We start from the raw sequence: 144,179 nt of genomic DNA, 5'->3' as shown, positions 1-144,179 counted from the left end.
GCACTGCACCTGCTGCTCTCTACAGTCATTATATTCACATAGGTGTTTCATGTTTGTCATTTGTCACTCTGTGAGCAAGGAAGCTGCCAGTGTGGAAGCACCTGGTTTTACTCACTGCAGTTTTCCTGGCACCTGGCTGCATGGTTACCCAGCTAGTGGCATACCTTCCATTAGAATCCAGGTTGCAGGTCTGATTTAGGTACCCTTCCTCCTGTTTACCCAGAGTGGAGACATTAGGAACCTGGGTACTGTAACCAGCCAGCCCTGGGCCCGCATTCTGGTCCAGCTGCATGGGAGCCCAGTGTCACTGAGAAAGTGATCCTCAGTTAGCTTGTCTATAAAATGGGAGCTGCTATATGTGCTTCGCATAATACTTGGAAAGCAACCTACCGTGTTGTAAAGACTTAGTAAACGCTACTCATTGCTAATATGACTGCTATTATCATCTTCCTGTTTCAAATCCAGAATATTTTGTTTGGTTTACCCCAAACTTGCATACTGAATGCTGAATTTATATGGTAAGAGCTCAGACCCGAATCTTTGCTTCTCAAACTCCTATGTCCTATTTCTATTCCAGGCATATGTAAGCTCTGCCACCAAACTTCCAAAAGAATGCCTGACCTGACCAGGGTTACCGATGGTTGCCTAAAGATAGTAGATCTTTAATACAGTGCTTGGGAAAAGAACTGCTCCTCTCAACAGTTTTCTGGTGAATTACGGGGTTCACCAGAGAAATCCTCTGTCTAGAGACTTATGGATCATGCTATTAGGAGTCTGGGGGTACCTACCTGCTTCAATGACACATAGGATGGGGAGTGCAGTTGGGCTGTACAGTGCTAAAGGGGTTACTATGAACCTGAATCATTACCACTTGAGTCCACCATCACTAATCTGGGCGGTAGACAAAATTCTAGAAACAATGACACCAGAAGGTTAACTGTAAACATCCCATTTATTAAGCCCTGACACCCGCTGGCAACTCACTCTTACTTCTTTAGCCTAAAAGTAAAGAAAAAAGAACAAAGATGTCTAGTTACTTAAGGTTACTATGACTTATTAAGCTTTAGTTCACAAAGGTTTACTATTATTCACACCAGGCAAGCCACCTCTTTGCCTCCTTTGTCTGAATCAACCGTAAAGAAAGGAAAAGTGTCTATTTTCTTCACTCAATTTTTAGTGTGTTGACCTGACTTCCGATGGTCTGTGGACCCCACCCTCTGTGTCTGTACCCACAGCACTGGGTGGGAGATTCTAGAGTCCACCTAAAACATTAGCATTTTTGGATATCAGCTAACGAGAAGGTGAATGTTTCTATTATTCAGTTATGCAATTTTCCGTATCGCTGAAACGGGCAAGTCCTGCTTGCCAGAGAGGATCCATGTGGACAATAGTTGATGAAGGAATCTAGAAGAAAGAGAAAGAGATAAGGCAAGGTGGCATAAGGGTCAGCAGGAAGGGAAGGAGGGCAAGAGAATGATAGGAGGACTGACCAAAGCACTTGGCTACGGAGAACTTGCAGTGTGAGCACAGGGTTTCACTGTTGGCCTAAGAAAACCTTTGCAGGGGCCTAAATAAAACTTTTTTAACTTAAAAAACTTTAGCAGTAATGAGTTCCAGCTGTGTGGCAGAGCAAATTCCCAAGTCCGAATAGTTTCCCTAGAAAGAAACAATTGTGTCTGTTCCTGTCTTCTTAACTCGTTCATCCCTGCAAGAGACACTTTCAGGTCTGTTCTTTGGTCCATGGAGGTGGCCTGGGATGAGTGGCTCTGATGGCCTTTGCAAGGTGGGCCTGGAGCAGTTTCATGTAGCCTCCCCGTGAGGCTGAAACTTTGTCCCCACTATTTACCCCCTAACCCTATAACAGTTATCATCTCACTCGGAGGGCTGCTGGCCAAATCCTGCAGGTTGCCAGTTGCCTATTTTTGTTGTACATCCATAGGGTGTACGATGCTGTCATTAATGTACTATCATCTATGGCTGCGTTCCTGCTGCACTGACATTGAGTAGTTGCGACAGACAGAAGATGGTCCATGAAGTCTAATATATATTCACCACTTTGTCCTTTACAGAAAAAGATTGTGGAGTCCTATTAAACAAAATGTGGGGCTACTTGAGGATTGCCTGTCTATATCGGTATCAAAGCTTTGGTCTTGTTTCACCATAGAATGAGCAAACAAGTGTCTTCAGAGATCATAGAGTTCAATCAATCCATTTTTTTAATGGAAACCAAGGTTCCCAAAGTAAAGAGGCTCATCCAGGGTTAGGCGATGGTTGACTTAGGACTGGTATAGAGTTCCTTCCCCCAGCCTCCTGACTCCAGGGCTAGTACAGCTTCTGCTAAAAATAAGGTGGCTGCCCCAACATGGAAGCTCACCTACACACAAATGAACCAAAGTGACAGACAGCTTTGCTTTCCATTATCAACAGCAAAATAACCACACCAAACTGGTTTTCAGAAGGGACATGTGACTAAGATCTTTCTACTACGTTTCACGTGGAAATATTCCAGTGTTTGCTAAAACATATTTTGTAACTTGTGTGTGTAATGATCTGGTATTTTAATAGTTGGGTATTTGTATCACTGATTCCAACATAGAGGAAAAAAAACACTCTCTGCTCATGTGATTAGATACTACGAACAATGGCAAGAACTTGCATGGTGATTTTAATGTGCTATTGCATATATGTCAAATACAGAATAAGGTTTTTTTTCATTTAAATTTTAATTTTTTTCTAATGAGCTTTCAAAGATAAATTTTGACTGTGCCCAAAGAGACCAAAAGTTCTTAAGAGAGCAAGCAATAGATATTTTGAAATGTATGCATTCCTTTTAGCTGTAATGGAACTTAAATAATGCACTAACACAATAAACTCCCAATTAAACTGGAATCACCCTTGCAAAACTGAAATTCAGTTGTTGGGTCCCCTTTCCCATCATTCTACATGTAGGGAAAAAAGCCTCATAGCAACCAAATAAGCAGATGGAAATTTAGTTTAAGAATTGACAAAGCAACTTCTGGAAAATGTCTCTGGAGTCAGTACAGACATGGAATGGGGAAGATGAGTCATTTCTTGGGGTCCCCACAGTTGTTAGGTATATGCCCCCTGGGGGGCTAGGGCAGTGGATTCCGGGAAGCAGCCAGAAGAAAAGGTAGAGTCATCAGCTGGAAGTAACCAAGAGACAAGGCTTGTGTTCTTACAATGAGCCCTGAATCTGATCATCCCAGGCAGGAAAGCTCCTTAAAACTTGCACTCATGGGCTTCTCCAGCCTTGTATCTCGCTATCTCCAACCCCAGGTCTGAGTATCTACCCACTTGGCTTCTCCTCAAAAGAGAGACAGAAGGGCATAGTGTGAACTCAGCAACTGACTCTGGGTTCAAATGGTAGGTTTATTCTTTACCAGCTGTGTATCAGTGAGGAAGTTATTTAATCTCTCTGTGCCTCTTTCCCTCATCTGTTAAATGGGCACAATAATAGTGCTTATCTGATAGAGTGGTTCTGAGGTTTAAATGAAAAAAAAATATATGTTAAGTGCAGTGGACACAGCCTATTACCTCCATGTCCAGGGTTATGGACATGCTGTTCTTTCAGCTTGGAGTACCCTCAGGCTACCTGGAGAGGAAAGTGACTTTTGCTGATTCTCCCACCTCGTCTGTTCCATAAGGCTGGGTCACCTTTCCTGACTCTTGGTTCACGTGAAACCCATCACTACCATAAGGTATTTTATCCACTTGTCTGATTCTCCATGTAGACTGAGTACCCTGACAGCAGTAATTTGGTCTTAAGCATCCCAGTTTCGGGCACAATGTCTAGCATAAACTCTACCCCAAAGTATACTTTTGAAGTGAATGCATAATGTATGCATGAATGAATGCATAAACAGATCAATAACTAAATAAATGAAAGCTGTATTCCTCCTTCATTGATCTGGACCCTAGATTATGTACATGATACTCACTCACCTATATCTGGCTTTCAGTGAGTTGGGAAACAAGAACTTTACTCCTCAAAAAGTTTCATTTCCATCTCTCAAAAAATTGTTACTACATTGATTTTGATAGAACAAAACATTTTACTGTCATCTTCCAGAAAGTTTTAATAGGAGATATATAAATATATAGTGCCTATCATGTTGGTGATGCTCCCTGGGGTTCTGCAGTGTCCAACCAATACACTATGCATGCATGGTGTGCCTGGTTGTGCTTCTTAAGACAAGAAGCCAAACTGATATATTTACTCTTTTACTACCTCTAAATCTTAGAAATCAGACCATCCCTTAAACCTACTGCTTGGTTTGTATGGGTATTTTCCTGTGAAGAACTAAGAATCTGCCTAATGCCACACTGGGACACTAACACAGCATCCATCTCCACTTGGTTAATCCATCCTTCTCAATCATCCTTACTCTGGGACTTCTGCAGGCACTTCCTGCCAACCATGAGATATGCAGTAAAAAGAGCATGAACTGGAAGCCAAGAGACTTACTTTTATTTCCAGCTCTATCACCAATCATTTTGGGGATCCTGGGAAAATCTCTTAACTAATCTGAATCTCAGTTCCATCCTTAGAAAACTAAAAATAAAGCAATTTAAAGAGCACAAAACTCTGGAAAGATAACATACTATCATTATCATCATAATCATCAATTTTATTTGGTAATGATAATAATTATATTTAAAATATTTAAGTGTTATTTAGCAACAATGGCATTGGTAATGCTACTGATAAATGCATCATGAATGCCACATTTTAAATTGATCCAAATACTCAATAAATTAGGTGAGACAGCACATATTAGTTGTGAGATATTTTCTGACTAATGCCATCCTCATCTCAGAACAGAAAGCAAGAGCCTAGGAAGGAGTGATACTTGACAAATGTTGATTAGTAAAAAAGAGATGAGGGACATATAATGCCTCCATACCAGAAGAATTTGAATCAGGGGAGCAACAGGAGGGCATGGGAAGCCTAAAAGGAGGTAGAAGTCTTGTCCTCCCAAAAGCCTTGTCTCAGGCTTTGGCCACAGGGACTTTTCTGGACATGGGATTCACAGCCTGGTTTTTTTTTTGGGGGGGGGGATGCTTATAATTATGTTGTGCACTATAACTTACACACTTGTTTGTGAACCAAACACTATAGTGACCCTATCGGCCTCAAAGGGTGAGTCCTAATTCTAGCTAAGGGAGGAAGTATAAGGAGAGAGTAGAACTCTGAGTAGAACTCTCCCCCTTAAAATAGAAAGTTCCAGATCCTAATGAAACCTTGCCATACTCTGGGGTTCAGGACAATGTCACAACCTCACAATTAGGATGCTTTGATGTAAAGATACTAGAGCATCAAGACTGAGAACATGGATGATGTAGCCCAACAGCATTTCCCCTAGAGACGAGGAATCTTAGGGAACTTGCCCAAAGACATACATCAATCAGTGTTAAGAGCCATGATCCCCATCAAGTTACCCCAAATGGGGTGGTGGATGTTAACCAGCTACTTTTCCTCCAAACACCTATACACCAATGAAGCATAAACAAGAACTCTTGAGGAACATCCGCAGGCTCTGTTGATGGGGGCCTTCTGAATGCTGGCATCTAACTGCTCCCTGTGTAGTCACACAGACCCTGAGGACACCCAGTTTTCCACTGAGATGTGTCACTACCCATTCACGGTGCAGTATTATAGACTGACAGGTGGGGAAGGCAGCAAAACAAAGACAGTGAACATGAGGGACTCAGAAGTGACATTAGAAATAGTTCTCATGTGGAGGCTCTAGAGCTGCCACCAGGGGCAGGACCAGGCACAGAATTCAGGCCAGTGTTCTCTCCTGTCCTTCTTTCCCACTTGTTCTTTGGAAGGAGTATGTACCACTAAGTGGAGTTCCCTTTTAAAATCCCAGTTCACTCCTATACCTACAGCCTGGGGCTCACCATAGTTCTAGATATTCACTGTTCCTGTTTTATGTTTTCTCCTAAATCTCAGGAGCTGGAAGCCAGAGAAGCATATTTCCCACAGACTCCCAGTGTTATCGAAATATGAACGATTTCCAGCTTGCTAGTGAGATCCACTGCTCTAAGATGTGGAAGGTAGAAAAGAGGTTGTAGCCTCCATTCCCTTCTGGAAGGAGCAGGATGAGATGCCATGTAGATAGAAGGTTTCATAGTGGGCTCCTGAAATGTATGGGTCTAAGGCCTGGGCAGGAGCTGGTTTCCAAGCTCTGGACAGCATCCAAAGTTCTGTACTCTTGAAACCACAACTTAAAAGTTAGCAGCAGTCCTCCTGACTCCTGACATTTTAGCCTTAAATGGTTTTGTAAGAGCTTATTTCCCCGTGTTCAATATTTTTTTTACTCGACAAATCGAGAGTGACTTTCTTTTCTTTTCTGAATCCTGCCTGATAAAACCAGCCTGCCACCTCACCATTGTGTGACTTTCCCATTCTGAGTCTCAGCTTCAGCTCTGTAAAATAAAGCGTCTGGAGGAGATAACCCTCAAAGATTCCTTCTAATTTCAACATCAGTAAGACTCCTTGAAACTATAAATTCTCTCTCATCAGTCTGTGAGCATGGGGGAGAAGGGAAGGGAAGTTTGCCTTTCAAGAATCTAAACATGTCCTGCAGGTGAGGGATATGGTTCTCTGAAGAGCCAAGAGTTTTTCCAGTAGCTGAAAGGCATTCAGGTGCTGCTTACAGGCTTGGGTTTGATACAGACTATTCAGTTTGTGGTAGATTCTTCTCCTAGATAGAAAACTAGTTGCATTATCCCTCTTTTATGAAAGTAGAGCTCATCTCACTCAGAATCCCAAGAAAAGCTCGTGCATCTGCCTTATCTAAGCAAAACTCATTTGCTCCTTCCTACCACCAGATCTCAACTTCCTCTCTTATCTTCCAACCTAAATATGAGATACATTCATTTGATTTAAGGCATTACTCCTTCCCAGCTCTTCTTCAGAAAGTCAGATCTCTAAGGTATTTGTGGCTCATGGTGTCAGCCATCTCATCCTGTAAGAGTTAGGGAGGCCAATGTGGTCAGTGCCCTACACACAATCCTTCAGCTTTGCCTCTTCGATGTGCCTAAGTCACTTCCAAATGTTGGAATCAGCATTGCTTTACCTGAGTGCTTTCTCTAAAACAGAGGAAAGCCAATCTGCCCATGTGCAAGGAAGCCTAGAAGCACTACAGAATTAATACCCCTCAACCAGTGACTGGCAAGATGATGTATAAATATCCCAGCTCACTTGCCCCTGGGTGGGATAACTTGGAGTAAGGTGGTATATGTCCCACATAATTTTTCAGAATTTCCACACGGGACTAAGATCCAGCTGCCCATACTGGTAAATTACTTGATAATAGACCCTTTACTAGTTGTCTCCCCTTCCAGCTTCTCTTCCCAAATAAACCACATGGATTTGAATCCTTGCCTCAGGTTCTGCTTCTGAGGAAACTCAATTAAAGCATTTAGTTTAGTTTAGTTTAGTTTATCAAATTATTTTCTTCATGACAGTTATAATAGGGGACTGTGATACTGGGAATTTTTTAATAGGTAAAGAGGGCAAGTAAATTGTGGCATTGGGATTGGAGAACAACCTGGGTCAGGGGCCATAGCAAGTAGCATGGAGACCCTGAGGGACTGAAGGTAAGCCAGGAAGAGCAGGAAGCAGGTTGAAGAACATGAGGCATTTTTGGGGCGTCATCACATATAAAGCTCTGACATGTTGGGGTGTCTGGGGAGCTCAGGTCATGATCCTGGAGTTCCAGGATTGACCTCCAATGGGCTCCCTGCTCAGCGAGGAGTCTCCATCTCCCTCCCCCTGCTCCTCCTCTCTAGCTCATTCTTTCTCTCTCTCTCAAATAAATAAGATCTTTAAAAAAATAAATAAAGCTCTGCCACGTAACAAGGGCTCACATGTATTCGTCGTCTTACTGCATATCCCCCTTTCTTTAGTACCAGCCCCGGAGATCAGATTATTCATTTATTTTTACATTCATTGAGTCAGTCACATACTCATTCAATAATCAAGATCATTTCTCAAATGCTTTTGCAGTGCTAGGAGTTGTGCTTAAGGCTAGGATGAGAAGATGAGCAGGATACAGTACCAGCTTCTGAGGCATTTCCAATCAAAAGGCCATGAATGGAAGTCCCTATGAGAACCAAGGATACCTTCCCATTCAAGCTTGTTGGCTGGAACCTTTGCAAAGAGGTCTTTGCTTGGCTCTGGAAGAGGTGGCCTTGCACACTGTATTTTGCTCATTCAGAGCAAATAAGCAATAATGTAATGGCACAAAGCCTCATAAAATGGTTATTTCTATTCCCGGACTGCTCTGGGGTTCCATCTAATTTATAAACATTGTTTTATGAAAACTTGAGATCATTCTTGGAAGTACCGAGAGAGAGTGACCTTTGCTTGTTTTGGTGCAGTGTTTGTGTGTGAATGTGTACACAGCTATTGTTGCTAAGGAGGCAATAGCCAGCCTGGAGTATTGGCTGTCTTTCCATTCTGCACATTTCCTTAGTCAAGGCGGGTGTGACTGACATCCTCTCCACACCCAGTTCTCCCAGAAAGAAAGAAATGGAGTCAGCAGCCTGAGTGTCCAGAGAGGCTGGCCTCCTGTGGCACAACAAGGGCAAATTCCAGTAATGCCTCTGGGTGCTTTCAGACCCACGACTCTTTGGGCACATGAGACAGAGCTTCTATCAGCTCTGAATTCTGAAACTTGATGCATACTCCTAGAGATGGAGATTGATGGAAGCTTAGAATGGTGGGAGAGTACGCTTTATGTGGGCAAACAGAGAATTAGATCCAAGAGAAGTTTAGGAATGATTTTCCCCGGGAAATTTCAGCAAAAGAATGAAGAGCACTTAGGTAGAGTCGCCTTCCAGCTGTGCCTCGCCACTTGCTGTGTGGCCTGGGTATACTGCTTAACCTCTCTGAACCTCAGTTTCTCAAATGCCCCTAAAAACACTTGTCTTGTATCTTATGAATGAATTCAACACATATTTATAAAGTGTGTAAAATACATAGCAGCCAGCCAGATGTTTGATAGGGCTCTTTCCTTTGTGTAGAATGTTCTTTCCTCAGATACTTGCCTAGATTACCCTATTCCTTCTAAGTTTAGGCTTAAATGTCACTTCAGTTAAGAAGTATCCCCTGACCCCCAGGTTGGTGAGCAGTCTTGCTTTTCTTTATTCTCTACCTCTCTTCCCTGCTTTCCTTTCCTTTACAGCACTTATCAGCACCTGAAATTATGTCACATATATCTCTTTAATTAATTTGTTTATTTTCTGTCTTCTTTAAGTAGAATGTACATAGCATGAGGGGAAAGATACTCTGTTCATGCTTCTACTCCAGCGTCCTCAAAGATTCCAAACACATCGTAGTTGCTCAATAGAAGTTAAATCAACAATAATTATGTATGATCATTTAACTCCCTATATGTAACTCAGAATGTATATTCTGGGGTAACTTAATAATAGGGAGCCCAGATTAAACCTAAATGTTCATAAAAATGCCCCCATTAGAATTTGGCAGACTTGGTTAGGCTTGCAATTGGAAAAAAAAAACTGCATATTTTCCCTTATCCGCAAATGTCACTGTCTTCCCATGGGTATCATTCTATCTCCTTCTTCCCACCAGTCTGCCACCACAGTTTGTTTTAGCCCTGGGGCTGTTTTGGAAGTGAATCTTTTGACTCTGGCTTTATTTTTTTATTTTTATGGACCAGTAAAACTACAGAGGAAAAGCATCCTGCCTCCACTCCTCTGAAAGCCCTTGGAGGAGGTTGCAGTGGGCTGCACAGCTCCCTGGGGGCTTTGCTGGACCATCACATCCATGAGGTAATGGATGTGACCCTCTCACATAGCCAGAGCACATAAGAGCTAATTTGGAGAGCAAATTTCGAGAAAGGGTTGAGATAATTGGCCCCAAGGGTCCCTGGGTGGGGCCATGTGGAGAAGACAGGCTTTTCACTGGGCTGGCATGGCCTAACATGGAATTAAACAATAACTGACTGTCAGGAAGACAGAGGCACAAGTGAGTACCAGTGTACATGGTAGCCCACCACTCTTCAAGGCTATTGGTGCTCCTATAAGGGTGATGCTGAACTAGAGGTTAAAATAAGACAGTGGAAAACTGGCTTATCCAAGGTCACACAGCCTGTTAGTGGCAGAGCTAGAATTCAATTTTGTCTGCTGTATTCTCATTAGCCTATAAGCAAATTTAAGACAAGGACTGTGTCTGACTTACTCATCATGGATTCCTCAGCACCTAGGACAGTACTTGGCACTTAATTTGGAACATTCCATATATCCATCCACCCACCATTTGAACCAATGTATTTGGGAAAAAAGAAGTCAAAAAGGCAGACAAACCATAAAGCTGCAGTGGTTTGATTATCCCCTAGCATTTATTACAGAGTTAGCATTTCCATCTCTATCCTCTGTTCCATTCCATCACGTTGTCTCCTAGCATCTTGAGCAGGAGTTCCAAGGTTTTTCCAAGACATCTTTGCTGAATATAGTTTCTTTATTCTAGGGTCATAAAAAAAAAAAATCAGGGACGCCTGGGTGGCTCAGCAGTTGAGCATCTGCCTTTGGCTCAGGTTGTGATTCCAGGGTCCTGGGATTGAGTGCTGCATCAGGCTCCCCTTAGGGAGCCTGCTTCTCCCTCTGCCTCTGTCTGTGTCTCTGCCTCTCTTTGTGTCTCTCATGAATAAATAAAGATAAAATCTTTTAAAAAAAAAGAAATCATTTTTTGGACTTATGTCCACATTACCAACAGGTCAACTGAATATAGTTCATCAACTCACTGGTAAGAAATGGATTCAGTGGCCTGACCAGAGATGACTAGCTAAACAGCTAAATGGAAAGGGGATATACAGTTGGCTCTATTGGATCATTTAAGAATATCCATTTGTGATAGAAAGTAAATGTTAGGCTAGATCCAACCTTAACTTCTCTACTCACTTGCTTAAAATTACCAAGGGGATTGATATATAGACAGCAATGAAATTCTCCATACCTGCATGGCAAGGCCATCAATGAAGTTATACCAATAATATGTTCACTATGATTTTAGAAATTCTCTTCATGAATTGTGCAGCAATTTTGTAAATTTTGTACTGCTACTAAGTGGCGATAAAGAAAATAGTTTTTAAGCCACCTGAAAAGAGACAAGTATATAATTCTACCAAATTGAGTTGACATTGGTTCAATGTATCTGGAGTTCAGGCAGAAAACAGGTTATTTAGGTAAATTTTTGGTTTGCCACTATGTGACTCATACATGACTTCCATATGACTATCACTGTTCATGCTTTGGTCTATATCACGCTGTGCCAATTCCAGCTCAATAGCTATTTGTTACACATACAGATATAGAACTTATCCATCATCATAGAATGTTCTATTGGATAGTATTGCTATGAAGATAGTCTCTTGTTCTTGTCAAATAATCTGTTTGAGATTCTCTACTTCTCTGTCTGTCCCTGCCTGCTGCTCTCCTTCTAGGAATAAATAAACCTTCAAAAAGTTTCAAAATCAATTACAAATCAACTGTAAAGCTAATGTTAACACAAACTTCAGTATAGATTGTTACAAATAAAATATCCCAAATAATAAAGATTCGTTTTGGTTTGACAATTTATATCAAGTATATTTGCTGTTTTTGTTGTAGTTATTAGAACCAAGAAAAAGATCATCTGTTTATGAAAGTAGATTATCTTTTTGTTCAATCTCTATATTAAAACACAATCAAAAGAACAACTGATAATTTCAGAACACACGATGAAAAGAATTTGAAATTGTGATGTCAAAGTGGCCATAGATTTCATCACTCACCTTTAGTTTTATTCTTCAAATTTATTTTTACCTTTACGTTAATCTCAATTCTACCATTTTCTCTTTGCACAACAATGGCAGATTTTTTTTAGCCTTTAGAAAAGTATTTCCAAAGACTGGTGCACATATCACTTCAGATGGATTGCAGACAATTACTTATTTTTTAATTTATATACATTAGAAAAAAATATGATTATTGTTTTTAAAACCATGAGTTCTCAGATATTAGGCTCTTTAAAAAATAAATCTATACCAACACATAAGACAGTTTATAGAAAATACTAGATAAATAATAGTAGCAGTATCCCAATAGGAAAAAAAAATTATGAAGTTAATATGTAAGTGACTAAGTCTTGGAAAATTCTGTGTAAAATAATCACCAGGCTTATCTAGCATCCAACCTCCCAGTAGATTATCCTTCAACTCTTTTAACATTATTCCAAAAAGGCCTTATGGGGATTCCTGGGTGGCTCAGCGGTTAAGTGCCTGCCTTCAGCCCAGGGCATGATCTTGGAGACCCAGGATCAAATCCCACGTCAGGCTCACTGCATGGAGCCTGCTTCTCCCTCCTGCCTATGTCTCTGCCTCTCTCTCTCTCTCTCTCTCTCTCTCTCTCTCATGAATAAATAAATAAAATCTTTAAAACAAAAACAAAAAGGCCTTATGGTGGTCAGAGATATCACTCTTGTTTCAACCCTAATTCTCCAACGTTATTTAGAATTTGTCTTATTTTTACTCTCATGAAAAGGTGAGCATTTCCCCACTTTCCCAGAACACTTCACACTGTGTTTGGCTTCCCTGCTAAACAAAGCCTGTCGCTGATGAATGATGCCTTTTTGTCCCTTGCCTTCTCTTCCTGAGAGGAACCAGTTCTGACTGTTGTTTGATAGTAAATACTGTCCATACTCTGTGTTCGCGGACATGAGCCTTGAGAGCGGAGATGAACATAGCAGGAGCCTCCCCATCAAATCCCATTTCAAATGCTGGATGTTGACCATCCAGTTACATAATGGAGCTGCGGATTTAGATTTCCAGTTACATTTTAAAATGAGGGATAACATTACAATCACATGACAGAAGTATTCCTCACAGCATGTTCTATTAAACATTATGCCTCTATGTTGATTGAAGGGAAGAAAAGAGTTTCAAAGTCAAACTAATTCAGCAAACACTAACTGTTAAACCACACCCCCTTGGAGTCTGACATGGTGAAGCATTAGAGTATTGTGGTCAAATATGTAAATTTTGTAGCTAAACGGCTTGGGTTTGAAACCAGCTACCATTTGGGGTCTCTGTACCTCTGTTTTCTTCATTTGTAAAAGGACAAGGGGTATTAATGCCCCTTCATGGGGTTTTTATGAGGATTAAATAGGTCAGTTATAGGTAAAGCACTTAACGCAGTGCCAGACACAGTATGAGCATGCCCCAGTATTGTTTTTTGTTTGTTTGTTTGTTTGTTTGGTTGGTTGGTTGTTTTTTTGTTTTTGTTTTGTTTTGTTTTGTTTGCTTGCTTGTTTGTTTTTTGTTTTTTTTACCACAAAAGCATATGAAGGTTCTGAGAAGTCCTGCAGGAAGAACAAGTTTGAACTTTGTTTAAGCCAGAGTTACACAGAATTAATTTGACTATAGAACCATTTATTCAAGTGTGATTCTTCGGAATTAATATTTGTGGGATCAACCATCTGGGAAACACTACTCCAAAAGCTTGTGTTTGAAAGCCAAGAATTCAGAAAGCCTGTTGTTTCCTCCAAGGTGCTTTTCTACATAAGGATATGCTGCCCCCAGGTGGACCAAAGGGTGTTGGCCAGAAACCTAGAGTCTAAAGAGCCAAGTTCTCCACAGGTGCAGTTAAGAAAACTGAAACAAACAAATGATTTTTCTGGTAAGAAGTGTTTTAAAACGGTTTGAAGAAGAACTTTTTTATTTAAATACCAAATATAAAACTAGATATTTTGAAGCAAAAGGAACACAAAGAGCTAAGGCTTTAAGTTGCCCCCTGTGAAAAGACATAGTGTTGGCATTTTTAATATTCTCTCAACTGGAATACTATCCAGGCCAGCACAACATAGGTGGTCAACATATGTTTGCAGAATTAGTGAGTGAATGATTGATTGATTACTCTACAAAGAGGGACAGAAAAGTCAAGTGAATGTTGTCTTTCCAGTCAGCTCTTTAGGGAAATGCAGGTGAATATAAAATTCCAGGTAATATGGCTCGGAACTTTCTCTCTGGGATGATTCAGTACTCACCAAAGAAGGAAAGTAAGCTAATACTATCTTAACAAAGATGTCAATCAGAATTAAAATTCAAAGGCGCTCAATAGTCAAACAGCAAATTTAATTAACCAAAATATCAAATCCATAAAAATCACAACCCTATATTTCAGTCTTCCTTTGAAGCTGCAACATGAGAAACTGGAAGGTGGGACCCATGATTCTCAATAGAATTGTGTCAAAGACGTCCCTACTTGCCAAGTTTTTAAAATCATTCTTCCTCCTGTCCTCTTCCTCCTCCTCCTTTCCCATTTCCTCCCTCTTTCCCTTCTCTTTATTCTTAAATAGGAGCTCTTGTTGAATACAATCAGGGATTATAGGTGTAAATGCAGTGATCTATCAGGGGAAGACAGAATGACGAGAAAACCTGGGCTTTGTTTAGTTAGGGACCTTAGGGTTGCAAACAACTCTAGTGACTTACGCTGGGTTAAACAGGAGTAAGGACCTTATCAGAGCATCCAATAGGCTGAGTCCCTGACATATAGAAGGAACGGAAGCAGATCAGTCAAGATTCCTCAGTAGCAGATTCATGGACATTCTGCCATGAACCATAAATAGTCTCTCATGACCATTTCTGCAGCTCTCTGTTTCCAGTATGGAGAGAGGAGCTTATTGGCCAAACCGAGATCAAATGTGTGCCGAATATTTTCTACTTTATCCTCCAGATCCGCTCTCCACCCCATTACCCCGTTCTGTGCCCCAGGGAAGTCAACATGTATGGACTAAAATACCTTCTATGCCTTTTGGATGCCCTTACCCCTCGCCCTCTTCTTGTATCTAGTCCCAGTGTTAAATTATCCCAATTTACTCAATTTGAGTGTTTCTTCTGTTTCCTCTGAGGCCTGATAGATACCAAAGATCTACCACAAAATCCATCAGGCAGTTGTTTCACTTCTCTGGACTACAGTCTCCTCAGGTGAAAGGTCAGATTAATAGCCCACAGGGTAACAGTGAGGCTTAGATGGATTAATACATATAAAGCTTGGTCCATTAAAAAAAAAAAACCTCAATAAAATTAGACTCTTATCATCATTTTGTCTTTGCAATGAAGATATTAAAATATATGTGTAAATGTGATTTAAAATGCTGTCTTTGTAAGTGTTTTCACATAAACACTTTTAAAAATCAGGAAAATTAAAAAAAATAAAATAAAATAAAAATCAGGAAAATTAAGTGTGGCCAAGTGACCTCATTTAGGGGAAAGAAAATGGGGTCACAATGGCTCTGGTGCCCCTCCCAGGGGCAGGTAAGCAGCAAGTTCTGGATGTTATGGATTGACTCATGGTAACATCTTAAAGATGGGCTATAAATAGCTCTTTTATCTACTAGTCACCCTCCACTGCTGAATACAATGAGATTAGGTCTTCAGAAAATCACCAAAGGCATATGCTCCTTCTTCTCCTTGGAAGAACACTACCTGCTGGCTCATTCTGCCAGACAAAACATATTTCCATGAGGAAAATCATTCTTTTTTCCAAGGAAAGCTCTGGACCCACAAACTCTACCTAAGGGGCTTACATATTGTTTGTAGCCCAAAGCCAGTTCCACAATGTCTTCTTCTAACTTCAGTGCTCCAGATCTATGTTACCTAGAAAGGAAGAGACTGGCTGAGAAGTTCTATCCTAGGAATATAGCCCCATTTGTTCATTAAGGAGTTTTTTTTCCTTTCCTGAAGAGAAGTTATAGGAGTGTCATAAAAGACAGGCAGCACGGCTCAGTTGACAAAGTTTGAGCTCTAAAGCCAGAGAGACCTGGGTATGAATCCTAACTTGGTCAATTATTGGCTTGGATGATCTTGGGAAAGGTTTTCATCCATTCTGAGCCAACAGATCCTCCAGTAAAGTGAAGGATACTTCCTATTTTTGTAGAATTCCTGTGGGGATTAAGTGAGAGACTGTATACAGCATCTAACATAAAGAATATATAAAGTACCTGGCATACTTGTTTTTTACTTGTTCTTTGTTAATGCCCTAGCCTTTCATGTAGAGTGACTTCAAAACATCTTGTAGACCCACAGACTTCCAGTCAAAAGGGGACAAAAGATCCAACTACTTCAATATCCTCCCATCCCTACCCCCCAGCCACAGAAAACTCTACAAAGCCAGTTGAGCAGAAGGTAGGGATCCTTCTGAGACTTCCAGCTAGCTTAAATCTAAACACACAATGAATGGTTTGCATTTACTAAGAGTTCACTCTATGTCAGACACTGCACTAAAACATTTATAAACATTTTCTAAATTAATCCTTAGAATAATCTGCTGTAATGTAATAATCTACTGTTGCCTCCATTTTAGAGATTATGAAACTGTGGTTCAAAAGGGTTAAATGACTTTCCCAAAGTCACACAGGCTCAGAATTTGATCTGGTTAGCCTGATCACGGAGCCCCCATCCCTAACTCATCTACTGTACTACCTCAATATCTGGCTGGAAGGCACAGCAAAATAGAGCCACAGGTTCCCTATGTGAATATGGCTATTTGAACTAACTGGTGAGCTCATGCCCCAACTGCTTGATTTGGGGGCATGCTACATCTATCAATAAGTACCTTGTAGACAAGAAATTCTCAACCATGGTGGAATATTAGAATCACTTAGGGAGGTTTTCAAAAAATACCAATATCTGGACCTCACTGAAAATTTCTTATTTACTTACTCTGGGGTGGAGTCTGGGCATGGAAATTTTTTTAAAGCTCCCCAAGTAGTTCTAATGTGAAGCCAATGTTGAGAACCACTGGTGTAGACTCTCCTCACCTTTCATGGGCACTTCATGGTGCCACTTAGTCATAGAGCTTGGAGTCCCTTAGAGATTGGGTTTGTTTATCTTGACATTTAGTTCAGAACTAATTAGCTGATCCTCATATGCTAGGCAATAATAAATTGTGTAAATTCTGACTTGGGACACCACTTTGCATAGAAATATGAGACTTTCCAAGGAGAACATTTTTTTTTTCTCTATTGCTAAGAGTAGTCAAGTTTCCTTTGGAAAATGGCAACATCCAAATCTTTCCCTACTAATCATGTATTACCAAAAAATCATCTTAAAATATTGCAAGAGAGCCAACACCATTCAGTAAATTACACCATGTAACTGGCTTAGGCCTCATTAGGCTTGCCCTCTTTGGCTTTGTTAAGGGAACAACCACTTCCTTTGCAATTCCCCCTTCTGGGAATGGATTTCTTCACTTTTCCCTGAAAGGTCAGGACATCCCTCTTTCCCTGAATCCCTCATCAAGTAGTGGCAGTTCGGCCTCTTGCTATCTTCTTGTGTAGCTCCCTTGAGGATGAATTTTACTTAAAAATAAGAGATGTCTGAAATTTTAAGATAGTTTACATTTGAAAGGGAGATAATTTTATTTTGAATGGGGATACTTAACAGTGAATCCTGTTAAATATCTATTCATCTTTCCCCTTCCCCTTTCCTACCAAGACACAGTTTTTTAAGATACCACTTCCCTCTTTTGTACACCCAGGTATGCTCAATATTCACAGATGTTCACTATCCCACTTGCTCCTCCAAATGCATCTTTGTCTTTCTCCACTCTTACCTAGGCCTGGGGATGGGTGCGCATTTTGGCATCAATGGCTCCCTTGCACTAGGTCTTTCACCAAGTGGTACAACAGTAATATCGGGGTATTTGTTCTGCTGATATCTTCCAGCAGGTTAAGTAGTTGCAGGTTGACAGTATTTCTCTAGGAATGAACAAAGATCCTGTTGGGTTACCCTCTCCATCCGATTCTCTGCATGGATGTTCTAGTAACACAGCTCCCTATGCCTTGGCCTGAGGAATAGTAATGACTCCCTATTGTTGCTAGCTCTTGGGTACCCCACCATTACTGAGTTCCTAACTTTGCCTACAACTTTGAAAATACTCACTTTATTAAATTCTCCTATTTAACTACTTTTAATACATCATCTGCTTCTTGCTGGAATCCAAATACATCATGTGACTCACATGCCCAATTTCAAGGGCTGGCTCCTGACTAGTCTAGTCTAGTTGCAGTAGCCTATTTGCCAGCAGTAATCAGCTTAGACCCCCAGCATTAAGGCAACCAGTGCATGGTATTCCATTAAGAGATGTTTTAAATCCAGAGATGGGCACTTGACCTAAGTTGGCCAATTATGGAAGATACCTTACCCTGTTCAGGCTACAATAACAAAATACCATGGACTGGGTTGTGTATAAATAACATAATTTATTTTTCACAGTTCTGGAGGCTGGGAAGTTTAGAAGCAAGTCATAAGCATGGTTGAAATCTAACAAAGCCCCTCCTAGTTTGTAGCTGACATTTTCTCACTGTCTTCACATGGTGGAAGAGGAGAAGGATCTCTGTGAGATCTCTTTTATAAAGGCACTGATCCCATTCCTGAGGGCTCCACTCTTATGACCCAAGAAACTCCCAAAGGCCCAATGTCCTAATGTTATTGTCTTTGGGGTGTGGGTTTCAACAAATGAATTTGGGGGCGGGGGGATACAAACATTCAGACCATAGCAGAAAGGAAGCACCTAACCTCAGCTCCTGCCAGTAGCCATCCTGTGATCAAAAGGGAAATTGCTATGAAGATAATGCACACCTATAGCGTAGAGCCCTGAGTAATGGCACTGGAGCCCCACTTATCACATATATGGACTTAATGTTATAGGAAATAGTAAATTTTCTTGAAAGTTAAGTCAGTTTTAATTGCATTTTTAATTTTTGTCCTTCTGCAATTTGCTGCTGAAAGTACCATAGCCAATATAGTTTTATCCACATTTATTTGTATAGCATAGATTTTAAATCATTTCCCATGTATTGTTCCATTTGATTTTTTAAATAGCCATGTGAATGATTATAATAGTGATAGCTAAGGTAATAAGTAAAAGTAATAGCTATGCGCCACACACTATTCAAAGCACTTCGTCTATAAATATTCATTTGGTTAAGCATCACAACAACTCTGTTCAGTAGATAATATTATTATACTTATTATTGTTATTATTAGATGGCAAACAGGGGAGAGAGAAATTTAAAATATTTACATCGTTACCCAGGGATTAAATAGCAAAGTTGGACTTGGGCTCATGCGGTCAAATTCCAAAGTGTGTGGTCTTTATCACTATATTCTATCACACTGTGGATTGGGAAGGGTAGGTTGGCTGATTCCCCTTTTCGAGTAGAGAAACCACTGTTCAGAGAGCCCAGGAGATAGAAGATGACTCAGGACTCACATTAGATCTCTTATCTACCCACTCAGGACTCACTTAGATCTATCATCTACCCACTAGTTCTGTTCCCACTCTGCCACATTTCCTACAGTGAACTTCCCATCCAGAGCCTTTCTAACAGTTTATGGAGCAATCAATTTAAGTTAGAATTCTTTACCCCTCCAAATTGTCCTTGAAGTGGACCTGGGACAATGTGTGAGGAGAGACTCCCTCTAGAGGCCACTAGTCATGGTTGCAGCCCACACATTACACACGTGGTATTCAACTATATTTCATACATTCCCTATAACAATTTTATATAAAAATTTAAAGTTTTGGGGGCACCTGGGTGGTTCAGTGGTTGGGCGCCTGCCTTTGGTTAAGGGTGTGATTCCGGGGTCCTGGGATTGAGTCCGCATCCGGCTCCCTGCATGGAGCCTGCTTCTCCCTCTGCCTGTGTCTCTGCCTCTCTCTCTGTGTCTCTCATGAATAAATAAATAAAATCTTAAAAAAAAAAAGAAATTAAAGTTCTATAAAAAATTGTATATACATCTCATTTATGTTGTTATCATCCGAAAATATTTAACGTATATCGCAAAGAATATAATTCCTGGAGTATTAAAATATTGACACTTAAAACTGTAGATCATTCTGTAGATGTCCAATGAAATCTGAATTCCCTTGCAATTTTATATTCACTATAATCCATTCAAAATATGTGAGTAGGCTCTTTGATAATAATTAGCAGTTTTATAATTTTATGTCTTCCTGTTTTCTTAAATCCTACTTCCATTCCAAACTGCTCATAAAATTTTATCCTGACGAATGTACTTTATTTCTAAAAGCAATTTATTGGCCTCTGCAACAAAAATATAAATATAAATCAAAAGTAAGTTTTTAAAAATTCCTGTTATCATAAGTTCCTAAAGGTTAAAATATTTCTTTTGGACTTGGCAAAATCTATAAATATTATTAGTATTATAATACATATATTAGTATAGATATATTATTATTAACCAATTTCAATTGCAAATGTGCTTATTAATTAGATATATATTTTTAACCTCTATTAATTCATATGGGATTTATTTACAGCTAGAATAAGATAGGAACTAATATTGATTCTATTCTGCAGGTGAGTTTTAATTTTTTATAGTTGTAGGTGCTGAGAAATCTTATTAACATAAATAGGCAAATGAGAATATAAAGTTTATTAATTCTTTGAATACCTTCAAATTATCTGCCAAAATTATATAGTGATATATCATCAGGAATTATTTTAATGAGCAATCCAAGTGTTTATTTTCTTCACAGCCCTTGTCACATAAAATAATTATTTTATTTCTTTATTTTGCATTGCCCCTCCTGCCCTCTTACCCATATACCAAGATGCAGGCTTCACAAAAATAGGAACTTTACTTCTATCTTTTGGATCAGTGTCTGGCACATAATAGGCAATTAACAAATATTTGTTGAACAAATGACTGAGGCCCCCAAAGGGAAGGTAATCCTAGCGATCCTGTTAGGACAAGAGGAATGATGGAAGACTGGATGTGTAGGTAACTGGATTCTCCATAAGCTCAACTGTTGAATAGGAGTACACCGTTATTTCAATAAAACAGAGATTCTTCTTCCATCCTCAAGCATATTGCAGGGGCTTCTCCCCAGTTCTATGTCTCTGGCCCCAAAGACCTTGGTAACCATCTCTCTGTCCTCCTCCCAGGATGTCTTAGTAGATCATCCAGTAAAGTGAATGACCATATGTGGTGTCCTTGGGTAATTTTAGTGTATTGAGTGTCTCCATAAAACTTTGCTCATCCCCTAGGTGTGTGCAACATAAGAGAAAGCTTCTAGAAATCTCCAGTGGTACCTTAAAGTTCCATGCCACTTGAAGGCTTACAAATGACATGTTCACATTTAATTTTTATTCTTTTATCAGCTTTGTGAATAGGGTAGGATGGGTATCATCAACCTTTAATTTAATGGTGAGAAAACTGGGGCCCAGAGAGATAGAGAAACATGCCAAATATCGTCACCAGATGCCTGAGTATAGGTTTGAATACCTGCTCTAGAAGTAGTATAAATTTGAACTTAAATCCAGCTAGCTTTACTAATTTACTAATGTGACTGTAGGAAAGTAACTTGACTTCTCTGAATGTCAGCTAAGTAAAGTGGAATCATTAAGGACATTTGATGTCGGGAGGAAATTACTATGTTCACAGCCATACCACTCAACAGAGCATTGTCTTTCCTGCCATGAGGAGGTGTTATTATTATTCCCATTTTGAAGATGAGAAAACTGAGGCATAGCATTGTAGAATAGTATCCTCACCAGCAGTGTGTGCTTTGGAGTCAAGCTTCCTGAGCTCAAGTCCCAACTCCATCCCCAATGAGCTAAGTGATTTGGGGCAAGTTACTTAATACATGCCTGGCACAAGATAAAAGCCAATATATGTCAACTAATATTAGGCTACTTTTCCAAGGTCACAAACAATAGCAGTGCTAGTTTCAAAACTAGTCAATCGATTCCAGAGACTATGCTCTGAAGCATAACACTATGTTATCTTTGGAGCCAGAAAATCAGGAGATAAGAACACAAATATGAAAACAAGAAAGAAAGAAAAAAGCGTCATTGGCTGAGGTTTGAAAGATAGAAAATACAGGAAAGAGAAAGGAGAGAAATGTGTAGAGTACCAGGATGTTCTGCTGTAAGGAAAGAAATGTAATTTTCCCTTTGAACCCTTTTCCAAAGATTCCAGTAAAGAATTAAATTGTTCAAAAATGCTTCTTTGCCATGAAAATGATGTTTCTTTAGAGAGCAATGTTATGATAAGACAGGCCACAGGGCAGTATAGCTTTGTTTAGGATTAAAATTTCTGAAAGAGTTTCAGCAGTTCACTCTGGGTAAGGTCTTCAACTCGGGGATATGGAGATATGGGACAGAAATTTCTTTCTTTCTTTCTTTCTTTCTTTCTTTCTTTCTTTCTTTCTTTCTTTCGTTTCCATTTTCTGAGTAATAATAAATTTTTTATTGGTGTTCAATTTGCCAACATACAGAATAACATCCAGTGCTCTTCCCGTCAAGTGCCCCCCTCAGTGCCCGTCACCCATTCATTCATCCCCACCCCCCGCCCTCCTCCTCTTCCACCACCCCTAGTTAATTTCCCAGAGTTAGGAGTCTTTATGTTCTGTCTCCCTTTCTGATATTTCCTACCCATTTCTTCTCCCTTCCCTTCTATTCCCTTTCACTATTATTTATATTCCCCAAATGAATGAGAACATATAATGTTTGTCCTTCTCCAATTGACTCATTTCACTCAGCATAATACCCTCCAGTTCCATCCACGGGGACAGAAATTTCTAAGACAAATGCCAGAATGTGTGCCGCCAGCCTCAATGTGACCGGCAAACTGTGGATACTCATTCTAGCCTGAGAAGGAGTCAACTGGAGAATCTAGACATCAACCCACTGAGAGTATTTAGGCAGAAGTCACACTCCCTTCTCTGTCCCTATGTACTTCCATCTCAATGCCATACTAATTAAACCCATTTTTCCCTCTGGTAAACTGTACCCAGGGAGTCCCACCTCTTCTTCCAAGATGGATAGATCTCTGTCCACATTCTTGACATACAGAAGAGAAAGGGTCCCCAATTTTAAGCTAGTGTTAGGTGTTACCCGGGGCCACCTTCTAGGTGACAACGAATGTGCTATGCCCTGATCTATAACCTAAAAGTCTTCCAACAACCAGTTCTCCCATTTGCATGTAATTCCAACAGCAACACCAATACCAACAATCATATCTAACATGTAGTGAGCAATTGCTGCATTTGCTTGCTAAAACCAATTGTGCACTATCCAGACTGTTACCTCACCTTACCTCGATTAGAGGATTGCAGTCCTGCAAGATGTCTAGGATCTTGTTTTAGCTTCCAGAATTTATAAATCCAGTGCATACTATATGGTGCTTTATGTTTCCTCTATAAAATGTTGTTGTTGTTATTATCAGTAGGGAAAATGAGGGTCAACATTTCTTGGACTTTTACTATATGCTGCCGTATTAAGCATTTAAAAATATTTGCATATTTAATCCCTGGGGGGAACCTGTGAGGTATGTATGTATATGTATGTATATATTCTCATCCTCACTTTGTGAATAAGAGAACCAAATTTGGTGATATTAAATGACATTTCTATCAGTTACACAGTTCATAGCGGAGGAGCCAGGATGAGACCCCAGCTTATCTAAATCTGGCCTCCCCACTCTACTATGTGGAATTGCTCTTTCTGTGGTATTCATGAGTAGGAGAGTTCAATTTACCTTTGTCTATGTGTCTGGAGTTAGGATTTCTGCATCTTGCAGTGCCACATGTATACTAGCCTATGTCCACATTCAGATTTCTATTCTTTGAAAAGATAGGAGTTCCTCTCTCAGATTCCTGTGTGCCAGTGACAATGATGGCATTTGCTTTCACTGCAGTGGAAAAGCCTGCTTGGAATCCTCTTTTGGAATTTTGGAGAATATAAACCATAAGTCATAGAACGGAATTCAGATAAGCAAGGGCATTTCACTTCTGGGGAGATTGTAGTCCAAACTGAGTCCATCCTTAGTTACCAGATGGTGGCAGTTGTCAAGATCTTGACAAGTATTTTCCAAGTATTTTCCTTGGAAACCAAGGAAAGAAAGAGACATGAAGATATCTGAGTTAAGTGAGAGCAAAGAAGCAATGCAATTAACAATTGCATAGTAAGAAGCTATTCAATTCATAATTGCAAACTACATGGGCTTCCAAATGGCAGTTTTGGAAAGAAATAATGCAGAAGCTTGTGTGAGCAACAGATGCTGCCATCCTCATCACAAAACTCTGTGTACCTCTGTCCTAGTTTGAATTCTCCCAGAAGCAGACCCTGAGAAAATGACTCTAGTGCAAGTAGCTTAAGAATTGAAGGTAGAAAAAAAAAAAAGAATTGAAGGTAGAAAAGTAGGAAAGAGAAACAGAGAAGGAAAGGCAATAATTAAAGGGAGTGTTATCAAGCAGCTCCTATTGTGGGCAACTGAGCTTAATCTCAGTCAGGAAACTCTGGGAGCTAGTGTCTTGGTAGGAGATTGATGGGAAGTAATTAATTTCTGGACAATTTTGGTCTGCCTTAAGGGTAGGCAAGGTGCCTCAGAATCTTGATAAAACTTTCAGAAAGAGAAATATGGGATCTGGCAGCTGAAGTTAGCCTTCTGCTCTAAAATAGGAAGGGTAAACAGGCTGGGTCACTGATAGCATCTGAAGTAATTTTGCTTTTAGAGGACAAGAGATAAATGGAACCTAGCATGTATTCAGTACTTAGAATTAATTTAATTATCACAGCTACCATATAAACTGGGCACTATTATTGTTAGCATTTTGTAATTAACAAAAAGTAAAGGAAGGCAATGTAATTGTTCATGTGCAAATATCTGATAAATAGTAAAGCCAGGAGTTGAATTCAGGGGTTCTAACTCTTAAAACTCATCACCTTGTTCCATATATGTATGCAGATTGTAGCTTCATGTTCCTCAGTCTATTCCCAATTCTCTAGGCTATCTTTCTTGCCTAGGGTAGGTTGTTTGTGTGTGTGTGTGTGTGTGTGTGTGTGTGTGTGTGTGTGTGTTTTGTTTTAGAAAAGATCCAAGATGCTTCTAACAGGTTTCTATTGCCCTTTGATTTACACTTTCTAGACAGAGTTAGTGATAAAAACTGCTGACACTCAATATTCTTCTAAGTTTTTACAGGTTTATCTTCGTTTATCTACAGTATTTACAGCTCTTACCAAATCGATGAAGTGGATATGGTCATATCTCCCATTTCAGATAAGGGGGCAGAAGCACAATGTGGTAAATGATCTGCTTGAGGTCATTGGTTAAGCGAATGGGAAAATGGTGGTTTAGTATGACTTCAGTTCCCTTGTGTGATCACTATGTTCTGCTGTCTCCTTCATCAGAAAGTTCTAAAACAAGAAAGTTTCAATAGACTTGTGCTTAGTAATTCTGGAAAATGCCTTTAAAAGGAAACAAAGTAAAACAAACAAACAAACAAACAAACAAATAAATAAATAAATGGAAACAAGGTGAACATACAAATCTAGGTAAATAGAACTTCATCTCTACTCAGTTTTGATTTACATTCTTAATAGAAAAATATGATATGTCTCTTACTTCTATATAAACATATACATCTCCAAACTCTTGTTTTAAGGTATCAATAACCAGGCTAACATTGTCCTTGGAGATGTTATATTTATGTAAATTTCTAGCTGGGACAGAGCACTCTTGTCCTTGGGAGCATATCTGGATTCTAGACAGTGGATCTTTGTTTCAAAGGACTAAAGGGAAAGATGGATCAGTAATTGACAGCTTCACGTATTTGTTTATTCTTTTTTTTTTGTATTTGTTTATTCTGATTTTGGGAGTATTTGTTACAGAAAATGTTGAAATAAGAAAATAAACACAACAGAAAAACAAAATTCAAATTATTTTAAATCATATCATTTTTCTTCTCTTTAAAAAACAGAATATAAGGTAAAGAGTGAGAGTAGTCTCCAACCCCTGTTCCAGCCCTAGTAGTCAACACTGTCAACATTCTGGTCTTCACCAGTCTTTTCTTTCTTCTGTGATTATGGAAATATATCCATGAGCTATGTACATATGTACACACCATTGATAGGTTTTTTAAAAAATAAAAATATGATCATGATTTTTTCATTTAACAATACTTTCTAGACCTCTTTGATAGCATTTACAGATTTACTTCATTTTGCTTTAGCTCCTGCACAATATTTCATTATACAGATTATAATTTAGCTAAACAATCTCTTAGACATTTGACTTGCTTAAAAATACCTGCTAAAAAAAAACAAAAATAAATAAATAAATAAATAAATAAATAATAAAAAAAACCCTGCCAATACAGAAAGAGCTGCCAACTAAGATACATCTTAGTGTATCTTTTTTATGTTCCTCAAGAGGTGTCTTTTTAGATTATTCAGCATGAAAGATGTCAGATAGTTGGGATTTTCCCCCTTCAAACTAACCAAAGTACAGTCTAATGGAGTATTTAGTCTTCTGATTCCCAAACTCCCTTCCAGTAATACTTTCTACTTCTGATTCTAGTTAAAATGCTTATAACCAGTAACTAAGATGTAAATTATGAGTCCTTAAAGGCAATGGTGTGTCTGCGTTTCCATTCCAATACCCAACCAAGAAAAAAGCCTAGTTAATAAGCACGTTCCTTCCTCCTTCCTCCATCTTCTCTGCCACAGCTCCCACCTCCACCTAAGTGTAGAATTCCATCCTGACCATTATCTCCAGGACCAGCCTTGAGTCTTTGGATTCACGGAGACCAAAGCCTTGGAAGCTGTTGCTCAGCTGAATTGAAATATGCTTTCCATACTTCTCTCCCTATCCTCACTACACCCCCACAAAAGGTCCAGCTCCTTGAACACAGGTTGCATCTGTGAAATGATTCTTCAGTGTTGGAGAAACAGGAAGGCTTTTTCTCCTTGCATTCTGCCTCACATTAATAGTGGAAGCCAGCAGAGAAGGCTAACTTGAAGTAGAATAATCTCACATTCTCTCTCCATTTTCCTAATTTTTTTATTTTTTATTTTTATTTACGATAGTCACAGAGAGAGAGAGAGAGGCAGAGACATAGGCAGAGGGAGAAGCAGGCTCCATGCACCAGGAGCCCGACTTGGGATTCGATGCCGCGCCTCCAGGATCCCGCCCTGGGCCAAAGGCAGGCGCCAAACCGCTGCGCCACCCAGGGATCCCCTCTCTCTCCATTTTTCAACAGAAGGTAAGAACCCCCAGGCCTCGACCCTCCACCTGGTAATGGTAATCAACCTTCCTCTCAGCTACTTCCACAGGGTCTGGAGATTGCTGGATCTGGAAAGAGGGGAGGTGGAGAATGCAGAGACCACTTGGTGATGGTGAAGCTGAGACATTGGAAAGGGAGACTATGAGTGAGGGCATTCCACATCTGGCCCCCAAAGAGCCGGTTAGGAAGGGCTAGAATTGGGGTGTGGAGGGAAAAGTAAAGGGTGGCTGAGCTCATCACAGGGGAAAATATCAGTTCTGCTGTGCGGAAAAGCTTCTGATACGCCTCCCAACGGCCTGCCCCCCGCATCCCTCACTTGGAAGCAAAAATGGACCTAAAGCAAGAAGCGGTACCTCAAGGATTTGGGTTGGTTTCAACCAGCCAGTCTCCCTCAAGGAGGAAAAGCAAAGCCACTTTCTCCCTGTCCCCTGGCGGGGCCTGCGGCCGCCTACTCCCCATAATCATCTTCCTGGGTGCTGCCATTCAGGCGGGAGCTGAGCTGAGCTTCCAGAGAGGGGCCGACGTCAGTCCATGGGCTCTCTACTCTTGGTTCTCTGGCTTCGGCCCTTTGTGGGCGCCTGGCTCTAGTACTAATCCTAGGCTAGCAGAAGACACCCAGGGATGGTGGGAGAGGGAGCAGAACCAGAAGGGGCCGATTTGGCGTCAGGCGTCCGGCTTCCAGGTGGAACAGGAGGCTGCCCTGCACCGGCGCAAGGCCTGGGGCGCGGGGCGGGAGCTGTCCGCGGTCCTGGCCGATGTGGACGCGGGGATTTTTAAGGCTGAGAACAGCCCGCCCCTCTTCCGCAGCTGATGAGGGAGCCCCAGGCTTCTGAGCTGGACCTGATGCTAAGAGCCTGCTCGAAGGCAAGGTCTGAGAGTCACGTTTCCGCGCCCTCCGGAGCATAAGTCATTGCAAGGGCGAATTGGAAAATTTCTTTCCACGTTCCCCCGCAGGGCCAGCTCCCAGGTTTTTTTTTTTTTTTAATTTATTTTTTATTGGTGTTCAATTTGTTAACATATAGAATAACACCCAGTGCTCATCCCATCAAGTGCCCCCCTCAGTGCCCGTCACCCAGCCAACCCCACCCCCGCCCACCTCCCCTTCCACCACCCCTTATTCGTTTCCCAGAGTTAGGAGTCTCTCATGTTCTGATTTTAAAAACTTTAACTTGTTTGATGCTTCCCATCCTCTCACACTGCCCCCCTCCCGGAATCTATTCCTCCTCCAGCTCCCCCCCCCCGCCCCACCTCTGGATGTAGAAGAAAAACAGCAGGAGGTGAAGCTGCATAGCCACATGCAATTGTCATCTTTACTACCGGTCCCCAAGCCATCATGCTGATCCTGATAATGTCAGGGCAGGCTGAAGCTGGGATTGGCTTAAAACCCACTACGCTGGGCTGGGTATGGAGGAGATGAACCTTTAATGTCATCAAATAGGGATCCCTGGGTGGCGCAGCGGTTTGGCGCCTGCCTTTGGCCCAGGGCGCGATCCTGGAGACCCGGGATCGAATCCCACATCGGGCTCCCAGTGCATGGAGCCTGCTTCTCTCTCCACCTGTGTCTCTGCCTCTCTCTCTCTCTCTCTGTGACTATCATAAATAAATAAAAAATTAAAAAAATTAAAAAAAATATTTAATGTCATCAAATAGAAACTGGATCTTTGGAACAATGAGGTTTAAACCTCTTTAATTAAATCATGTGTTTGCAGTTTCATCTGAGCTGAGCTGAACCAGGACTGCTCCCTTTCAGTTTAGGCTATTCCTGGGGAAGAAAAGGAAAAAAGAGACTGAAGAATGAAGTAGTGCATAGGTGGAAACACCGATCTGCTAATTCAGCTCTGCTCAGTGGGGCTTTGAGGAGCTGCTGAGTTGCCCTCACAGGAAACATTTTAATGCTCCAGGTCTTGGCTGAACAGGACATAGCCAGTCAAACAAATACTTGTCAAATTAATCCCGAAAAGTGCAATAAATTGGTATTCTAATCATTTTAATTCAATTGCTTCTTTCTTCCCCCTGTCAAACTATACGGTTGATGGCAGATTTCTGGCTACCTTTATTGTACAATTTTTTAATAAATGGAGATGGAGCAATCTTCTTAGAAGAAAAGTATTCCGTCTTATCGCATCCACTTATTTGAATGACTAATTTGTCTTCACCTATTTTGAAAGAATCTTTATTTCCACTTCACCCTATACATTGGCTTTTTATGGGGTAGGCTTTGGAGCAAAATACTCAGAAAGGAAAAAGGCTCTAACACAGTTCAAACAACTTTTATTTTTAAAATTGATCTCCACTTCCTGCCCCTAGAAGTCAAATACCTTCCCAAATCTTATTTCCTTTTTAAAAAGAAGTATTTATTTATTTATTTATTTATTTATTTATTTATGAGACAGAGAGCACAAGCAGGAGGAGGAGTAGAGGGAGAGAAAGAAGCAGACTCCAGACTGAGCAGGGAGAAAGCCCATTAGATCCTAAGATCCCGGGATCATGACCTGAGCCTAGGGCAGACCTTTAACCACTGAGGTACCCAGGTGCCCCCAAATCTCATTTCCTAAGGTGATCTTTTTTTTTTAAATCAATTTATTTTTTATTGGTGTTCAATTTACCAACATACAGAATAACACCCAGTGCTCATCCCGTCAAGTGCCACCCCAGTGCCCGCCACACATTCACCCCCACCCCCTGCCCTCCTCCCCTCCCACCACCCCTAGTTCATTTCCCAGAGTTAGGGGTCTTTATGTTCTGTCTCCCTTTCTGGTATTTCCCACACATTTCTTCTCCCTTCGCTTCTATTCCCTTTCACTATTATTTATATTCCCCAAATGAATGAGAACATAAAATGTTTATCCTTCTCTGATTGACTTATTTTACTCAGCATAATACCCTTCAGTTCCATCCACGTTGAAGCAAATGGTGGGTATTTGTCGTTTCTAATGGCTGAGTAATATTCCATTGTATACATAAACCACATCTTCTTTATCCATTCATCTTTCGATGGACACCGAGGCTCCTTCCACAGTTTGGCTATTGTGGCCATTGCTGTTATAAACATCAGGGTGCAGGTGTCCTGGCGTTTCATTGCTTCTGTATCTTTGGGGAAAATCCCCAACAGTGCAATTGCTAGGTCGTAGGGCAGGTCTATTTTTAACTCTTTGAGGAACCTCCACACAGTTTTCCAGAGTGGCTGCACCAGTTCACATTCCCACCAACAGTGTAGGAGGGTTCCCTTTTCTCCACATCCTCTCCAACATTTGTGGTTTCCTGCCTTGTTAATGTTCCCCATTCTCACTGGTGTGAGGTGGTATCTCATTGTGGTTTTGATTTGTATTTCCCTGATGGCAAGTGATGCAGAGCATTTGCTCATGTGCATGTTAGCCATGTCTATATCTTCCTCTGTGAGATTTCTCTTCATGTCTTTTGCCCATTTCATGATTGGATTTTTTTGTTTCTTTGCTGTTTAGTTTAATAAGTTCTTTATAGATCTTGGAAACTAGCCCTTTATCTGACACGTCATTTGCAAATATCTTCTCCCATTCTGTAGGTTGTCTTTTAGTTTTGTTGACTGTATCCTTTGCTGTGCAAAAGCTTCGTATCTTGATGAAGTCCCAATAGTTCATTTTTGCTTTTGTTTCTTTTGCCTTCGTGGATGTATCTTGCAAGAAGTTACTGTGGCTGAGTTCAAAAAGGGTGCTGCCTGTGTTCTCCTCTAGGATTTTGATGGAATCTTGTCTCACATTTAGATCTTTCATCCATTTTGAGTTTATCATTGTGTATGGTGAAAGAGAGTGGTCTAGTTTCATTCTTCTGCATGTGGATGTCCAATTTTCCCAGCACTATTTATTGAAGAGACTGTCTTTATTCCAGTGGATAGTCTTTCCTCCTTTTTCGAATATTAGTTGACCATACATTTCAGGGTCCACTTCTGGGTACTCTATTCTGTTCCATTGATCTATGTGTCTGTTTTTGTGCCAGTACCACACTGTCTTGATGACCACAGCTTTGTAGTACTCCTGAAATCTGGCATTGTGATGCCCCCAGCTATGGTTTTCTTTTTAAAATTCCCCTGGCTAATCAGGGTATTTTCTGATTCCACACGAATCTTAAAATAATTTGTTCTAACTCTCTGAAGAAAGTCCATGGTATTTTGATAGGGATTGCATTAAATGTGTAAATTTCCCTGGGTAACATTGACATTTTCACAATATAAATTCTTCCAATCCATGAGCATGGAATATTTTTCCATCTCTTTGTGTCTTCCTCAATTTCTTTCAGAAGTGTTCTATAGTTTTTAGGGTATAGATCTTTTACCTCTTTGGTTAGGTTTATTCCTAGGTATCTTATGCTTTTGGGTGCAATTGTAAATGGGATTGACTCCTTAATTTCTCTTTCTTCAGTCTCATTGTTAGTGTATAGAAATGCCATTGATTTCTGGGCATTGATTTTGTATCCTGCCACGCTACCAAATTGCTGTATGAGTTCTAGCAATCTTGGGCTGGAGGCTTTTGGGTTTTCTATGTATAGTATCATGTCATCGGCGAAGAGGGAGAGTTTGACTTCTTCTTTGCCAATTTGAATGCCTTTAATGTCTTTTTGTTGTCTGATTGCTGAGGCTAGGACTTCCAGTACTATGTTGAATAGCAGTGGTGAGAGTGGACATCCCTGTCTTGTTCCTGATCTTAGGGGAAAGGCTCCCAGTGCTTCCCCATTGAGAATTATATTTGCTGTGGGCTTTTCGTAGATGGCTTTTTTTTTTAAATTAATTAATTTATTTATTTATGATAGTCACAGAGAGAGAGAGAGAGAGGCAGAGACACAGGCAGAGGGAGAAGCAGGCTCCATGCCCCGGGAGCCCAACGTGGGATTCGATCCCGGGTCTCCAGGATCGAGCCCTGGGCCAAAGGCAGGCGCCAAACCGCTGCGCCACCCAGGGATCCCTCGTAGATGGCTTTTAAGATGTTGAGGAATGATCCCTCTATCCCTACACTCTGAAGAGTTTTGATCAGGAATGGATACTGTATTTTGTCAAATGCTATCTCTGCATCTAATGAGAGGATCATATGGTTCTTGGTTTTTCTCTTGCTGATATGATGAATCACATTGATTGTTTTATGAGTGTTGAACCAGCCTTGTGTCCCGGGGATAAATCCTACTTGGTCATGGTGAATAATTTTCTTAATGTACTGTTGGATCCTATTGGCTAGTATCTTGTTGAGAATTTTTGCATTTGTGTTCATCAGGGATATCGGTCTATAATTCTCCTTTTTGGTGGGGTCTTTGTCTGGTTTTGGACTTAAGGTGATGCTGACCTCATAGAACGAATTTGGAAGTACTCCATCTCTTTCTATCTTTCCAAACAGCTTTAGTAGAATAAGTATGGTTTCTTCTTTAAACGTTTGATAGAATTCCCCTGGGAAGCCATCTGGCCCTGGACTTTTGTGTCTTGGGAGGTTTTTGATGACTGCTTCAATTTCCTCCCTGGTTATTGGCCTGTTCAGGTTTTCTATTTCTTCCTGTTCCAGTTTTGGTAGTTTGTGGCTTTCCAGGAATGCATCTATTTCTTCTAGATTGCCTAATTTATTAGCGTATAGCTGTTCATAATATGTTTTTAAAATCGTTTGTATTTCCTTGGTGTTGGTAGTGATCTCTCCTTTCTCATTCATGATTTTATTAATTTGAGTCTTCTCTCTCTTCTTTTTAATAAGGCTGGCTAATGGTTTATCTATCTTATTAATTCTTTCAAAGAACCAACTCCTGGTTTTGTTGATCTGTTCCACAGTTCTTCTGGTCTCGATTTCATTGAGTTCTGCTCGAATCTTTATTAACTCTCTTCTTCTTCTGGGTGTAGGATCTATTTCCTGTTTTTTCTCTAGCTCCTTTATGTGTAAGGTTAGCTTTTGTATTTGAGTTCCTTCCAGTTTTTGAATGGATGCTGGTATTGTGATGTATTTCCCCCTCAGGACTGCTTTTGCTGCATCCCAAAGATTTTGAATGGTTGTATCTTCATTCTCATTAGTTTCCATGAATCTTTTTAATTCTTCCTTAATTTCCTGGTTGATCCTTTCATCTTTTAGCAGGATGGTCCTTAACCTCCACCTGTTTGAGGTCCTTCCAACTTCTTCTTGTGATTTAGTTCTAGTTTCAAATCATTATGGTCTGAGAAAATGCAGGGGACAATCCCAATATTTTGGTATCGGTTCAGACCTGATTTGTGGCCCAGTATGTGGTCTCTTCTGGAGAAAGTTCCATGTGCACTTGAGAAGAATGTGTATTCAGTTGAGTTTGGATGTAAAGTTCTGTAGATATCTGTGAAATCCATCTGGTCCAGTGTATCATTTAAAGCTCTCGTTTCTTTGGAGATGTTGTGCTTAGAAGACCTATCGAGTATAGAGAGCTAGATTGAAGTCACCAAGTATAAGTGTATTATTATCTAAGTATGTCTTAACTTTGGTTACTAATTGATATATTTGGCAGCTCCCACATTCAGGGCATATATATTGAGGATTGTTAAGTCCTCTTGTTGGATAGATCCTTTAAGTATGATATAGTGTCCCTCTTCATCTCTCACTACAGTCTTCGGGGTAAATTTTAGTTTATCTGATATAAGGATGGCTACCCCTGTTTTCTTTTGAGGACCATTTGAATGGTAAATTGTTCTTCAACCTTTTATTTTCAGGTTGTAGGTGTCCTTCTGTTTAAAATGAGTCTCTTGTAGACAGCAAATAGATGGGTCGTGCTTTTTTAATCCAGTCTGAAACCCTGAGCCTTTTGATGGGGTCATTAAGCCCGTTCACGTTCAGAGTTACTATTGAGAGATATGAGTTTAGTGTCACCATGATATCTATTCAGTCCTTGTTTTTGTGGATTGTTCCACTGAACTTCTTCTTAAAGGGGAATTTTAAGAGTCCCCTCTTAAAATTTCTTGCAGAGCTGGTTTGGAGGTCACATATTCTTTCAGTTCCTGCCTGTTTTGGAAGCTCTTTATCTCTCCTTCCATTTTGAATGAGAGCCTTGCTGGATAAAGTATTCTTGGTTGCATGTTCTTCTCATTTAGGACCCTGAATATATCTTGCCAGCCCTTTCTGGCCTGCCAGGTCTCTGTGGAGAGGTCTGCTATTACCCTAATACTCCTCCCCATAAAAGTCAGGGATTTCTTGTCTCTTGCTGCTTTAAGGATCTTCTCTTTATCTTTGGAATTTGCAAGCTTAACTATTAAATGTCGAGGTGTTGAACAGTTTTTATTGATTTTAGGGGGGGATCTCTCTATTTCCTGGATCTGAATGCCTGTTTCCCTTCCCAGATTAGGAAAGTTTTCAGCTATAATTTGTTCAAATACATATTCTGGCCCTCTGGCCCTTTCGGCGCCCTCAGGAACCCCAATTAAACGTAGGTTTTTCTTCTTCAGGCTGTCGTTTATTTCCCTTAATCTATCTTCATGGTCTTTTAATTGTTTGTCTCTTTTTTCCTCAGTTTCCCTCTTTGCCATCAACTTGTCTTCTAGGTCACTCACTCTTTCTTCCACCTCATTAACCCTCCTCGTTAGGACTTCTAGTTTGGATTGCATCTCATTAAATTGATTTTTAATTTCTGCCTGATTAGCTCTAAATTCTGCAGTCATGAAGTCTCTTGAGTCCTTTATGCTTTTTTCTAGAGCCACCAGTAGCTGTATAATAGTGCTTCTGAATTGGCTTTCTGACATTGAATTGTAATCCAGATTTTGTAACTCTGTGGGAGAGAGGACTGTTTCTGATTCTTTCTTTTGAGGTGAGGTTTTCCTTCTAGTCATTTTGCTCAGTGCAGAGTGGCCAAAAGCAAGTAGTATTGGGAAACAGAGAAAAAGAGAGGAGAGAAAGAAGGAAAGAAAAGAGAAAAAGAAAAAAGAAAAAAGGAAGAAAAAAAGAAAAACAGAGAAGAAAAAAGAAAGAAAAAGAAAGAAAGGAAAAAGGGTGGGGGAAGGAAACAAATGAAAAAGCAAAAAAACAAAAAACAAAAAACACTGGAGAGTATCTTCTGTTTTGTATACTTTAAGTCCCATGACTTCCCCTGGAACTGTCCATCTAGCTGGTCTTCTGGGGGAGGGGCCTGCTGTGCTGATATTCCGGTGTTAGCACTTGGGGGAGCTGCTCTGCCCCCTGCCTGGTGCAGGGCTCAGTGGGGGTTGTTTACCCCGTGAGGCCCCAGGAGGAACAACCACAGTGGCGGCGGCCAGCTCTGGAGGCCTGGAGTCAGCTCCGGCAGTATCTACGGATCTCTTGGTCTGCAGGGCCTGGAGGCTCCGGGGCGGGGCCGCTGATCTGCTCAGCTTGGGGCAGGAGCGTCCTTGCTGTCCTGGGCCCTCCAGGCCTCTGCCAGTCCCGGGCGGAGGCCGGATCCTGGGCTGTGTCCCGGCGCCCTGTGCTCCCAGTCTGCGCTGTTGGATTCGCGCTCCCGCCCCGCAGTCCCCTCCGCCGAGCCGCCGCCCGAGCCCCTCTGAGCTGCTCCGGGACTCGCCGTGAGCGCTGCAGCCCTTAGGGAGCTCGGCGCACTCTCCCCAGGGAGCAGGTCCCTGTTAGTGTCCCAGGGAGCCCGAGGGCATCCCCGCCCTCCTGGGTCCTGCTCTAACTCCCTGCAAGGCCTTTCCGCCCAGGAAGATTGGTGCAGCTCCTGCTCCTCCGGGACGGGGCTCTCCTGTCCTGGGGACACTCGCCCCGGCCTTAGCCCGGCTCCTCGCGGGGCCCCTCCCCCTGGAGGCCTTTTGTTTCTTTATTTCTTTTTCCCCGTCTTCCTACCTTGATAGAAGCGGGAACTCTTCTCACTCTAGCATTCCAGCTGGTCTCTCTTTAAATCTCAGGCCGCATTCATAGATTTTCAGGATGATTTGAAGGCTATCTAGGTAATTTGGTGAGGACAGGTGATTTGGGGACCCTACTCTTCCGCCATCTTGCCCCTCCCCCCTCCTAAGGTGATCTTAAAATTAGGAAGCAAAGTGAATCCATTTTTCTTGTATTGGTTCCTCAGTAAAACAGCACTTCTAGAGGATGACCAGTTTTTAGATAAATCTTGTTTCTGGTAACTATTTCATAAAATGAGCACAACATGATATTCTCAGTTGAGAAATGCTGTCCTTAGCAACAGAGCAAATGCTAGTTTTTTGGACGTTATGATATAAAACTGCATTGGTAATGATACAGCTCCAGATGAAGAGAAATGCCTAATGGCATGAAAATGTCAGAAATGAAGGTAGAAAGTAAAGTTCTATTGCCTTTAGCTTCAAACATTTCCATTTCAATCTCCAAAGTTGTCCTGTTCATGATACAATTTTAGCTTCAAGTTGATACAGATTTCTTATTTTCCTGCTCACAATATTAATTTATATGTACATATAGATTTGGACTGTGTTGAAAGGTTTAAATTCTACTTTAAATTCATTTCTCAAGTGGAAGCCAGAGAGTCTTTATGTAGGGCACTCCAATAACTGTCCTTTTCTTTCTTTCTTTCTTTCTTTCTTTCTTTCTTTCTTTCTTTCTTCTTTCTTTCTCTTTCTTTCTTTCTTTCTTTCTTTCTTTCTTTCTCTTTCTTTCTTTCTTTCTTTCTTTCTTTCTTTCTTTTCTTTCTTCTTTCTTCTTTCTTTCTTGAAAGAGGAACTAACTGAGATCTTATTGCTGGAGCAAGACTACCAAAAAATTAATAATCAATTCTAATGGGAGGTCTTTTGTGCTTTATAACAGAATAATATACATTTGAAATTGCTAGATGCTGCTGAAAGCGACTGTGAGGCTTCTATATACATGATATGTTATTTGCTCTTTGTGACAATCTTGTGAGGTAGACATGCATCCTCCCTATATTACAGATGAAGAAATGAGACTCAGGGAGAGTAAGAGTCTGCCCAACTAGGTTCAGCTTGATGGAAAAACTGGCATTTGAATCAGGATTGCCAGAGCAGTGCTACAGAGAAATGTTCCATCCTCCCATTTCAAACAGTATAATGTGGGAGTGCACCACAAAAGAAATAAAAAAGAAAGAAAGAAAGAAAGAAAGAAAGAAAAGAAGAAAGAAAGAAAGAAAGAAAGAAAGAAAGAAAGAAAGAAAGAAAGAAAGAAAGAAAGACCTGGATTTACTCTGTATAAAGCACAAAAAATGGTCATTACCACCGAGGGAATAAATGTCACACTTGTCTGTTGTCTTTCCGTTACTCAGCCAAAATGTCAAATCTACGGTGAGCAGAGACAACAATCAGAGTCATGTTTCCTGGCCTCTGTACTAACTTCGTCACGGCCCTTAGCCTATCCTGACCTTTGTTCCATAAGAAGACAGGCTTTGGGGCTCCCTTGCCCCACTCCCTTCCACACCTAGGGCACCTCGCTGGCATGGGTGCTGTCCGCGGTGCTGAGGAGCTCTGCTCTGGAAGGCCCGGATACTCTTGTCCTCTCCCCTCCAGCCCCCAGCATGCTCTCTTAGGAAGCACATCGTGTCATAAAATGACTATTTTCTAATCCCAGACTACCCTCTGCTCTGGGAAACATTTTTTCCCCAAGAGGGACTTAGCGTAGAGCCTCTTGTCTGTCCGACTTTCCCAAGGACATTCAGGGAATGGAAAGTTTTGGAAAGGTTTTTTTGTCTCCTTTCCTACTCCAAAATTTGACGTTTTGTTAGGCCAAGGAAATGGATCTCACCAGGCACCACAGCCTTAGGGATGGTGGCAGAGAAGAGTATTAATTAGGACCCTGGGGAAGCTAGAAAGACTTCATAGTCCAACAGTTACCTTTTCCAAGTAATGCTGTGGCTCCAGGCTGATTCTCCACTTCTGGGTGGTGCCAATCTCCAAAGACTTTCCAAAGAATGGCTTTGAAATACATTCTCCCACAAACAGGGTAGGTAAAGGCTTATGGAAAGGACCAGCCACTCTATGCCTGTATTGGCAGAGTCCTCAACTCAGTTCCAAATCATCCTGTGTCTTCTTAGAGGTCAAAGGGAGTGTGTGTGTGTGTGTGTGTGTGTGTGTGTGGTGTGTGTGTGTGTGTGTGTGTGTGTGATGGGATGGGATGGGATGAGTAACTTCTCAAAGAAACTTAAAGCCCACACTTTAGAGACATAAGGGAAAAACTCAAAGACTAAAGAAGATGCATTCCTAATCCCTCTTTTCTAAGCCCAAACTCCACTCCCCACCCCCACTCACAAAGAATAGTGGAAAGTGGCCTTTTGCCACAAACCTTTCCATTTGCAGAATAAAATGTGATGGCAGAAAAGGACAGGAACAGCTGATATTTCTTTGAGAAGCTTTAGGAATGAAGAAAGCTCAGGGAGGACTATTTCTTTTAAAGTAGATATTCCAAATTTACTTCTAGGAAGAGTAAATCATAGGAAACATAGACATCCAAAGTATGCACCAATTTTAATAAACTCAATAAAGGATACTGACGTATTTACTTTCTTTGGGTGTCACTTATCTCCAAAAAAATTATCTGAGAAAAAAAATAAAGGCTAAAGTTCAAGCTATAATCATTTACCTCTTATCCATTTAGGCAAAGTGGAAAATAAGCAGGTGTTACACTTCCTGCAGCAACATCTTCAACTCAGAGACTTAAGAAATCCATCCATCTTTCTGGAAGGTACAACTTTTTTAATGATTTATTTATTTATTTATTTATTTCAGAGAGAGAGCATTGTGTGCAGGGAGAAGGGCAGAAGGAGAAGGAGAGAGAATCCCAAGCAGATTCTGTGCTGAGCACAGAACCCCAGTCAGGCTCCATCCCAGGACTGAGGGAGGTCCATCTTTCTGTACTTTTTCCCATGAATGTTCTATTACTTAGAGACTTTTGTCATAAAGGAAACCATGTGTAAGAAACATACAGAAGAAGAATTGTTGAAAAGTAACCCTGAACAAGGAGGAATTGTACTGTAGAGAAGAGTTGTGTGTGTGTGTGTGTGTGTGTGTGTGTGTGCGCGCCCGCACGCGTGTGCACGTGCACACTGGACGGCTAGATTTAACATTCTCTGCAATTACTTATCACTCTGAGCTTATTCTTCAAGCTTACTACACGTGAGATGGTAAATTGTATCTTGGAGCTACAAGAGTTGAATGTGAGATTACAAATGAGAAAATTCACAGTACAGAAACTATGATAACCATTACTAGTATATATCAAATCTACTTGTTTATAGTTTTTGAAACTACACAAGAATGCACTTGTTTGAGCAGCACATATAAAGAAACTACACAGGAAAGCTATTAAAAGGCAGGGATTTTGTGTGTGTGGTGGGAGTGGGGTGGGTACACATTCCACTGGAAAGAAGCTTTGATCATTTTCTTTTCTCTTTCTTTTGCTGAGTCCATTTTTATACCCTTTCTTATTTTTTCCTTTGTAATTTTTTGCAATCATTAGGCAAGTCAGTCATCGCTTTTGACCATGTCAGCCCCACTGAGTAACCAAAACATTTCATCTATGCAATTTTGCTTCCTATATTAATTAATAAACATTTATTAAGAACTTTAATATGCCAGTTATTGTTGAAGCAGTATATATACAAACCACCTAGCCATAATCTAGTCTAAAAGCACAGTATATTTTTTAGACCATAAATTAGATTAAGATGCAAAATGTTCTACAGCATTTAAAAGGGAAAAATTGCAAATTTAGTTATTTCTCAACTTTTTCTTGCAAAATAGCCTATTTGTGAGATAATCTTCACTACACCATCTGTGATTTGCCTCACTCAGAAATTTTTTTAAAGATTATTAAGCACCTACTATGTAATACATGCTAAGGCTTTTAGAGATGAAGACAGGCAAGATTCATGATATTATGAAGTTGACATTTTAGTGTAGATTTTTTGATACACAGTTAAGTCATATAACTTAGGAACCTAGAATTGAAATTTAAATTCATCCTTTTAGAAACTTATTGAACACTAGTACTAAAAATTTGAATGTTCTCACATGTATTTCTCCTTTTTGGACACAATAGGATAACTATCAGTAAAGCATTACTATTGTTTCTTTAAAAAGAGCTCATTTACTAAATATTAAACAGATGATAATACTGACACATGAAAATATATTGAATCCTTTGCTGTTGGTTGGGTTTATATATCCAGATAAAAAGACCTAAGTACTAGGTAACACATTACTAAAAAAATCAAAGACTATCTTCTATTCAGTATGTAATTCTTTCTGCAAAATTGCAAACTAAACCTAAGCTTTATCTTAAAACACATTAAATTTTTCAGTAAGACTAAAAATCACTACAAAATAAGATATCTAGTCTAAAATACTATAAAATATTTTAGTTCCAAAATCAAGAGGTTCTCTGATATATGTTTATTGTACAGAGATATTTATCAAAATAGTCCCTTTGCAGAGTGTTTGGGGTCTAAAGAAACCAGAAAAAATAACATTACCACTTCTAGAATAAACGTTTGTCAATGGGTTCTACAGAGGCATGAGGAAATAAACACAGGGGTGAAAACCCAACTTCAAACAATGTGATCTCAGATACATCAGACCAAATTGCTCTTTCCACCCAGGTAGGATATTTGGGCTGGTATTATTACCCACTGTGAGTGGATCAAGGACATCTGTTTAAAGACATATGTCAGCATTTGAATTGTATTCCAAGACTGTAAGAAAACTTGATTTATCCAGTTAAACTCCTTCATTGCTCAAGTAAAACCGAGATCCAAAGTAAATTTTGCAAGGCGACATAATCAGCAATTGGCAGAACTGGCCACCAGAAGTCAAGTTTTCTCAAATGTAATGCACCAAATGCACTTGGCTGGCCATAATTTAAAAAAAAAAACCACCTGGGATACTTAAAAATACAGATCTTAGTGCTCCATCCCCAGATATTCTAGTTGGATAGAACTGGGATGTGCCCAGGATTTATTGTTGATGATGATATAGCTGGTCTGAGAATCACATGTGAAGAAATACTATGCAAATCCTTTAAGATTTAACTATTTCCAAAATAGAGTGTTAAAGTGGCATGAAAATTTCAGCATGGCTTTAAAGATGCTACTATTCTCCCTGCTGTTTCTCAGTAAAACATATGCCAACAGAAATCAGTCTGTTTAAAAAAAAAAAAAAAGAAAGAAAGAAATCAGTCTGTTGACCATCCAGACATAACTTAGGTTATCACAGTGACCTGTAATGGATTGGAAATCTGAGGCTGATCATTTTTTCATGTCACAAGATTATCCAGTTAAAGTATTTCTCAGGCAATGGAGATGAATATTTCCTTCTAAGAAACATTTGAAACTGCAAAATTTTCTAACCACTAGTCTTTTTTTAAACATAACTAAAATTCTCACTTTTGTTTGAGGATTTGCTTTTTAATAATGTATGCCCTTATTATTTCAATGAGTATTATGGAATATCTCTCAGCTAAGCCTTTGGTTAGCATCTGTTGCATCACACGTCTGCAAAATATCTCCAAACCAGATAACAATTAATTGGAAAATGATATTGAAAGTTGTGAGAGTCAGGTGAGGAGTTCTATTACCTTCTACAACAGTATCTATGAGTCCAATAAACTACACAGAAATGCTTTCATATTATGCTATGAACTTCGATTTTTATAACTATTTTAATGGGCTCATGAATTAAAGGAAATCTACATGGGTAAGGCACAGCAATAACTAGAATCATAGTTTACTGAAATAGAAAATGACTTTTGTAGGTTAAGATTTACATTAAATCAACAAATTCAATTCTAATGACAGGCTTGTGTTTTACACTGAGTGATATATATTCCTTCAGGAATTTTCTATGGCGAGTAACAAAAGCATATATGAAGCTTGAGCAAATCAGGTCCCAATTTTAATTAACTTTGATGAAATGTGACAGATTATTGATTTTAACTGAATTGAGAGTATAGGATTATCATCTTTAAATCAAAAATGACCCCAAAAGATTATGCTTTTGGGTATGTATTAATATGCTGTCATTTCAAGTTATTTTGATTTGTTCATCCTCCATCTTGTTCCAAAAAGGATTAAAGGCTGTCAATTCAAATTAAGGTTTGCTTTTCAAACTTTTTCAGATGAAATGAAAGTAGTTGGATTTCCATGAACAGATTCTCAGTTGACAGGTTTTGTCCATGGGTTTCACTTTATTTTCTGGAGGGCACTACAAAGGATTCCAACTTCACCTACAAAGAAAAAAACAATGGGCCACTCACATCATGATAAAACATGCTTTAAATTTCTACAATGTGTAACACATTAGGGAATCAGTGGGATATAAGAATACGCAGAGTACCACCCCAACCTTCAAGGAGCTTACAAATTAGTTATGGAGACAGGATTTGGGCAGTTACAGCATAAGGATTTACAAACTTTAACGTAATTAGCTCCTTCTTTCCTGGAAGGAGTTAACTGTTTTCTCTCTTTTTCTTTTACAGTACCATCTATAGGTACTTATAAGGACCTAAGCCATGAAACATGAAAGTGTGGTTCATATGAACCTCCTGTGTCAGAAGCACCTAGGGCCTTATTACAAATACAAACTCACACAAATTACCACAATTTAGTAAATTTAATCTGAGACTATGAATCAGCACTGTTTATTTTTAACTAGCTCTCCAACTGATTCTGATGTATACTAGGTTTGAAAATGCATGATCTCCATAGATAACTCAACCTAGATTGCTAGACTACTGGACTAAGATGGAGCTGCTCCTATTCATGCCATATTCATATGCCTACAGGCCACAGGAATAAAGACACTTCAAAGAAGTGTAAGGGGCCCTGAGATGGACAGGCCTTGCTTTCTCCTAGATCCTGAGGGAACAGAAGTATAGAAAGGTAATAGGGTCTTACATAAGGTCACTAAGGACCCTTTAATTCCTAAATGTGCTATTCTATGATTTGAAAGTTCTCTAAGAAACAATAACCTTTGGAGTTACTTTTAACTTTTCAGGGTAAATAAGAAAGAGAGACAAAGCAGCTATGGACTGACCCCTCTATCTTACATTCCAGCCCCTAGAGCAGTTGGCTGGCCTCCTCAGGTGAACATATCTATTCCAGCTGAGAGTCCAAAATGGGGTCTATGAGGTGGTGATGAATAAGCCTTGGACTTCTTCAAACTGTCTGATCACAGGGGGCTATACCTAATAGGGAATGACTACAATGGCCAGGGATGGTTCTACTACTACTGGAAGTGGCCGCAGGAAACATCATTGGGGTCCTAGAGGGATACTTCAAGCCCATCTGCCTTTTTTTGGCCTTTGTTAGTGTTACATAAGGTAGGAAACTCCACTTGGCCTAGAATTCCTCCCTTTAGGCTGCTCGTTCCCTCAGTGGTTTCATTCATCCATTTAATAACGCTTGAGGGCCTAATATACTTTTTTTTAGGACTAGGGCTAGTTACCAGAAATTTGACAGTGAACCCAACCTAGTCTTCTACTCAGGTCTTGTTGGAGAGTCAGACAAATATGTAATTATAAAACAATATAGTGATATGTGCTCTGAGTGAGGGATCTGTGAGATTGCCAAGACAGAGGAGGGACACCCAAACTAGTCTTCTTACAGAAGAGATACCTACAAAACACTTAAAAGATGAACTGGAATTGGGGACATCTAAACGAGAATAGGGATGAGAGTATTTTAAACATAAAGAATTTGTTGGCTAATTGAATTTAAATAAAAATGAATGAATAAATAAATAAACATAAAGAACTACATGAACAAAGGCCAGAAGCCAGGAGGCAGTATGGGAAGTAAAAGCTGGTCAGTGTTGCTGGAGGGGAGTTTGAAGGTTTGAAGTACTAGAAGGAGAATCCAATGAAGAACAATTTAACACTGTTGTTTTTTATGAGCAACTATTATACTATCCTCATTGTCCTGGAAGAGTGGAAGGCCCATGGATGAGCTAATAGATGGCCAATAAAATAGCTAGAACCTGCCTTGTAAGGGCTGAAATTCCAGGCACAGCAATACCCATTGTATGCTTAGAAGAAACATAGTGGAGGCAAAGAAGAAAGAGGAACATGGTAGTGACCTGCCAGAGTGGAAGGCTGATACGGTGGTAGGACATAGGGTGGAATCTAGGAAAGTTAAAGAAGAGAAGATACTCAAAGCAATTCTGGCCTTTATCCCAAGGTTTTCCTCCCTCAACAAACAAATGGCTTACCTGGAGATGCTTTTCTCCCTCATTCAATATTTAATAAATTTCTTATGGTGAAATTTATGATTAATTTCTTATTGTTCCTATGGTGAGGGTTAGGAAATACAACTTTATTTCTGGTAAAGAGAGTGGCCTCCTGGGGTGTAAGTTACTTACTGTTGATGGAGTCGGCCAAAATTTTAAGTTGCTGCGTATTGTCCAAGACCTCAATTCTTTGAGTGTATGGGTCATAACGAACTGAGAAAGGCCGTGGGATGGTAGCAGCAAAATTCCTGAAACCAAATCCACAGAGCTCAGTAAAGGGCACAATTCAGGGGAAAAAAATCCTAAAAGATTTCTCAGTGGTATTTTACTTAAATCTCACTAGAACAGGGGCTTTAGAAACCAGGGTGAGAGGTGAAATGGAGTTCTAGTGAGATCCCCTTGGGCAGCCTCTGTGTGCTGCATATGTGTCTCAGTGTATATACAAACACACATAGGCACATGCTTATTTAGTTACCAATCTCCAAAAGGGCAGAGAAAGCTTATAATAAAAGCACAGAATACATTAAGGCCAAAATTCTTACCATTAAAGAAAATCAAAAGAACAAATAAATCTATCCAAAGAATGCTATAGAAATAAGTAAGCTATGAGAGGCTCGGAAATCAATCCAAGGAGGGAAACACAGCTCTCAAGAATGGAAGAAAACACTATGTTATTAATGAAATTTAACATGATCTGCATGCCTCTTCTGTACTAAATGCTATGTGAAGCCCTAATTGTTCTATGTTCTTTACAACTATCATCCCTGATTTAATATTCATAAAACCCTTAGAAGGAAGGTACTACTACTATCTTTATTTTACTGATGAGAAAACTGAGGTTTGGGGAGGTTCAGTGACTACCAAGGTCATACTGGCAATAAATCATGCAGCTGAGAAGAGACTCAGGTAGTCTGACTCTGGTCTGTGCTCTTCACTTCTTTGCCTTCTTGATGCATTTCTGGGTCTGGGAGGAATGTACCAGGAGAGCCTTATGAGGGACATCAAGCAATGTAATTAATAAGATGTCCCCACATAGCCTATAAACTGCAAGAACATCACAAATGATATTTCTAAGTTGGCTTCTGCTGAGTGTTGAAGCTGCCATACTGAGATGATAATTCTAAGGGAAACTAGTGGGCTCCCCAAGTCTGGCAAGAGTGGTGGATCATAGTGGCTGGAAACCCAAGTTCCAGAGCCAGGCTCTGGGCTCAAACTCACCTCTGCCAATGACAGCCCTTGCAGGCTGCACCTCAGTGTCCTTCCTCTATAAAACTGGAGCAAGAGCAGTACTACCTGAGATGGTCGTAGCAAGTGCTATTATAGTATAGAGTACGTGCTACATGAGTGTTAGCTGCTCTCTTTCACTAGTTACTAGGGATTCATGAAGAACAAATGATTAACTATGTCTCTCCAACTCTCCTCCTCTGATAAGAGCTTCCTCAACCCTGCTGGTGACATGAAGCATATAATGCATGTCTGTGATTTGGCCCACTCTGCATTTCTTCCCTCTTATTCCCATAGTTCACCTCATCTTTGTTTCAGGCAATCTGCATCTATGCCACTAGAAGTGCTTTGGCTAGGCAGTCTGTCTCAGGGCCCACCCTTCCTCTAGCCAGGCAGTGGGCATGTGACCACACCCAGCATTGTTTCTTTATGCTTAGAACTTGAATCTTGAAACTGAAAATGGCTGAGGCTGGTTTCTCTTAGGTGGGAGATTCTGAGAGAATCACTTCCTTTTCTGAACCCTGTTTTCCAGCATTCCCTTTGACTCTGTGAGTCACTCTCAGTAGGATGGAGTTTTTCTGGGTGTCTCCTCTGGGCTGTGGGCACTGACATAGCAGGTGGGATTTCAAAGGCCCAAAAGTCCAGGTTCTGCAAGCTCTTCCCTGATGGTCTGGGACTGATCACTTCCCAGGTTAGAAAGTCATCATCAGGAGGGCCCATTTGAGTGGTTATGGGTTCTGGCTCTAAGCCCCACTGCCTTGGTCTAAACCCTGGGTCAACCACTTACTAGCTGTATGACCCTGGGTGAGTCTCCTATCCCTTCTACACTTCTGTACCCCACCTGCAAACTTCATAGTCTTATCTGAAGATTAAATGAATCAGTACATGAAAAGCATTTAGAACAATGTTTGGTGCATAACTAGGTGTTGGATATTTAACTTGCTTCTCCTCTTCCTCCTTCTTATTATTACCCAGATGGGGTAATGGAAAAATCCATTGAAACCTATAACCATAAAAGGGTCCCAGGAATGGCAGGGAGGAATCATTAGGATTAGAGGAAGGTTAGGCTCCCAGTAAGGGGTGGATATTCAGGAATTAACTAGAAATAAGTAACTAAGAGAACTTGAAGGCCCTGGAGAGATATGAGAGAGTCATCGTAGGCCCAACCATGTGGACCTGTGGGCCAGCTTTTACACTCCATCACCAAAGCACAGTGCAGTGGAAGCTGGCACACCCAACTTCATGGGGTTGCAGAAACATATATATATATATATATATACACATACATATATATATGTATATGTATATATAAACATATATGTGTATATATATTAAATATATTAAATATATATGAAATATATATATGAAATATATATGTGAAATATATATATGAAATATATATATGAAATATATATGTGTGTGTGTGTATATATATATATATATATATATATATATATATATATATGCTGAGCCCTCTCAGCTCAGAGGGCTGAGAATGGGAGTCCTGCTACCTTTCCATCTCCATAAGCCTTTTGTTGAATTGCCTCTGAGACTGATGATTTGCCTATTGCTTATTGCATGCTCACTATATATTGGGAAAAAACAGACTGGGGAAAAAAAAACAGGAAAAGAGAAAGGACAAAAATTCCTACACAAATGGAGCTTAAGTCATATACTATATTCAGCATTAGCAGGTACTAAGGAGAAAAATAAATTGCAGAAGTGGGTAAGGAGTATGGGGTGGGACTGGGTAGGGGTTTTAAACAAATTGGTTAGAGAAAGACACACGGAGAAGGTTACATGGGGGTGAAGATTTGAAGGAGTTGGCATGGTGAATGATGCAGGAGAATAAAGAGAACTAGGGATTCCCCCAGGTTAGAAGATTCCTAGGAATGAGTTGTTGGGGGCCTTCTGTGGCTACTGTGTACACAGGAGAGTTCAGTGCCTGGACTTGGCAGCTGGACTAAAGCATAGATCCAGTGGCAGGGTTGTCTGCAGGGGTCAATATGTCCAGACAATAATCTGTGATATGGGGTCCTATTAAAGAACCCCTCCCAAACAGAGAATGGAAAGGGACAAGGGTTGGGAAGCTCTGCCTGCTACACACCATTGCTATAAGCATTGGAGTCCACTCTCCTGGACAACCACCCACAGAAGCACGAGACAAGATCCAGAGGCCCCAAGAGCTTCTGACCCCATCTTGGTCACCACCTCACCTTACTTTCTCCTTTGCATCATTAAAACTCTCAGCCACGTAATACAGGGGCTGGAACTCTGTGACAGTGTACTCTTGGATGGCTGTCTTCTCCAGCTCCAGGGGGAGAAGCTTTGGCTTGTCAGACAAGCAGTACTGCAGGGCAGCAAGTGCAAAGTTTTCACAGTTAAATCAGGGTCAAGTGTTTCTGCTACCTCTCCATAGGCTATTTGTATACCTTCTTCCATCTTGTCCCGATTCTTTCCACACCCCAACCCAAATTCAGTAAACTAAATTTCCCTATACCAGATCCTACCCTTCATGGCCCATCTAAAGTCTACAGTCCAGATAGAAGGGAGTAAATCCCTCTAGCCATTTTCATGTGAGGTGATCAGTAGAGATGTTAGGGCCACCCATATGTATTTGCATACATCTGTATGCAGAGCTCGGCCTCTTGGGGGTCAGGAAGCCCTTCTGCTTTGTAGACTCATAGACTTGCAGCTCAATTTCTACATCTAACACCCAAAGTCATGAACAAATCATAGCTGCTAAGATACCAATCACTTGAGGATTAACCCCTGGGTTGAATCTCAAAATGGGTATAAATGGGGTCATACCTGTAATTCACCAAAAGATGATAGGAGTCCAGCACCATATGCTTTTATGGAGTCTCCTTGTTTGCAGAGGCCAAATTCCACAGTAAACCAGTAAATCTGGAATGGAAAGTGAAGTTGAGAGCATACTCCAAGGAAGGGAAGTGTAGCAGATGCCTCAAGGCTAAGGACAGGCACTGCCCAGCTCTGTTCTCTGAATCACCGTGACCTGGGGTCACTTCTCCATGTCCTATGTCTTACTCTGTCCAGTCACTGGTTGAATCCAGAGTTGGCTGAATGTATGATGTGATAGGAAGCAAAGAAGTATCGAGAACTCCTCAAGAAGATATCCCAACAGGTAACCCTATATGACAGGAACTCCACAACTCCTTTTGCTTTCTTCTCTGTGGCATTAACTAAAATGAGATGTCCCCTTTAGTTGGTCAGACTTTCCATGAAATCCCATAAAATTCAGTCATGGGAGGTAGGAGATCACTACCTAGTGATAAAATCATTGAGGGCATCCTGCCATCCATGCTAACACTTGGGGGGTTTCTGATGTACTGCCATCAACTGCACTTATCCTCCTCGAATAACCAAGTCCTTTTCTTTAAACAACTCCCAGGCCAACATATCCTAGATGCCTGGTCTGGGGAAGATGATTCTGTAATCCAGGCATAACCCTACTGACCAGGGCCAAGAGAAACTTTGGGGTCAATTAGCTGCTGGAGACAGTTATAGTCTCAGAGAATTAGAGATGCGTTACTAGCTAAGTCTGTTTATTGCACTAGATAATGTTAAATCTGAGAAACTTCTCAGCTTAGTCAGCCTGACCTCACATACAGATGATGTGTTTTCAGCCCAGAGAGGTCAAGCAACATGCACCTAGTTACACAGCAGATCAAAGAGCAAGAACCTAGAACTGTTCCCAACCCAGTGTATCAATAGGAAAAAAATTTTTTTGGATAATTTTTTGAGAAGTTAGGTTGGCAATGACTACTCTTATCATTGTCACAGCAGGTGACATGATGCTATGAGTTTTGAGTTTATTTTCTTCTTACAAGTGAGCGTTTATATTAAGCTTTTCAACTTCTTTAAAAGCTGCTTCTCACATAGAATCTGATATTTAAAAATTCATGTTCACACACACACTTAACTCTTCAGACTCATATGATATACTTTTTCCAGAACATAAAGTAATGTAATCATTTTTAAAGATGAGGAAGCAGAAGTCACTTGCTCAGGGTATCAGAGCGCTGGTCAGTGAGAGAGAAACTTCTGGGAGTTTTTGCCCTTCTGATAAACCGAATTCATAAACTTCTAAACTGACACATATTAATGATAAATTTAAATTTGTATTCATTGTTTTCCCTAGTTCCCTTACAAAGCTTTAATTTTCATCTTCTAGGCTGAGCAAATTATGGGAAACATGGCTCAGATGCTGGGGAGGGACGAACTTAAGTTGGAAAAGAGTCTGTAGGAAGAAAACTCCCTCCTGAGCAGAGTAGCTGATCCCATGCTTCACTGGATGAGAGTCATCATATTCACTGGGGAGAAGGAAGTGTTTGATAAGATGAGGAAAGCCTATCTCTATTTCCACCCGTCTAATAAAGGAAAGATTCCCAACGCTGGCTCCAGCACAAAGATAGAGAGTAAATATTTCCTCTTCACAGCCATGAATCCAGGCTATTCCCACCCCCCACACCCCACACCACACACACTTTATGCCCGAAGTTTCTCTAGGGCTATCCTTACAGCCTATTGGTGTTGAAGTTACTTTTTAAATTACATGTAAACTTTGCATGCAGCTGATTTCAAACTCAGACCATTAAGGAAAATATATACATTTCACTTGTGTAAATGTAATTCAGCACATTCTGATATTTTCCCCCCAGTGACCTGGCTTTCAGAGGGAGGATCAAGGCTGTGAAAACCTGAGTGCTATAGCCTATTGCATTCTCACTATCCACCAGGGGCAGAAAGGACTTACTGTGGCGAGTTTCTCAATATACTCATCAGGTGCACCAAGAGAAGCAAGGCCAATTTCCTGTAATTGTAGAGAAACAGAGTCATTGGCATGGCTGGGTCTTCCTAACTTCAAACTTCACCCTCAGCTCCAACCTTCTGCTTGACCATAGGAAGGGGATGGGTAACTAGAGGTCTTCAGAAGGGCCCAGAGAGACCCTGATTGTTCTGTTAAGTCTTCCCTAGCCACACATCATAGAATTATAGATCTCCAGAGCAGAAAACCTTACTTCATCACTTGTTTTGTTTTGTTTTGTTTTTGTATTTACAAATAAGAAAACTGAGGCACAGAGAAGGGAGGTGACCCACTGAAGGTCACACAGTAGGTTGTGTCTAAAACTCCATTCCTTGCCTCGGTCTCCATCGAAAGATGAATGGATAAAGAAGATGTGGTATATGTATTCACTGAAATATTGCTCAGCCATTAAAAACGACAAATACCCACCATTTGCTTCGACATGGATGGAACTGGAGGGTATTATGCTGAGTGAAATAAGCCAATTGGAGAAGGACAAACGTTATATGGTCTCATTCATTTGGGGAATATAAAAAAATAGTAGAAGGGAATAAAGGGGAAAGGAGAAAAAATGAGTGGGAAATATCAGAAAGGGAGACAGAACATGAGAGACTCCTAACTCTGGGGAACAAATTAGGGGTAGTGGAAGGGGAGGTGGGTGGGGGGTGGGGGTGACTGGGTGACGGGCACTGAGGGGGGGCACTTGATGGGATGAGCACTGGGTATTATGCTATATGTTGGCAAATTGAACTCCAATAAATAAATAAATAAATAAAACTCCATTCCTTGATTCCAGCTTAGTGATTATTTTCCCGAAGCTCAAGAGGAACATTCTTGGAATACAAGATGAGTGCCTTAATCATGTATCTTGAAGACACCACAGGAGAATTGCTGACAAATGCTTGCCATACATACTTCCAGATAAATACTAGCTGGAGAGTATGAAATGTTATGGACCACTTCTCATTACAGCTCCAATTATAGAATTCCCCTAGTGGTCTCTTTGTCTTTGTCCTTTTTACAAATTTTCTCCAGCCTGCCTTGTATCAGACAGAGTGTATATATACAAATGAATATATTTTCTTTCCCTACTATGTACATTGATTCATTCCAAAATGCTTATTGAATGCCTGTTATGTAGTTGGCAGTGTACAAAGTCAATAAAGATCCTGGACCGCACTCATGGTGTTTACATTTAAGTGGGGGGAGGCAGACAATAAATAATAAGCATATTAGGTATATTAGGAGAAATAAGTTGTTTGGAAAGAAGAAACAAAAGAAGAAAGGGACAGGGGGAGTGGGAGTGCCAGGAGAATGGGGGAGGAGGGACTGAAATTTGAAAAAGATTTCAGAGTAAGTATCGAGAAGATGATATTTGACCAAAGAGTTGATGGAAGCAAGGTTGTTGGCTCTACTGACATCTGAGGGAAGAGCATCATACAGATCACATGTACAGCCAGTAAAACAGCTCTCTAAGTAGGGAAATGTCAGTAAGTTCAAATAACAGGAAGGGACCAGTAAGGATAGAACAGAATAAGAGTGGGGAGAGTGGCAGTTTCTATCAAAGAGGGACCTGAGGAGAAAGAGGGGGAGCTTTTAGATGGGAGATCTTTATAGCAGTAGAAGGGAGAATATGGAATTCATTCTGATTTGGGAGGGGCTGGAGTAGGCACATTCCTTTGTCTTAAAGCCAAATGCTGCTCCCATCGATCTTTCTCTAATGTTATTCAGAACTAATTTCCATGAGATGATGACAGAAGCCATACCTCTTTGGTGAGACTGACCTGCCTCAGGGTGGGAGATCGGAGGGCAGGGTAAAAGAAGGTTCAGACAGAGATTTAAGATGGCTTCTTCTGAGAACTTGGAAGGTCCTCTTCCCCCAAGATGAACTAAGCTATAATGTGGAGCCTTCATAAACATCGGACGAGGACCGAACTAGTGATGGGGGTGTGCTTAGCTTTGATCCAGATAGATTGGGTTTAATAGTGTTAAGTGGCACAACCATGTAAAAGTGATACTACAATTTCTGTTTATCTCTAATGGGCCTCTAGCTGGACTTTGAGTTTGGTGGGGGTCAAAGCCAGTTGATATTTCAGTTGAATTCGTTCTGATGCTTGACTCTCCTGTCCCCTTATCCGTTGGAGCTCTACTTCTAAAGGTCATATGCCATCTATTACTTGTCTCAATTCACAATTAAGAGTATCCTATAAGGGAAGATTATCAATATTTTGTGTGGCAAGAAAAGCCACTGTGTTTTTGTCTTCGCACTTTGGTTGCTTAAATCTTCCTATGGAACATAGCCACATCTAGATAAATATGAACTTTTTCCTTTATTAAAATTATTTCCCAATGTCTATAAAGATACTTTCTTCCATAGGATGTTTTTGAACCATAGTGACCTTTGTAAAACACATATTTGGAATACTATTTGGAAAAAAGTAAATAGTTTTTTCAAAGGGGAAAAAAAAGAGGGATCTGGAGTTTAGTCCTATAGAACCTTTTTTGGCTATTTTAAGGTTTAGGATTTTCCTTTCAGTGAAATGGGAGCCACTGCAAGGTTTTAAGCAAAGAAGCGGCAAGATCTGATTTATGTCATCCAAGATTTACTCTGGCTGCTATGTGAGAAGACAGTGTAGGGGATCAAGAGTAGAGGCATATAGACCAGTTAGGAGGCCCCCTCAGTTCCACGGTGAGAAACAATAGTGGCTGAGACCAGTTTGGTAACAGTGGATGTTGATTGAGAATGGTCCGATTCTACACATATTTTGAAGGAAAAACACATACAACTTTCAGAAAGATTGGTTAGAGGTATTGGAGAGAGAAAGAAGTAAAACATGTCCTCTAAGTGCTTTTGTTTTGAACAACTGAAAGGATGGAGTTACCATGAACTAACATAGAGAAGACTATGGTTGGAGAAGGTTTTAACAGGAAGATCAGGAATTCAGTTTTGGACAGTATGACCACAGATGGCTAATAGACATTCAAGTGGAGAGATTGAGTCGGTGGTTGGATACATGAGTTTGAGTTTGGGGACTGAAGTCTGGGCTGAAGATACAAATGTGTTTGTCATCAGGATAGAGAGGACATTTAACACCATGAGTTTAGGTGAGATAATCAAAGGAATTGGTATAGACAGAGAAGGACAAAGAATTGGGCTTACTTTGAAGCAAGAGGCCACATGGTCTTCATCTCTGTATCCCTCTCTGGGCCAAACCCTGGCCCATATTACATGCTGAGAAAATGCTGAGTTAAAGTGAATTAAATTCAGATGACCTGGCTCTCCTCTCTTGTCCCTCCTGTCATCTCTGTTCCATCCATCCTGTCCAGGCATACCAGAGTCTAACAAAAGCCATTGAAACAGTGCTCTGTTCTCATGGTCACCATTCTTTTTGTTTGTTTGTTTAAGAAAGTAATTCTTTTAAGATTTTATTTATTTATCTGAGAGAGAGAGAGAGCACAAGCAGTGGGAGCAACAGAAGGAGGGGGAGAAGCAGGCTCCCCGCTGAGCACTGGGAACCCGATGCAGTGTTTGATCCTAGGACCTTGGATCATGACCTGAGCCGAAAGCAGACAATCAATTGAGTTGCCCAGGTGCCCCTCACAGTCACCACGCTTTGTGAGCCCAAAGCTTGCCTAAAATAAGGGGTCTAAAGACTTCCCTGTGCTTCATCCCCATTCCATCTTGCACTCTAGTAGGAAGCAAGTCCTCCCTTTAGGTCCAGAAAAACTGTGCTCAGGGAACTTTCAAAATGACACCCTGCCTTGGGACTGTCCAGGTGTAAGTTGGAAGGATGTGACACTACTGGGCCAGTAGCATCTATCTGTTGACTCAGATAATTGTCCATTCCTCTGGGGGCCCATCCAAATGGAAATGGCTTAAGGAGGACTGTCACTTAGCCTCTGACTGAGCAGAATAACTCCTGGTAGTGAGAATAAAAAGTTCCTATCCTCTAAGAAAAAGACTAATTATTCTTTGACCATAGGAACAAATCCCAGTTTTAAAGCTGTTCCAAGCAATCAGTGACGTCTTGACAGCAGGAACCATGCTTCTGAAAGTCAAGTCAGACAGTCAACAACAGCCTCAGCCCAATGGTGACACTTCTGAGTTAAAATTTAGCCAATCCCCAAGCACTCCACTTGTAAAACTCCAACAATATCTGAACCTCACATAAAAGCAAGTTTTCTTTGTTTGGAGAGAGACTGTGTGCAATTCTCCCTTACGTAGTAGGCATTTAGTTAATTCATCTTTTTTTGTTTGTTTCAGATATTAAGTGGTAGTCTCTTTAATCAACAATGAAAATATTTATTTCTTCTAGCTGAGGGAAATGGCTTATAAAATTCACACACAATCCCATTACTCTGAAATTCATATTTGGTCCAATATTTGCTTATGACTCATTCCATCAGATTTTTAACCTTCCCTATGAGGAAGAATATTGATAGTTAAAGCTTTGTATTAATTCTCATTTGTGGAGACTGAGGCACACAGGTCATACAGCTGGTTGGTGGCACGGTGTGATGTGTGGGTGCATCATTCAATTTTCCCATAATCCCAGCTACCCAACCATGATTTAGCCTTTCAGTGCCCTGAAGGAATTATTAGGATTCTTTCTCTCATGTAAAAAGCTCACTATTATGGTAGATGAATCAAGGCCTAGCTTGTTGCTTTGATGGTAATGTCATCTTGTTGAGTCCCACCCCAAGTCCTCATCTTGTTATTGACATCCTGGGCAGATGCAACATGCTTATTCTCTCCCATGAGAAATAAAAATTAAATTAAAACAATAGTGTAGTGCTGTTCTTTTCTTATTCTAGAAGGGGGCAACAGTCAGTCAGAGAAGAAAATTTACCTTTATTTGTCACTTTATGTGCCAGGTTCATTAGGAAGAGATCTTTTCTGATTTGTAGTTATAAACTTTGTGGACAGGAAGAAAAACAACTATTTCATCAGTTTTTGCCAGCTGTGAGTTAGGCTATTGGCATTGGACTCTCAGCAAATAATTATCTTCTTTAATTGAAGCATGTAAGAATGACTGCCTGACAAGGTAGGAAGTGGCAAGGCCCAAAATTGGAGAAGAAAGGTGCCAGGAGAACTTGGAAGAAGGTAAAGTTACTTCCATGTGGGGATCAAACAGGCATTCATGGATGAAAAGGCTCTTAAACTAAGCCTGGTAGGACAAGTGAGATTAGCAAATTCAACAGCACATATGTAATACAGAGGATGAGTGATTCACCGACCCCATGCTGTGGTCCCTGGACTGAGAACCTCCATGGGACCATATGCCCATCCCAGTGGGATCACAAAACTATATCTGGTTTCCACTCTTGCACAGGACACAAGAGCCCCTCCATGGGTTCAATTCATTTGAGCAATCCAGGTCTCAATCCTATGATTAATTAAAAGGCCAAAATGATCCATTCCTTACCTGGGAAAACTGGGCAAAGCTGCGATCTGAAAACAAGGGCACGTGTCCCAACAGCTCATGGCAGATGTCACTGAAAGACATAAAGCACAGAGCTTGGAAGTAATTAGGGTTATAAGCCAAGCCAGACTCAGTCTTTCTACATGAGAAATGGGCAGGTAGAAAGCAAGTACGCTGTTTAAGTTTATGATCTCACTCCCACTCATAGTGGTGTACAAAGTTTGGGATCAGATGAGGTAACATACAAAAGAAAAGGAAGAAGGGGAAATAAAAGTAAGAGGCAAGTCAGGGAACAGCAACCAAGGGGTCTTAGGCGCATGCTCAGTGGGGTGCAGAACAGAAGAGCCAATATTCCTATGGACCTCCTCCCATACACCTGAGCAAACTGTGGACCATGAACGCTTCCTACCCCAAGTCTTCATCTTGTTATTGACATCCTGGGCAGATGCAACTTGCTTAATTATTCCTCATGAGAAATAAAAATTAAATTAAAACAATAGTGCTATTCTTTTCTTATTCTAGAAGGGGGCAACAGTCAGTCAGCAAAGAAAATTTACATTTATTTGACACTTTATGTGCCAGGTTCATTAGGAAGAGATCTTTTCTGATTTGTAGATATAAACCTTGTGGACAGGAAAAAAAAAAACATTTGGGGCATCCTAATGTTTTGTATAGATGCATAAATTCTATTTTATTAAGAAGATGGCTAAATCCCAAAGTCAGGGGCACAGTGGTCAGCCATTCTCTACCTCGAGATAAGACACATCTAGACATAAAAAGATGAGAATAAACTAGATGTATATTCTGGATGTATTGAGATAGTTTGGCCACCACTTGTTCTTGTTCACATTTGGAACATCATAGTTCTGACTCCTACAATCCCTTTGGCGCTTGAATGTTATCTCATACTCCCATGACCAGGGAGGATCTGAATTGGTAGTTCACAAGATGCCCAAATCACCAATCGATATGATCTATTTGGACAGAGAAAATACCCAGGAGAGATGATCTCTCTCTTTGTGCTACCACCAAACCATTCAGAAAACTAGTCCTGTGGATCAGCCCTCCATGAATGCAAACATCATTCCTGGAGTGACAAGCAATGGTGCTTACTGTGATTGGATACTGGTAACAGGAGAAGAATACTCACGGTTCAGGTGTATACATAGGTTTGGACCCATGTCTGATGTACTGAGTGCAGTGGAAGACTCGGAAAGCCAAGCCACCCAAGAAATCCCGAGAGGAAAGCAGGCCAGCCACAGGTCGGAGGCGGAATCCAGTGCAAGCTGGGATGGAGAGAAAGAAAATTCAAAGCCCATCATGGCAGAGCCCAGAGGCTCCTGGATACCTATGGGTAGGGAAGCAATGCTCCCAGCTGTCTAGCAGCATCAGTGTTGATGCCAGGTAGATTTGGCTTCACATCTCTGCCCCTACACATTGTGGCTGGGCAATTTGAGTCAAGTAACTTCATTTCTCTGAGCCTCATTTCCTCCTCTGAAAAATGTGAATAGATATTTACTAGGGTTATTTCAGGAATCAAGTGAGCTAATAAAGTGCTCAGCACAGAGCCTTAGCACATTGGAGACATTTAATAAATTTAGCTTTCATTAATGTTTATTAAGATGAAATACGTATTCCTTATTTCTCAAGTATCTAGACTGGGGAGGGAATTTTCATTCCTCTTCCAGAAGGGAAGAGTACGAAAGGAACACTTCCAGCTTCTCTACTGCCCCTCACACACTACACTCAAGAAAGAGCAGGAAATTCTGTGATTGGAACATGTGGGAAAAGAAAAGGAATATTCTCAGTTTGACCTCTTTGGCCCTTTCTCTCCTGACTGTCTTCCCACAGAAGAGCACAGAGAGCATTCTGGTCTCCTTTGGGCCAAGCAACAGAATCTACACTTCAACAGTGAATTGGCAGGAAAGTTTATGTAATTCAGAGGTGAAGTATCAGAAATTCCATTTTGTTTGTATATCCATACTACATTCTTCAAGTAGCTTTTAGCAGTAATAAAGTTGACAGGTTGATCCTCTCTCTGGCTCCTTTATCTGTCTGTCAATTTGTTTCAAACTTGGAAGGAGAATAATAATCACAGTGATGATGATGATGATGATGGTGATGATGATGATGAAGATAGCTAACACTGTATACTGCCCACCATATGTCAGACATTGTTCTTGGCACTTTATAAATATTAACCAATTCTCCTAATAACCCTATAAGTTAGAGGCTCGTAGTCTTTCCTCTTTACAGATGGGGAAGCTAAGACACAGAGAAGTTAAATTTCTTATCCAAGGTTACAACTACGATCAATCTGGCTTCAAAATCTATCCTCTTAATTACTTCTCTATAACTCCCCAGCTGCTAGTATCACCATTTTATTGTCTCGCTGTTGGCCATGGAAACATGGATAATCAGCCAGAGAATGTCTTTAGGACCTCCTTGCCCCTCTTCCTATGTTCCCTGGACCTTCAGACTGAAATTCACCCTGCTTGACCTCTTGTTCCCTTCTTTATCTGATAACTAGAGACTGTCTAAATAGAAGGGACCCAAAAGGTCACCTAGCCCATCCCCAAACTATCCCAACCTCCACTTTCCTCCCTGCCACGGAATTTCCCTGGCTCTTTGCTCCAGAGCTGGCTACATACCATCTCCACATAACTCGGAGCCATAGAAACTTCTTCATTTCTGTAAATCTGTGGTCTATCTTCCCACTTTCTCTCATTCTACCTGGCACATATTGGGTATTTAATATGTGTTAGCTGATAGTTTTATTTTGGTTTTGCTTCATTAATGCTTTCTGGTAGAGAGGAAAATACTTACCTCACTTGGAAATAATATGCAGAGGTCAGCCATCCCAATAATGTATTTCCCCACAGAGCTACTCAGATTCCAATCAGTCCAGATTCACTGAGCACCTACTGTATGTGTAGCACTATGCTGGGTGTTTTCAACTGCAATGTCTTATTTCATTCCCACGGTTTCCCCAAGAGATAGTCTGTATTTGACAGATGACTCAACTGAGGCAAGTCCTCTTCCACTGGAGACAGTTAAAGCAAGAGTCATACCAGTTGAATGCACAGACTTAGAGCTCAGGGCTTTCAGCATTGCCACAGAGAGTACATTTCTTACACAGATGCACATAGCAACCATCTCACAACACAGCGGGAACTACTAGTAGAGCCCCGCCTGGGCACCTGGTGCTGTGAGTACAGGAAAAAGTGCTTTTCAGAGACATGGATATGGGAAAATCTACACATGATGCCTTGTCTTGGATGATGCCTCCCACAAAAAGTGGAAGATAATGGTGAGGCAGGACACAAGAGTGAACTTTGTTTTTCTGAGAAGCAACTTGCATGTATTATTTACTACAAATACACTCACACTGGCCTCAATTTACTTTATTCCCTTTCCCCTCCCTTTTCCTCCTCACTTTTGTCCCTGAAGTAGACTTACTCTGCAGAAATTGAGAAACCTCTTCCAACTGGGGGATGTTATCTTCACGGAAGCCACAGTATTTTTCCAGAAGTGGGAAGATATGATTGTGCTCGTAGCAAGCGTGGGTTTTATACAAGGACTTCAGGGTTCTGAATACTGTCCCCCATGTTTTCTTTTCTTCCTCAGTGTATTCCACTTGAGGGATGGGCTGCCCACTGCAATACACGTATGAAATATCTGACCTCAGTAGGGCAAGTGTAAAGAGGAAGGAGCATTAGCAGAGAGAGATAGGTTCAGGGTCTGTGAGCTACTGCCACCCAGACTACAGGGGATTTCATAAGTTATCTGTAAGAGGAAAAGTCTACTTCATAATATAGGAAACATTCATACAATTTGGTTAAAGCAATGATACAAGCTCTCAACTCACCAACCACACCAAGGAGATCTCTGCCTCACTTTTGGAAATCACTTGGACTTTCAGCTATCCCATCTTTCCAATTTTTACCAGGGTAGAAGTTTGCTTAACTGCAGGAACCCGGCAGGTAACACAAATTGGTAAAGTAGTAGGTATGGACAATAAGATGGTGAGGCCAAGACAACTGAAGAATGCATCCTGTTTCTAAATAAAGGCATCCAAGTTCAAGTAAAGCAATGTCCTGGTTTCTATTGTGTCAACTAGCATAATTATATCTTGGGGGGTAAAGTGAATTTAATATGTAGACTGTGAGTTTGAGACCCTTGCTTAGTGAGCATGGCTAGATTTGCTATTTCTGACCTTAGGAAGTTATAAAGGTATTTAAACACATGCTAGGTATAAGATTTGCCTATGTAGCATCTTCTGCTATGACACATAGAACTACAGGGACCTGGTTAAAGTCTATGTTGGATCCTGCCCCGGAGATCCTGAATCTGTGGGGGAGGGAAAGCCAAGGCATCTGGATTCCAATAAGCTCCCAGGGGACAGAGTATAGTTTGAGACTCATTAGTTCAAAGGGTATTTTTGAAAAACATTTTACTGTGTTCTCAACAGTAAAAACAAATGAAAATCAAACAAAGCCTGACTTTAAAAACCTGTCACTGTTCTTTGCACTGTAGGCCTATTTCCTAACAGGGTACACAATGTCTGGGACAAGGCAGAGCTGTTTACTTCAAAATTATGGATCATCTTCAGGTCCCAAAGTAGGTTTCTCCTGCCCTTTCAAAGTTGGAGCTCATCCAAGGGCATTAACACAGTCACTGTATGTTCCACAGAAAGGTAGGCAGGGATTAGGGGTGAAAGATAGATTTTTGCTTCAGAATTGGAAGCAGGATAATCTCAGAAGACCCTGTAATGGCCACTAGGGATTGTGAAGAGCACATCAGGTAAGCCCCTGCCTGAGGATGTACCATTATTTTAAGGCTAAGTGCTAATGGAAGTAAAAAGCAGGCTTTGATGATGAACAGGGATGGGTTCACTAGTTGGTTCTGGCAGTGCCTAGCTGAATAGCCTCTAGAAACTTTTTTAAAGATTTTATTTATTTATTTATTTATTTATTTATTTATTTATTTATTTATAAGAGACACACACAGAGGGAGAAAGAGACAGAGATACAGGCAGAGGGAGAAGCAGGCTCTCTGCAGGGATCCCGATGTGGGACTCCATCCTGGGACTCCAGGATCATGCCCTGAGCTGAAGGCAGATGCTCAACCATTGAGTCACTCAAGTGTTCCTAGAAATTTAATAAACCTTTCTAAGCCTAGTGTGTGCAGCTGCTACATGGGTTAATGATAAATATTTGGAGGGCATAGAAGAAAATTAGGTGAAACACTATATATAAATTACCTAATCTTGGTGCTGATCAATGATACCATTGGGTAATGAATGCATAATTATCATTATAACGGATTCTTATTTAGACGAGATTGGGCGCGTTCAGGGTGGTATGGCCATAGACCAGATTCTTATTTAAAAAGAAAGATATTTGCTACTTTGTAACAAAATTTTAAGAGATAGTAATATCCTGGGTACCAAGATGTCCCCCTGGTTGATATTTGCTGTTCCAGGGGTTCAATATACCTTCTCCATTCTTTCAGTAAAGCACTCTCCTCCCCTCTCAGTCTGAGGTTCGGGTAGAAGGAGACTCTACCACTCCCACCTGGGCAGTGACCAGGTCTGGCTAATTAGACTGTCTCATTTCCTTAGTCATACAGACTTGGTGAGAGATGGGCCCATGTCCTGCTCCGAACCAATGAGACTCAGTGAGAAAACTCGTGTGGATTCTGTTGGAAAGAGATAGAACCTCTGAGTGAGTTGGAGTTTCAGCCCAGTGGCACAGGGCTCACCTCCAAAAGAGATGAGACCGATGCGAGAGACTGAGGCCAATGTAGAGGATTCCAGAGTCAGAGGGAGGAAGGGAGGAAGGAACGAGTGTGGGATCTTGAGCAAGTTATTGTCACTTTCTGATATATATATATATACATATATATATATATGTATATGTATGTATATATATATGTATATATATCTTGTAATGTTGTAATGGCAAACAAATTAAATCATATCTAAAGTGCTGCCTGCATATACTAAGTATTTCAGAATTTATTTTCTGTCTCTCACACATACAAACCAACTTCCATGGTCTACTTAGCAATTAAACATAGAACATCTTATTCCATCCACGATTTCAATCAAGAGACCTGAGTTTCTATGAGATCCTTGGTCTTTGAAGAAATTGTCAATTATTTTTACCAAGTCATGATCTCATTAAGTAAAATAAACTAAGATATTTTAGGAAGAGTGTCAATTTGGTTTAAAATGAAAAGGAGATTTCTAGTCAAACCAATTAGAATCTATCTTCAAAAAAAAGTTTTCAGTAGAAAATATTGTTTCTGAATTATTCCACCTATCAAATATGGCACTCAAGATACTCTGGCACATGGCATAGCCTTCCCTATCTTTGGTGTCTTATTTTACTTCAGGTCCTCCCACTCATGTAATTATTACAAGATAAAAAATTTGGTGTCCCAAGACACAACTGTAATTTATCAGTGGCCTTCAAACTAATGTTTTAAGATTTATTAAATGTTCTTGGTCAGGGCAGTCAGAGTGTTACATGGCAGATGGGCAGAGAAGAGGGTAGCTAGCAGTGAGGGGACTTAGCTGCTTTTTTATTTTCTATAGTAATTCACTCTGACCCCAAATATTCACATCTCAAAGCAAAAGCCATGGAGCTAACCAGCCCCATCCTCTCATTCACTACCTCCATTCTCTTTGGCTATAAACTCCAACTCAATCTTTAATCTCAGCCTAAAGGTTACTTCTTGCTGACCCATTCATTCAGTCTACATTTGAACTCCTAATGATATGGCCTCATGACACCCAAGTTTTGACTTTGATAATACCTATCACATTTATTGTCATTAAAAGTGTTGGCACTTTTGTCATTGTCTTCCTCAGTATTCCCCCGGAGGACGTGGACCCTGTTTGTCTTACTTTTGGGATAAGCTCTGGAATTTAGTAGATATGTTTTATCACTTGATCAATATCCTGTGATTCTATGACTCATGATGCATGAGTTTATGCTTTATTCCCTTTGTGGAATAATGATTGGGAAAGCCCCAGAGATCTGAATGTGGGGGCTATTGGCAGAAGCCAAGGAAGAAGGCCACAGTTCAGTCCTGAAAGACATTACATTTTCTGGGGTGGGATGAACAAGCCAGGGAGAACTGAGAAGAAGCCCCAGAAGGGAAGGAGGAAAACCAGTGGAGAGTGGGGAAAACATTCGATACTCATTGTATGTGATAGTTATCCGACATATAGTCATTATGAATTCTGAACACTAAACCACTGGTCCAAAAGGAAACACAGGACTAGGGTCCCATGAGCTTCTGGTCCCATTTTTATCAACTGATAATACTGAACCTTGTTTTGTGTGACCTTTATATAAAGAAATCTTGTTTAATATATATGGTTGATTCATCAACATTGAACTCAACAGCATGGTAACTCATGTCTGCACGAAGCTTACCTAATACACACATTTTCTTCAAAAGGCACATCCCAGCCATCTTGCACTTAGAAACCCCACACAGCACTTTATTTACCACGGTGTTGGGGGGCCATTTTAAATGTTAAAATTATCAACAAAAGGTACAAAAATTTGGCAAACGTGACTCTAAATAGATCTCAAAAGGTAGTTATTTATAGTATAAGAACTGAAATAAGAAGGTGGTGTCACCTTGTTCGACCTGGAAACTTGTGTATCAGGTAAGCAACTCAAATTTTTCCCCATTCTGTGCATGTCTGGGAATAATTGCAGAAGTGCCACAAGTATCGACTTGGAGGTCTCAAATAAATGTAAGCAAATAATTCTTTTCTTTAAAAAAAGATTTTATTTATTTATTCATAGAGACACACAGAGAGAGAGAGAGAAAGAGAGAGAGAGAGAGAGAGAGAGAGAGAGAGAGGCAGAGACACAGGCAGAGGGAGAAGCAGGCCCCATGCAAGGAGCCTGACAGGGGACTCAAACCCGGGTCTCCAGGATCACGCCCTGGGCTGAAGGCAGTGCTAAACCACTGAGCCACCTGGGCTGCCCTAAGCAAATAATTCTTGAATAATGGGAATTCACTGTGCCAGATACTGAGCTAAGAAACTATTTCAAAGAAGAAAGGGATGGTAAACAGCATCACAAGTTTTAAAAAGAGGACCTAAAATGAGTTCTGAAATAGGCTCTGAATTTGAGAACAAATTCACCCCTACTAGTCACATGGCCTTGGCCACATCACTTAACCATCTGAGATTCAACTGTAAAAATCAAGAAACTGACTAGATCTCTAAATTTCCTCAGAGAGCCAGCCACAGATGGTTCCATCCACAGATGGTTCTCAATAATCAATTTAACTTACTTGATAAACATCCAGGATGGTGAGGCATTCAATCAAGTCCATGATTCTTCATTAGGTTTAACATTTTTTATGGAAAAGAAGCTAGGGGATCAGTTTCTTCCTTCAACCTGACAGCTAAGCAGTAAATGAATGTACTTCCTAAGAAGCCCCGGGCTTATATGAAAAATGTGATCTCCTGACTGAGAATCCCAGCACTCAGTGAAGTGGATGAGTTTGCTTTGGAGTTGAAGAAACCTGAATTCAAAACTGGACAATGCCACCTACGAATTATATGATCTCTGCAAGTTACTCAGCTGCATTAAACACTAGTTTTCCGATCTGAAACATAAGGAGTTATTATGAATTCTAAATGAAATAATGAAATCATGTAAGCAAAATATTTAGCCAAGTCTCAGACATAGCAAGGAGATCATAAATACAATTTACTTATTGATCACCTGAAAAAGGATTCCTGTCTACACCTGATTTGATGGTGTCCACCCGACCATGCTAAAGCAAAGACAGGGACAGGGCGGGTTGCCATATTCCATGATTCTTGCTTGTTATAAGCCAAGGCCCAAAGGCACCTAGATTTAACCAAGGTCAGCACGGTTCTGAATTTTTCCACTGTTGGTAGTCATTCAGAGAAGGAAATTGTCTTACTTTCTCTGGAGGTCTTTCCATGTGGAAGATAACTTTGTACCCAGTAAAAAGAACCCTACCCTCTTCCTTATCTTCCCCATAGTCTATCAAAGCTATTCAAGTACCATTCCCTCAGGGCTCTGGTCAATTTTTAAGTCTCTTCTTGAGCCTGTCTTTTCTCATGTCCTTAACTCAGGAATGGAGCTCAGGCCTCAATCACCACGTTTCCCATGGTGGCATTTCTGTAGTCCCTGAGGACTCAAAATAGCAAAAACAGTTCTCTTCCCAAATGATATCCTTGATATTTGCATTTTCCTTTGGCTAAAATAGGGTAGAATCCCAGACGAGAAAAAAAAAAAAAAAAAAAGGAACTCATCCAAAAATTATCCTACACAGCTGGGTCAGATCATATAAAAGTAGAACACTGAGGCAAGGCTTATCTGAAACATCAAATGATTCATTCATTATTTCAGTAAAGCAGCCAATTCCTCCTTGAATGTAAATGATTCTCTTTTTCCTTTCCCCCTGTTTAATGTGGAGAATACCAGAGGCTGTTTTATTCAGGGCTGAGGCCTTTTATAATTACGTCAGACATTAGTGCCTAAGGACGGGACAAAGCTGAGAAGAGGGCTGGGCCCCCGCGCAGTGGGTAATTTTGTTTTGTCTACCAGTATTTAAAAAAAAAAAAAAACAAAAACATGTGTTATTAAGGGAGGGTTTAAACACACACACACACACACACACACACACACACACACACACAGAAGGCAGGACTCTATGCTAGTATTCTCCAAACTCGGATGAGGAAAAGGTAAGCTAGGTGTGTGCTTCTTCTCTTTTCCCCCAGACAAAGCAGAGCTGACTTACTGTCGGTAGTTGTAGGCGATGTCAGCAAACTGCTTTCGTCTTGCTCGATACACAGGATCTTTAAAACCCTAGGAGAAAGAAGATGTTTAATTTCTCAAGGCTTGAGCAGGGACATCCAGCATATTTATGCACGATTCGAATGGGGGCTTGTGAGCCCTGACAGTCTAGCTCTCCTTCCTCAGATTTACATTCTGAAAATAAAGCTTCAGTGAAACAAAGGGTAAGCTCTCCCACTGGGTATTATGGATGGCACAGCATTAGCAACACCTTCAACTCAGTGTAGGCCTCTCTGCTGTGGAACTTCAAAGTGCAAACAGTGTACAGATTTAAAAAAAAAAAACCCTCATCTATAGCATTTCTAACTCACAAACTTACTAAATTAGGCCCTTAGTAGGATAGACGTTCATGATGAAAATATACAATATCTACTAAATTCCTAACGAGTGGTATGTGTCTAGCACTGCTTCCCGGCTTCTTAATAAACAAACAAATACACACTTGCTGCTATTGCAATTTTTTAAAATACTATTCATTGAGTGCTTACTATGTGCCTGTCTGTGTGGGCTAGGGACTTCTTTTATTTATAAGTCTCACAAAAAACCTGTACGGTTGATCGGTATGATTATCCCCATCCTTCTCAAATCAACAGTGACCCAGGGAAAGAGGAGTCAAGCGAAGATGAAGAGAGGGTTTGAATCACCCAGTTTCATGCTCTTTTCACTACAATTCAGTAACTGTCAAACTGTACACCATGGCAGGGGCTCAACGGAGGAATCAGGCTCAATCTATAGAGATGATGATGATCACTTCTCTGAGGCTAACCTGCAGGTCGCCTTCCCCCAACAGTTCATTAGCAGCATATTTCTAAACAGTGAGAAGAAGCCAACAGTGCCTTTCAGTGTGAGTGCAACATATCCCTTAGTAGGAAAGGAGCCTAACTGAGTAAATGGGCATTTCCCCTGCACTTTCTTCTAGGAGTTCTATGGTTTAAGGTCTTGCATTTAAGTCTTTAATGCATTTCAAGTTGATTTTTGTGAATGGTATAAAATAGGCATCTAATTTCATTCTTTTGCATGTGAATGTCCAGTTTTCCCAACTCCATTTATTGAAGAGATATCATCGTTTCCCCATTGAGTATTCTTGGCTACCTTGCCAAATATTGACTGCATACACATGGGTTTATATCTGGGCTCTTGATTCTGTTCTATTGCTTGGTCTGTTTTGTTTTATGCCAGTACCACACTGTTTTGATTTCCATGGTTTTGTAATACAATTTGAAATTAGGAAATGTGATACTTCTGCCTTTGTTCTTCTTCGAAGATTACTTCTTGACATTGTTTTTGGCAATGATTTTTATGGATATGACACCAAAAGCACAAGCAACAAGAAGCAAGAGTAAACAAGCAGGACTATATTAAACTAAATGTTTTGGCATAGCAAAATAAACAACCAACAAAATCAAAAGGAGATCAAAAGAATGGGAGAAAATCTTGCAAATCACATATCTAATAAGGGGTTAATACCTGAAAAGTACAAGTAACTTATACAACTCAGCCAAAACAAATTCCAATTAAAACAATGAGCAGTGGAACTAAATAGGCATTTTCCAAAAACGAAATACACATAGCCAGTAAGTACCTGAAAAGATGCCCAACACTCATTATCAGGGAAATGCAAATCAAAACCACAATGAGATATCACCTCACACCTGTTAGAATGGCTGTGATAAAAATGGCAGGAGAGGGGCACTTGGGTGGTGAAATGTCTGCCTTCAGCTCAGGTCATGATCCCAATCCTGGGGTCGGACTCCCTGAGCAGGCAGCCTGCTTCTCCCTCTCCCCACTGCTTGTGCTCTCTATCTCCTCTCTCTTTCTCTCTCAAATAAATAAATAAAATCTTTTCTTTTTAAAGTCAAGAGATAACAAGTTTTGGCAAGGATATGGAAGAAAGGGAACCCTTACATACTGTTGATGGGAGTAGAAATTGGTGCAGCCACTGTGGAAAACAGTACGAAGGTTCCTCAAAAAATTAAAAACAGAACTACCAAATAAGCCAGCAATCTCATTCCTGGAGGTGTATCTAAAGGAAATGAAAGCAAGATCTTGAAGAGACATCTGCACTCTCATGTTCACTGCAGAATTAGTCACAAAAGTCAAGATATGGAAACAATCTAAGAGTCTGCCAATAGATGAGTGGATAAAGAAAATATGTATGCATATTATATATATATTATAGTATATGATATTTAGTATAATAGTAGAACACAGACATAATATATATCATATTATTCAATCATAAAAGAAGGAAATGCTACCATTCCCAACATCGATGGACTAAGCTATTATGTTAAGTAAAATAAGTCAGACAAAAACATAGTGTATCAAAAAAAAAAAACATCGTGTATCCTCTCACTTCTATGTAAAATCTTAAAAAGCTGAATTTATAGAAACAAAGTAGAATGGTGGTTGTCAGGGGCTGGGGCTGGGAGAAATGGGCAGATTTTGATCAAAGGGTATAGATGTACAGTTATAACATGAATAAATTCTGGGAACCTAACGTAAGTATAGTGGCTATAATCAATAATACTGTATTATATACTCAGAAGTTGCTAAGAGAGTAGATCTTACGTATTCTCATCACACACACACACATATACACAGATGGTAATCATGTGAAGTGATAAAAGTATTAAGTAATCTTATTGTCATAATCACTTTGCAATATATATGTCTATCAAATAATTGTATTATATACACTTTTAACTCATGCAATGTGATATGTCAAATATATATTAATACATCTGGAAAGGGGGTATTCTACAAAAAGGAAACGACTGTAATCTGAATTTTAGAAAGACTAGAGGGCAGGCCCAGTGGCTCAGCAGTTTAGCGTCGCCTTTGTCCCAGGGTGTGATCCTGGAAACCTGGGATTGAGTCCTACATCGGGCCCCCTGCATGGCGCCTGCTTCTCCTTCTGCCTATGTCTCTGCCTCTCTCTCCTGTGTGTCTCTCATGAATAAATAAAATCTTTAAAAAAAAAAAAAAGACTAGAGACTTAGCATCATCACTGTAGAACTTCCTTCGTTCCTTCCACGCACTTTACCTTGCAATATCTCTGCCCCACCATCCCTCCAAACCAAGGTGTTAATGAATCGTAAACAAGAGCTTGCAATGTGAAGTATAATACTTAAGGGAGTCTTCTCAAGGACAAATACTCCGATTCTTAGATATTGTTTTTTGCTTTGTTTTATCTGATTGGCTGGTTGGTTGGTTGTTGTTGTCATTGTTTCTTCTTTTTTTCTTCTTTTTAAAATTTTATTGAAATTCAATTAATTAACATATAATGTATTATTGGCTTCAGCGATAGATGTCAGTGATTCATCAGTCTTATATAACCTCCAGTGCTCATCACATCACGTGCCCTCCTTAATGGCCATCACCCAGTGACCCCCCTCCCTCCCTCCCCTCCAGCAACCCTGTTTGTTTCCTATAATTAACAGTCTCTTATGGTTCGTCTCCCTCTGATTTCATCTTGTTTTATTTTTCTCTCCCCTATGCTGTCATTGTTTTAAATCAGGGCTTGCCAGCAATTCCAACGAACCAGGGGTCCATATATATACATAGTCTGAGAATCTGTAGCATAGAGCCTGTCATGCAGAAAGAACTACAAGGAAATGACAGAAAGAAGGAAGGAGGGAAGGAGGGAGGGACGATTAGAGGGAAGGAAGAAAGAATTTGTTTCTTAAGATATATTTTGAGAAATGGAGAAATCTAAATGTTTCACATTGGAAAATTAAAATACCATATATTTTTATTACAAACCTAACTACAATAGTACACTCCCAAATTAAGTGATTATTTAGTTTAGAAAAGATTCCATGACACAGTTACTACAAAGCATCGCTCTTCTGTTTTCCTTAGAGTACCGAATGGTTTGGAATCATTAATTACAGGTAGGAAGGCTTAGGAATCTGAAAATTTAAAACTACCCTTGGTGCACTCCTACTGGGCAAAGGTAAGTTGCCTTGAGATAATACAGTCAGGAAGCCAGGTGCCCTGATTTAATTTCCAAGCAGCATTAAATGTATCCCTTTAGGAACCTACCTACCAGGCTAAATGAAGAATAGATCGGCATACTAAGGACTCAAAATATAAACCTAATGCTTGCCAATCATTAAGGAGTGATCATCACGGTTATCTTCACCTACCAGTCCTTACTTAACAATAATAAATGGCTCTCTACAACCCTTAAATCATAATATAGACTTTTGCACCTGTAAGACATCTTGGAGAATATCTGTTTCTATATTTTGATCTAGATATGAGGAAAATGAAGCTGATAGAGCCATTTGCAGAACCAGCACCTCCCCTAGGGTTTTCTGTTTGTACCCATGCTGGTAGGCCGAGGTTTGAGAATTGAGGCAGGAAACCAGGATGAGGAGGCAAGACTTTCCTGAACCCATGGGTTTCTACTCTTATCAGGCTGCCTTTAGGAATGAGATGCCCATGACAATTTCTCTTCTCTATTTGGCTCTTCATCTTTGATCTTTAATGTACTTCATCTAGGTAGTTGGTCCAGTAGTTCAAAGATATTTGCATCAGTAAAAAAAAGCTTCGTGTGGAATTGTATATCCTGTAGGCATCAACTCTGTTAGAGGGAACACACAAATGAAATGATGGAAAAAGTACACCAGAGTCTAACAAATGTTATGACGATGGGAAACAATAACTGGTATTTTTCTATACTATTTATGCTTTTGAAGTTTCGTACTGTGAGTGTGGATTTCTTTAGTAAAGTAAAATAGTACTGCAAATCCATCTCAAATCATTATGAAGAAGTAACAGAAGATTCACACATTGAGATATATCAACACACACATGTAGAGCATACTATACAGATCCTCCACAGGGAAAGTTTCTAACCACAGTCCTCTCTAGTTCTAAGTGCCTAACAAGTTCATTAACAACCTTTAAGAAGCTCCAACCAACCAGGCTACAAGGACCTTTGTCCCTCAGTTACCAGTGAAAAAGAACGGTGGCTTTGAAGTCCATCTCTTGGTGGTTTGGCCTTGCATCATTTGAGCTGCCAGATGACCACAGGGCCTCTGCAGCCGTGTGGAGTACACTCGGAATTAAGTACACTCTGAATTAAGCTTTACTTGATGATGACTAATCATCCTGTCTCAATTTAGGCTAATAGCAGCAATTTCAGTAGCACTGCATGTAATTTATTTATAATCACCCCGTCTCAATTAAGCTAATAGCAGCAATTTTGGTTGCACTGCATGTAACCAAGTATGTTTTGACAGGAAAATATATTGTTGGTGAAGGAGGAGTGGAGAGGAGGGGGAAGTAGGGAGGAGTAGAAGGGACAAAATGGAGAGAAATCTACAGGATGCAAAGTTAGAACATCACCTGCAGTCTGCATTCAATCACTTTCCTTAATGTCAGAATTTTTGCAACTTGAGGGTCGAAGTGTGTGGTTTTGTTTTTGTGGGAATTTCAGGGAGTGTGTAACTACATGGAAAAGTCTTCTGGGTATTTTAGACTAAGATCTTTAATCATTTCTTGATGTTCGTGGCTGAGGTTAAACCTTAGAAATGCCATCTTTAAACTAGCCAGGAGAATGAGTGGCTTCAAGTTAGACATGCTGGGTGGATTACTAACCCCAGTCACTAGGAGCTTGGCTTGAGGTTGATCAGTTTAACTCTCAGAGCCCATGTTTCTTCATCAGTAAAATGAGACCATGGGCTACCTCACAGTGTTGGGAGGGTTAGATCAGGTAACATAGGCAGGGAACCAAGTAAAATTCTGAGTCTAAAAAGAAAAAAAAATGACCCATTTGTGCAAAATGGTGGGAAATCCAAAGCTGAGAAATCTGACTCAGAACACAAAAAGGATAGAGTTTGGAATAGGTCACTGTGCCCCATCACCCAATCTTAGGCCTTCTAAACAGTCTTTGTAGAACTCTTACCTTGCTATTTCTATTCCATCTATGCTAATAACGAGAGGCTGTTTGTATTCCATCAGTCCCACACCAACTGGATGAAGGATGGCACACAGCAGGTAAGAGTTTCAAAAAGGTACAGTACCTGCCGTTGCCATCCTGCAGGCACTGGCTAGGAATCTGCAAACCAATAGACCAGGGCAGCCCTGCCCCTTGCCCACTCTCTGATGCTGGCTGTGGCCGCCATCAATAAGGCCAAGAAGTCTGTTTTGGGAAGAATTCAGATAATTGGTTGTCCGAGCCAGTAACCTGGGGGTCATTGTTTTACCTCTCTCCTCCTCCTCTCTTCTCTCATATCTGATAGTCAGTTTTTGTAATAATCATTATTTCTTCCAAATATCTTAAGTCTATCCTTTTTACCTTATTCTCACTGCCACCCCTTAGTTCAGGACCCCATCACTTCTCACCTGGACTACCACAACTGCTTCCCAAGTGGCCTTTGTGTCTTCTCCATGACTCCCCAGGCTTGCAGCCAAAGTAGATTTGTAAAGTGCAAATCTGGTGGGGTCGCTCCCTTCCTCAAAAGCTTCCAATGGCCTCTCATCAGTCGTAGAAAAAGTCCAAAATTTTTAACACCGTCCACTAGGTCTTACACAATCTGATTCTACCTGTGTTTTCAGCTCTGTGTTGAACTACAATTGAAGTTCTGCATACTACAGTCCAAATTTGTCCCATTTGGTCTTATTTTAATTCTTTAAACATGCCAGGCTTTTCCCTCTGATTAAGGCCTTCACAATGTTATTACCACTTATGGGAATATTCTTCCCCACTCTTCCAGACCAATGAGCTACTACTTGGCCTTTCCATCCTGGTTAAACTGCATTTTTAAAGACCTTCCTTGTTTTTTTTTTTTTTCCAAGTTTATTGGTTTTCTTCTATAATATACTTTCCCGGCAATCTGAGGATTTCTCCTTTTAGACGACCATTATGCTTGTTAATATCATTAAACTCAGGGCTCTATTTGTCTTAATTATCACTGGATTTCCAGTGCATGACATACTCAGCATACTTCTGAATAGGAACTATCAAAAATTATGCAAAAAATTTAAATCACTGCTTAACAAGGCCGCTATACACTTGAGGGGCATGTATACTTAATTTGATATGCAATTTATTACTTAGTAAGGCGCAAACTCTTAAAGTGAGATGCTGACTTATAGAAGATGGACAAGTAGTAAAATATCTATTTTATGATCAAGTTATGATTTCTGTCCAGTAGAAAAAGGAACACTCACAGTTATGGCTTTATTAATTTCTAGAACATTAATCACTTGTATAGTTATCTCTATGATCTCACTCCAGCACTTGATTTTTCAACAACCATCCATACTTTGGTCTTTTGTAGCTCCCTTCACACCAATGTTTCATCTTGCTGGTTTCCTCTCTCCTGAGTTAATGGATTTTTTTGACAAACGTTGACCATATACCTGTATGACAGTTGTTTTTAACTTTTTGAAAATTGTGCTTTGGCAGAGCAACTGAGGAGGAGCACAACAAGTCTTTGATGACTCAGTTGGCTGACATCCTTAGAACAGACTCCATTGAGACCCTTAGGTGAAGAAGTTTAGGTGGGAGAAAGAAAGAGGAGAGAAGTACCAGAAGTATAGCCCTGAGCTCGGGAAGTGCAAGGCTCTTTCTGGAGAGAAGAGAAACTCAACATCTACATCTGAAAAACTGAAAAATAGTTTGAGAGCTTTAGATAGTAGAAGAAATAAATGCAGAAGGACAATTGTGTAGACTAATATTTTCTCTCCCAAAAAGCTTCCCTGTGCTGATCTTTAGCCTAAACACTGGCATAGGTGCCAATGGAACTAGAATAGGGAGCTCTGAGGTTAGGGTCTGTGTGGCAGAGGCCGCTGGTGCTCCATGGCTGCTCTGTGTGTCTCATCCTCCTTTCATAGAACATCATTCGCCACTTTTTCTCATTCTCCTTTGAAGCTCATAGTGGCAATGTGACTGGGCTACTGTCAATAAAATTTGAGTGAAAGATGTGAGTTGCCTCCAGACCTGGCTCATAAAAACCCGGGAGCAATTCTTGCTCCCTTTTCCCCAAGTGCTGGCAGAATGAAAAGGGCTCTGAGGACTTGGAGCAAAGTGTAGCCATTAAGTAGAAGGGACTTAGTCTCTGCAAGACTGTGTACAGCAATTTCTTTACTGACCTACACTGGAAATAACTCTCCCTTGGGTTAAGCCATGAGGATTTGGGGATTATTTGATAAGTGGCTAGCCTACTGTGGTTGTTAAGAGGGCTCAATCCACATCTCCCTCTTTTCAGAAGTCCTCCCTAACCACTCCAGTCCACAGTGACCTTAGAACTGATAGCACATGCCATCTGATTCATTAAATTTAGTGTTTAATCATGTACTTTTATGCCTCATGATTTAAACTAAATATTACCCAAGCTGCATTTCATGGAACACTACCCTTTAAGATAATGTTGCTAGGTATTCCATTAAAAGGAGGTTCCATAAGTAAAACAAAAAAAGTTTGAGGAACATTAGGTTGAATGAGTCTTATGTTTGCAGGACTTTCCAAAGTCTCTAATGAGATAACAGGACTCACATATGCTTAAAATGGAGTTCTAGCATATGGTGTTTCTCTGTTTGATCATGAGATTTTTTTTTCATGTATTTGTTTGGAAAGAATGCATGTAACCCTTTCACTTGTGTGTGTATGTGTCTGTGTATCTATATGTCTATACGTCTATGTCTTATGCCTTCTGTGAAGCCATAGATCATGAGGAAGTGGATTTATTTGTCTTCAATACCCTGAAACACCATGCACACAGTTCTACGGTATCAGTGTCAAGAACCTGGCCTGGGAAAGAGGCAGCCAGAAGGCTTCAGGGGGGGGCACGTATGAGTTGGGCCTTAGAAAACGAGTAGAGGTTTTGCAGCAGGGAAAGAGCAGGTGAGAGCATAAGGAAAGGTATCCCAGGTGAAGGAGACTGCGTGGACAGGACCCCTGAGGCTGGAGAACGGCCGGAGAAAGGAGAGTCCATTTCAGCACGGAAATCAAATAGACCCCTTGGATTCTGCCTACCAAGCAACTGTCCAACTGTGAAGCTGTAACCCAGTCACCTCTGGGAAGAGCAGACATGGCCACTCCCTGTATTCCAGCCCTGGAGGCCCCTGGAGGACAGGGGTCATGTACTGTGAATCATTTTAGGCCCCGTTCCTCAGCCTGGGATGCAGCTCGCACATGTACGGGCCACATGGCCCTCCCCGTCTGAGATTTCCCATCCGAATGAGAAAACACAACCCTCCTGGGATGGCTACGAGAGCTAAATTTTTGAAATGCTGCCAAAGCCCTTAGCCCAGTGACTGGCACACCATTGTATGCTCTAGAAATGGAGGCTATGAGCATCGTTTGCTTAGTAAGTGCTCGGAGAAGGGAGGACAGCAGAGGGGAGGAGGGAGGGCAAGACACTGGCAACCAAAAAGAAGGCAGAGAGGGATGTAGCTCTCCTAGCTCATTTTCCCACTTGGCTGACACTGAGAGGCAAATGCTCTTTACTCTCCATTTCAGGAACAATCCTTCCTTGGCTGCATTCCTCAGGGCGGCTGTTTTGGAGGCCTTGAAGTGAAATGTCGAGTTAAACATCAGTGTACACTGCCAAGGGCAGGAGAGCATACTGCCCGTCACCATGATGGAGCAGAACAGAGGGTCCTTTCTGGAAGAACATCCCGTCACTCCTCACACATGGCAGCCAAGTTCTGTGGGGCCTGAGAGGGTGTGGGGAAGCACTCTGAAGGGTTACTCTGTCCTTGGCCCATCGGTTCCCAGGATCTAATGACGGAACAGAGAGAGTCTGGCCTCCTTATAGGGAAGACCATGTACCTGACAAAATTGTTCCTTTATGACAAAATTAATCAGAGCAAGAGGCTAGGGAACCAAAAATGTGGGCTGGGTCTGCAAGGAGAAATAGATTCCAGAGAATTTTAAGACTGGCTCATCTGCCTGAGGAGACATAAGAATGAGAGGAGGGACGTGTCCATGTCTGGGGCCTCTTCCCTCTTTCCCTTCCACCCCAAGTGAACAGCAAGTGTGGCCAACAGAAGGATCTAGGGTCAGGGCAGGAGGCCCGGAGGCTGGTAAGAGGAGAAAACGTTCTGATGGGTGGACTCCACCGACTGGGTCAGTGTGGCCAGACGGCTTTTTCAGAGGAGTGATCTCTTTGCAGATGCTTTGCTCCTACAGCCCACCGCCAAAGACCTCTCAAGGGTGATCTAGAGCCTCTCCCAGAGGGCACGTCTCGTACCCCTGGGCCCCACAAGGAGAAGGCCGCACTGTCCCCAGAAAGGTGAAGAGGGATCAAAATGATCCAACCTTACCTTACCTTTAGTGTTTTGGGGGAGAAGGTACTGAAATATATATATATGTTAGGAGACTAAAATATGATTCCTATCCTGAGACTAAGTCACTTCACAAGTGAGAATCAAGGAAGCTGTGTGGCCTCCTTGTCAGGATGCAAGGACCAGAAAACGACTGTAATGGGAAGACTAGAAACATGCTTGATGATAGGGGCTGCTTAGTAAGTTATGACATTGCATAAAAAATCACATATATAATAATTTCATGATATGCCTCATCTGATTACATATATTAATATCTAAATAACAGAAAGAGATGGGGGAAAGAGATGAGGGGATGAGGGAGGAAGCACACCAAAATCAACACCAATTATTTCGGGACAGTGTGACAACAGGTGAATTTTTTTTTTCTATTTTGAAGTCTGGGTATCATGAGGGAATTCACCTTTGTTCCTGTTAATAAAACAGTTTCTCACTGTAAAAAAAGAAAAGTGCAAAATGCCACCAAGAGGAAAAGAGAAATCATTGGAATTATGGGTGATCTTCATTTTCTTCCTCATGCTTTTCTGTATTTTTAAGTTCACAATAAGGGGTTTACTATGTGAACTAGAATTAGCAACACTTGTTTGTATTTTAAAATGCTTGCCTACTCTAGAAATAGTGCTCTCTTTGCCTCTGGGAAAGCACTGCAATTTCTGCCCCCTGGCTAGGCTTTTGTCATCTAGCAAAGCGAACACTGGGTTAAAGGTCTTAAGACACAAAGATTAGCACAGGACCTTAGAAAAGTCATTTTACTCCCACTGGGCCTCAGTGCATCTGTGAAGTGGACACATCTGCTCTGCTTACTGCAAAGAACCTTCGTGAAGAGCAAGTTCACAACTACTCACCTGTAAAGGCCCCTAGAGATGTAAGAAAACAGACTCCAGGCCACATGCAGACATTCTCAGAGTTGCACTAAACTGCTGTAGCTGACAACAGCCTCCAAGTCATGTAGAGATTAAGAAGCCATTTGCCTGGGCAGAGAGTGAGTGACAGCCAATATCATGGTGGCATTTTTCACCTGGAGAATGTCAGAATGGGCCCTGGCCTTGAGTCCAGACTGAATTCTCCACCTCACGAAAAATGGTGATGAAGTTCCCCTACCCTGATCCTCTCATCAGAAACCAGAAGACCTGCTCTCCTGCTCTCTGGATACAGGACAAAGTCTGACTTCTTTGTCTGATACATCAGGACTCTTGTTTTTTTATTTCTTTTTTAAATATTTACTTATTTATTCATTTATTTATTTGAGAGAATGAGAGAGGGGGAGGGAGCAAGCACAGAGAGGGGCAGAGAGAAGCTTTAGCAGAGTCCTTGTTGAGCTCAGAGCTCCCACTGCAGGGCTCGATATGGAGCTTGATCTCATGACCCTGAGACCATGACCTGAGACCATGACCTGAGCCAAAACCAAGCGTCCAGTGCATAATGAACTGTGCTACCCGGGGGCCCCACATCAGACCTTTTAAAAATCTGGCCCTCCCACCTAAGGTATCAGCCAGCCCTCACAAAATAGTCTGGATACTTTCAGGACATTGAGCCTTTGCATATACTGTTCTCTTTGCATTTTTTTGTTCAGATGTTAGGACCCAGCTCCCAGGTCACCCCTGCCATGCTGTTCCTCGTAGAGTTGTCAGTGATTTACTGTTTCCCAAACTCCTGAATTAAACCTCTGTACTTGTGTGAAGTCAGAAAGAAAGATCACTTAGATATGTGTGTGTGTGTGCGTGTATATACACAAATGCTGGTTTCTGGAGGCCAATCCATACTTGCTTCATCAAGGATATTGACCATGAAACAATGGTGGTGACAAGCTGTAAGAAGACACTCTATACACTCTATGCATGTCATACAAGCAAACAGATGAAGACACACTGCCAGGGATCAGGGAGTGGAGCATAGCCAGGGCGGGGAGGACTGAGAGGATCTCATTGGGAGGGCCACCGGTGCAGGGACTCACGGGATGGTCTGCATCCAGTTCAGCTCCATAGCTGAGGATCTGGTTGGCAAATCTGTCGAGCTCTTGAATGGTTCTCGGGAACCAGGGCACTGAAACACAGAAAGGGCAAAGCCTTGAACGGAAGGTTGGCAGGACACGGCCAAAGGCCTCACCAAGGTCAGAAGCATGAATCAGCCGCAATTAGACCAATGGCAGGCCAGTGGTATCCCATATAACCACCCGATTAATACAGAAGTTAACTCCCGTTTTCCTTGAAAACTAACTTTCCTAAATGTCAGCGTTGTTGAGGTATACCTGACAAATAAAATCATGAGATATTTAAAGTGCACGTCATCATGACCTTACATGAATATACATCATGAACACATTTCCCCCATCTACTTAACACATCCATCAACTCACACATATTTATCTTAGTAAAAACATTTCAGTTCTACTATCTTAGCAAACTTCAGTTATATAATACAGCATTATCAACTGCAGTCACCGTGTTTTACATTAGGTCCTCAGATCTCACACACCTTAGAGCTGAAACATACCTTTTTACTAACCCTTCCCTACCTCTCCCAGCCCCCAGCCCTTGGTGATCACTCATCTACTGTCTATGTCTATGAGTTTGGTAGGCTTTTTTTAAGCTACATGTATAGGGGATACCTTGCTTTATTTGTTTTTCCCTGTCTGGTTTATTTCACTTAGTACCTTGGAAAATAATTTTAGAACATATTCCCCAGTATAATCTCTTTCCTGAAGATTTTCTCTGAATTATCTCAAAATTTACCTCCCTCCCCTCCATGATGGTATAGTAGCATGGTTTCTGGTGGTTTTCTTTTCTTTATTTATTCATGAAAGACACAAAGAGAGAGGCAAACACAGGCAGAGGGAGAAGCAGGCTCCCTGCGGGGAGCCCAATGTGGGACTTGATCCTGGGAGCCAGGGGTCACACCCTGAGTCAAAGGCAGACGCTCAACCACTGAGCCACCCAGGTGTCCCCTATGGTTTTCTTTAGGAGAAGAGTATTGCATGTAACCTCAGAATATAAATTAGATGAAACCAGAGCTGTTCTGTTCCAAGCCAGGATAAGCCCACAAGACCCCCCTTGTGATCCCACCTTCCCATCACATGTCTCCCTCCCATGGGATCCCAGGCATCATCCTGGAAGAATCTTTTGAGGCCAAAGCCAGTGTGAAAGTCACTGATGAAGCAAAATGGAGTCAAGCCATTTAGGATTTGACGGTGCCCTGTAGTAGGTAACGAATCTGTAGACTTGTTTTTTGGAGCTGCCCTAGTGGGGAGAGGGGATGATGCACAAGCCAGGGTGGCCTATGGGGAAGAAGACACAGGTGGGGTGCAATGGTCCCAGGAATGGGGGGAGACTAGGACACCCTATAAGGTGCATGAGGCCAGGACCCGTGAGCACACTGTGGTTCAGGTGCTCGGGGAGGAGAGGGTATGAAAGGGGTGGGGAGAAGGGATGGAGGAAGGAAGAGGGAGCTCTGGTCATGCTGACTCCATGGCGCTCACGACAGCAACCATCCCTGGGGGGTCAGGTCTGGTCCAGTTGGCAGTTTCTGAAGAATCTCTAAAACAAGGAAAGTGTCAGGATTCTCCTGTACACATGAAATCCTGTGGCCCTGAAAGCCTACAAGACCCGACCTGTTGAAGCCACACAAGATGTTAAGTGAGCGGTGGCTCCAGGGAAACTAAGTCACAGAGCTTAGGGAGACCTCGGGGCGGGGAGGAGGGGAGCGGCCTGGGCGGTGCCAAGGCCCCAGGTGCTCCCCGAGAAATGAGACTTTATTTATTTATTTATTTATTTATTTATTTATTATACGTTTTTGATTGGAGTTCGATTTGCCAACATATAGCATAACACCCAGTGCTCATCCTGTCAAGTGCCCCCCTCACTGCCTGTCACCCAGTCACCCTGCCCCCCCACCCCGCCCACCTCCCCTTCCACTACCCCTTGTTCATTTCCCAGAGTTAGGAGTCTCTCATGCTGTGTCACCCTCACTGATATTTCCAAATCATTTTCTCTCCTTTCCCCTTTATTCCCTTTCACTATTTTTTATATTCCCCAAATGAATGAGACCATACAATGTTCCGGAGAAGAACAAACATTATATGAAATGAGGTTTAGAGCAAGAGCAAGCTTCACTTCTTTGCCTTGTAGTCAGCAAGGTCTGGCTCGGAATCCAGGCTGCATCCTCGGCTCTCGAGCCTCAGTCCTAACTGTGAAAATGGCCATAATGGCATCATCAACCGGCAGAGTAGCAGGTGATTTTTGGAGGCCTTGCCGTGCGCTGCCACCGCACTTACCATTTTGGTGGGACAGCTCTTTTATTTTATTTTACATTTTTTAATTTAAATTCAATTTGCCAACGTACAGTTTAAGACCCAGTGCTCATCCCTTCAGGTATCTCTCAATCCGACCGTTACCGCGAGGACGCAGGACATTGCAGGCGAAGGGCGCAGCTTCTGTCTGTCCGCGGTCCGGTCCGTAGGTCCTGGCAGGTCAGGCAGGTCTCCGGGATCCGCGGGCCCGGCGGACGGGGAAGCGCGTGCGCGCCATCTAGTGACCAGACTGCGGAAGTGCCGCCTGTGCTGGCCGGCCGCGCTGCAGGCGGGCAGCCGCCGCACCACGGTGCAATTTCCGCAGCACTAACCACAGTCCCTCCAGAGCCCTGTTCCATCCATATGAGGCACAAAACCGTCGGCCGCCGCCGTGAGCGATGACAACCGACACCGAGCGCTGTTCCGAGCGGTTAACCCGCGAGGCGGGCATTGGCGGTGAGAGGCAGACCCCACACAGGGTTCCTCCGTAGGAAAAGGGGTGTCCGGATTCGCACTCAGGCCTGGACGACCCAGTGCTTCCCTCCTGACCACGTATGCATCCCGCCAGTGCGGGGCGCTGGAGCTGGCTGCGGCTGGCCTCCCGGGCCTCATGTCCACGGCCCTCGGCCTGGAGGCCTCTTCTCAAGGCCCAGCCCTTTCTCAAGGCTGGACCCTGCAGCAGGATTCCGGCAGAGTCTTATCGGGCCTGATGTGGTACCAGGCACCGTCCTAGACCCATCACGGGAGCCACCTTGCCTGACCTGCACAGCCACCCAGGCCCGGGTGTCCTCACTGTTCCCATTTTACAGATGAGCACACGGAGCCACCAGGATGATTCTTTCCATCCGTGGGCCTCTGGAGGCCCGGCTGCTGCACTCTGGACTCTGTGATGACCGTGTCCAGCTCACCCGACATGGCACCTGGCTCCCCACTTGGTCTCTTGGACTTTTCCCCAGGTTTTTCCTTCTTCCTGAGTCCTTCACTTCTTTGCCTTGTACAGCGGAGCTCAGTTGTCAGCTCTGAAAACGAGGTCTCTTCCTTACTGGGGTTTGGAAGGACCTGAGACAGGACACCCTATTGTCTTCCCAGTAGGGCTCAGGGTCCCCCCGAGACCACTCCAGCTTCTCCCAATGTCAGCACCCCATCAGCTCCTCACCAGGGCACCCTTTCCCCGCCCGGCATGTCTCTTCCCTGGGAATCGGTCCATGATTCCAGCAGGTGCCACCTGCCCCCAGGGACAGGCCTCGCCGGCCTCGTCTTGCTGCCCCCCTTCTGATTCAGGACACCCCTCACCCTGTCAGAGAGGTGCCCCAAACACATCTCCGAGGCCTACTCCGGAGGCACAGGATGTGAGGGGGTCCCAACCCTGTGGGGTTTTCATTCCAGTGGGCGGGTGACAGGAGAGAAGCAGTAAGTACCTGGAAACAGGTAACAGGGCAGGAGGCTCCTCACGGACACAGTGGCGGGAGAAGACAGGCAGCGAGGGGGACCCTGGTTCATTCATCACCTGTGACCCCGGGCCCCGGGGCGAGGGTCTGGGCCTGACACTGGCCTGCCCACCGTAGCTCAGGGCGTCTGGGGCAGCCTGGGTCCATCCTGAGTCCACAGCTACCTACCTCCCTTTACCTCAGGGAAGGTCAGTCAGTCGAGCGCCACCAAGACTGTGGCACAGAGGAGCCTCCTGAGGCTGCCGTGCTGTCCCCATACTCAGCACCCGGCACCCAGAGTGGATTACTGACTCTCTTCGTGCCTCGGTCTCCCTAGCTGTGAAATGGGGATGATGGTAGCTCCCTGCAGCCCTGCTTCATTGGAACAATCTAAGGTAAAAGGAGGGGATACGTGGGGTTCACCAGCAACTGCACAGGCCCGTAGTGAGTACTGCTACTGTTCACCTGTGAGCTCCTGGAATTTTTTTTTTTTTTTGACTCTGCCCTTAGCTCAGAGAGCAGAGTAGGAAGTCTTCCAGCAAGACTAGAAAGTCTGTGGCTTATTTTGTTGTGTAACTGAGCAAGTATTTTATCTCTCAGAGCCTGAGTGGATTTTTTTAAAGATTTTTTTATGTATTTATTCATGAGAGACACAGAGAGAGGCAGATACACAGGCAGAGGGAGAAGTAGGCTTCCTGCTGGGAGCCCGATGTGGGACTCGATCCCAGGACTCGGGGATCACGCCCTGAGCTAGAGGCACACGCTCCACCGCTGAGTCACAGGGGTGCCCCAGAGCCTTTTTATCCCCAATATGGATTAGAATATCTCTCGATATTACTGCACTTTTGCATGTCACAGCAAATGTGACACATCCCAGCGCAGTGACTGGGTCCACAGTAAGTGCTTATCTGCATCAACCATTAAGGTGCAAAGACTTTCATGATGATGATAAAAAGGAAGAAAAAGGAAGAGGAAGAAGAGGGGGGGGGTGGCAGACTGGAGTCAGAAGCTGGGTTGCAGTCCAGCTCTGCTATGAGCAGACTCCCCAGCCTGGGCCTCCGTTTCCACCTTCTCTACACCTGGGGTACTGCCATAAACCCCTCTGGATTTTGTCTTTTGAGCCCCGCAGGAATGTCTGTGAAAGGCTGAGGCTGTCCAGAGGGGAAATACATGAAAATACTCTTGCAGTTCCACCAGTGTGTCCACCCTGCTTGCTTCCAGAACGACAGCCTCCGTGTTCCTTCCCATCCCATTTCCCTTTCTTCTCTCACCCAGGGAGAGAGGTGATGCACCCATTCAGAGGTAGGTGCGGGCCTCCCCCTACTCAACACTAGAGGGCAGCAGAACCAGCATATTTTCAGCTCTGGGAAGGTTTTGTTTTGTTTTCTCCTCCAAAGGGAGACAGGAGTTGGACCCCATGACTTCGTTTAGATCTCTAGATGGAAAAGATTAAAAAAAAAAAATCAAAGAACATGATAAGGTCGCAGAACTCACAGGACTTACGTCTCAGCAAAGAGGAGACAGGTAGAAGCAGCCCACAGAGCCCAAGGCCTTGACACAGAGGCTGTGAGGGACTCGCAGGCAGTCCTGCAAGGCTGTGGGGCACCCACCTGCACCCTTGAGGCCTTGTCGCCACCCAGAAAAGGCCCAGAACACAGCCAGGCTGCACAAGTGGCTTACCGTGCAGACTTCAGAGCTGAACCTCCTGGGGCCACATCCTGCCTCTGCTACTTGGTGGCTTTGGGATTTTGAGCAAACTACTTAACCTCTTTGCCCTCCAGGGTCCTGTTGGTAAAATGACTATGATAACAGGGTGCACTCGGTTAGAGGAACGAACGCATGAATCATGCTTAGTGCTGTGCATGGCACACGCAAGTGCTTTGTAGGTATTTGGATTTATCATCATCCTTATTGTCATTGTAGGAGGCCCACTGACAAGGAATGACGGTTCTGGTTCACTCTCCAGGCAGCAGCTCAGCCCTACCTTTGGACTCATTCCCTGTCCCCTCTCCAGACCTCACCTAAGGTTAAAGCATCGTCTCCCAGAGGTCGCTGGGTAAAGCCTATGTGTCATCTGTGGGAGAAGGAAGCCTCCAGGCAGGCCTCACAACTAAGAGAAAGGGTCTCCCAGCCAAGCCTTTGGATAACAGGACGCAGCTTAAGGAAATGAGACCCGAGAGGCAGGTTCTGGCTGTTGGGAATGGGGGACGTGAGGTCCTTCTCAGCAAGGCTGTGAAGCAAGCAGTGTGGACACTGCAGAGGACCCCATACAGCACAGGACCAAGCCTTGACATATTTATATGAAGCCTACACTTTTGTTTTTACAGTCTGTTGCATTTAATTATTTCAACATTACGCATGTATTTATATGCATATATCATACATCTCGTATATGCAGGCAGGTATGTGTCTCGTATATGCAGGCAGGTATGTGTCTCAAGAGTTAGGAGAGGCAGAGGCACTGCATGTTTCTGTGGCTACAGATCCATATTTATTTCTATGAAGCTGCAAGACCATTAATCTCTTGTGTGATGCCAGAGCTTGAAGTCCCCAGGGCTGGAGACAGAAGGGAAGGCCAATGTACAACACAGGGGACCAAAGGTGGGCCCCCTCAAGGATGGGCAGATGGCTAGTTTTCAGAGAACAGCGGAACAGCGGAAGCCTATGGTTGGTAGACGCGAGTCCTTCTTGCCACCTCCACCTTGATGAAGCAGGTGTCCCGCAGAAGCAGGGCCCTTTCATCTGTAGCTGAAGACACTCACCTGGCCTCAGAGCTGGAGAGGCTGAGGGGACCCAGGGCAGGTGAAGTGGCTGCAGGCCCAGCTGCAGAGCCTACACCTCATCCTGTGCAAATGCTGTGCACACCCCAGGCTTGAAGCTGGCAGATCTGTGTCCAACTTTCCTGTCTCTCACCCACAAACTCTGTAACTCTGAGCAAATTACTAAATTCCTGAGACTCTGGCTTCCCCTCTATGAAATGGGTGAGGCAGCCAATCCCTGCCCTGCTTCCTTGGTTGGGGTGAGAATTAACCTACCCTCAGTAGGTCCATCTGCCATCCTTATACTTGAATATCATGAAGAAAACCCAGAGACACTTCTCTGCTTAAGTACGGTCCCAGAGACCACTGGTGGCAGGGTTGGAGTTCATACTTGTGTCCCTAACCTCTACACCAAAAATTACAACTACCGTTTTTTTCCTTTGAAGTTAATTTTTTGAGGACTTAGGATGCAACAGATACTGTGCTAAGTGCATTACTTCCATGGTCTGTTTTAATTCTTGAAGCAATGCTAGGGGGTAGATGTGATTCTTTGCTTTATTGATGAGCAAACTGAGGCTCAAAGAAGGGAAGGGACTTGTTCAAGACCACTGAGCTCACTACAGAATGAGGACTCTTCTGGGCAGGCTTAGAATAAGGTGAGAGGTCGCAGGGGGGTGATTTTAGATTCCTGATCTCCCAGCTGGAGATGGAAAGGGGGCCATGAACTAGAGCAGGAATCTAAGCTCTGGAAGAAAATCCCTAAGACAGCCCTGTGTCCTCATCTCCCATTCCAAGACCCCCTGGAGCTAAGGGTAGAAGCTTTTTAACAGCAAAGTTCTCAGCTCCTGGGAGACACCTTCACATTTCCTTTCTCTTCTTCAGTGGCGGTGGCGGGCCTCTCCCCCGCCCACCCCTGGCAGAGTGCTGGGAATAGAGACTGACCCCAATGACCCGGGCCTTCATCTTGAAAACTTAAATCAGATTAGCTCATTAATGACCTTTGCAAATATCTCCACGGTGGGCTGGCCTCTGTGGGCCCCTTGACCGCCTCACCGGCCACTAGGCTCGGCGTTAATGAATGACTCGGGCAGGCTGGTACAACAGAGGCCCTCTGTGAAACCAGAGGCACTGGAGGGGGACAGATCATTAATAAATATTGATTTGGCTCCGAGGGAAGCAGCCTGCAAGAGAGCTGGCCCTGGACACCCACGTCGTGGTCTCATTAAGTCGGGGTCAACTGCTCAGCCCGGACGCCAAGGGGTGGCTGGCTCAGGAGCGCTCCTGAGCAAGAGGCCCCACAGGCCTGGTGGGAGCCTGCTTCCTGACCAATGGGTCAGAGAAGGCCTATTAAGTTTATAACAGTTCAAGGAGCAGGCTGAGTGTTCTGGTGAACCCCCTCCCTTCACCAGACAGACTTCCATCAGCCCCAGGGTCTAGTCAATGAGGCACCCAGCCTTCCCCCCGACTTCTGCCTCCAGCCTGTCTCAGGGAGAGCAATAAATCCTCCTTTCCTAGACCCAAAATAGAAGAGTGTTCCCACCCCGTCTTCCCAGGCTCCTGGATGTCTCCTCTGAGGCAATGGCCTCCAGCCTCACAGAGAAACTCCCCAAAAAGGAAAAGGGTAGTGTGCCAACATCCTGCAGGATGAAGACTTTTGAGGGTTTTATTTTTCTCTTCTAAGGAGCTTCTGCTTTTTTTCCATAGAAGGAATGCCTCTCAGGAGGGTCTTGGCAAGATCGGGTGAACCAAGTGTTCCTGCCTCCTCCTAGACAGAGCAGAGGAGTGGCAAGTTCAGGGCTCACTTTCATCAGTGACATGACAGGCCGATCATGTGGTCTCTCCATTCATATGTTAAAATAAGAGTGAAAAAAAATAAGAATGAAAATCAAACGAATGAAAGCACCTTAGCATGAAGTAAAGAGGTAAAATGTGTTGAAATAAATCAATGATGGAATGGATGAATGGGAATGTGTGATATCATGAATAAGTAAAAAAAAATGACCCACAGCATCCTTTTTCCAATTATCATCCTAAACTGACACTATCCTCCCAATATCCTTTGGAAGATGTCACGTATCTTATAAACAAATATACTAGCAATTTGCCCACTGTATCCCCAGATACTGAATTCTGGTTCCTGAAAGCTTACACTGCACTCAGTCTGAGCACCTGCCACTTACAGTCTTAGATCTTTAGATCGGAGTTATGGCCGATCTAAAGCCTCTTGCTTATCATGTCTGTGTCTCTCCAGGTGTCCCTCCCTGATCCTGCTCCCCCTTCTCCCTACCACGCCTGAGGCTGGCTTCTGTGTGCCTAAGTGCCCCTGATGCAAACCACGCTTCCCTATTCCTACAGATATCATGCCACCTAGGAGCTACCTACTAGATAATAAGGCGCATGGGTCTAGGCACCGTGAGTATCTTTGTTCCTACTGCATCCCTATCCTGTGGTTGACACTGGGTTGGTGCTCAGTGATGAATGATTAACTGAATTAGGGTATAGATATGAATGAAAGAGTGGAAGATGGCAAAGCCAACCATGGTTAGTGAAAGAAAGAGAAAGAAACCCTCAAGAGTTAGGATTTTAATAGGTAGGAGCCACATAATTTATAAAATACTAAAGATTTGGGTATCATGGCCAAATGCTACAAATATTTTGAAGGGAATTAAACAAACAAACCAAAAAAGAGGATACTGGTTTGGGTAATGGGTATTGTCAGAATGGTAAGGAAGAGGAGAAGAAAAGAAAGAAGGAAGCAAGAACAGAGGGAGGTAGTGAAGAAGGGAGGGAACCTGCAGGAGAAGCTGGCCTTCTGTCTCTTAGACTAGTGCTATTTCCAACATGACGCACAGCCAAGTGGTTAAGGGGAAGCATCAAAATCGTGTTCACAGGAAGTAATGTTTGGAAATGATAGGTCATTCCCAGAGCCCCTCCCCCCCACATCATCCCACACATGAAGTAGTCTCTCTGGCTGCCAGGGGAGGCTGGACCCAGCCAGGGTGTGTCTGCCATCAACTCTAAATCATTAGCCTTGGTCAGTGCCCCTACCTGTGCAGCTCATGGTGTCAAGTAGCCTGATGGTGGGCTGGTGTTGTAAGTCATAGAGCCCCTCCCTACTAGGCCTGAAGATGTTTAAGTTCAAGGGCTACTCAACTCAAGCAAGTTCAATCCATCAAATGCCATAACCTTCAGACTATCTTCCATGATCTTCCCCATAAGCCCTAAAAAGTAGCCAAGTCAGTCTTAGATCTATCTTACATATGAGGAAGAAGAGGTAATGAAGTCACTCAGCTGTCAGAGGGTCAGATGGGATTCAAATCTAGCTAGCAGTACACAGAATAGGAGTCCAAACTCTTACGTTCATGGCCCTTTCTGAGTGGCTATCATGTGCTCCCTCAATCTAACATGAATGGCAAACCAACATTGTTACAATCATCTCATATTCTCTTATCACCTCCTTCAACCGAGGGAACACACTTGTCACACAGAGAAAAGGTATTTGATGGGGTAAACTGGAATGGCCACATGGATTGTGGAGTCTCCACTGTCCCAAATGAGCACTGTGTCTCATTTCCTAATATTGAAAATGAGAATAGTGGCATCTGCTTGCTCTAGTTATCTGAGATGACTGTGGCGAAGCTTAAATATCTAACAGGAAAGAATTCTGAAAACACTGGATTTGGCAGCCAAATGAGGGATCCCTCTTACAGAGAGACTGCTTATAAATTTATGATTTTCCTTAGCTCGGAGCCATGTGATCTGGCAAATGGACTGGGTTAGTCCTGTATCTTTGCTCACCAGCAAATAGAGCTGCCTCTCATAGACTGTGAGGGAGCAAGCCCCATACCAACCACACCAAGAGGCTCCGTTTCCAACTCTGGGCTTGGTACACACCCCCCTGCTTTGGCTTATCCTCTTAGCTGAGGGTCTGCTTGTGTCCATAAGGCTTTATGCTGAAACAGAAGTTTAATCCCCAGCTGTCATGACTTAGGACAACATCCACACACCCAGCAAGCATCCAGGTAGACTGAAAAAGGCTGTCAATGCTTTTACACACATGCAGATCCTTGGTCTCCTGCAGACCCAGAGCCAGGAGCACCTTCAGCACTGAGAGATGCCCCTGGGGCAAAGCGAAACACAAAAGAGAAGATGTGGAACCAAGAAGAGGACAAAGGGAAGAGGGCAGCAAGAACGGAAGCACAGAGGAAGGGAGAGAGGAAAGATAGGCACGGGTGGCCCAGCCATCTGGAGCCCCTACAGCCCTAAGCAGCTTCTCTCTAAGGGTCCTCACCTCCTTGGGAACCATGACCTCTTTGAAACTCACGCATGTGTACCATCTTGCCCACAACCCCAGGGGCTTTTCAGGCTCCTCCAAGGAATTCTATCCTTCCTCCCCCCATAACTTCTCTGAAGCCTCAGCCTTCTCAGGGCCCTGCCCATCCTGGCAGTACTGCTGAAGCAGCAAGGGGGCCGGAGGACGGGGGCAGGGGGTGGGGTAGGGAAGGAGAAAGGAATGAGTGTAATGATGCTGCTCTTGTCTCCTTACAATAACTTTTTCCTTTAAATCATTGCTTCAGGAATTGATACAAATAAAAAAGACAAAATCCTAAGTGCTCCCAGGCCAGACAGATAGAAACACAGATAAACAGACAGACAGAGAGATGAATAAATATATAAACAGCCCTTCCACTCCCCACAGAAAATATAGTCATACTGGCACTTTGGACTCCCTTTGCCTCTACCGCAGGACTCTTATAATTACCACAACTTGAACAAAATCCACCAGATGTCCATTTGCTCTTGGAAAATAGCTCCAATTGGATAAATTTCTCAAAAGGTGATAATCCTAGACCTCTGTCTAGCCAAGACATTCTGTCCGTCTGCTTCTATTGCCTGCAATCTGCCTCCACGTAGGGATTTTCCATCCCCCCTCTAAACGTAATGTCATGCAGAAGACTCAAAGGGAAAGGTAAAAGGATTAGTAGATTGATCGATGGAAGATATTAATGCTCTTTCATGTTGGGTAGAAGAAGGATTTGAGGTCCTCAGGAGAGAGGGTAGCAAGAGAATAGACCTCAAGTATTCAAAAGACTCTCTGGATTAAAATCCTATTAAAGTCACATCAGCTTCTCCAGGAGGCATTTTAGAAGGTTGAGGTTTCTTTAACATGTCACCATAATTAACCTTCCCTTAAGCTGTTTTGGGTGGGGAACTTTAGCAATTAAGAAACTGAAAACTTTCATTTTCTATCACCCACATGGCCTTTTGAATGGTTTAAAAATGAGAGTGGAAAGTGGTTTAGCCTAATTGATTCAAGGGGTTCAGATCTCCCACTTCAACCTGCTGTCAGACTCACTCCTGAGATCTGAGCCCCTCAAAAGAAAGGGCACTTTGTCGAGTGAAAGAATCAAAAGTTCAGGTCTACCATGATGCTTTTCTTCCTCTAATCATTCTCCCACTGAGTTCCATGGAAAGAACAACTCTGCAAAGGGATGGCTGTTTTCCCTATAAAGATCTGTTTCTGGGCCCACACTCCAGTTCACAAAACTGAGAAATCCAAAGAGCCACCCTTCTCTGCAGGGGCATGACAGTGCTGTTTCAGAAATGTGGGCACCCTGAGCCACTATTTTGTTCTGAGGACACGGAGGTCCAGAAGCTGTGTCAGATAGGGGCAGCCAGTAGGCACTGGGATGACCAACAACCTGAATAAATAAAATGAGACATGTGTTGTTTTCAAGGGTTAGACCTACCAGTGTTGTCTTCACCAGCTCAAATGTCAACTGTTTCAAATGTCAACACTCTGCCAGATTCCATCACTTTGCTCTCATCATAACACCTGTCCCTAGACTATATTCACCAGGGTGTCTTGTTGCCCTTGCAGCCTCCAAAAGGGTAGTATTGAGACTTTCTCCCCCCAGCTCCTACCGCGATGCCTGCTGCACAGGGGTGGCTTGACACAGGCTTACCCACAACCACACAGAGTTTACTCTGTGCCTTAAGGCAAGTCATGGCCTCTGATTTTTTACAATGAAATATTAAGGAGTCTGTTGGGCTGTAGGTCATCTGCCAGTTCTCAGACTCCTAGAAAAAGTTGTTGTGTACAGGCTGGCTTTTCATGACTCTTGTGCTTGGGTCATGATTTATCATAACGATGATAATGGTAAGAATAGAGAAATCTATTAAATTCTTAAACAGACTCTACAGGGTTCTCAATGTTATTTCATCAATCCTACAAGGTAGAGACTCTTGTTACTCCCATTTGATGCAGTGGGAGATCGTGGAGGTCAGTCATTTGCCCAAAGTCACACCAAGTGTAGTACTCTCTGGTTCCAGACCTCTGGAGTCCTAACTATTCTTGCACATCTCCATTAAGAACCTCTTTTCTGAGCCTCCAGTTCAGGCTACCCGCCCTTCAGCTGATCTACATACATCTTTCCTGGCTCCCCAAGGAGCTGCCTGTCTGCTCAATTGCTTTGATTTCCTACCCCAGGACCCCAGCTGGCCCAGCCTCCACCTGCTCCAAGCAGAGGCAGAGTTTGCCCCAAGATCCGGCAGGCCCTTTGTCCTGAGGGCCTGCAGCTCCTGTTGCAAGCAGGTGGCCGGAACAGCAAGAGAAGGCGGTCATCAGCAAAGCAGCTTGGGAGGTGGAAGGAAAGGAAGGCAAATAAGTGTTGATCTGAGGAGGAATTCCAAGTGCTTGCCCCTCAGTGACCTGAGCCCGTGTGCTTGGCTTTCCACACTCTGCAGGGGCAAAATCCAGGAATAAACTTTCCTTGTCTTGGTGATAGCCACAGGAGGACAAGGGCAGGAAGAGAAGAGATCTGCTGGGAAGGCCTTGGGGGTATCTTTTAGAAAATGTTTCAATGGCCTGTGCAAAGGGAAGATCCACATCTTTCCTCATTTTAAGACATCTCTGCCAATTAGAATGTTATTTTCAGCTACAGAGCTTGAAACCCCCTTGATCCAAAGTCTTCACTGTTTGGGGGGGAAAAAAACTTTCTATTTTACAGTAGAAAAAAGTGTGTTTTGATTATTTTTGGGGGGAAAAAACAGTTCATCTCAGCAATCACACTCCTAAGTACCCAAACTCATGTTTGGGTAAAAACCTGCACATGAATGTTCACAAAAACCTGCACATGAATGTTCATAATAGCTTTATTCATGATTGCTAAAATTTTAAATATATAAAATTACAGCAAGAGAAAGAAAATTATTAATATAAGAAATAACTATCTTGAAGAAGTGAAAAAAATTATTAAATGTCTAAAATGTGCTACGTACTCCTCTAGGTCCCTAACATACCTTCTGTAGCTTAATCCCCTGCAGTGGTAGATATTATTTTTTCTAGTATTTTTTTTATGAGAATGTCGAGTTGCTTGTGTTGTAGAATCCCTCTGTTTCTTACCTGTGTCTTTCTTCTTATCCCGGGATAGTTCATGAACAGTGGCACCAATGTCATGCCTCAAGATCTTGATGATGTTTCCCAGGACTGGCATACTACGTTTATCCAGATAGGTAAAAAATTCATACTCATCTTTCTTTAAGCGGGAAGGTCTGGATTCAATGTGGGTCAGGTTTATATCATTCTCCTAGAAAAGAGAAGAGGGAGTGTGAAGGAGAAAATCACTGGAATTAACACAGACAAATACACGAAACTAGGGTGGTGTCTGGGTGGCTCAGTTGGTTAAGCATCCAACTATGAGCTCAGGTCTTGATCTCAAGTCATGAGTTTAAGCCCAACATTGGGCTCCATGCCCAGGATAGAGCCTACTTGAAACACAAGCACACACACACACACACACACACACACACACACACAACCAAAGTAAAACAACACAATAAAACACAGAGAAAGGAGGAACAGGATATATATATATATATATATATATATATATATATATATATATATATGAAGAAGAAAGTCCTTAAAGTAGCGAAAGTTGTTTACTTTTCCTTACAAAACCAAGCAACAAAAGTGGGGGAAATCGTGCAAATGCTACAGAATTTAATCACATGTAAATCAGCTAAAGGCCTAGAGTTGCAAGCCTAAGACTTTGGTTTGGTTCATATATCTAGGGAAGCAGTTGTCAAAAATGTTTACATAGGGAAACCTTCTTTCCCAAATGAAATCCTCTAGAATCTCAATAATAATATCTCAGTAAGTTAATAACACAGAAGCAACATTGCCCAGCTTAGATAGAGTCCCCAGGAGTCAGGCTTATTGGGTTTATATCAAAGTTCTCATATGGATTATAAGATTAGACAATTTACTTTCATGTTTATAAAGCTCCCTTTTCCTGTCTGTAATTTGGTGATATTAATGATACCTGCTTCATAAATTTGTTGGGAGCATTGGTAGAGATGATGTATACATACCCTCGGATACATGGTAAATGCTCAATGAAAATTAGCTAGTATAGCTACCATTCATATTTTTATACAATTACTTTTCACACAGGTTATGCAAAAAATATATGTTGTACCTTCCAGGTACTGATCAACCCAGGTGGTTGATATATATCAGTGAAAAAAACAGACCCAAGATAGTTTCCTTTACAAAGCTTACATTTAAGTTGTGGGAGATAAATAACAAACAAAAGATAACTGATTTCTGTATTATTTTGTAATGGTTATGATAAAACAAGGTCAAGGGGAAAAACACAAAGCAGAGCAAGTGAAGGTGATAGCCAGTCCTGGGGGAAAGCAAGGACAAGCTGCAGTACTATATATGGTAGACACACAAGGCCTAATTGAGATGGGAAGGTTCATGTATATGTGGCTTTTATTAAGTGCCAAAAAAATACTATAGCTACTCAACTTTAGTGTCTTTGGCTGGTGATGTTTCAGCTATCATCAATTTTGTTATGAAAAAAAATCATTTATGTATTTTGATTCTCAAAGTTAAATGCATTGGAGTCATCTGCTTCTCATTCAGAAAGTCTGATTTCATTGACAGAGCCATTCTTTGTGAGGAAAGCCAAGAATATGCTCTATAGTTTCTTAAAACAAATAAATGCTAGAGGTTGTCCCAAACATTTAAATGAACAAAATGTACCCTGAAAAGAAATCTACCCCGACTAATTCTAAAATTCCAAAAATGAAATTCATCAATATTATAGTTCAGGAAGTATATCATTTTTTTTTTTTAGAGGAGGGAGGGACAGAGGGAGAGGGAAAGAGAATCTCAGGCAGGCTCCACATCCAGTGTGGAGCCCGACACAGGGATTATTCTTATTACCCCGAGATCATGACCTGAGCCAAAATCACTCAAGTAGGACACTTAACCAACTAAGCCACCCACGTGCTCCAGGAAGTGCATTTTCTCCTTGATTGTTAAGGGCATACAGTTGAAGAGAAAACATGGATAATTAAAATTATGACATCTTTTCATTTTGATTATCACTTCATAGTTTAGAATTATGTTCTGTGAGTAGGTTAAGTTGTAAAACATGAAATCAGAGATGATGGTGCTTTGCCACAAGTGGCCAGAAAGTAACTGGTATTCTGACCTTGTTCAATGCCTTTCCTGTCAGGGATACAGTGAGGATTCTACAAACATCAGCTTTTATCATTATTACTTACTTATGTGCAAAGCACTAAAAATGAAAACCCCTGAGTATAGCAAGCACAATAATAAGTAACCTCACACAGGTACTCTTGCCACACTCTCTTCTTCATAATCCCCAAGGGCACATGATGGAGCCATTGTTTATGGGCACCAACTGCAGAAATACACCCTTGACAGTGATGACTAGGTAGCCCAATGTGAGGGTCGCAACTAAAGAGAGAAAAAATATGTGGAGGAGGTAAGATCAGAGGGATAGCAGTTGTTCTGAAGCTTTCCAGACAAACAGAGGTAATTTCCTAAACAAAGCAAAGAGCAATGTCATCCTTATTGGCTCAGATAGAAAGAGAAGGGATAAGTTCCACCTGCTATTTACCTAGGGTGAAAGTTTAAAGGAAGAAATAATCAATTCCTGCCTCATGTAGAGCAGAAAATACAACAAGGCCATGAACCAAGAGTGGACACACCTCTGGCATGCTCATTGGCAAGAGTACAGCTGGTGGTGTAAGGGATGAGAAAGGTGGGAGGTGGAAAAAAGCCTGGAAGACAGACTGGTGGTTGTGTTCAACATCCACACTCCATCCTTCACAAAAGCACTTCCAGAGAGAAGCCTCTTACTTTAGGAATAGCCATAAAACAACATATGCCCCATGACTCGGTTTTTATAATTCTGGAGATCTAACTTATGGGGAAAAAAATTCACCAAAATTTATAAACTAATTAAACTCCCACAATAGGAGAATGATTAGGAGAATTATAGTGGAATCACTCAATGGAGATATGCCACCCAATGAAAAGCAAGTAACATTCACAAATCAGTCAACGCTATATACCATTAACACATTAACAAAACAAAGGATTAAAATCACACAGTCATCTCAATAGACACAGGAAAATCAACTTGACAAAATATAACATCCTTTTATGACAAAAAACTCTCAACTAAACAGACATAAAAGGAACATACCTCAACATAATAAAGGCCATATATGAGAAAATCACAGCTAACTTCATACTCAACAGTGAAAAGCTGAAATTTTTTGCTCTAAGACCAAGAACAAAACAAAGCATGGAAGCCCTAGCCACAGCAATTGGACAAGAAAAAAAATAATAAAAGGCATCCAAATTGGAAAGGAAAAGGTAAACCTATCACCATTTGCACTGTCATGATACAACGTATAGAAAGCCCTAAAGACTCCACCAAAAAACTACTAGAACTAGTAAAAAAAAAATTCAGTAAAACTGTGGAAGAGGAAATTAACATGCAAAAATCAGTTGTGTTTCTATACACTAATAATGAGCTATCAGGAATAAAAATTAAGAAACCAATCCCATTTATAATTACCTCAAGCAGAATAAAATACTTAGGAATAAATTTAAACAAGGATGTGAAAAACCTATACATTGTAAGACAGTGACGAAAGAAATTGAAGAAATCACAAATAAATGGAAAGGTATACTGTGCTCATGAACTGGAAGAATTAACATTGTTAAAATGTCCACATGACCCAAAGCATCAACAGATTCAATACAATCCTCATCAAAATTCCAAAGACATTTTTCACAGATCTAGAACAATGAATCCTAAAATTTGTATGGAACTACAAAAGACCATAAGTAGCCAAAGAAATTGAGAAAGAAGAACAAAACTGGAAATATTACATGCCTTGATTTCAAATGATACTACAAAGCCATAGTAATCAAAATAGTATGGTACTGGTACGAAAACAACCCTTAGATCCTAAGTTAAGAGTCTCTTATAGTTTGTCTCCCTCTCTGATTTCATCTTATTTTATTTTCCCCTTCCTTCCTCTATGATCCTCTGTTTCTTAAATTCCACATATGAGTAACTGGGTGATTGGCACTAAGGAGGGCATATGATGTAATGAGCACTGAGTGTTAGATGAAACTGATGAATAACTGAACTCTACATCTGAAACTAATGATATGCTATACATCAATTAACTGAATTTAAATAAAATAAGATATATAAAAAATGAACACATAGGTCAATGAAATAGAAGAGAGAGCCCAGAAATAAACCCTTGCATATATGGTCAATTAATCTATGCCAAAGGAGAAAGAATATATAATGGGGAAAAGGAGAGTCTCCCTAATTAATGGTGCTGGGAAAACTGGACATCTACATAGAAAAGAATGAAACTAAATCACTATCTTATACATGAAAATAAATTCAAAATAAAGACTTGAATATAAGACCTGAAACCATAAAAATCCTAAAAAAAATAGGCAATAAGCTTTTTGATACTGGTTTTAGCAGTATTTTTTGAACCAATCTCTTCAGGCCAGGGCAACAAAAGCTAAAATAAACAAATAGGACTAAATCAAACTGAAAAGCTTTTGCACAGCAAAGGAAACCACCAAAAAAAAAAAAAAACACCCAAAAAACAACTAGGAGATAATTGCAAACCATACATCCAATAAGTGGTTAGTATCCAAAATATATAAAGAACTTACATAACTTAATATCAAAAAACAAACACCTCAATTAAAAAATGGGCAGAGGACTTGAATAGACATTTTTTCCAAAGAAGACACACCAACAGGTACATAAAAAGATGTTGAACATCATTAATCATCAAGGAAATGTAAATCCAAACCATACTGGTCAGATTGGCTATTATCACAAAGACAAGAAATAACTAGTGTTGGCAAGGATGTTGAAAAAAGGGAACTTGGATAGCATTGGTGGGAATGTAAATTGGTGCAACCACTATGGAAAACAGTATGGAGGTTCCTCAAAAAAATAAAAACAGAACTACCATACAGTCTATCAATTCCACTTCCAGGTATTTATCTGAAAAAAGTAAAACAAAAACACCAATTTGAAGAGATGCGTGCATCTCTATGTTCACTATGATAGCCAAAAACGTGCAAGTAACCTAAGTGTCCATCAATGGGTGAATGGATAAAGATGTGGTGTGTGTGTGTGTGTGCGTGTGTGTGTGTGTGTGTGTGTGTAGAATATTACTCAGCCGTAAAAAAAACTCTAAAGAAAAAATTTGCTATTTGTACCAACATGATGGACCTAGGAGGTATTATGCTAAGTGAAATAAGTCAGACAGAGAAAGACAAATACCATAAGGCTTCACTTACATGAGGAATTTAAAATACTAACAAACAAAACGGAAACAGACTCATAGATACAGGAAACAAATGTTGGTTACCAGAGGAGGTAGGAGTTGGGAGGCAGGAGAAATAGATGAAGGGGATTAACAGGTGGAAGCTTCCAATTACAAAGAAAATAAGTCATGGGCATGTGATATACAGCACAGGGACTTTGTCAATACTATGGTAATGACTTTGGATGGTGACGATGGTAACCTGATTTCTGGTGGGGATCATTTTGAAAAATTTAAAAATATCAAATTACTATGGTGTGCACCTTAAACTTACAGGGTGTATGTCAATTTTACGTCAATTCAAATAAAAAAACAAACCAAAGGGGGCACCTGGTGGCTCAGTTGGTTGAGCCTTTGCCTTTGGCTGAGGTCATGATCCCGGGGTCCTGGGGGTATGTGCTTCTCCCTCTCCTTCTGGCCCTCAATCCCCACCACCCAGCTCATGCTCTCACTCTCTCTCTCTCTCTCTCTCTCTCTCTCTCTCAAACAAAAAAAATCTTAAAAAAAAAACAAGTAACAACAACATGCATAAAGCCATGTCAGTAATCTACTCCAAAATATGTCAACAGTGGTAGTCTACAGATGATGGATTTACAGATAATTTTGTTTCCTTCTTTCTATTTTTTATCATACTTTGACTTTTCTAAAAACAACACTTATTACTTTTATAATGAAAAATTTATTTCTTAAGTGGTTGCAATGACAACCACTTGGGAAAATACTCAGGATGCATATAAGTATATGATAATTAAAACACATTTTAAAAAATTATGCCTGGGCCAAAAGAAAAAAAAAAGAAAAGAAAAAGACTAGAATAAAATTCATCCAAGTGAATTATTATGAGATTACGTATAACTTCTATTTAGTTGCCAAAAGCCTTATAATATCAGACTTATAATGAAAAGAGACATTTATCTTTTAAATGTGAGTGAAGTTTTCAGCTAAGGACACCCCGCCAAACTCTTTAAACTATTTCTTTCCCATTTGAATCAATTTGTTAATAAATAAGTCTCAAGTTTGGCATGCAATTTCCTTACTGGAGTTTGTCCAGCTTATCAGTGTGGATCCTTAGATACCAATAATTTTGGTTGCTAAGAGAGGCTTTAGAGATGAACCTCCAAACCCAATTATGATCACAGCTACCTTTTAGTAAATTAATTTTTATTTTTAGGCAAAGAGGTCTGTATAGATTTACAAGTTGACCACATCACAGACATCTGAGTGAAGGCAAGGGAAGCTCGGAGGTAGATATTGTGAAGACAACTTCATGATTTGTCAACAGAATCAACTCATAAAAGATAGCAAGGTAACACCTTAATCAGGATGCCTGAGCAGAGAGCATGGGGACTCAGAGAAAAAGAAACTGAAATGAACCTCTGATTTCAATAAAGATTAGCTAGAAACCCCTTCCTGCTCCCATCCTTGAGGAAAACTTTTCTAAATAGGGGGCTTGGTCACTAGTGAATAAAACTACAGATGCACAGAATTCACAACGGTGAAAAATGGATTTGCCCTTCTGGGTCTCTTCTGGCTTAGGGTCCATTCCTTCTTCTTCTGTTTCACTGCTGGAGAAAAGGAGAAGGGTACAGTGGGGAGAGTGGGCTTTGGAAACTAACCTGAGTTCAAGCTCTGGCTCTGCTGCTTTCCACCCTTGGACACAGCACTTGGTCCTCCTGAACTTTGGTTTATGTTTAAAATAAAGACAGTAATATTACCTCGTAGCTCAGGGGGAAAAAAAAAGGAGAAAAGCACCTAACACAATTTTGGCTTCATTGATGGATATACAGTAAAGACTTACTATTATGCTTTGCCTCTTTCAACTTGATGTAGATATACATTCTCCAGGGAGGCAAGATGCCTTATGTTTTATGAGATGTTTCTCCCTTTTTATTTGCTTTACCCTAAATTTTTCTCAGATTCTTTCTTTAAAGCATGTTTCAAAAAGGAGAAAGAAAAGCAGAAGATACTTTCAGACAAGACTAGGCTGGGAAAGGAGAGCCTCTTGCACCACTACAGGCTGTTGCCTTAGAATAAACTTGAACGAAGTTAAGCTCTGGCCTATTCCAGAGGTTTCTGGGGGAAAATCAAAGACATTCACTAAGAATGTCCCAAATCATTGGTCTCACGTAAAACGACAGGAGCGTTCAACAACTCATTCAACCAAGCACCTTCCATGTGCCACTGTTCATGGTGCTGGGATATGTGTGAACAGGGTGGGAAAGATCCCTGCTCTTCCTGAGCTTACATTCTTGAAGCAGAAGATTAACAGTAACTATGAAAAATAAGTAGAAATAGAAATATATATATTTCTACTTATTTTTAGAATAGACAATCTTCAGATTGAATGGAGAAAAATAACGCAGGAAGGAGGGATTGAATATTCTGGGGTGGGGGAGGCTGCCATAAAGGTGCTATTTTAAACAGGAACAGCTCAAAAAATAAACCGATGATTTGTAAGTACAGATCTGAAGTCAACAAGAGAGAAAAGTATGAGGGAACCACAAGTGCAAGGGTCCTGCGGTAAGACAGCACACAATATGACTGAGGAAGGCCAAGCAGGCCGAGAGTGTCTGGAGCAGAATGAGCAAGAGGATGGGCAACAGGACATGAGGTGAGCCGTCACTGACAGGGACCTATGGGCCCTTCCCCCGACTTCACGTTTCGCTCAGAGTGGTAATAAGAAGCCATGGAAGGTAATGAGGCAGAGAAGATACCTTTCTTGGCTCGCACTTTGAAAGAGGTGGTCTGTTTAAGAGTAGCCTCATGGGCCTAGGGCAGAAGCAGTCTGCAGGCCCCTATAGTATTTGGGGTAAGAAATTATAGTTACAGGAGTAGAGAGGGGGACACAGGCAGGTCCTCTTATATGTCTTGCCCATCTTGTCCTGTGAGAGGGCCCGGAACCACCCTGGTAGAGCAATAATCTGGAAGTAAATCCACTGGGATGAACAGGAAATCAAACACCATCAGAAAAGTGTGGGCCACACGACGAAATTGTGGCGTGAGCACAATATTTTTGGCCACCCTGCCCTGGAAAAGACTCCTCAAGTGGGTTCAAGCTGCACCATCAGCCAGATTCATGCCCTCTGGAGACCGTCCTCAGAGACACACTCTTGATCCCACTGGAAAAATCTCCCTTGTGATCTCTGGGCCTTTTCTGGCCTCTGTCTTCTCCGTCTCTGTTAGATTATCCCTTAACCTTCCCCTCATTTAGCTGGGGTTGCATCCAACTCAGGGGAGACTCCTCTCTGGGGAGAACTGGGGCCTCTTTAGAGAAAAGAACAGTTGTGTCCTTGTGTTCCTCTTCATACTTTTGCTCACCCCAAGGGTCACAAGATAGAAAAGGCCCAGTTTCAGTCCAGGGCTCCCGAAGAGCAATCACAATTCATGTGATTGGGGTCATGGCACTCTTTAAATTGTCACCATGTGGGATCGAATTTCATAATAAAAGTTCAGAAAGTATATCCTGTGTTGCTCTTTCTCAGACACGTCCAGCTCTAAGTGATTGAGCGGCTAAAACCCGCACCAGTGTTCAATCTGAAGTCCTTGTAGTCAACCCTTGCCCGTGCAGGAGGGTTAGTGCTGCACCACCTGTGCGGGTGGCCAATGCGAGCAACTTAAATGCCCACCAGTGGGACAGGATGCAGTAGAGTCGCACATGAACACACAGCAGGGAGAACCAATGAGAACACTGAGCAGATCATCATGGCAACGTTCGTCATGCCATCATCAGGAGAGAAAACTGCAGAATGACAGTCGTCATACAATTCCAACTTTACGAAGAGTCAAAGCTTGCAGCACTGTGCCCTACATCTCTAATGGGCAGCCATATATAGCACAGTCTAAGAGGATGGGTGGGAATAATATCAGATTCAGATTAATCCCTATATCTGGGGAGGAAGCCCAGGGACTTTGGTCATTTCTTAAGCAGGGAGTGAGTTACATGGCTGTTCTTTGTATCATGATCCATATTAGGGCCTTTAAAGAAAATTTTAAGAAGTCATCTGGGTGGTAAGAACTTCTTTTTCCCCACCCCTAATGGAACTCAAAGCTCTTCTTATTTTGATTGAAGAAGCAATGTTCCTGTAGACATTTTACAGCTCACGACTGCTCTGGATCTATGGCCAGTGGGGTCAAGGCAACCCTCGGGATTCATTCTAGATCCTGTCCTGCTCTCCAGGCCCAGAGGTTACAGGTGGGACCTTAAAGTCCAAACTTCAGATAGTAAACATGGCATATCTTCCTACATGTAACCCTGCAACCCAACCTCTGTCCCCAGGAACTCTGAGGTGGGCAGATACAAAGGATGTGAGGATTCTACGGCCTGACCACTTGCTTATTCTCTCCCTTTAAGGTATGTAGTTCTTTGTTCTGGAATTCAGTTCCCCCTTCCTCTCTCTCCTGGCCACCCCCTTCAGGTGTCAGCTCAAACATTCCATCTGCAAGAAACCTTTCCTGGCTGACTCTGCCTTGTGGGCCCCTGAGCTTCTCTCCTTTCTGTAGGGGCAGAGAACAACCATGACTCGCCCCAATCTCCCTAGCACCTTTACAGGATCTGTTAGCAGTGGATGCTAAAAAAAAAAAAAAAAAAAAAAAAAAAAAAAAAAAAAAAAACATTAATTGAATGCATAAATATGAGAGGATGAGCTCACTGAATATCTGATATGGAAAAGGCACAGGTCCTCTGGGTACAGGCGGAGCATAGGATGTGAATGTGGCCAATACCGACTGGGCCTTTTCCATTTGTTTCCAAAAGCCCCGTCCATTGTGAAGACGGGGGGTGACCTCTGAAGCAGTTTTGGTTAAGTGTCTAACTTTGGGCAGCTTGCTTAGTCAGACCTCTGTGTCCCCATCAAGTAAATGGTGCTAATTGAGAATACCCATGAACTCAGTACTCTCCATCCATGTTTTTGCTCGTTCCCTTCCTTAGAGGACTTACAGTAAGGTGATTAGTGGAATGCTAGCAGAGGGAGGGAGACCTCTTCTTTGCAACCTCCCCAAGGGCCTGACATCTGATTTTACAGCCTATTACGAAGCCACTTGCAGCAAAGACTCTCAAGAGACTATTTTTCCACAAAGGGGCAGGACACGAGCAAGTAGAGTCTAAAAATACAGAAAGCTACAGATAATGTTTAAATAAATGCATGAAGAATCAAAAATCAGAACAACTGAGGACAGTGAGATGTTTTCAAGTTCACAGGTGGCATCTTGGTGTCTTCCTAACTATTTGACCCCAGTTCATGAAAACATCTGCTTCAGTCTCTCCCCATGAAGCCAACACAGTACTTCTGTATCTCTGTTATAAATACCCAAGTGATTGTGTTACATTCTGGTATTGTTACTAGCCGAGGTCAACAAGTCCACAGGCCCACTGGCAGGTAACAGCTTCCCTTCATGGGACAGCGATTTTGGTGTTAATCATCCGAGGAAAAGATGGGCTCCCAGGGAGGGAATGAAGCCTGACCATGGAAATCTGCCCTCACTCTGCAGATCTCAGGTTTTGTTTGAGGAGTTGGGATGCCCATAGGCACTCTTGACGGCGAGGGGCTAATGAAGCTGTCACCATATGGAGTTGGGACAGGGGTCCAGGTCATCTAGGTTCACACAACTCTTAGTCCTTGGTTTATTACTCTGAGCATGTACTAAGGTGTAGTTAAATGTCCCTGCTGCATGTCTGCTATGCTGCAAGCCATCGAAGGATGGTCCTGTCATCAAACATGGATGTGATTGGGCAGCCCGGGTGACTCAGCAGTTTAGTGCAGCCTTCAGCCCAGGGCCTGATCCTGATCATGAGACCCAGGATCAAGTCCCATGTTGGGCTCCCTGCATGGAGCCTGCTTCTCCCTCTGCCTGTGTTTCTGCCTCTCTTTCTCTCTGTGTGTTTCTCATGAATAAATAAATAAAATCTTTAAAAAAAAAAACCATGGATATGAATGCAGTGAGGGACTCCTAGGGTACAGGGGATTCTCCATATGGAATGTTCTCCCTCCATCGCCAATCTTAGGGGAGCTGGATAGATTTGTGGCCTTTGTCTCTATTAAGAACAAGTAAGTATATTTACACCATGATTTTTGCTTAGATTCTGCCCTGCCTTTCACTGGCTGTTTTCACAGTGGGGATACTTCTGTGTAATGCCTTCTGGCACCCTTCCACAGTAGAAATGTTACCTTTAAGTGATTCCAAATATGCCTCTTGTGATTTCTACACCTTGCCCTTTTACCTCTGAAGCAATAGAATAACTAGTATTTCTCTCCCAGAATAGCCCTTCAAATATGTCCTTGCCCCATCATCCCTCTTCAAGAAAATAATCCTAATCCTTTAACACCTTTTCACATTGCTGAGAACTTAAGACTCCCTGAAGTTCAATGGCTCTCTAAAACTGATATGCAGAAACGAGAATAAACATTTATTGCACTCTTACCATGTGTCAGGTACTCTAACAAACACTCCACAAGCATTAATTCATCTGATTTTCACAGAAGCCCTGTGAAAGATTCTTATTACCTTTATTTTTAAAAATATGGAAACTAAGCCACCAAGAGGTCATGTAACTGCTCCAAGCTCATCCAGCTCATAGGCAGTGCAAAAAGGTGTTGAACTCGGTTTGGTTCTAGACAGTATACTCTTAACCCAATGCTGTTCTACTCCTTGGGCCCCCAAAACCTAGGTTATAACTGATGGTCTGGAGCTCATAACTCTAAAACAGCATGAATCTAGTGGAACACTAATGCCTGCAAAATATCAGTAGGCCTTCCCTGAACAAGACTGCCTGGCCAAATACATTTGGGAAATACCGGGCACCGTAACCTTGGATAAATACCCTCTCTGTAGGGCTTCCCAGGGCCTTTAATATGTTTATGTGTGCGATGGCTTTCCAAAATCTAGACGGAGAATTTTTCAGACTTATTCAATTTTCCAGACTTATCCAGACTATTCCAGACTTTTCAGACTTATTTTATTCATTCTAATAAAATACCTATTCACATATAGAATTCGAAGGAATATTATTTAGGAAACACTGCATAAAGTGTAGGTTAGAGTCTTTCATTAGTTTTACCTTTTATTATCTTTGGCTTTATTTTATATGGTCCAGAGGTTTAGTGTCAACTACGTGATGTAGGGATGTTGTCTGTATTTCCATCTAACACTTGCTCTTCCACCTCAGTCACCCTCATATCACGAGAGATGTAAATACACAACAAACACGCTGGGGCCCTCACAGTCTCTCTGCTCTACTGAGCTACTCTTGTTTCCTCTAATGGCCCTGCCCTGCCTGACTCTTGGTCCTTGCTATTTCCTTTTGAATGTTGACAAACTATATTAAGTAATTCATTCTAGGTTTTTTTACCTTGTTTTGAAAAGAAAAATAAAAAATCAAGGCTTTGGATTCTCTCTAGTCTTCTAGTATCCTTCTGATCTTTATACTTTTTCTAAGATTTCTGACAGGGCTCATAGATCACATGTGGAAGAGATAGAAGAAGTGACCGAAAATATTAATTACATTAGAATTTAAAAGTTCAGTATGATAATGATACCATAAATTCAAGTAAAATAAAGAGTCTGGGAGGAAATATTTGTCATTCTACAGAATAGTATTCAGATTACATAAAATTTCAAGAAATCTGTAAGGAAAAGGTAAAATTGCCACAGAAAAAATTTAAAATCTGAATGTACAAGTCACAATTTACAAAGGAATAAAATCTAAGGTCCTGTAATATGAAAAGACACCTTATCATCTCACTTGTAATCTGAGAAACAAAAATTAAAATGATAAATTGGTACATCCTACTCCTTCTACTGTCTAAGATTAAAAAGCAATGATAAGCAAATAACCTTAAAAGTATAGAGAAATGAGTGTTCCTGCAGCAAACTAAAGGTAGCATAAATGTTACAGAGTAATTTAGTAGTTTAGAGGACAACTTAGTAGTTTCTTTTAAAACAATATATTGAGGGGCACCTGGTGGCTCAGTCTGTTAAGCATCAGCCTTTGGCTCAGGTCATGAACCCGAAACCAAGTTGGGCTCCCTCTGCCTGTCCCTCCCCTTCATCATCATCATTTCTCTCTCTCTCTCTCTCTCTATCCCCTCTCTCAAAAAAATAAATAAATAAGACTAAAAATGTCCAAGCCTTAGGACCAGCAATTAAAATTCTAGCTTAAATTTTTCTTTTCCAAATGCTATCCTTGAAGGCCCTTGCTTTTTTTATTATTTATTTATTTATTTATTGTTATTTATTTATTTATTTATTTATAAATTTATTTTTTAAGAATAAATTTATTTTTTATTGGTGTTCAATTTGCCAACATACAGAATAACACCCAGTGCTCATCCCGTCAAGTGCCCCCCTCAGTGCCCATCACCCATTCACTCCCACCCCCCACCTTCCTCCCCTTCCACCACCCCTAGTTCTTTTCCCAGAGTTAGGAGTCTTCATGTTCTGTCTCCCTTTCTGATATTTCCTACCCATTTCTTCTCCCTTCCTTTCTATTCCCTTTCACTATTATTTATATTTCCCAAATGAATAAGACCATATAATGTTTGTCCTTCTCCAATTGACTTATTTCACTCAGCAAAGCCCTTGCTTTTTTCAATTTGTATTTGCATGTGAGTTGATTTAGCTAAGCATTTTATTTTCAAAATTTGTGCATATATTTTGCTCTATAATGTGTACACAGCAAAGTGCTGGATTTTTATTGTCTGTTTCTTTCTGTAGTTCTTTCTTTTTTTAATCTAAGAAGCTCTCTATCATTATTGTTTAGAATAGGCATAATTGATCTTCATATTTATAGTTTAATAAAGATTAACTCATTGAATGCCCCCCCCACAAAATTTGCACATTGCATACCAAAAACAACAACAAAGTACTGCAGAATTGTCTGTGACTTCAGAAAATCGGAAATATCACAGATGCCCAAAATAGGGGGACAGATAAATAATATATGGTACGTGTATGAACTACTCTTCAGAAATTATTAAGTGGATCTGGATGTATCAACATGTATGTATCTCAAAATCACTGCATTCAGAAAAGAATACAGAGCAATTCTTTCTGAATATTTAATTGTGCAACTACTCAGAGGGTTTTGCCTACAGTAAGCCATTCAGTCCTATCAACTACCCTTTGAAACAAATGCTAGTATTATTATGAGGAAATGAAGCACAGAGAAATTATGCAATTTTCCCAAAGCCACAGCTGTCTCTGCAGAGTCCATGTTCTGGGCTCTACTGAGCTGACCCCAAGAGGCTGCAGGACAAGTGTGAACAGCACAGCACTTGTCATTGTAGATATCATTTTTTTTTTTAAGGACTGAAATATAGAAAAAAAGTATACTAAACTCAGAATAATGCTGTGTTGGCCAGGAAGTCTGCAGCATGACAGGACTGATCAGAAAGGACTGCCACACATCCTTAATGCTGTAGTTCTTTATAAAGAAACAGTATGTTGATGTGTAATGTTTGAGACCATAATCATACAAGAAAAAAAAATGAAAGTGAACCTGTCAAAATGTTAATAGTGGCTGATAGGGATGAGAGGGACGTAGGTAGTTATTTTTCTTGCACTTTGATACCTGTTTCAATCTGAAAGAAAGAAGGAATACCTAGTGACCGGTCCCTTTCTCTCAAAGACTAGGAAAATGGAGCCATGATATTTGCATTAAAAAAAAAAAAAGAAAAGAAAACTCCAGAAGTATTCAGATATGCAGGGACAGTTGTATTTGGGCAGAAGCATGGGGCACCAGAGAGAGCTCCTAGTTTGCCCATCCAGGATCCCATCGTCGCTATACGTTAGTTGTGTGACCTTAAACAAATGCCTCAACCTTTCAGAACCCCACTTCCTTCACGCATAAAACATAGTTATATCTCCTCCACCAGGTTAAATGGGGACAGAATCAAGCATCCGCTATGACTGGTACATCTCATACTGTGGTTCCACAGACACTAGAATTCTATTTTCTTTCTTTTTTTTTAAGATTTTATTCATTTATTCATAGAGACAGAGAGAGAGAGAGAGAGAGAGAAAGAGAGAGAGAGAGAGGCAGAGGCAGAGACACAGGCCTTAGAAGGAGAAGCAGGCACCATGCAGAGAGCCTGACGTGGAACTAGATTCAGGGTCTCCAGGATCACAACCTGGGCTGCAGGCGGCGCTAAACCGCTGCACCACTGGGGCTGCCCTAGAATTCAATTTTCTATCTTCCTCAATGAGGATAGGAAGGAGGATAATTTAACTCTGCATTTTGCCAGTCTGTTTAGAAGGGCAGAAGGGAAGCCGATCCATCTAATGTCTAGAGCAAGTTCTGAAATATATTTGAAAAAAAAAAAAAAAAAACCACAAAACACATTGACAAAAAGCCCCTCCACCAATCCCAGTATGGTGACTTCTACTTCCTCCTCTGTAGATGTATATAATAATACCACTTATTGACCATGGCAGTTGAGTTTTAGATAATGCTTTAAAAAGTTCATCCAGAGTACGCACACTCACAGACACACGACACACACACCCTCCGGGTGCATTTTATCTAGTACTGGTAATTTAGTTGCTTGTGGTTTATTTATTAGGTTGAAAACATCCTGTTAATTTACTATTATTTAATTTATTAACTGATTAAAGCCTGACCTCTCGAGGGAAAATGCTGATTAACTGTATAATACAAAGGCTAGAATGTTGCATAGGAGCATTTTACAGATTCATTTTTCCTTATGAACAGTTTGTCATTCAGAAAGTGCTCTTTCTTCTCTGTGTTGCTTGCTCTCATTCAGGCAGACATCCCCCTCCCCACCCCCCACCTCCTATGGATAGACATGTTCAATGTTTTTAAAAATAGGCTTTATTTTTTTAGATAGATTTTAGATTTATAGAAAAACTAAGATGACATATAGAAAATTTTCGTATACTCTGCACCCAGCTTCCCTTACTATTAGCACCGTATGTTATTGTGGAATGTGTGGTAGAACCAATGCACTAATACTGATGCATGTTCATGAACTAAAGACCATACTGTATTTTAATTTTTTTCCTTTATATCTAATGTCCTTTTCCTGTACCAGGCTCCCACTCCAGACCCACACAGCATTTAGAGGTTATATCCCATTAGGCTCCTCCTCTTGACTGTGACAGTTCCTCAGACACTCTTTGGTTTTGATGATCTAAATAGTTTTGTTGAGTGTGGGTCAGGTATTTTGTACAGTGCCCCTTAATTGAGACTTGTCTGATGTTTTTCTTCTAGCTGGATTGGGATTATGGTTTCAGAGGAGGAAGACCACAGAGGTAAAGTGCTGTTATCAAGTTCTATCAAGGGTTCTTCCTACCTACATGACTTATCACTGTTGATACTGACCTTCATCACCTGGCTGAGCTACTGTGTATTGAGTTCTCCGTCCCCTTTCCATCCTGTCCTGTTTAAAAGAAAGTCACACTGTGCCCCCCACACTTAAAGAGTGGAGAGTGATGCTGTTCTTCTTTGAGTATAGAGTATCTACTTAAATTATTTGGAATTCTTCTGCATGAGAGATGTGTCTCTTCTCCGTTGATTTATGTATTCAGTCACCATATATAATTTTTTAAAAGATTTACTTATTTGAGAGAGAGAGAGAGAGAGAGAGAGAGAGAGAAGTGGTGGGGAAGGGTTAGAGGGAGAGAGAAATCCAAGCAGACTCTACATTGAGCCCAACATGGGGCACCATGTCATGACCCTGAGATCATCACCACAGCTGAAACCAAGAGTCAGACACTTAACTGACTGTGCTACCTAGGTACCCCATGTGATATAATTAATTAAAGAATTTAGGGTAAAAAATAATTGGTTCAAAAATATTCCTTCTTAAAATCCAGGACAAAAAAATTAAAAAATAAAATAAAGCCTAATTTGCTTTGCTTCTAATTAATTTCATTCTTTTTTTTTAATTTTTATTTATTTATGATAGTCATACAGAGAGAGAGAGAGAGAGGCAGAGACACAGGCAGAGGGAGAAGCAGGCTCCATGCACCGGGAGCCCGATGTGGGATTCGATCCCGGGTCTCCAGGATCGCGCCCTGGGCCAAAGGCAGGCGCCAAACCGCTGCGCCACCCAGGGATCCCAATTAATTTCATTCTTAAGTGAACATTAAATATGCATAAAACTGGTCTGTAGAGGATATAAAGATGACTAAGCCAAGGTTCTCTGCCTGAAGCACTTTAAAAGTAAAGTGCTTTGGGAATACCAAAAAGATAGTAATTAATTCAGGAAAAGCTTGATAAAAGATGTCTGAAACCATGGCCAGCTTCCTATGTGTACAACTCATGATTCTGAATGATTCACAGATTCTGATTCTGTGAATAGAGACACAGCAGTTCCGACAGAATGGAAGACTCCACTAAGGTCACACAGTTGGTTAATGTTAAGTGCCTGAGCTGAAAATCAAGCCTCTCAGTTCCAGATCCCATGTTCTTCTCCTGACATTCAATTAGAAAATAACCCAGAAGTCTGCTATGCATTGTCCAAAGCAGAAATGAATGTTTACCTCAAATAACCGCAAGACTTTGGCCAGGGCACCAATTTCTTCTTTGAGTGAGAAGATCAGTGATATGGCACCATTTTGGTTGGAGTTGTCTTCAATGTAGCTTGTTTCCTACAAGATGAAGTGGTCTTGATTACAATGTTTTCCTGTGAAATCTTCAAGGAAGAGTCTGGCATAAACTTTCTCTTCTAGTTAAGGCCTGGAATGCAATAAGCTACATATATTCTACACAGAAGGACCCAACTTCTGGGAGAAGATAAGTAAGTCAAGGGAAGTGATATTTTCAATGATGCTCCTAGGTCAGAATTCAATTTCAGAAACCTTTCTTCAGTGATGTTACCGGTCATCCTATAGATTCAATAGCTTTTTAATGAGCACCTACCAAGGGCCAGACACCATTATAGCTCTAAGATCCAAAAATGAATAACGCCTCATCCTTCAGGGCCTCAATATTTGGCTTAATAGACACACAACACGGAGATCCTCAGAGATGGTATAATACAGTTCAAAAATTGTTCAGGAAAACACTGAAAAATACAGTGTACAAAGTACTAAAAATAGGTGTTTGAGACCAAAGATCTGGGTTGAAGTCCTCTGTCTTTCAATTACCAGCTGAAACACTTTGGGCAAATAGCTTGGCCTTCTAAGTTTCCTCATCTAGAAAAATCATGCTAATAATAAGCCCTGTAAGCAGTATTCACATGATGAAAAAAAAACAATAGAACAGTTTACATATAAAAATGATGGAAATATTATAAATACACAAGAATGATTGGCCTTTGGCAAGGATCTCAGGGAAGCATCATGCTCAGGAAAGCTGTATGTCCTATAAGCTAGGATCTAAGATATCCAGTTATTGAAAGAGTCAAAAAATACATAAAAGTAACACAAATGACCTGCCAGAAGATGGATGTCTTACACTAAATAAAATATGACAAGGATCTAGCACTTTCCACCTTCATATGACAGCAAACTAAGGTGCAATTAGGGTTGGCATTGCAGGGTTTGCGGCAATCTTTAAAAACTATACAGTCAAGTTTTATAATAATATCTAAAGTTCCCTGTGTACCCACAAATAAATAGCATGTACCTAAAAGCAGGAAGAAAAACAAAACAAAACCATGCAGAACAATTACTCTCTTGTAAGAAAGTTAATGAAATTAGTGGAATGGATGTTACATCAGCTCAGTGAGAAGCCTTGTTGAGAGCCTGCCCAATGACTCTCCCAGTAGCTCTCCCAGTGACTTAGCATCATCATAAGCCCTGCTGAAATATTGAGACCCTCAAAATGAAATTCTTTTCATTCAAAAAATTAATATTTTCCAAGAACTCCACCAAAACCAAAGGTGTGGGGCAAAAACCAAAATCATCAGCAGAGTGCTTCAGTGAATGGGAAAACTGAACTGTTACATACCCCTAAATGGACCATGATGTTATTTCTCTTGAATACAGATCTTTTGTCTTTTTTTTTTTAATTCCAGTATAGTTAATCTACCATGTATGAAGAGTCTATAATGTTCCAGGCATTAGAACAAGCACTTGATTCGGATCATCTCATTGAATGTTGGTACAATTCAGGAGGTAGGTTTTATTATCTACCAAGTGTCCGCTCTTATTGACAACAAAAAGAAGCATCAGAGAAGGTAAGTAATTGCCCTTAGGTATGCAGTCAACGACAGAGCCAGGGCAGGACCCCACACCATGGGACCCCAGCCTACATCCGTCTGTGACTCACAGCTTCTTGCAGGACACTGCCCTGCCTCCGCCTTTTTAAACCCTGCCAGAGATACGCACAGGAGTCTCTGACACCACTCTTCTTCCTCCAGAGCACACTGAGCCCCTAGTCCTTCGTGGTTTCCTTGAAATGACAAAAGATTTCCATTTCTGGTTCCATTGGCAACATTCTCTTCTGTTGGCCTCCAAGAAAAGTAACACATTCCAGGTACACCTTAACAGCCACCACCTATGACTAGGGCAATTCAGACTTGAATGCACCCCTCCCCAACCCTCCCATCACCACCACCTTCCTGCTCCTGTGTATGTCCAAGTCCTAACTGACTTTTCCCAGAAATGACCCTCGGGGTCAAGTCAGGCCCTTCTTTTTTTCCCACTGCTCCCACACTAATCCAGCTCTTAGTGATCTGTATCCATCCAGCCTAACAGAATTTCTCTTGTGTCCTCTTTCTGCTCAGAATTCTTTAAAGGCTCCCCGTGGCCGGCAGGATAAAATACCTCTTTCTGATATTCAGGAGTATCTCGGTACCTCATCTCCCGAGTTCTGCCCACAGGACTCACCTCACCAGCAAACCAGCTTTCTCCTTGTCTTTTCAGCTTCTCCTTAAAGCAAATGCCCTGCACCACCCTCCTGCCTCCCTTTTCAAATATCTTAGCCCCCTTCAAAAGTCCTCTTGGGTCTCCCTCCTTACAGGAGACCTCGGTATTCCCAAGCTGACATGAATACTCCCTCCTGGTTCTAAGCATTCCGTTCAGCTTCTGATGCCCACATGACACTTGACTCGCAGAGCTGGCCCTATCTTTAGAGTTCATCTAGTTACACCCCCGTATTTGGCCGATGGGGAAACAATGCCAGAGAAAGGAAGGGGTGACTCCTCTGAAGTCCCACAGGTGGAAGGTAGCAGGTCAGTTACCCAGACTCCTAAATATCATTCTAGATAATTCCTTCTGCTACGGGCAATATATTCATATTAAGGCTCATGTTTCTTGCAGACCAGGTATTCAACACTACTCCTGACAGCCTACTCTTACCCACATCTGTCCCCTTCACTTTCTCCCCATAAGCTTCCTAGATCAGAGTTCTTCAATGAATATTCCTTGTTTCTCCACTTCAAAATTACCTGGGGATGATGCCCTGTTCAAGTGCAGATGCCTGGGCCCCGCCGCCCTAACCTATCAAATTTGAGTGTCTGGGGTAGGATCTTAGAATCTGCATTTTCAGAAGACCCCAGATGATTCTTAACCATGGAAGACTTTGAAACCACTGGTAAATGCACAGATTATTTTTAATTATGACTTTTCCCAAATGTATCTTCAAATTCACATTTACCATATGATAAGATTTTTTTTTAATTTTTTATTTATTTATGGTAGTCACACACACAGAGAGAGAGAGAGAGAGAGAGAGAGAGAGAGAGAGAGCCAGAGGGAGAAGCAGGCTCCATGCACCAGGAGCCCGACGTGGGACTCGATCCCGGGTCTCCAGGATCGCGCCCTGGGCCAAAGGCAGGCGCCAAACCGCTGCGCCACCCAGGGATCCCTCATATGATAAGATACTACTCTTTCTTGTTATTAATATTAATAATAGGACTTGCCATTGAATGAACACCCACTGTGTGCCAGGAGCCATACTTGGTGTTTTTTATAGCTAATGAACATCATGGCTGGCAGCAACTAGCACTGTTACAAGAGTTTACAGGTAATTAGTTCTCTAGTCCTTACAATAGCACCAGGAGGTGGGTGCTATTATTTTGCAAATGAGGAAATAAGCTCTGCAAGTTTCAGTGGATTGTCCAAGGACACCCAGCTAATGAGGGACAGAACTTGGACTTGAACATGGATCCAACAATTCCACATCCTTCTGCCTCCTAGTGACACACCCAACTGAGACAACAGCTCCCCTTTTCAAAACTTGAGGGACTTTAAATGAAAGAAAGCTCAGGGATGTTTGTGATATGGTATGGCCTTGGGTGGATTCAGATCCTAGTGTTGCCATGTTGATCCAGCATGCGGTCTTGGGCAAATCTCTTCCAGAACATAGGCTCATCATCTATATCTTGTTTTCAAAAGGCATGAGAGCAGACTTAGAAATATATGTACACCCAGGATGGGTAAAAGTAGAGAAAAGTATCTCAGAAACCAAATAGGAGAAATAGGGCAGAGAAAGCTAACTTTACTAGCACCCAGCAAGGAAAGAATTTTGATCACAAGGCAATACACTTAACAGGAAAAATACAGTCTCCATGGTTGTGTCTAACAAATACACTCTGTAATCTTTGGAAAAGAGCATTTTTCAAAATCACATGAAAAATTTAGCTAGGTATTCCAGGGGCACTTTCAATCTTAGTGCTTTCTGGAGCTATGGTAGGAAGCTTGCAATCGGGTGTGTGATTAATGCGTACACACCCACGGTATAAGATGACAGGAAACAAGATGCAGACATCTTGCCGTGGACACATCATACTCTAGATTCCAGTGCGTCTCTGCGGGAGGAAGCTGTGTGCTCCAGGAGTGCCCCAGGTATGGAGGTGAGATCTGCATTTGATGACTGGCTTCGCTGTTCAGAGCTATGATTCCCCTCACCTTGTACCCCACTGCCCTGTTCTATTTTTCTTCACAGCATTTTTCTCTACATGAAATGATGTGTCCATCTGATTAGTGTTTGTCTAATTTTTCTCCTCCACTAGAATACACGTTTCACTCGTGCGGAAACTCTGCTGTGCCTGGCACATAGTAGATGCACAGTGAGCCTGCTGGGTGAACGTATGGACCAAATAGCTCTTGTAGGGTTGTTATGTGTAGAGCACTTGACATATCACATGCTTTCCAGGCTCGTGTCCGAATTATGTCCAGCATGTTCTGTTCATCTATGTCGGGAGCTTCGAGAAGGCATAAACTATGTCTTTTTTGCAGACTCTCAGAGCCGGAGGAATCCTAACTGTCCCCCCTCAACCTAGTCCAAACTGCCCCCGCCCCCAACCACCACCACCTCAGTTTTACAGATATCAGACTGAGCCCCTTTCTCCTAGCTGGGTGACTTCCCCACTCCACAGCTTTAGTAGCCCAAAGACACAAGCTCACGGCTCCTGACTCCATACCCAGGATCCCACCCTGGTGTAGCTATACCAACCACGGTGTTTGACTCAGTGCTTATCTCTCTTGCCAATGCTCCAGACACATTTTGTTGAGCAAACAAACCAGTTCTGACTAGACACCATGCTCCAGGAACTGTGCTAAGAGCTTTACAGATACTATTTCATTTAATTCTTATAGCAATGCTAGGACATCGGTTTTTTATTCCAATTTCAAAATGAAAAAACCTGAAGCTTTGCAAAGTTAACTATCCTGCTTTCAATGCCAGGCCTGCTCTAAACACTCCTTCCTATCCCCCAGTCATCAAGAGTGACAATCTATGGTTCTCAGTCTTCTAACCTCCCATGGCTCCCTAACCAGATCACTTTCCCCCATCCCCCCATGGTTGTGGGGGCCCCCTGCCAATGGCACTGGAACTAAACAATGACAGAGCCAGCATTTGTTCTGGGGTTTGTCTGATGCCCTGTCCCTCCTCAACATGAAGGTCTCTCTACCAAGCACCGCACATCTTTTTCAAAAGAAGTCTTTCTCACAGGACTCAAAAAAAAAAAAAAAAAAAAAAAAAAAACCAGTCCAAAGTTCTGTGGTCTCTCTAGTTGTACTAAAACATCAACCATCCTTCCCCCCACTGCCTGCCTATCTGTTCTCTAGATCGCTCCCACTAATCCTACAGATGACACACGTCTATAAACCGGTGTTATCTCCCAGAGCTAGGCTTTCAGTCTGAACCCTAGAGCCTAGGAGTGCAATACTCAGTCACAGAGTGTATTCTGCAATTGTTCACCTCAAGAGAAAAGGCAATGAATCTCGGAGAACAGAACACACCCCGAGCATGATCCCCAGTCACATCTAGGATTCTCTCACATTCCCAGTTCAGGGCTAAGGCTTCTTCATCTTCCACTCTGTTTAATTTTCTCTTTCCCCAGGTCTGAGTAAGTCTGAGACTTCCTCAGGCCTCATTTTCTCCAGAAGTTGAAGAAGGATACAATTTCTTCAAATTTTGCCATTTTGAAAGCTGGCTGAGAGCACTTCCTGAATATTACAGGAAAGTGGATCTAGAAAAATCCCATCTCCCATTCCAGATCATTAAGATGCAGCCACTGCAGGGCAGGACAGAGAAAGCAGGCAACAGAGAGGGACAGTGACCTGCCCAGAGATGCACGGCTCTGATCCAAGGCTCTAGGAGATCACAGCACTGTTTCCCTTAAAGCCGCACAGGACAAGTGTCCTTCCCTCGGCAACAGGCGTTGAGGGCCTGCACTATCTGTTGCCTTCCTGGATATTTTAATCACCTTCAAATAAATTCAGATTCCTCCGTGAGCTTCTAAGGGAGGAGGAAACACCCACATTGCATTGCTCGGGCCCTTTTCCACCGAGGCCCAAACTCCCTTCCCTCCTGGCGCAACCAGGCCGCCCAACGCACCTGCCCGTCGGAGAGCTTACTGCCGGAGCCCCGGTGTTCCAGGACCTCCGCGGACATGCCGGCCCCTGTGCACCTGGTCCCTACCGCTGGGGCCTTGGTGGCGGGCAGTTCTGCAGGCGACACGTGCTGCTGAGGTTTTAAACCTGGTGCTGGAGGAGAGGACGGATTCCAAGGATGTCCACGGCAACGCCCCCCGGTGGGCGTTGTCCTGACGCAGGGGCGCAGGGCTGCGCTCGGGCCGCCCCGGGGGGAGGGGAGGGTGCTGCGGGCGCGGGAGGGGAGCCCCAACCTGGCTGCCAGCTCTGCAAGGAGCTGAGGCTCCCCGCAGCCTCCGGGGTTAGGCGGGGCTGGCCAACCCAGGACTGCAGGCCTCAGGGAGTGGGTTCTCTGCAGTGCAAATGACCTTGCCTCCGCTCATGACAGGTGACAGGCGTTGCAAGAAATCATCCTTTCTTCCCCAACCACTGTCCCCAAAGGAGCAGAGCCAGGATCCTAATTTAGATTTCGATGACTGGTGCGGGGCAGGGTCCCCGCTATTAACCATTAAGCCAACTATCTTTCCAAGCTTTGACTTCAGAGAGCTAATCAGGAGGGAAGGGAGCATTGTAAACGCTGAGAACAGCAGCTAAAGAGCAAAGGTAAGAGCACAACCTGGTTCAAGATGCACTCGACTGTCCTTGAGCTGTTCACACACCTGCTGGGCACCCCGAAAAGACAGTGGCATTGCCACCCTGCCAGGATCTTGTGAGAATATGAGTAAGCATAAGAATGAGGAAATGCATTAAGCATTGAATACGGTTCTTGCCGAATAGCCTCACGCTCAATAAATAGAAGAGCCTGTTTAAAAGTGTGGGATAGTGGGTCACCAAGCACCTCTCCTGTGGGGCCAGGTGGCATTCCAGGCACCTAAGAAAAAGCGAGTGAAACCGAGGGCCCTGCCTCCCCAGCCAGGCTACTGTTATGTGTGTGGGACAGAAAATGAATTAGTAAATGAACCTAGTCAGAGCTCAGCCTTCAGAAGAAAATACAACAGGAGTAGGGGCTGGGACTGAGCTGGTGGACATTGGAGAGCGGACTCCAAGTAGGTGGGAAGACGTCATGCACCCCGGTGTATTCAGATGAGGAGGCTGAGATGAGGCATTCATCGCCAGCAGGAAAAGAAAAAGGATACCACAAAGTCAGAGGTTCACAAAAGATGTGGAAAAAAACCAGGAACATCAAAGCCTTGATGGCCAGAAAACAAACCAATAATAGAGGTTGCTAGAAATCCACCCCTTGCCCCTCCCACATTCTGTGAGAGCCATCAAGCATTTGCCAAAGGGGAAAAAATTGTCATATTTGAGATTCAAAACAAACAGACTATCGGTTCCACCCCTGATGAGCCGTGTAGCTTTGCTCAAATTCGTGCCTCAGTTTCTTAGTCTTTAAAATGGGGGTTTTAAGGGTTGTTGTGTAGGATTCCTTGAGTCTCTATGAGGTGTCAGGCTTCCAACTGGCCGCTAAGAATATAGACATCATGAAGTGTGATTTCTGTCCAAAGGGAGCCCTTGAGCATCTGATTAATATTTCCTAATATTAATATCTGGTAAATTGGAAGATTGGTGTTGTTGGACATGGGAGGGCAAACCCTGACCTCCATCCACAGGAGACTCTGTATTCTTTCATGGACTCCAGTGTTTTTTTTTTCATGTGGTAGACCTGAAATGAGTTTTTCTCAGCCCTGGAGCTGCCTTACAAGCAGCATTCATCCCTCTCTGTCGTACTGCCGAGAACGAGGAGTGTGACGACACCTGTACTCCAGGGGCAGGCCGCGGATGAAAGCGAACAATGACAGCTACTTATTTACACTCACACCGCTCACACCGTGAGTGAGCCAAGCTCTCCACACACATCGTGTCATTTCTTCTGCTCAACAACCTTAAGCCCGACGCATCCCCACTTTACATATAAGGAAACCGAGCCCCGGGAAGTTTAAATAAGCAGTCCAAAGTCAAACCACCTTCCACCCAATTCCAAGATGCTTGCTCTTGAATACTCCTTTCTTCCTTTTTGAGATACAAACAACAGTTATTTCTACAACAGCAAAATAATAGTACATCTCTTTTCTCCAAATCGGAAGTCTTTATCCAATTTTACCTAAAAATGCCCCAGGCCTGGAGTGGGAGTAGAGCACAATTAATTTTCAGCTACTTCAGAAAACCAGTGATCACCTTCTTTAAAAATAAATAAATAAATAAATATGCCAGCAAAAAGGGAAAATTTCTGTACGCACTAAGATAAAAAACCCCATTGCTTGTGATATGCAGTTTGTAGAGGGTGTTTAAACTCTTCTTGTTTAATTCGAAGGAGCATCCCAGAGTTCAGCCTTGCAGGCCACTCAGATGCTGTGGATGGCCACGCAGAGGGACACTGTGTCGCAAGCTGTGTAGCTGGTACACTTAGAGCTGACCTTCGCTGGTTTGGAAGTTGAAGATTTCCCAACCGCTGCAGGTTATCAATCCCTTTTCATTTTAACCTCCTATGTGGAGGGTTGAGTTAATCATAATCTACTGTTTCATGGCACATAATCAAAAACTACAAGGTCCCTTCTTGTTTTATTTATTCGTTCTCTTTTATCTTCGTTCCCTACCTCCACTCCCTTCTCCCAGAGGTGACATCCCTTAAAATTTCTAATACTCAGGCTTGGATTTTTTAAATGCAGGGGAATATCGGTGCATAAGTGTACTCTCCATAGACATAGATATAAGTGATGCTTATATCTATATATCACTTACATCACATAGATATAAGTGATGCTTTAGCATAGCTTTGCTATAGAACGTAGATGTACTTTAGATCTGGTAGTTTCTCTTTCTTTTGCCCTGTTCTTAGGATGCTGTGAATGTGCATCTAGGTCTTTGCTTTCCTAATTGGTGTAGAGTCCTCTGTCGTCAGTGTCCACCACACTTGGACTTCTCCGTTTCCCTAGGCTGTCCCTAACTCTCCCCACCCCAAACAATTCTGTGATAAACATCTTCATGCTTGTCCCCTTAGGGACCTGTGTGAGAATTTGTCTTGAATAGAAGGGTGGGATCCTCAGTCAGAGAGAACATGCATTCTTCACTGCATGAGTGTCAGATGGTCCCTTGAATGGCTCATACTAGTCTACAACCCTACCAAAGGCCAAATGCCTCTTGGTGGTGGACATCCCCAATATCTGGCATTTTCCAAACATCTGATTCTTTGCCAATCTGATCAAAGTGAAGAAGTGTGCCCTTGCTGTTCATATTTTGTGTTTCTTTTATGACAACTGGGTTTGAGCCTCTCTTCAAACACTAATGCCCCTTGGATTTCCAATGCTGTGAATAGTTCATTATATACTTTGCCTATTTTTCTGAAGGGATTCCTATTTATCCATGTTGACTTGCAGGAATAATTTGTAGAGTCTAGATATTAGCATGCCTCTCAGTCACTAGTCTGTCTGTCCTAATATATCACTACCAGTTAACTGTCAACTGGCATTCTTCCTTGAGAAAAAAAATAATTCTGATGTAATAAAAATATATCTTTTGAAATTTGGGGGGGATCTATTTAAGAAGTGCTTCCTCATCTCTAAGTCACAAAGATATTCTCTTCTTTCATCATCGTTAGTTTTCTCTTTCACATTTGGATCTTTAATCTATCTGCATCTTTGTGAATGGGATACAGTTATGACCCAGGGTTTTGTTTTGTTTTGTTTTTCTCTCTCTCTCCTCTCTTCATGTCATGAATCAGTTTTTCGACAACATGGACAAAGACTTTTCCTCACTGAGTTTTTACATCAGAATTTTCTGAACCGAGATGAAATGACCTCTTATCAGAGATGCATATTAAAGTCACTCGTTTGACTTTTGGTACCATGTGTACAATTTTTCAAATCACCATTTATACTTGAATCTATCTCTGAGATTTTAATTTTATTCCATTGGCTTATTCCATTATGTCTCCTCCTGTGTCATTATCATACTGCATTTATTAATATTACAGAATGGTTTGGTAGTGTACCTTAATATTGAGTAGGCAAGTCTCCCTTCTTGCTCTTATTTTCCCCAAAGTTTACTTATCTATTAATGCACACTTGTTCTTCCATATTATAGCTGAAATTTTTATTGATTTGGCTCTGAATTTTCTGGTTAATCTGTGGACATTGTGTCAAATAATAGTAGTAATACCAGATGTACATGCTGGATTCCAGTTTATGATAAATGCAGCCAAAATTTCTCCATTAGTATTATGCATTATATAGGGTTTTGGTGTCCGAACCATCATTAAATTTATGAAATCCTCTCTGTCCCTGGTATACTGAGGTTTGTTTGTTTTTATCACAAAGTGTTGAACTTAGCAAGTTGGCCTTTTCTGCAAAATTACATGATGGATCCCTTCTAGTCTATTAACATGGTAAATTACATTGGTAGAGTTTCTGGGTGTAAGGTCTTACATACTAGGATAAATTTTCCTTTTTCTGATTTATTATTTTTTACTACATTATTAGATATGGTCAACTTATATTTTATGTAAGATTTTACCATTTATGTTTATTACAGAAATGAGACTTCCACTTTATTACTTGTACTGTCATTATCTTACTTTGAAATCAAGACTACAGTAGCCTTACTCAAGGAGTTGTAAAAAATTTTCCCTATTTTTGTGATTTTTGGAACATCTATAGAAGATGGAAATTATTCCTTGAAAATTTGGTAAGATCTCTTATAAATACATTGGATCTAAAATTTGAGGGGTCAGGAAAAGTAGAAGATTATATTTTAGTTCATTTAATTTAACTCTTATTGGCCTATTTATGCTTTCTATTTCTTCTCATTCAAGAATTAAGCCAGTCTGTCAAGGTCTCAACAAAAGTGACATTCCGGTTCATAGCATTCTTTTCTTATTTTTATTTATTTTATTTTTTTATTTTCTTATTTTTAAAAGGTCTATCGTATCTGTATTAATTTTCTCTTTTTAGTTCCATATTTATTTGCATCTTCCATCATCTTGCCACATGTTGCCCACCAAGAATCAGCATTCATAAGACTGATCTTCTCTAATGTTTGTGCTGTTTTTTATTGCATTTTCTCCCCACTTCTTTATTATTTCCTTGTTTGAGCTTGCTTTGTTGCTTTTGCCCAACTTCTTGAACACTTAGCTTGTTTTCAACATTCTTTGTTTCCTCAGAAATGCATTTAAAATGAGATTTTTCTAAGTAGTGTTTTAGCTGTGTGTCATTAATTTAATACAGTCTTGACTTTGGCTCTAAGTTTGGAATATAATCTTCTCAATAACCCAAAAGTTATTAGAAGTATATTATTTAAATTCAAGTTACTCGGGATATTTTTGGTTTTCTTTCTTTTTTATAAATTTCTAACTACATTATATTACGGTTAAAGAACCCAGTCTTCATGATTTTGATTCCTTGGAATTTATCAAAGCTTTGTAACCAGGGGATCCCTGGGTGGCGCAGCGGTTTGGCAACTGCCTTTGGCCCAGGGCGCGATCCTGAAGACCCGGGATCAAATCCCACGTCGGGCTCCGGGTGCATGGAGCCTGCTTCTCCCTCTGCCTATGTCTCTGCCTCTCTCTCTCTGTGTGTGACTATCATAAATAAGTAAAAATTTTAAAAAATTAAAAAAAGCTTTGTAACCAGGTGTACATGGTCCATTTGTCTAATTTTTCAGGTATACTGGCAAAGAATGGGTATTCTTTATTTCTTGAAGATATAGATGTGTGTATGTATATATGATATTTTAAATTCCTATTTCAGAAATTAATAAATCAAAGTTGCAGAGCATGTATTTATACATAGATTACAAATATGTGTGATTATATATATATACAAATATAACTTGTATTTTAATCTAATCTAATAATTTCTTTTTATTAGTAAGTTTGGCCCATGACTTTTATTATAAAAACTTTTATGCCAGTTCATATTTCTGCCATTTTATTTCATATTTTCCACTTCCCATACTTTCTATTTATTTTCTCCTTTTTAACCTTCCATTGAAGGAAAGGTTTTCTCTTGCTGATTTGAAAGTTATCCTTTCTATTTTTATTCCTCTCTGGCTGTTAGGGACTGAAATGTTTGTGTCTCCCTGCCCTACCAAATTCCTATGTTGAATGTTTAATCCCCAGTGTGATGGTGTTTGGGGCCTTCAGGAGGTAATTAAGTCATGAGGGTGGAGCCCTTAGGAGTGGGGTTCTCTACCATGATGAGAAGATGGCCACCTGCAAACCAGAGAGGGGGCCTTCACCCAGTGGTGGATCTGCCAACACCTTGGATTTGGCAGCCTCCACAACTGTGAGAAATAAGTGTTTGTTGCTTAAACCTCCCTGTATGTAGTATATTTGGTATAGCAATCCAAACTGCCTAAGAAACTGGGTTATTTCTAAGTGGCTATTCATTTTTTTCATTTAGATATATTTTTTATCATTTACTTATCTTTGAAGACTTAAGTACTCATACGAATCAAAAACCAAAAAGTTAAAACATAATGAAAAATCTCCCACACTTCCCTATCCTATAAGCATCCAAGTCTCTTCCCAAAAGACAATATTATCAGTTCCTTCCAGAGATTTTTAAGCAAATATGTGCTTGTATTTGTGTGTGTATGTTCCTCGCCCTTTCAGATGGCAATATTGTGTACATGGTTATGCATTTTGCCATTTTAAATGTTTAACTTATGGGGCACCTGGGGAGCTCAGCAGTTGAGTATCTGCATTCAGCTCAGGTCATGATCCCGGGGTCCTAGGATCAAGTCCTGCATCAAGCTCCCCAAAGGGAGCCTGCTTCTGTCTCTGCCTCTCTCTGTGTGTCTCTCATGAGTAAATAAATTTTAAAATTCTTTAAAAAAAATTTTTTTTAAAAATACGTGTTTAACTTATGTATATTGAGATCACCCTGTTTATGACATGAAAAATCTTCCTGAATCTTTTTTTAATAGATCATGTTTCTTTGTATGGATTATCATAATTTAATCAGTACTCTGTTAACACTGTTGTTGTCTCTAGTCTTTTGCTATTACAGATAATGCCATGATGCATAATTTTACACATGCACCATTGCACACATATCAGAACATGTCTATATGAAAATATGCTGTAAGCAGCATTTCTGGGTCAAAAAATATGGGCATTTATCATTTTAATAGCTATTGACAAATCATCCTCCAGAGAGTGGCCATATGATTCACTATCCAAACTGGAATTTTTTGAGACTAAAAGAGGTACTTGTGGTATAGATAAGGAGACAACAGGTATCAACCAAGACTATCACAGGCTAACTGCTATGTATGGTCCCCCAATCCATATGTGTTCTACCTATTTACACAAGAAAAATGTGATACTGTCTATTTCTTTATAACTTTTCCAACCCATATGAGGTTGCTTACCTCAGTATTAAGAAATGTCAGGAAGTATGTTCAGATACACAAAAAGACCAGACATCACTTGAGTAAATCAAACAAGTCTGCTGAGTCAATATGCACAGCAAAAAGATCATCAATATTATCTTGGGACAAAAAGGGGTATAAGTTTCCAGCCCATAAACCTCACCAAAGAGTAGACACTTGTGGGTGATAGTATCTGAGTGAATGAGAGATATATCTTACCTCTGGAAGCTCAGCACCCCCCTTATACCCAACTAACGGCCGTGAGATTAAAGTAGTTCTGGACAGGATCTTGCCTGGACTAAGCATAACTTCATTGATCCAACTCATTGATCTCAGCTGTACATGGCACAGGCTGATGAAGAGGCTACAGCATAAACTTAGCAAACTCAGAACCAGCTTCCCACGTATCACATTCAAACTCTTCACACTAATGTAAACTGCTTGGCTAAGAACATTTACAAATTTATTGTTATGGGACCAGAATAATTGTTAGATACCAAGACATGTGGCCTTTAGACCAGCCATGAGCTCCTCCTGCAGTTTAGATTTTTAAATCTTTGATAATCTGGAGAACAAAAAACTCATTATAGTTTTCACTACAAATCTTTTGTTTTGAGCAAGGTTATTTCTATTTACTTTTCTGTGAGCCATCTGTACCTTGGATTAGATCCCTACCCTTTATTTTTGAAATCTCCAGGCAGGACACTGGCCTAAGCTTCATTCTTACCTCCCACCCACAACTCAGATACACTGCACCATGGAAGATATATGTTCTTCATGGAAGCATCTACAGTCACAATCTAGTACTGTTGTCATCTGGGACCAAAAAAAAATATCCAAATTCTGATTATTTTTCTCATAGGGAGTTTTGTAAGTGCCCAGAAGATTACCCATTGGGAGCTTTTAAACATAGTTCAGGTAATAGCTCCTGACTAAAAGAAGGACTATATCACAATAAATTTCTGTTTCTTTGGGGGTCATCTCATGGAGCAAGCTAGTTCAAGAAAAACATACCTTGTCCTGCCAATGGTGGAGTCCAGCTTATCCTCACTGTGACCATCTGTCCATGCTTAATATTCAAAGAAGCTAGATAGCTTCCTAGCTTTATACATGAGTTGGGCATAGTCCCTACATCCCTCAAATTTCAGAGGACATAGGCTGAGTTCTCTGATAGGTTCTTTTTACCCTCCTAGATTTGGCATAAGGTGAAGAAAAGGGATGTCTGGAAAGAAAAGAGAAATGTCACAGCACACTAATAAACTTCTCTTTAATAAAACTCTTTCTCTCTGGTCACTTGGGTCAGTGTCCTAGTAGGCCCTTAAAAATCTTTAAAGTGAGTGTTGAGTCAAGGATTGCAAAATGGGCTTTACCATCTCTTAGCAAGTCCTGCATAGAAAGTCTCAGAATCCAAAATAATGACCACAAAACAACCACATTTAACATAATCAGAGTAGTAACTAGACCAATGGATGTTTTTAAATTTGAAATATTCCCTAAATACTTAATTAGGTCTATGCATGTATGCAGAATTTGGAGAAGGGGAAAGTTGAGAGGTATTTCCCTGACATTTCTTGGACTATGTCTTGGACTGCCTTTTCAAGGACATTTGCACAGCAACAGCTTTGGAAGAGGGAAAATGGTGTCTCCCTCTGGGTCCAAGGGCAGACTTGGTTCTTGACCAGTATGAGAGATTGAGATCTCTTTCCTAAAGATATTCCATGGTAGTAAAGTCTTCCCCTCTCCCTGGAGAAAATATGCTTGCATCCCATAGTAAAGATGATGCCTCTCTTTGGCAAGGAGGATGGGACAGTTGCCATTGCCCCCATAGAAGATACGGGTTTCCTAACCTCAACATTCCTCAGCTGTGACACAGATCCAGTGTATACTCAGCATTCACCTGGATCACTCTGATACCTATAGACTTGGAGGACAAGGGGAACCAATATAAACATGACAAGCATGTTGCCCACTTTGAGCAGTAAACAGTCTATATCGACTGGGCTTATTATTTCCTTGCTGGCCAATTTCATGGAAGTATGGCAATTCATCCTAAGAATTACACTGATGTTTAGGAAATACTTGATCTACTTGATGGAAAAAAAAAAAAAGAGATGTGGCAATAATGGCCAGCATTTTCTTTCCTTTTCTGTCATGAAAAGAAGCTCCAAACGTTAGCCAGATAAACCCAAGACTTCACAGAATAAAACACTACAGTCTCCTTCCTTCTTTCAAGTTAGATGTAACTGCAGGTCTAATATTTGGCCAAAGAAACAGAAAAAGTAGAAGTCTGCAACATCTCAGAAGTGTCCCTACAGGAGGCATGCCCTTTTTCTTTTATTTTTTTCCTTCTTGCAGTTTGGAATGTAGAAATGTTGACTGGAATTGGAGCAGCCATGTTGGATTATGAGGTAAATGTAGGAATGGGGGCTGCGGTTTTCAGAATAAAAAGAGGGAAGGATAGAGATAAAAGGAGCCTGGTTCGTGACACCATGGAGCTTTACCCCAGCAGCCTTGGACTTCTGACTAGACTTTGATATACGGACAAATTTACTTCTATTTTGTTTAAACTCTTGTTATTTTGAAATTTTTGTCACTCACAGCCAAATCCAATTCTGACAATAACAGAGACACAGAAATGATGTTTATGATGAACTTCTCTGTCCAAGAGCTCCTGTTTTCTCATCCGGATTTAGAGAATAATGCAATGTCTCGTTGTAACAACTAGGAAGTTCTCACCCAGCAAAATCAGTTCTCAGCAAGCTTCTTCAGGTCCTCATTTCTATGGTGTACTTCTTAGTATAACCTCTTCCACACAGACAACCCAGAAACCTGAAGATCACCATCCACAAATGCCCACATAAACTAAATGCAATTAACGTGTGAAGTTGTGGTTTTAACCAAAATAAAATTCAAAGCAGGCTATTCCTGGAAGTCTGGGGAGACTTAGACATTTCTTTGGATTATAATAAAATCAGTTGGCAAATCAAGTGCATTTGATAAAAGGGTTATTAAATGAAATGAAGTGTGTGTGTGTGTGTGTGTGTGTGTGTGTGTGTGTATTCTGGAGACTTTTGAAGCCATTACATTAACATTCCTTCTTGGCAAAATCAGAGTGAGGTCACTGAATGACCTCATTCATACGTTCATTCATTCAACAAATATTTGTTGAGAATGTACTATGTGTCAGGCACTGTTCCACATAATAATGTGCAGGACAGTCAATGCTCTCATTGATTTCACATTCTATTAGGGAACAACAGTTCCCAGTACACAAGCGGACAAAAAAAAAAAAAAAAAAGGCAAGATATACTCAGTACTGATAATGACTAAGAAGAAATAAAGTTTTAAAAAGAGGTATTATAGAAGTGATTGGTTTTGGAGAGGCTGATTTAAATTGGATGCACAAGAAGACCTATTCAACATGGCATTGTTTGAATTATTGGAAGGCTTTACTCTAAATACAAAGACCTGAGGGAAGAGGCTCCCAGTGAAAGGAACCTCTGTACAAAATCTCTGAAATAATGAACACATGGGACTTCTTTTAGGGGAAAACGCCCATTGTGATTGAAGTAGAAAGAATGGAGAGGAGAGAGGTGTGTGCTGAGTTTGAAGAGGTGAGCAGATTTGTTGACTGTTTCTTTGGCTGTGCAGAAGCTTTTTATCTTGATTAAGTCCCAATAGTTCATTTTTGGTTTTGTTTCCCTTGCCTTCATAGATGTATCTTGCAAGAAGTTGCTGTGGCCAAGTTCAAGAATGGTGTTGCCTGTGTTCTCCTCTAGGATTTTGATGGATTCGTGTCTCACATTTAGATCTTTCATCCATTTTGAGTTTATCTTTGTGTATGGTTAAAAGAATGGTCTAGTTTCATTCTTCTGCATGTGGATGTCCAATTTTCCCAGCACCATCTATTGAAGAGACTGTCCTTTTTTCAAGTGGATAGTATTTCCTCCTTTGTTGAATATTAGTTGACCATAGAGTTGAGGGTCCATTTTTGGTTCTCTATTCTGTTCCATTGATCTATGTGTCTGTTTTTGTGCCAGTACCACACTGTCTTGATGATCACAGCCTGAAATCTGTGCAACCTGAAATCCGGCATTGTGATGCCCCCGGCTTTGGTTTTCTTTTTTCAATATTCCCCTGGCTATTTGGGGTCTTTTCTGATTCCACACAAATCTTAAGATGATTTGTCCCAATTCTCTGAAGAAAGTCCATAGTATTTTGATAGGGGTTGCGTTAAAAGTACAAATTTCCCTGGGTACCATTGACATTTTCACAATATTAATTCTTCCAATCCTATTTTTCCATCTTTTTGTGTCTTCCTCAATTTCTTTCAGAAGCGTTCTGTAGCTTTTAGGGTATGGATCCTTTACCTCTTTGGTTAGGTTGATTCCTAGGTATCTTATGCTTTTGGGTGCAATTGTAAATTGGATTGACTCCTTAATTTCTTTTTCTTCAGTCTCACTGTTAGTATACAGAAATGCCACTGATTTCTGGCCATTGATTTTGTATCCTGCCACATTGTCAAATTGCTGTATGAGTTCTAGCAATCTTGGGGTGGAGTCTTTTGGGTTTTCTACATAGAGTATCATGTCATCTGCGAAGAGGGAGAGTTTGACTTCTTCTTTGCCAATTTGAATGCCTTTTATTTCTTTTTTGTTGTTTGATTGCTGAGGCTAGGACTTCTAATACTATGTTGAATAACAGTGGTGAGAGTGGACATCCCTGTTGTGTTCCTGATCTTAGGGGAAAGGCTCCCAGTGCTTCCCCATTGAGAATGATATTTGCTGTGGGCTTTTCACAGATGGCTCCTAAGATGCTGAGGAATGTTCCCTCTATCCTTACACTCTGAAGAGTTTTGATCAGGAATGGATGCTGTACTTTGTCAAATGCTTTCTCTGCATCTATTGAGAGGAACTGGAGGGTATTATGCTGAGTGAAGTAAGTCAACCAGAGAAGAACGAACATTATATGATTTCACTCATACAGGGAATATAAAAAATAGTGAAAGGGATTATATGGGAAAGGAGAGAAAATGAGTGGGAAAAATCAGAGAGGGTGACAGAACATGAGAGACTCCTAACTCTGGGAAACAAACAAGGGGTAGTGGAAGGGGAGGTGGGCAGGGGGATGGGGAGACTGGGTGACGGGCACTGAGGGGGGCACTTGACGAGGTGAGCACTGGGTGTTATGCTATATGTTGGCAAATCGAACTCCAACAAAAATTATACAAAAAAAAAAAAGAGGTGGGCAGGCCCAGTTCTTTTGTTTACGACCAATAGTGTATTAAGCCAGCTCACACAGACTTGTGACAGCTGATTTTCCAGAGGTTTCGTGAGCCTGTTACTAAACACATCCATGATTAAAAACTAAATCATGGAAACTTAAAATTAAATAAGTATATTAAAAACAAGATAATGAATATTCATCATTTCATAATCATTTTACTGAGTCATTGTTCATGCTCTCCAGGTTCTTTATGCCTGTTACATGTGTGTGGTATAAATACTGCATAATAATATGCTACTGCACCTCTCTCCTCAGCAACACGTTCACATTGGTAGCCTCAAATCTGCCATAGTGGGAATATTTGCACCATGGAAATCAGCATACACCACAAATCAGGAGTAGAGTCAGTCCTTTGCTACACATTTACCACATCCCATTGAACTATAACTATGGCTGCAAAATACAAGCAGGACTGGGTTGAAACCAGATTCCTCAGAGGGCAGGACAACAATGTCACAGATTGACTGAAAATGTTTTAGGGCAGAATGGGCTCAGCTATGGGTCAATGGGGTAACAACACCAAATCTAAGCAGATCAGGGTGAGATTCAGTCTGAAGAAAAATCCAAAGTCAGGCACCTGGGTGACTCAGGGGTTGAGCATCTACCTTTGGCTTGGGTCATCATCCCAGGGTCCTGGGATCGAGTCCCACATCGGGCTCCCTGAAGGGAGCCTGCTTCTCCCTCTGCCTGTGTATCTGCCTCTCTCTGTGTCTCTCATGAATAAATAAATAAGATCTTAGAAAAAGAAGGAAAAGAAAGAAAAATCCAAAGTCAAAGCCAAGGGAGGCTGCCTCAGTGGTGAGACTCAGGACTAAGTATTAAAACTCAATTGGTTAATCCAAGTACCACTTCCAAAAAGCTGCCTCTGACTCACTGCCCCAAATCAACTCAGAGAGCATCTTGAAACTTCCTTTATAATTAAACTAACTCTCTTGTCTTATTGTCACTCTTCTGTCCCTTCTGTTTAGATTAAGAGCTCTTAGATCAGAGACCAAATCTTAGTCTTTCTAAATTCTAAGACTAAGCATCATGCCTGATCCATACTAAGTACTCAATTCATATCAGTTTAATCATAAATGTAGAAAAACATACACAAAACTGTTCAGGGCAAAAAGGTTTGGGGAGAAATTAAAACTTCAGCAGTAGGGGAATAATTAAATTACAGTTCATTCATATAATAGATGCAACCATAAAAAATCATTTTTAAAATCATAAAAGAATTATATCTCAAAATGCACACAATTCAATGAGTGACTGATAAAATACAAAGTCTTGGATTTCTCATTGTGTAAATCCATCAAGAGGCACACTAGCACAAAAAGGGAGGAGAAAATAGACAGGAGGGAAATGATATTTATTTATTTATATAAATATATATTTAATTATATAAATATGTGATTTTATATAAATTGGTAGATATAACTATATAAATTATATGAACAGACAATGAAATAAGTTATGTACAGTTAAGACTCAGCAACTGTGGAGACAGTGTGAGAGAACAGTGACAGTGTAGGACAACTCCCACAATTTTTTTTTTTTCAGTTCATGGGTGAATGGTGCCAAGCCCTGAATTACAGAACAAAAAGGAGGTAAAGATTGGAGGGAGTCAGAACAATGAGTCCGGTTTTACACATGTGACACTGGATACACCAGTGGAGCACCCCAGTGGCGATGCTAGTCACTCAGTTTGAGACCCAGAGAGAGGTCCAGGGTAAAAATAAGAATTTGAGAGTCATCAGCAAAAGACATGAAAGCTAAAACTTACAGACAACATGTGCCATTGGGAGACTTTATTCTGGGAATGGAAAACTAAAAACTAGTACTGAGAAAAAAATTACCAAGGGATAAGAATCATGGTGGCCAAAGGAAGAGAGAACATCAAAAAGAGGTCAGCAATCAACAGAGCCACGTGCAGGACTTTCAGTAGCTATTACATTTAGCAAAATGGAGTATTGTTGAATGTGTTAGTGTGTATCTTCAGAGAAACAGAACCAATAGGAGATATCTGTATCTATTTTTTTAAAGATTTTATTTATTTATTCACGAGAGACATAGAGAGAGAGAGGCAGAGACACAGGCAGAGGGAGAAGCAGGCTCCCTGCATGCAGCCCAATGCAGGACTCGATCCCAGGATCCTGGGATCATGCCCTGAGCCAAAGGTAGATGCTCAACCACTGAGCCACCCAGGCATCCCATGTATCTATCTATATTTGTACAGATAGATAATAGATAATGAAAGAGAGAGAGCATAAGGAATTGGTCACATGGTTATGAAGGCTGAAAAGTCCCCCAAAAGCTGCAGTCAGGAAGCTGGACACCCAGGAGAAAAAAAAAATGGTATAGTTCTAGTCTGAGTCCAAAGGCTTAGGGAGAGAAAGAGAAAGAAAAAGAGACAGAAGTCTCCCTTACTCATGCTTTTTGGTGTTTTCTGGCTTCCAGTGGATTGGAAGATGCCCACCCACAGTGGGGAGGGCAATCTACTCAGTCTACCAACTCAGATGTTAATTTTGCCCTCAGATACACACCCAGTATAATGTTTAACCAAATAACTGAGTAACCCATGGTCCAGTCAAGTTGACTGTAAAACTAACCTTCCAAGTGAGGAACTCTGGGGGGTGGGGGCGGGGACAAACCTTAGAAGGTCAGTTGGAGTTAAATAAATGGAACTGTGGTGTAGAGTATTGTTCTAAGAAATTTGACTGAGAGGTGAAGGTGGTCATAAGATCAAGGAATGGGTTGACTATTTTTTAGGATGGAAGATAAGCCTTTTATGTTATAGGGCTAGGAATTAACCAGTCACAGCTTTCCAGGCTGACTTGAGGAGAGATCAGATTAGGAAGAAAAAGAACTTGGGAAAGGAGATTGGAGAGATGTCCAGAAATGAGAATGAGAAGGAATCAGAGTGGAGAATGGAAAGCGAAGATTTCCCAGGTGGAGCTGTTCTGGTTGTAGACAAAGCCCAAGACATGGCCCGAAAAGGAGTGGCCAAAGGGGAGTGGAGGTTAAGGTTGCTGGAATCTCAGAAGTCAAGGAAGCAACACAGATATGGCCAATATCAAAGACTATCTCTGTAATAACTTACCAATCCTCTCCACCCCCTGCAGAAGTCGCTAGTGCATGCCTTTTTGCCAAGAAAGTGTATCTGTGGGGCTAGTGTAACTTCTTTATCAGCAGACGTACGTTATTTACAGCTCTGAACAATGGATGCTGTATCTTATCACCTTGAAAACCTCTAGAGTACTAGTACTCCATCTTCAGAATACAAAAAGTTCATAGCTTATCAAAAAGGCGGATTGACCCCAGATTGTCACTTGACTGGAACGAAGTAATATGAGAATTAACAGGCACCTCATTTATCCCTAATGTGGATATTGTGGGGACCTGTATGGTTGAACTGAATCACCATACAGGGTCAAATTTTAGAACTTTACACCCCTAAGGAAGGAATCTAATTGCAAGATTTTCACGCAGTCCTCCCTGCAGTTTTAGAAATACCCGGCAGGTGGCGAGCGACTCCCACAACCCACAAAGGAAGACTGTTAGCCTTCCTGGTCTCCGAATCCCTGACCAAAACCTGCTCAGGCCTGTAAAGGACAATCCTGTTTCCCCAGCAAAGCTGTTGGTGAGAGTGAGGTGTTTCTTCCCTTTACACCTGAATCCTGGTGAGCCAATGGCCCACTTCTTTCTCTTTCCCCTGGAGCCATAATCCTGGTACCAGCAGGTGCTGGTCTACATCATGAGTTTGTGGATGAGGTCACTTGCTCCCTAAAGGTTCTTCCCATAAAAAAAACTGGAAAGGATGTTTGTCCGCTCAAAGAGGGGCACCATTGCCACTAGAGGGTCCCATGGTGATGCCTGTATTGTCTATACAGTCAGAGCTGGAGGGGAGGTATCTTACAGTCCCTCATTTTATAGATGAAGAACAGTGTAGGAAGAGGATGAGTAATTTGCCAGAGGACACAGAGCTAGAAGGTTCCAGAACCTAGAATCTGTGTCTTGACTTCAAGTCACTTGCTTTTTCGCTGCACCTAACACTATAGGTGTCCGTGTGTTTAGTTCACTGGGGTCTGCTTATGACTTGGAAGAAGCCTCGGATGACTATTTGGTTGGGGAGGAGGAGCTGGATGACTTTAAGATGTGTTTATACAACAAATCCACCCTTCTTAACTAGATTGTGTGTTTACTTGAGGGTAACCTGTTGGATGAGCGAGGTTGAGAGTCCAGGCTAAAGGGGTTTCGACAGAGGGCTCTCCATTGTTGTCCTACTGTGGTTTTAACAGACCTTTTCTTAAACGCCTCCTTTTCTGCCCGTTAAACTACAAGCTTATTGAAGGCAATGATTGTCTTATTTATCTCTAACTATGTTCTGTCGTTGTTTGATGGATCAATGAGCGTACCATCCTTGATCATTTTTGGATCAAAGTGGCATTTTCTAACGTCTTGCATGACTAGCACATACCTCCTGTTTCTATTCAGTATGCTTGCACTTATCTAACAAATGCACAGACGGTGTCTGTGTGCCAGACACTGTTTTCACCACATTACAAATATCAACTCATTTAATTTTGGTTTTGTTGCTGTTTCTTTAAGGTCCCACATCAAGAAATATCAATGTATCAGAAATCACCCTCTTCCTCACCCTCCACCTCCTCTTCCCCCAAAAGACCCTCTACATACCAGGCCTAGGGAAGAGTGGTGGGGAAGAAAGAGTTAATCAACCCACCTGGGCGCTGGCAGTTTCCCAGGTAGACAGCGGGCCCAGTGGTGGCCTCCTTCCTAACCTCTCATAAGCAGACTCTCCCCTGGGCCCTCCAGGCAGTGGTTGGGGCAGTGGTCCAGGTCTTCACTGAGGTGGAGGCGGCTCACTGCCGCCTGCCTGATTTATAGGCCACAGCACTCCCGGGCAGCACCGCAAGGAGTCGGGCTGAGCTCGGACTTAGGGAGATGATGATGGACACAGGACACGTGGCCACACAATGGGGACACACGACTGACCTCAGCCACTTCGGCAAACTGCCTCTGCTTTAGGGAGGTGGCAGGAGCGCTTCAGGAACTCCAGAACCCCAGGCACCTGCATCCTTCGCTCTGGGCAGGAGTTCCCCACACCTTGTTGAGTGCAGAGAGCACCCAAGGGCGCTCGGGGGGGCCCCCCAGAGCTCTCCGAGGCCCCTAACCCTGAGCTTTAAAGTCTTTCCCGGAGCATGGGAGCCTGGGTGCATTCCCCACTGTGCTCATGAACCTTTTCCTCTCGGGCTGAGAGCGGCCAGGCCGCGCTGAGAGCAAACTTGCTCCGCCAGTCAAATGGGGGCAACCCAGGGATTTTGTGACACCAGGCTGGGTGAAACCCCACAGAAGGGTCATAAAAGGGTGGAGTGTGTGTTGTGTGTGCAATGGGAGGTAGGGAAGTAGGAGGAGAGAAAGGGGGAAGGTGGTTGAGGGAGTCTGAATTTGAGAAGGAGCAATCAAGTTGGGGGAAAATAGCAGGGCTTTTTTTCTTCCCTCCTATATGCAAACTGTCACTTCGAGTTAGCCTTGAGCCCTTATCTGGCTCATTAGCATGAGCTGTGGCTAACGCGCTTAAACCCTCTAATTATTTATTATGCCTTCACGTAGCAGGTCGCAACCCCGGGGCGCACTTGCGGGGATCCGCAGAGGCGGGCAGTGCGCGGGGCTGGGGCGCGGTCGCATCTTGGCCCGGAGCTCCCAGGGCCCAACTCTCCCTGCTGGGAGCCCCGCAGGAGGCTGTTCCTGAGGCGGCCTTGCGTCGGGGTGTAGCAGAAAGGCCCTCTCCCCAGAATCCATCCCACTCATCTCCTTCGTCTACACTTGGCGCCTGATCTTCTCTCTATTGCCAATTCCAAAGACCGAAGTTGAACGCAGGGAACAGGATTTTTGCAAAAGGGCAATTATGTTGGCCAAATGAGGAGCTGGAAGGTGGGCTGGTGGTCTGCTGGGTGCCTGCCCTGGAGGGAACCTAACGCTTGGGGGATCCCTCTTTTGCCCCCCCCCCCCCAAGAGTGTTGAGACACGCGCCGCTGAAAGCCAGCCACTCCCGTCCAGGCTTCTATTCAGAAAACAGTTTCAAAATAAGTTAACCTCTGTAGGGTGTTTTCCCCTCCTCCCCTTCTAATTGTCCCTCACGCCCCTCCCGCTCTCCGTTAGTTCGAGTCTGTTTTATGTTCCTCTGCGTTGTGCCAACTATTTTATCTTTATTCCTTCTCTTTCTCTCTGGCCATTCATTCCTTTTTTTGTGTGTGTGGCTTCTCTGGCTGATGTGCGGCTCGTTACCACCCACTGCACGCTCGCTCCTATAGCTGAGGTGTTTCTATACAAACTCAAGCGTCCAGTTGTCATATTAATTATTACACTGAGTAATGACTGAAATGGTCAAAATAAGGGTAGACTCGAGAGCGCTTTTTCTTGCTGCTCAAAGATTCAGCAAAGAAGCCGTGCAACAAAGCAATAATTGGTCCCCAGAAACACTCCGACAAGGCATGGAATATAGGTTTCATAGAACCCTGTGATTGTGAAGGGGGGAAAGCTCTCAATGGACCCCACGCTTCTTTTCTAAACTCTCTTGCTGAGCAAAAAATGGACCTCTGTTTGAATACTGTCCTGATCCTTGAATACTATACCCAGCAGAGAAAAAAATGCACCATTTATTGTAAGTTTTTTTTTTCTTTCCCAGCTATTCATGGGGTCTCTGTGAAGAATCAGCTGGTTTTGTTTACCCTGAAAGACCTTTACTTTATTTTCATTCTTGGAGGAGGTGGGGAGTGGGGAGGGAAAGAGAGCCATGTGCCTAGACCGAGAGAGGAGCTGGCCTACTGTAACAAAATAGAGTGTAACAAATCCTACAAAAGTTTAGAATGTATTGATTCTTTGGAGAGCTATATAGATTAACGACTTTCTTTATGCTTATCCCAGGAAGGTATTTAATCATAATATAAATGGGGCTTTAGAAAAAAATAAAGATTTAGCAGCGTTACTTCTCCTTATTTGGAGAACTTCAAAAGGACTTGTGAGAGTGGCTGCAAATTACTCCCTCACCCGACCCGAATCTCCCCTCCCTAACCAAAAAAGCCACAATAAAATAATAGTTTGTGCTTTTTGTTGTTGTTGTTTTTCCAGCTTTTTTTTTCCTTTTAAAGGCATATTGAATAAGCAAATAGATTTGTTTGAAGCCTGGATTCCTTAATGCAGGTGCAGGCCTGGATGCTGTGACCAAGAAGCCAAGCCAAATCTGTGGTTTATGGTATTTGGCCTGCCTCCCACTAATCCCCCCCCCCTTTTCCAGGCCATTCCAGGCCCATGAGGCCCAACTCAGCCTGGGCAGCAGGTTTCTGAGGTTACCTTGGGAAGGGTGAGCTTGGAGAAAATAGATTAAGCAGTAAGAAACTTTTCCTCTTTCCTGGGTGTCAAGTACAAGCTTAGAGCAACTTCCACCCCAGGACGGAGGCCCTGTGTTATAAGCTACTGGAAAGCGAGTATCTGCTATGGCACCCCATATACTCACTTTTCTTGAAGCGTCTGTGGCTTCTGGGGCTTAGCGCTCACCCAAATTGAGGGCTGCACTTAAAATCTTATCTCCACATAAAGAATCAAAGGCCTCTGTTCTTTATACTTTATTTGCTCTTTGTTTGGGATGCAGTTACAAATACAATTTTATTAAGTGATCTTTTCAATGGAAAAAATCTAGTTTCACTTTTAATGTTCACTCCCCTCTCCCATAAAGAAAAAGCACAGATGGAGCCTTTTTAAAAAGATGCAGCATCTCTCCTTTCCACAGAGAGAAGGTGCACGATTCTGGAGCTGGAGGATGGTGTGTGAGCAAAGGTAGCACTATCCTGACCTTCAACTGTGAGTGGAAATTAAAGTGGCAGATAAAGAAAAAGCACAGATGGAGGCTTTTTAAAAAGATGCAGCATCTCTCCTTTCCACAGAGAGAAGGTGCACAATTCTGGAGCTTGAGGATGGTGTGTGAGCAAAGGTAGCACTATCCTGGCCTTCAACTATGAGTGGAAATTAAAGTGGCAGACTTGGGGCGTCAGGCAGCAGGTCCCCCTGTAATACTAGGAAAGTGTCTCCCCATGTAGATACCAGTGCTGAAGGCAGGCAAGGTTTCATCTAAGGTTTGGTCCACTTCCAGGATTCCCTAACGTAGAAGAGTGGCCTGAGATGCTACAGAAGGTAAGGGCTTCTATTGTTTGGGAGGAAAAAGAGAAACCTTCCCATTTTTCTGGGATGTCTACATTCTGGAAAATACCCACCAAAGGAGGTCAGTGTCCTGCCACCACCCCATCACAAGAGTACATGGTGGTTCTCTCAAGAGTGTGTATGCGAGTATGTGTGTGCATGCAGGAGTGGGTCATAATCTAGGTCTCTGGGTCAGAGGCAGGATTCTCAGGGGCTCTTAAGCCCCAGTCTTTTGTTCGAAACTGGTGACACCACCAGAAAGGCAATTTCAGTGGAAAGCTTCCTTTGGCAGTGCACAGTCCCCAGAGCAGAGGCCAGGCCCCTAACAAAACTATGCTGAGCCACTCTGCCTTCGGGTTGGAGAAGATGGAGAGGACACTGCTGGGTTAGGGAGAGGTAGGGCGAGGAGGAACATTCTTCGCGTTAATCCAGAAGGCAGAAGGGAACACCTGAGTTCCAGGAGATTTTGCAAAACCGGTATGGAAGCAGGCTGAGGATGCAGGAGTGGGGAGGGTGATGATGAGATTTGGCTCTGGGCTGGAGTGGGGAGAATAGGGACAAATGTTCCGGGGGCGGGCAGAAGGATCCCAGGCCCGTTGTCTTTTCTCCTGGGCATAGGGCCACTACAATGCAGGGCTTCACGAGTTGGAGCTTCCAATTGGGTGCCCATTTGATGGTGTGTGTGTGGGGGGGGGTTGGGAGTAGGCTCTGGCCTTGAAGTCCCTGATAATTAGGATCTCTATGCCTTCGAGAAGTCCTCACTGAAAATGGAAACTGAGCCTACTGGCTATTGGCAGATTCTCCCCAGTCCTAGATACATCTCAAAATGAGCCGTTGTGTGTATGCCGCATGCACAGATGGAGAAACTGAGGGCCGTAGAGGAAGAGGGGCTTGTTCCAAGTTGCAGTGCAAAATCAAACCAGAGCCAAGGCTGTGGACCTTCATCAAATGTGGGATGACAGAGACTGAACTGGAAGGAAAAGAGCTTGAATCAGCCTGTGAGAGAAAAAGCATTCAGATGCCTCAGTGTTAGCTACTCCCCACATTTTGCTCATGAGGAGTGGGTCAGGTTCAGGTGGTTTTTCCTAGATGCCTCCTAGAGGCCTGCACCACCCCCCTCAGCTGGGGCACATAGGTGGGGAGAAGGGCCTTCCTAACCAAGGCTTGGCCAGAGGGTCTGAGGCTTCCTGGGGAGGAAAGGGGTGGTGTGGCTCTGTTCGAGTCCCCACAACCTCCTGTCCTCACCAGAAGGGAAGACAAGTGCTCTTGGAGTCCTCCCAACACCTTTTCTGGCGTGGGTTGGGGTGGGGGGAGAGGGCAGAGGTGTAAATCCCACCGAGCCCCCAGAGCCTGGAGCCCTGCAGTCCTGAGGTTCCGGGGGAGGGAGGGAGGACGGGGAGGGGACTGTGCGGTAGGAAGTTTACAGAACTGCTCTCTGCACGCAGGGTTCCTCTGCTGCTTCCCAAACCTGCCCTTTTTCAAAGAGAAAAGTGAGCCGGAGAAGAGAGGAGCCATCGGTCCTTGCAGCCCAGCACCAGCGCTATTGTTCTGGCAACACCCGCAGCCAGTCACACAAACTAAAGGTGGCTCCTTGGATCACCCCCACAGATCCTTTAGAAAGACCCTTCTCCACAAAGGGAAGTCCAACGGGAAGCAATTATTCGGATAATTCCCCACAATCATCCCTGCTTGCAGGCCTCTGATCAAAACTATCTCTACTGAACAAGTCAACCGAATGATTAGCCTCTTTATCCTTCCACGTAGACGCGCCCCAGCCTCCCTCCCCCGCCTCCCCCAGAGATGCGCAGAGATGGGCCCGGTGGCTTGGTCCTCACTCTCCGCAGAGCCGCGTCCCAAGGCGTCTCAAAGCTGGACCTGGCTGCGGCCTGAAAGCGCCAGGGCCGAGGCCCAGGAAGGGCGCCTGGGTGGGCGCTGTCCAAGCGGCCAAGCGACCGCTGCAAGCGCCTCCCCCTCCCTCGCGGCGCCAGCACGCGGCCCCGCCGGGCTCCGCTCCCAGTCGCCTGCCACCGGCCCGCCGGGCACACGCCTGGGGCGGGATGGAAGCTGCGCCAAGGCCGCCGAGGTGCCTGCGGCGGCGCCGACCAACCAGAAAAGCTCCTCCGGCCCCTCAACCTCCACCACCCCCGTCTCTTTTCAAGGATTCACCCTAGGAATAGCCCAGAGGGCTCCCCTCTTAAGCATCCCCCAGCTGGTCCGGAAATAATCCTTGGGGGGGGAGGCGATGCTAGAGGCAACTGAGGTCATCCTGGGGGATATCACTGCCCTCCAGCTACTTAAAGCGCTGATCACAATCACCCCTCAGTGACATCACCTCCCTACATTTGCTCAGCGCGGGGAGCAAATCCTAGTTTCCACACCTGGATGGGACGTTAGAGACCATCTCATTCAAACTCCTATTGCTGCAGATGAGGAAACTGAGGCTCGGAAGAGGATGCCGCTTATCAAGGGCCACAGAGCTAGCGAGACCCAGCCTCCACAGTACTTTTATTTACAAGTCCAGTAATAATTTAATTATTAGTCCAGTAATTCCCATGGAGTTCTCCTCTCCCCATCTTACTACTCCCATCGCAAATCTGCTTCAGCACCCTCAAACAGTGAAGACCCCCGAGAGGATGACAGTAAATAGGAGAAGAAAGCAGGAAAAATAGAGCCCCACTGTCCCCACCCCGCACACCGCACACCGCCCGTGGGCACTTTTTTGGCTCAAACACTTCTCTGGGCTTTGCTCCACGTTCGCAGGAGAATCCCGAGGCCCTTCACCCCAAACCCTTTACCCCAGACACCCCCAACTCCCAGGGCCACTGGCCACTCCAGCGACGCTGGCCCCCCCTTTCTAGAGCCACCCCCGGCCGCAGCCCGCCCTGAGCGCGCCGCCTGTTTATTCAGCCTGGAGTCCGGCACGCGCCAGGCGCACGCACTGCAACAACAAACCCGGCTGAATGGAGAGTTTGCAAGGAGCGGGCGCAAGGAATGGGCGGGGGGAGGGGAGAGGAGGAGGGAGAGTTTAGGGAGTGGGTGGGAGGAGGAGGTGCGAGGAGGAGGGAGCGGAGCGGGGGCCGCAGCCGCCCGCTGCAGCAGCGGGGAGCGGGGAGCGGGGAGCGGGGGGCGAGGCGGGGCCAGCGCTGCGCTTGGGGCTGGGTGTCCCATTGAAAAGGCGGCCGCGCTCCAGCCGCCCAGCACTCTCTCACTTCTGGCCAGGGAACGTGGACGGCGCACGGACGGGGAAGCGGCCAGGGAGGGCGAGTTAAAGAAGGAAAAGAGAAAGGAAGGGAGTTAACAAAATAATAGGAACAGCCTGAGCCACGGCTGGAGCGGCCGAAAGCCGGCGCAGGAGAGCGCAGCCCTAGGGGGCGAGGAGCGGGAGACTCAGCAGAGCGTGCTCGCCGCTGACTTTTGCTGCTGCTGCTGCTGCTGCTGCTGCTGCTTCTTCTTCTTTTTTTTTTTTTAAACAAGAAGGCGCTAGCGGCAGCCTCACACGCGAGCGCCACGCGAGGCTCCTGAAGCCAACCCGCGAGGGGAGGAGGGGAGGGAGGAGGAGGAGTGGAGGAGGAGGAAAAGCGTTCGCACCTTCTTCTGCTCCCACCCTGAGAAGTCTCCGGGGATTTTGTGTTTTTTTTTTTTAACTTCCCTCCGGCCTCACCGTTGGGCTCTCCCCCGCTTCCCCTCTGTGTCCGCGCACCCGAGCGCGCCCGAGTCCTGCCTGCGCCCCCCGCGCGCCCGCACCGCGCGCCCTCGCTTCGCCCCTTCCGCGACTCCTCCGCGGCCGCTGCGCATGGAGAGCTCCGCCAAGATGGAGAGCGGCGGCGCCGGCCCGCAGCCGCAGCCGCAGCCGCAGCCGCAGCCGCAGCCCTTCCTGCCGCCCGCAGCCTGCTTCTTCGCCACGGCGGCGGCGGCGGTGCAGAGCGCGCAGCCCCAGCCGCAGCCGCAGCCGCAGCCGCAGCCGCAGCCGCAGCCGCAGCAGGCGCCGCAGCTGAGCCCCGCGGCGGACGGCCAGCCCTCAGGGGGCGGTCACAAGTCAGCGTCCAAGCAAGTGAAGCGGCAGCGCTCGTCCTCGCCCGAACTGATGCGCTGCAAACGCCGCCTCAACTTCAGCGGCTTCGGCTACAGCCTGCCGCAGCAGCAGCCGGCCGCCGTGGCGCGCCGCAACGAGCGCGAGCGCAACCGCGTCAAGCTGGTCAACCTGGGCTTCGCCACGCTGCGGGAGCACGTCCCCAACGGCGCGGCCAACAAGAAGATGAGCAAGGTGGAGACGCTGCGCTCGGCCGTCGAGTACATCCGCGCGCTGCAGCAGCTGCTGGACGAGCACGACGCGGTGAGCGCCGCCTTCCAGGCGGGCGTCCTGTCGCCCACCATCTCCCCCAGCTACTCCAACGACTTGAACTCCATGGCCGGCTCGCCGGTCTCCTCCTACTCGTCCGACGAGGGCTCCTACGACCCCCTGAGCCCCGAGGAGCAGGAGCTGCTCGACTTCACCAACTGGTTCTGAGGGGCTCGGCCTGGCCAGGCCCCGGTGCCAACGGACTTTGGAAGCAGGTAGGTGGCATTTGGGAGCCAACGGGACCATCTCCTTTCCTACACCTTTTCCCCTCCGTCGCAGCGTCTGTAGGAGGGGGTGTCTCCACGGAGATTGGCGGGGCCCAGTTAAAGAATTTGTTGAACTTTGTCGACTTCAGATTCTGGTGGGTTAGTGTCAGTGTTGGCCTCTGAGCGGGCTTTGCCCAGTTCTCCAAGACCTCAGGGTGGGGTGAGGTGGGGAGATGCTCCGACCTGTCAGAATGCTCTGGGTAGATGCTCTACCTGACAGATCCTCTCCCAGACCTCCACTCCCCCCCACCCCACCACCAAGTTCACACTAACCTCTCCCCTTCTTCTTAAGTTACAGGGGGACCGCACAACCTGCATCTTTCATGCTTTCTTGTCAGTGATGTCAGAAGGGAGAAAAAAAGAAAAAGAAGAAAAGAAGGAAAAAAAAAATAAAATAACATCAGGCAACCGACCCCAAGACCATCTAAGCATTGCCTGCCTGAGAAGCAAGGCTCTGGCAAAACAGGGATGCGCTCAGAACTGTATCTTTGCACTCCAGTTGTCGCCGGAGCTCTGAAGGGTGACTAGGACCTGAGTCAACGCGCAGAATGCAGCTTGTGTGCAAAGGCACTGGGCTCCCAGCAGAAGGGAGCAGCAGAGCCCTATAGAAACTCCCACCCACCAGTAACAGGCTGAACCACCGAAAGCACTCGCTAGGATGCCTTCACCTCCCTGCCCTCTGTGAAAGCGCAGTTCTTAGCCCTATAGAAATGGGTTGGTGTCTCTCTTCGAAGCATCCCCCATCCTATCCCTATAAGCTGTGGACATCTGTCTGCAGTGAAATTATGCTCTACTCAGTCCTTTGAAACTCCGATCCTCGGCGGGGGCGGGCGGGGGGGGGCTCCCTACATCCCCATTTCCTCACATCATCTTTTCTACCATTTTCATCATAGAATGCTTCCAATCTTTTGTGAATTTTTTTATTATAAGAAAAATCTATTTGTATCTATCCTAACCAGTTTGGGGATATATTAAGATATTTTTGTACATAAGAGAGAAAGAGAAAAAAATTTATAGAGTTTTGTACAAATGGTTTAAAATGTGTATATCTTGATACTTTAACATGTAATGCTATTACCTCTGCATATTTTAGATGTGTAGTTCACGTTACAACTGCCATTTCTCCTATGTGGTTTTGTAAAGAACTCTCCTCATAGGTGAGATCAAAAGGCCACCAGATGTACTTCAGCACCAATGTGTCTTACTTTATAGAAACTTTGTTAATGTATTAATGATGTTATTAAATACTGTTCAAGAAGAACAAAGTTTATGCAGCTACTGTCCAAACGTCAAGTGTGGCAGCCAGTTGGTTTTGATAGGTTGCCTTTTGGGAAATTTCTATCACTGCCTTTTTTTTCTTACTGTTTTATTACAAACTTACAAGAAACGTGTATAACCCTGTTTTATACAAACTAGTTTCGTAATAAAACTTTTTTCTTTTTTATAAATGAAAATTATCAGCTGCCTCCAAGTTTTCCTTGACTCCACAGTCCCTGTCCAAGTTATTTTCCAAATGTCAAAGGGAAGGAGTGGGTAGGGGAAAAGAGGGTGGTGTGAGACACGCTAAGTTGGCAGAAATGACAAACATAAGTGCTACAACCAGAGGTGACACTATGATAAATGTAGAGGAAAAAGATGTCTGTAAGCAACGGTCACTTTCTTCCTCTTTTATGCTGCAAACATACACATACACCTAAAGAACAGGTGATGAAGAATGGCTGCTACATGTTTTGATGAGATGATTATATGTATTTAAAATCCACGCCCCCCCCAAAAAAAAATAAACTGGGAAGAGAGGGTCCTCACCTTACTTTCTAACCCTTATCCCCATTCCCCCATTCGGAGTTTCTCATCGTGAAAGTGGAAAGGCCACATGAGATAATGGGCATGAGGGGTGGGTGGAAGGCTGGTGGTACCAGACCCCGGGCTGGGGGAGGTAGCCTTCACAGTACTTACTCCCAGGGGCGGGCGTGCTCTTCCTTCACTTCTAGGCACATATTTTCTATTCCTTTGCCCCACTCCACACACTTTCCATATTGATTTTAAGTAATGGACGCATATGATATGAATTCCCTGCAGGAGGAGTTAGATTTAAATGAATAAAAGCTTAGAAATGTGTGGTCGCTTTGAGACACTGGCCTATCTAAGCTTGTGACTCTATCCGAATAGCGTGAGCTGCGTGTAAAAGTACCCAATTACCAAGATTCAAAAAGAAATTGGTGGGTTTTTGGCTGGCTTGCTTCTTGTCAGTTAGCAAGGACGTGATCAGAATCCTACCCCTTCTCTCGCAGGCTCCTCACTCGCCGCCTGCATTACTTGCAGATTCAGTTTGCGTGTCTCCAGCCAAGCGGAAAGCCTAGCGCAAAATGCATCTTACAAAACCCAACAAAGAACGGAGAGCCAGCACGTCTTCCAGAGTTAAAAATCTAGTCTGTGTTGGTACATCTATACCATTTAGTGGCACAGAATAATCATTTTTTAAAGCCGCGATGCACGGAGCACGCCACAGTGTCTGATGTCATTTTGCTAAATGACCCTCTATAGAATGCACATTGAAGCTTCAGTCCCTTTCAAAGAGATGAGCGTAATTAAGGGGAAAAAAAATCAGTAAATTCCTCATCGCCATAAATAATCAGACTTTCTGCCAGCAGTGGGCCAATTTAGAGCTTACTTGAGGGAAGTAATGCTTTTGTGATGCCTGCTTTTATTTTTATCTTCTCATTTGGAGAACCAGAGCTGGGGTACCCCCCATTTCTTTTAATTTAGCTCCTTTGCAAGTTTCCAGATAAGGTATGCAAAGAAAGTGTAGCAAGTCATTTATGGCTATGAATATAACATTAGGATAATGTTTCAGCCCCC

At 42.3% G+C, this 144,179-nt stretch overlaps 2 protein-coding genes across 2 annotated transcripts; one reads left to right on the top strand and one right to left on the bottom strand.

Annotated features, from left to right (window-relative positions):
- Positions 1-41,658: 41,658 nt before the first annotated feature.
- On the bottom strand, positions 41,659-116,197 carry PAH (phenylalanine hydroxylase). Its single transcript, XM_041738235.1, has 13 exons — positions 115,828-116,197; positions 109,581-109,688; positions 91,780-91,963; positions 77,858-77,946; positions 65,543-65,610; positions 59,189-59,385; positions 56,880-57,015; positions 55,733-55,802; positions 50,256-50,312; positions 48,290-48,385; positions 47,695-47,828; positions 44,387-44,502; positions 41,659-42,254 (listed from the first exon to the last, which is right to left on the bottom strand). Exons 1-13 carry the CDS (start codon positions 115,882-115,884, stop codon positions 42,211-42,213), a joined length of 1,356 nt encoding a protein of 451 aa, XP_041594169.1. The 5' UTR covers positions 115,885-116,197; the 3' UTR covers positions 41,659-42,210.
- A 23,669-nt stretch (positions 116,198-139,866) lies between these two features.
- Positions 139,867-142,766, top strand: ASCL1 (achaete-scute family bHLH transcription factor 1). The gene is made up of 2 exons (XM_041737942.1): positions 139,867-141,269; positions 141,613-142,766. The coding sequence occupies exon 1, from the start codon at positions 140,509-140,511 to the stop codon at positions 141,220-141,222; it is 714 nt and encodes a 237-aa protein (XP_041593876.1). The 5' UTR covers positions 139,867-140,508; the 3' UTR covers positions 141,223-141,269; positions 141,613-142,766.
- Positions 142,767-144,179: the final 1,413 nt, after the last annotated feature.

Source organism: Vulpes lagopus, chromosome 23 (genome assembly GCF_018345385.1).
Source record: "Vulpes lagopus strain Blue_001 chromosome 23, ASM1834538v1, whole genome shotgun sequence".
In the NCBI taxonomy this organism is placed as follows: Eukaryota; Metazoa; Chordata; class Mammalia; order Carnivora; family Canidae; genus Vulpes; species Vulpes lagopus.
This window is presented reverse-complemented; position numbering and strand designations above follow the sequence as displayed.

Bases quoted from the DNA above. Each gene is read 5' to 3' on its own strand.
- PAH (XM_041738235.1), bottom strand. From the start codon at position 115,884: ATGTCCGCGGAGGTCCTGGAACACCGGGGCTCCGGCAGTAAGCTCTCC. The intron at 57,016-59,188 runs GTAAGTCTACTT...TCTCCATCCCAG, and splicing joins GGTTTCTCAATTTCTGCAGA to CTTGCACTGGATTCCGCCTC. The intron at 48,386-50,255 runs GTAAGTCCTTTC...TTTCCATTCCAG, and splicing joins ATATTGAGAAACTCGCCACA to ATTTACTGGTTTACTGTGGA.
- ASCL1 (XM_041737942.1), top strand. From the start codon at position 140,509: ATGGAGAGCTCCGCCAAGATGGAGAGCGGCGGCGCCGGCCCGCAGCCG.